At 34.2% G+C, this 144,179-nt stretch overlaps 1 protein-coding gene across 1 annotated transcript; it reads right to left on the bottom strand.

Annotated features, from left to right (window-relative positions):
- Positions 1 to 55,227: 55,227 nt before the first annotated feature.
- On the bottom strand, positions 55,228 to 143,931 carry LOC143145400 (neural cell adhesion molecule 2). The gene is made up of 9 exons (XM_076308742.1): positions 142,955 to 143,931; positions 72,871 to 73,215; positions 69,350 to 69,664; positions 68,649 to 68,800; positions 68,413 to 68,554; positions 67,511 to 67,804; positions 66,129 to 66,518; positions 64,453 to 64,770; positions 55,228 to 56,521 (listed from the first exon to the last, which is right to left on the bottom strand). Exons 1-9 carry the CDS (start codon positions 143,034 to 143,036, stop codon positions 55,980 to 55,982), a joined length of 2,580 nt encoding a protein of 859 aa, XP_076164857.1. The 5' UTR covers positions 143,037 to 143,931; the 3' UTR covers positions 55,228 to 55,979.
- Between the last annotated feature and the right edge of the window lie 248 nt (positions 143,932 to 144,179).

Genomic DNA, 144,179 nt, shown 5'->3' with positions numbered 1-144,179 from the left:
AGGAAAAATCTTGAAAACAAAGGCGATTAGATGTATAGGAAAGAATTGTTTAAAATTTTGATTTCTACAACACATATTCAAAAATAGTCAAAATCGGTGAGACTTTCTCTTTTCTAAATAATTACCAAATGTTGTTCCAGATGCGAGTATACGATTCAATAAATTTTTCGATAATTGAGAATTGATAACCATGTTCGTATACCATACAATACATGTTCGAAACAGTACTTTATTACACGATGGAAAATATCTTGTCTTGCAACAGTACCAATAAATGAAGTTACTTATACAATTATTAAGAAGAGTTTGACAATTTAATTACAATTAGTTTGCGTTTGGAGAAGTGCAAACGCAACGGTTCAACAGCTGTTGCACGGAAACACAACACAAATCCTAAAAGAACATGCATCACTGTTAGAAATAACCCAACAAAGAGTTTCTAATTGGTCGCACGTAATGAGAGAACAGGATTCAAAAAGAAAAAAAGAGGATTCCACACGAACAAGTAGACATCTAATTAAATTAATGCCGCGTTCCATTATAATTTACAAACAGTAAGTAAAACGATATACAGTGAAGACCACTGTATACGTATTAAATGGGGGACAAAACTATAGTAGAATTTTCGGATAAGAGAACTATTAGTTTCTTTTGCATTAAACTTCATTTATTTAAGTAGAAATGAACAAAATTGACAGTTTCTTTCAACATCTAAGGGTCTCGTATCTTTTTAACAGCTAAATCACATACAGTTTTTATTGTAAGCAGATGCGTTTAATTACATTCTAGTCGTGCATCAAACCATCGAAGTCCTTTTTCGAATGACTCAAATGTTTCGACATGAGAAAGCACATCCTCATCGTTACTTTAATTTTCTGCTTCTATTTATGTCAAATTTATGTTATCTTCAGAGTTATTGACTTTATCGTATTGAAATCATTGTATTACATCATCCCTGTCACAATAATATCCTGGTATTCTACGCAATGTAGACAGCTTCTTCAATATCTGCTTCTATTGTTCTTTGTCGTTCATTAATTTAAACATTTCTCTCATTTTCATAAACAACTGACATTGTACTCATATTGGCATATTTGAAATAGCGTGGATGTTTACTTTTTCCAATGATCAAAATTGGAAGTTGATGGTATGCCATAGTATTCGCACAAAGAAGTGCAATAATGCGTTTTTCATTAACTCTGGCACCGGAGCTCATCTTTCACAACGAGAAACTAACGTTTTCTGTAGTAGTGCCTTTCAAATTAAACTTGTTTCATCAGCATTGTATACATTTGCAAATACATATTCTATTATTTAAACATTTATTGAATTCTGCTCTAAAAGTTTGTACAGTGATACTATTCGCTGAAAGATTTTCTTCGCAGATACCCTGGTCTCGAATACCATAACGTCCTTTGAATTTTACCAACCAACCATTACTAGTTTTAAATATAATACATGCAATGAATTACCCTTTAATCTATCTTTTCTATTTAATCTATCGTTAAAATTTAGAGCTTTTTCATGTAACATGGGTCCAGATATCGGTATACCTTTGTCCCTTTATTGACAAAACCATTGGAAGACAGCATCATTTATATTTTTATCTTTTGGATTCGTTAAGCTCTTCCTACTGTTACTAGCTCTTTTGGAATTTAAATTCTGTATATAATTTTCAATATTGCGTTTCTGTTTTTTAATATCTGTGATTTTAGATTTCCCAATATCATGTATTTTTGCTAATTTCGTTGCATTTTCACCACTTTCAAGATCTTGAATTAATTTGTATTTCTCTTCAATAGTTGAAACTACACGTTTTCGTTTATTTGCCATTGTGATATCATTCTCAGTCTGTTACAGATTAAATTGATACGATTACATTTAAACGGCCAAATATAGGAAAGCATTTACGTATATCTAAATACGTTGTATCACGTATGTAAACAACGAAACGTTGTGCGAATAACATAACGTCCGAATAATAGACAATCTGTATATCAAGATAATCGGATAATGGAGGTACAGATAGGGGAATCCCTACTGTATATCATTTTTACAATTAGATTCTATAATTAGGGTTTTTTTCTGTAATTATTATAGTCTTACAATTATTATATCATTGTAATTGTAAATGGTTAAATATTACATTTCACTCAACTTAGTTCAGCATTCAATTTCTTGTGTCTTTGAACACTCTTACCATTTTCCTTTCAGTTTTAATACGGTTCTTAAAATAAATATTTTTAAAAATGTGTAAAATACAGACAATTTATACGCAAAGAAAATTCTACAGCGATAAAGAAATAATATAACGTACAAATGCTACTCACGATTCATAAAAGCTGTTCTTAATGAACAATCTTTTAAAGAAATTAAGTTACTTGTACATTTTAAGATACATTTCAATTCCATTATAAAATGTTCCTTTAACTTACCATTGAAGAAAACCTAAAAAGAAGTTCAAAACGTTGATACGTTTTACGTTAGTAATTTGGACAAAGTGATAGGAAGCTGTTCTGGAGTGTATAAATAAATAACGCATTGTCTGTAATACGTAACAGAATGACAAAGTATACGTTTTCGTTACTTAATTTTCATCTGCGTTACCAGTGTTACGTACGTGGTAGCAGGTGTTTTGTAATTTTTGGTCTCGAAATACGGAACAATTCCAACTCGAATGAGCGATTCATTTTTGAAGGGCGGCTAGCTTTCCAGACAAATATATAACCCAGGCGTGCTTTCGACAGTCGACGACACCTGTACGGGATTTTTATTCGTCTTTTTATTTTTTTCTTCACCGAGGTAGACATTCGTGGAGCGGAGCGTCACGTCGACCCCCCGTCATATTGCGCCAGAACAACGGTTTAAAATAATTTAGAAGCGCTCCATGGGGCGACGAAGAGCAGGAAGCAGCTGAGGACATAACGGGTGTCGTTGTCGTCGTGTTCGTCGCACCCCCTCTCTTTCGTTTGCGTCGACGAGAAAATAATGAATGTATGAGAAGGGATAGAAGGGTGCGTGGTGAGCCAAAGTTGGTAGCACGCGAGGCAACGTGACGTTGCGCAGGGATCTCAACTTCCGTTTCGCACGTTTCTTCACGGTGTACATATTTCTCGGCGTTGACGAGAATGCTTCGGTCACTTTAAATTTCTGATGAAGCTGCTCGCTCAGTAGAATAAGATCCTGACATTTTTCTCAGTAATCGAACGAGTTTTTACATCGTGTATATATCTACCTACATGCTCGTACGAAATAACCCGATCGTTTCTCTATTAACTGGAGGTTGGGTAAATTGGAAATTTCTTTTCACTGTGTATACAAATATTTCATCTACTATATTTTTTTTATCAATTTTTATGGTTTATTACCAACACATGCCGAAATAATTCATTTCTTAGAGCAGTTCTTGCCACTTTTTAACATCTTTACTTGTCTTTCGGGTGAATTATAGATAGCAGCTCGATAGAAGGAGTGCTTTCTACTTGCATCGAAGTCACCGTACCTTTTTCTTATTTCGTTGACATTTCTCAAGTATTTGTCCGACAAGATAGTTTGCATCGATCGGGGCAAGTGGTACTCCGAAGGTGCTGTATCCGTTGAATATGTGGAGTGCGGTGAAACATCCAAGTTAGGTTGTATCAATGTGTCCTTGGTCAATCGTTCCACGCGAGATCTGGTATTGTCATGCATCAATTTGACTGGGTGACTACTTGCTCGTGTGGAACACTTTTTCCCTCGTTTTGAGTCTTGTCCATTACGTGTAACGAAATGGAAACGATACAGGTTTTTTTAGGATTCGTATCGTGTTTTTGTGCAACAGCTGTTGGAACCATTGCGTTTGCACTTTCGAGGACGACTAAACTTATCCGGTCATTGAGATCAAATTTTTGATCTCTACAAACAAATTTGTTTCTTCTTTTGATCCCTAGATTAACTTCTCGCAGCTTGACGGGAAAAACGCAACTTGGGACACTCTGTATAAATTAGTATACAAGAAATAAAACGTTGTACTTCTTTGAAATATCCTTTGCTTGAAAGAGTTAATGAAATGTAGATTGTTTCTATTATATGAATTGAATTTAAAATTCAAATAAATAAATACAAAATTTGAATAAAAATTGATATTTTAATGTCTGAGGAGGATAACAATTTTTGTATTTAGTATTACTTTGTTGTTTGAGTAGATGTATGTCACCATTCTCATAAACGAAGCTTTAAAGATGCAGGATTGTTTGAAATTTTGAAAAAATCAATTTCTTTGTCTTAAATAGTTTAAAGTCTTCAGAATAAAATGTTAAAGGTCCAGTCTTTAAAAGAATCTACTTTTGGAGGTAGGAAGAGCATAACAGATTCTTATCCCAATGTGCCCCAATATCTCGGTCCACGCGTAACCAGTCATTTGGAAACTGAACTCGTTTTTCTCGAAACTATATTTTCGGAAACGGTGTGCAAAGTATCTCGAAATCTATTAACCGATTGCTTTGAAATTTTGCGGTCACCTTTACTATAACATTTTTTTAGAGAAACACTAACTACCATTTTGACAATTTTCATAAAAATCGAATTGTTCGAATGTGAATCCCTAAAAAATATTTTATAGTTTTTAACAGTTTTTGAATTTTTGTCGCACCTCATCCGATTTGGCTGCAATCGTGCAAACCAATAGACTATATCGAAAAGTAATCATTGAAAGCGATGACGTCACAAGCGCAAACAAAGATCACTTTTTAAAAAATTACCATTGTTTTTGAAAACTCATACCATTGTAAATTAAATAATAAATATTTATATCAACCAAATGTTTACTTTCGCTTCGGTGTTGATTTATAATATGTAGCACTTTTTAACGTGTCAAAATCGCCTCTTTAATAACATGTAGATATAACTCTAATTTACAACGACAACAATAATTTCTAAAATCATATAAAATGTATCCAACCTTTTTCTTTAATTAATTGTCTACTAGATACTTCGTTATGTCGACTCAAATGAGGCACCCAGTAAATTTTTACACATACATCTTTAGGTGTACGTAATCAAGGTATTTAATAGTAATAATAATAATTAATTTTACACACGGAAGTTAACACCCAATTCCAGAATACAATTTCAAGAAACGTTATTATCTGTTTCTCCTTGGCAATAGACTACGTCGAAAACATTCAACGTAAAATATAAAAGTGCTAACAATTAAGTGTTAAAGACTGTTATTCTTTGGTGCACTCTTCGAAGCTTAACAGCTTAATAGTTTTGAAGTCTTTGAGGTTTCGAAGGTCTTGAACACCTCAAGAGTTGGGAAAGTTAAAGGTCTCACAAGAGTCCTTGAAACTCCTGAACGCCTTACGAACCTGGCAAATACCATACCATCAGAATGCTATTTTTTCGTGTTCTGTCACATCCATCGTTCAATGGTGGTTAAACTCTTATAATCTCAACTTTCGTTATCAGCTCACCACAGTCTGCTTCTACCCCCATATTGCCATACGGGTGTGCCATGCTCTTTCTTTCTATTTCCTCGTTCTCTTTCTTTCCGAAATATTTATCTAGAAGAAATAAAGCACCAACTTAATATCCCTTAATATACGACATATTCGAATTCTGCATTTTTGGCTAACTTAAATGATCGACAATAAAATCAAGATCAGTCTTTTATTATGCATAAGTGCACATAAATCATTTATTCTTACTAATAAAATATGTTTTACATAGGAACTTGTCCTTAGTGAGTAAACGACTCATCCGTAAACCGTTGACTATCGAAAAATAAAATAATTTATGTATGTAATTATTAAGAAATTGAATTTACTTTTTCAAAAACGTTCTGTGCCATGTGCTAACCATTTCTTTACATTTCATTTCAGTTACTCGATAGTGTGTATTCTAATCCCTTTTATTTGCGTTCTAAAACTATTTTTTATTATAAATTACAAATACTTTGTTTTACGCAGAATAAGATTAATAAAAATTTTGTTTGTTTTTAAATAATTTCTAAAAGGACAAAGCTTGGATTAACGGGGTGAGCCACAAGCTGTATAGATTCTTCTGTTCGATTATTTTTTCGGAGAATTTCGTTTTAAAATTATGAAAAACTTTTTTTGAAAATTATGAAAGAATTCATTTTCAAAATTGTACGTAACAAATTTTAAGCGAGTGATCTCCTGAAAAAATTGCAATGGAATCATGGCGAATGTAAATTTTCCTAACGTTTCAGAGATATTTACTTACGTAAAGTACGAAACGCGAGTAAGAATCTTTATTTTTATTTTTCTGAAAAAAAAAACAATACGTCTGCCGGACATTCCCATGAATGTTATAACTTCATTTTCATTTTGAAAATTTTTAAGTAAATTACACAGCCAACAACTTCCAAGGATGATGCTGTTCGAATAAATTTTTTAGGTTGGTAAAACATAGATCCCTTTCTCGTTTCTTATTCCTGCTGTAGGGACGCAAATTCGACCGTAGGGAAACGTGACCCTATGAAAGTAAGATTCATGCAGCTCTTTGATCCTAGCTTTACCTATATTTTCCAAGATTGTAGTCTACAGATGATACCTGAAACAAATAAGGAAAATATTTTTCTTCTTCCATCTTATTCCAAGAAACACTCGCAAAAGGCGGCAAAGACACGTTATTTATCGGTATTCCAATTCTTGGTTAAATTTCGGCAAGACTCAAGTACAGCTGTATTATTTCTCGTCGTTTCCCAACGTAAAGAACTTGTTTTAAAATGCTTTTCGGTTGATTGCATCATTCTGCCAAAAATGTTCCGTGCTCCCTTCTATTTAGTGTGAAATACTGAATCGAGAAAATAGAATGTTATAAGAGCGAAAATACGACGACGCGTTTCCCGTTGCTCTCTATCTTAGTTTAAAAATATTACAGACGTCGGATGGTAGTCTCGAAACACGCGCTAGAATTTTTCAATTTTGTTCAACAAATAGTAGTACCGCTTTCCGGGATCTAAGGATAACACGGATCACTGGAAGGAAATCTACAGAACGAATCACTTTCAGACAAAAAATAAATAGCACTTTTCGCTTTTGTTCGTTCACACGTTCACATTGAGTGATGAGTAAAACTGTGTTATTTTTTAACGTAAGGTCACTTACTTTAATTTCATTACGGGGTATTTATCACAGCAAAAGATATCACGATGCCGTATGTTTTTTGCACGGAATTAATTATGCGGTGTAGTATAATTTATGCAATTATAATTAAATAATATTCTCAATATCAAAGAGCCGAATCACCTGTACAAGGTACGGGTTTATAATTTGTAACTTGTTTGCAGAAGATTGTTACCGAGTAGATTCATTTACTGCAGATTATTGTAAAATTAATTAAATATTTAGAAAAATATTACGTGAGATAAATCCGAGGAATATGGGGAATACCATATGGTGTTCAAACTTTTTGGATCGTGATTCCTCTAAAAAGAGAGACAAATTTCTGCACTCAATATTTATGAAAAAAGAAATTTTTGTTACGTCTAATTTAGTTAACTCAAGATGAAATATAAAAGATTATTCAAAGAAAGCCTATATTATGTACACTATATATTGCGAATAATATTATTCAGAAGAAATCACGAAAATTCAAATAATATTTATGTACATTTTTTTTCAATTAAAATTGAGAAATGAGACAAATGGTATTCATACATATATGTATTGTGTATATTTAATTTTTAAGTTACTTGAAATACTACGAAGGAACCTACTAGAATTATCACATAATAGGTAATATCACCATAAGGGTAAATAGATTTAGTTTGCTTCGCACGAAATAATTTTTACTCTCGAATAGGTTTAAATAATAGAAGAAAAATACACCATTACAATTGTTAAACTCCGACGATCGATGTGTTAAAGATTAACGACTATTCAAGTTACTCACATTTGTTCGCATTCAAGATACTAACTACATTGGGAAACGTTACTTTAGAGTACTATTCACTAATTTCGATCCTCTTTTCGTTAAAGAACGAGTACGAGGCTACAATCCTTAACCAGATACAAAAAGGTACATTCCGTATCGACAATAGTTTTTATACGTATACGTTTCGTTCCAAACCAATAATATAATTCTAGATTTGGAATCACCGTAATCTCCTGGACTTAATATACACGGTAACAACTGTTGATGCAATGCTTTCAACTAAACGGCCGCAACGAACAAAAAATACGTGCCAGTTTAGAACGTCGAAACAGCTACTGTTTGATCGAATCAATCTTTTAATCCTTTCATCCGTACCTTGATCTCATGTCTCCTCGAATAAAAAAAGCCCATTCGGAACTTATCGCTGGAAATACGAGACAGTCGGATTAACGTTATGTGTAAACAACGATTCGTATCCCGCACGCGTGACCATTTCGACGGACTACACTGACCCGAATTCGCAGCTTTATCGGTTTTAAAGTCGCGGCTATCGCGCCGGTCAGCCGCTCCATTTTTGGCAGCGTGCCGTCCCGGCATTAATCCTTAGAGACCGGGGACATAAAGGTCGGCCAGGTGGTCATGCGCGCGCGACGAGAGAATGGTCCGGTCCTCTCCATTCCGCAGCGACAAAAATACCCCTTTTGTTTCTTCTAATGCCTGGTACCCCTTCATAGCCCCGCGTTCGTTTCTTCCTTCTCCTGAAGTGCGCGCTCGTCCATGCCTCTTTCTTTATCCACTGTCACCTATCCTCTTCTCCGCGCCCGCACGAACAGGTTCTCCAGCCCAGGCCCGTGTTCCTGGGATAATGAAAGGACCCTCGAAACGAAGTCCATTGACGACACCGGCCGATCCAGCTCGTTTAATCCGCACAGAGAACAGTGGAATCCGCTCGTATATCACGTGGAAATAAAGAGTTTACCGGCCGTAGCTAAAAGCATTATCCTGTGACGTGCCAGGAGAAATCGCTGCCACCGTTTCCGTCGACGTGCGCCCGCGAAAGATGAATTCGCAATTGTGCCACATGAATTTCGAAACCCGTGATCACCGAGTCGACTCGCGACATTGTTCCACCGGGAAAAAACACCGCCACTTTCCAAATACAATCGTAAAATTCGCGAACGTTCGTTTACCCGACCCGTGGAATTCACTTGCGCGTGTGAGGATCTGTTTCAGGTAATGTCTGGAAGTTCCATTATTTGTGATCAATGAATTTTTCAATATTGTATCGTTGAAACATTGCAAACGTATACGAATACGTGCAACACGTATTGCAGAATTCGTGTTTACGTATCTACAGGACTTGATCGACTACTACCGGAAAGTGGAAAGTTTAGTTATTCTCGGTTTCGATGTGAACAATCCGGTTCTCCAGGTGTCTCGAATCCAAGGTTGGTCGAGAATTTGTTCTCAAAATTGGTCGAATTCAACGAGTCGCCCGAAGAAGACAGTGAAAGTAGAGTGACCAAACAGAACCAACAGCGAACGAATACATAGTTGAAACTTTGAAGCAATGTTGCACACGTATCGGTGAAACGATGCATATTATGTCTTCACGAAGGTGTCGTCGATTGATCGATGCAATGATTATCCCAATGAAATATCGAAATTTTTAAACGAAAGTCTCAGAAAAAATTATTGAACAGAAGAATCTATACACTTTGTGGTTCACCCCGTTAATCCGAGCTTTGTCTTTTTAGAAGTTATTTAAAAACAAACAAAATTTCGTTTTATCGATCTTATTGTGGATAAAACAAAGTATTCGTAATTTATGATAAAAAATAGTTTTAAATGAATCTATTTCAATTGATTGTCCCAATGAAATAGAATTCAAAGATTATTTTATTCGAAGACACGCATACTTTGAGAATTTTGAAGTATTCTGTTTTACACATAATTAAAAATAATCCGAATATGGTTATGTTTCCCTTCTTTTATTTAAAAAACGTCACCAATCTATTCGTAACATTTTCTTATAAATTTCTTAGAAGCTAAATTTTGCGACCAGCTGGCTTCTATTAGCATACATATCGTATGATAGCATCACTGGATCAACGGATGATGAAAAAATTAAAACAATGGTGGAGACGACTTCGCATCTTAAGTCCAAGAATTACAATAGATAGTTTTATCGATCAATTTTTTCTTATAGTTGAAACACAATCATCAAAATAGTAGTATTAACAAACGTGGTTTCTTTTCTATCTCAATATTTTATTTGAAATAATCGAAACAACTTTATAATTTAGAAGAATAAGCATTTCAAATAATCTTTAAGATAACACGTATTTCAAATAATGAAACTACATCATTATTTCTTTCTAACTTACAAGGAAGGAAAGTAATCTAATGGAGACAAATTTCGAATACAATTTGTCTTATGAAAAACTTTGTTTTAAGATCTTATCACGTTCGAACTATTAAGTTCTAATAATTGGTATATATGATGCAAAAAATGCGGCTGTTTAATTTGAGTTAGCGATGAGGAACGCCTCGAAGTTAATGTAAGAAAACAGAAAAGTTATACTTGTTTTAATACGAACATGACTTATTTTTATGTAAATTATAATTATATAGAGTTTATCTCGATAGAAACAATTGTAAGGGGATTTATTGTATTTTTGATAATTATGAATAATTTCATTCAATTAAAGAATCCTATTTCCGATAGGAAAGACGATTGTTTAATTCCAATTGCCATTCTGGTCGCTTCCGTTCCGAATCAAATATGTAACGAATTTTTTGTGCGACAGAAATTCGAAACTACGTTCGAATAAAAATGAAGGTAATCTTGCCACTTAGCAATTAACGTTCCGACAGCTTCTTCGGTATCCGGAAAGTCACATTAGTCGTCTCACTGAAATAATAATGTATCGATTGAAAACAAAAGTAAAGGAATCGCCTACATCCGATTTCAATCAATGTCCTTCGAAACCGAATCGTTAGGTCTATAATAACGATATCAATAAATACAACAATTAAAACATTAGTTGCAATCATGATGTTACACACCATATTCCGTGATTAACAATAAGGCTTTAATATAAATTGATGGACGATAGAATCTTTGATCAGCTATCAATCGGTAGATAATTAGAATAAATTGCCACTCCAAATAATTCAGTAACTGCTCATCGAGTTTATCATCAATGTTTCTTTAGATTAAAAGTAGAATTCAAGTAACTATTTCACGCTAAAAGATGTTAAGAGATTTTATGAAACCAAAAGAAGAAATTTACCGTTTACTAACATTACTATTTTCGAAAGGTAAATGCAAACTGAATGTTAAGAATTTTTTCGAACAGATTAATTTCTTTCTTGAATTTTTACAGAAAGAATTGCAAGGGGATGTGTTAAAATTTGAAGAAGAAAAGTGAAATAAAAATTAGATCCTTGAATGGTTATGCAAAGTCCTTATAGTAATGATAACTTTATCCTTGAATGTTTTTGTATCTAACAAAAATTGTTTAATTTATCCAAATAAAAGTTGCAGATGTTAGGTCTGGGTTAGGTCGAGATACCTGTGAATTATTTGTTCCACTTTTGAGTGTACATCGATGTTTTAATTTACGTCGAATGTTTAATTGAGAGATAATTAAGAGTGCAAAAATGATTTTAAATTGTCCTTGGTTATTCTGATGTTTTTATCCACTTGGTTTTTATCCACCAGAGACTGTTTTATCTGAACACGATGGAATACCTCACAAATATCTCAATAACTTACTAAAGCTATTGAGAAATGTTCGTATAGAAGTAGTTTGGTATAGATATTGCACAGAATAAAACATTTTCCACTGCAATAATTGAGGAGATATTGTTTTTAGTGTATTAACAAATATGTGAAAGTTTATTATCACATGGACACATATTTCTCGTGTACGAGTGCTGTTTGGTCAATTGAGCGATCAGCTAACCGGGATATCAATAACGCGTACCGAGAATTACATCAGTACGCTTTAACTGCATATGTCTCGGAAATAAAATGGTATAAAACCTCGAATTGCAAAATGGTAAAGGACTTTTAATAAAGGACGTAAAAGTGACAATCACGGAAAAAAGTAACAACGGTACACATTCGGATATCAATAGCAATGTCGTACTCGGACGATCTCAAATATAATTACTGTCATCTAATGATGATATTTCAAAACAGCCCCTGGGAGTTCTCGTTACCTGGTGCTTTGCAGGTCGTGAGTGTAATCGGTTGCAAGAGGAAGTTTCGTTCCGGAACACGCGGCCGATAAAATGGTTATCGTAACCGGCAGGTTTAATCGTTGGACAGGCAGAAATGAATGCCTCTTTCCTATGCGCAACACTTCGTGAATCGTAGATAGGAAAGCGCACGAAATACCTCCGGTATGCAATATTTAAAGGATCAAGCAAATCGGAATTTCAGAAAATACGAGTACGCGGAACGCAACAAATAAGGCAGCGCCGCTGAAAATCGAAGGCTGTACTTTTCAGCGAAAAAAGGATATCCGTGTGCTTGGATGGCTCGGCGATCGCGTGGAAATTGTAAGTCGAGCACGTGAGCCACGAACGAAACGTGATTCTGTGAAGTGGACCGCTCTTAGTACGTTCCACCATTGCAAAGTAAAGCTCGTTTGCTGGTGCTATCCTTGCAGAGGTACGATTTAAGTCAGTATCGAAAATAGACGGCTGTCAATCGATCCGTTCGTTTGTAAACGCGATTTCCTCTTTCTCCCTCTTCTCGCCTCTTTGCTTCTCGAACTGTTATTATACTTTGAATTCCATTTTATTTTCAAACGAATGAATTCTATTTTCTTAAACGAAAGCGCAAACGCGCGATCGAAAGAAGCTCGATTCCTCGTAGGGAAACGAGTCAAATGAAATAAACTTTTTCGTATGAGGTTTATTTTACACAAAAATTGACGTTGATTTTTGATAGTTGTGCGATTAAAATTAGTTATACGTGATATAAAATAAAATGAAAGTTATGTATATATCTGTTTATTTTCGATAGTCAATCTAACTATAACTGAACGTACCAGATATTTAAGACTTATATTTGAATATTTTTAACGCATGACTAGAGCGAAGCGTTTGCTCTCGATGGAATATGTTACTTTCAATTTAGTTACATTAAAACAGATCGCCTAAACAATTTGTTTACTTTTGTGATTGACAAAAATTATTCACGCAAATTTTGCTTCAAGGAGAGCATACGCAGAATTTGAGAACATTCTAAATGGAATAATTTCATTTATATATTCAAGATCGTGAACGATTAATTACGAATGAAAATATTAGTCATATAGGTACGTATGATGTGACCAATAAACGTGTTAAATAAATAAGAATGGTGAATCGAAACAGATTCTTTTTGTGCCAATGTTCTAAAATTAAGAGCTTTGTCAGAGAATTTAATTTTTATTAATATATGGTTCTGGAAGTGGTTTAACTCTCCATTACGTAATGTGATCGATCTCAAGAAAAAATTCCTGACTAGACTCTGTTCAACGAGAATTAGCAGGAAATATAAACAAAAAGTTCACGTGATCAACGCTGCGGGCGCAGATAAGTGGCTGTTGAACGTCGATGCCTTGGGACGTTTTTTAATGGTTCTTGAGAAAGGCTCCTACATGACGCTTACACAGCCAGGTAAAATTTTAACCCTCGGAATATTTGAGCTCACGCTTGGATCAGATCAGTTCCAAGCTTAGTTATGGTGTCTCGAATTTATCAACATGAGAGTTAATGATTTCCAAATGTGCACAGCACGGCCATGGAATGTCTAAGCAAGAATTTTTTATTTCTTTAACTTGAACTTATAAAACGATTACGGGAAAATGTAAAAAAACAGTCTGATTTTTTAAGCTATACTGTTGTTCGTTCCTTTACCTCGATTGCGTCTTAAATATTTATTTTTATATATTTATAAATATTTATTTGTTAGAATCCTTAAACTGTATTTGTAGTTCGTTAGAAAATTTAACATTTTGATAGAAATATTTGCAATAGTTACAGTTTAAATAGGGATTGTGAACAATTGCAGAGTTTTTAAGGAAAAAGAAAGTGACAAAACTACAAGTCGGGGAATACTTTTTTCTATCGTTCTTTTTGGTAATGATTTATATCATTCTTTTATTACGTTTTGATTCAATGATTCCTATTTATTTAAAATACAAGTTATGAATTCATCTGTAATATTAAATTGTTTTCCATTTGTACAAACTTGTCGTACAAGTATCCCCCAACCGTTATCTTACTTTATATTTCATCATACTTTATATTTAATATTAGAACTAACAATTTTCACAGTACAATGTACCAAATAACATACACTTCACTACTATAGAAACAATCATCCGAATAACTTCTTAATACCTTCTGTTTGCGTGAGTAAATAATGATTGTCTTATAGTTTTGTCGCGAATAGAAGAAGCATTTTCATTTGTTGTCTAAATTGTTGGAATCACAGCCGCAAGTATTTTGTATATTATGTTTCTATATGATGTAAACAATAACGTGAAAAATGAAAAAAGAAGAAATTTCCGTATTCGATAGAATTTTCTCTAATTTTCGTGCATATCTTATAATTTTATCATGGAATATATTCAGTTGCAGTAACCCCTTCATAATAACCGGGTTATGGTTTGGGTTAGATAACCCCCTGGATGACTTGGAAGCCATTCTCTCGTGGGTTATTGTAGGTTATAGTAATCCGCCTTGGCTAATCCGGTTACGATTAGGTTTAGGCGGCCGTTAAAATCCCTGTTTGTAAAGCAAAAAATATACTTTGCCAATCATACAATCATTCTTCATTTCATGCAGCATTATTTTCTTTTATATTTTATAGAGAAATCATTCGTGCAAAGCATTGATTTCTTATCACGAAAGATTGCTCTTGATGCTGTAGGAGAAACTAAATAAAATTATTGAACAAGGGTATCAAATGGACATATAAGAAACAATATACGTTAGAAAAATATTGATACGAGAAAGTTGTTTTTTTGGTTAAGTTTGAGTCGCCGTGTATTGCACGCAACGCGATTGCCTCTTCCACGAGGATCCATTTACATAAAGGATGATTCATAAATGCATGGCCATACTTCAGAGAGCAAATCTACATATTAAAATAAGTAAAAAATGTCTAATGAACATATATCTCGTATTTTTTACTTTTCGAGGTACGAAGAATTAAAAAAAATGTTCCAAATGATCGCTTTATGCTTCAACACATTCCACCTTAGCGTTGAGCTCCGCATTTGCTCAAAAATGTCAAGTATTCCTTGAACAGTTTCAAACCCATGTTGTATCCGTTTTCGTAGATCGTGTATCACTGGGAGTTGGAAAGATGACTCTTGGATTAAGAGGAATATAAACAACAATTAGCGATATTTGCTTACAATTAGTCGCAGGCCTTCGTAGGCTGACTAAGACGCTCGAGCCAATACGATTCTTAATTTCTGACTTCACTTCCGTCGAATATGCAATACATTTTAAACGCTCCCACGATAAAATAGTCGAAGGACTACTTTAAACACTTTCTTTAATCGTACATAACTCTCAAACCAAGGTATACAGGACATATTTATATAACGTTACCTACTTTAATGAGTATCTGTAGATTCACTCTCTGGTGTATGGACATATATTTCTAATTCACCCTGTACCACCCTGTACATCACGATCGTTTATACTCGTGCGACATAAACGATATCCTTACGTGACGACACGGTACATCGACTAGTACCTTACACTGTTTGGTACAATGGGGGCTGTACAAAAGATTCAGAAGTTTGTATACAATCCTGTACATCGTCAGGATTCTCGTTTTAATATCACTCTAAAACGGGGAAACGTTCGGTGCATCGACACCCCTCGTAACTTCGTTGAATTCTCACGAGCATTTTCGTGCGAGCCGTTGCATTATGCACCAGGCATAAGGACCACATTACGGCACATCCATTTTCGAATCCGATGCTCTCGCGACGTCTGCGACGAATTATCCGGCTAAATTCTATCACTGGCATCCCCGCGGAGATTATTTTCCACGGAATATCGAGAGTCGCTTTTACCGTGCCTTTCGCTCGCTCGTTCCTTTCCTTTCTTCCCCCGTCGTAGTCACTCATCCTCCGGTTAGTCGCGTCACGACGACCTCGATCGCCGTGAAACGCTCTCAGATCGGGAAGAAGTTTTTTAGAATCCCACCGGGAAATTAAAAGTCCGACGACGCTTGGAGTCGATGACAGCCCTCTCCCCACCCCTGTTAATGCGAGGCCAAGCTATTGGAATATTTCATTAACAATAGAACTTTTACAAGATGGAAGTAGGCCGCCGAAGGAAACGAGGGGCCGACCATTGGGCCACAGTTCATCGATAGCCAACGGGTAAATAGGCCCGGATAATTAATTGGTATCGATTAATTATTTGCAAACACCGAACTTCGTAAGGGGGGCCAGTTATTTTTTATCGATTAATTGATCATTTCAGCTCACTGTTCCTTTGTGTCCACGTTCTTGGCTTCGAACTCTAGACGGAGTATTCTGTACATTTGTATAGGCAATTCTTCAAACATATTTTTAGAGACAATCCAATGAATATTTTGAGAACGATTATTATTGTTGTTATTTTGTTTTCAATGCGATAATCAGAGATTTGGTGAACGTAATTTTACGTTATGACGTCTTTATTTGAATTTTTTATTACTCGTTTCTAGTCGCTTCAAAAATGGTTTATCTTTGTGCAGTTTTTAGAAAAAATGGCTAAGGTTGTAGTCCAGCCTAGTGAATTTGTGTAGGTTCACTCGTGAAAAAGGTTTATCCTTTCATACATTAGAACAGAAATTGATTCCTCTATTATAATTAACATCTCGTGAAGTATTTTTAATTGATGCGAATATATCGTTGGCATAATTCTTTTACTTCGTTGTTCTTCTTTTTAAATTAAAATCGACATTTTTGAAGTTGTTAAACCACTTTCGAGCAGTAATATAATATAGTAAAAATATAATTAGTAAAGTATCAAGAAATAAAATCGAATATTTCACGTTTTTCTACTTAAACGAACCTGAATAGTTCAAGTTTAATACAGACATAACTGATACACGCTATTTATCAAAATTATGTATCTCAATCTACTCATATAATTTATCTCCTATAATCAGTATATAAATATGACATTTTAAAAAAGAAAGATTATTTTACATTCTGAAACTTGCATATTTTTTTTGTAGTTTCGCATTACCTTCATATTTCATTGCTTCCTTATCGCATTCTTTTAATTATTGTCCATGCTTCACTGTGGATTGACTGTACTTTCGAATACAATTTATAAACTACTTACATTAAGTGTAATAATAAGAAACTGTAATTAGCTATGGCTTGGCTCTACTATAACACTAATTATAATACTACGCTAACACCGCAGTAAAAGTATACACTTATATATAATATATATTAATTTCTACTGTGAGTTATTACCATAATTACTAAATACTTAAAAGTACATTCTTGAGTCTTTGACAAGGAAAATCGCTCGACGATGTTCCCAAGACGATTGCTTTGAAGCTTCTGATTTAATCCTTTGAACATTAGAAGTTGTAAGGAATCTTTATTTATTTAAAGTCAAGTTCTTTTAACTTTAAAAATTATACGGTTACGTGATAATCTCAACTCTACCAATACTTGAAACCAGTCACTCTTCCATCATTTAGAAATAATGTACTTCAAGTAAAATAATTAATTTTCATTATTTAATAATATTTAGTATTGTGTAATAGTAACGTTACAAATTAAAATAATATCTATATTAAGGATATTCGTAATTTTAGTAAACGCGGTTACATTTTATTAATGCAGCTAGATCATATGTCTGTAATTTTGTGTATTTTTTTAAATTATCCTCTAATACATACTAGGTTGTTCAATAAGTTTCATCGTTCGATAAAACTTACTGAACAGTATAGGACTAGGTTGCTCAATAAGTTTTGTCGTTCGATAAAACTTATTGAACAACCTATTATATGTAAATCCTACCAGTATGCAGTCCGATCGCTAAGAACCTAAAAAGTAGGAATAATGGGTGAAACAAACAATCGATTCTTCTTGCCCTTCACGTTGTTGAATTTGTGGGTGTTGTTTCAATATTTCTGTAGCCGCATAAGAAGTTGGCATAAGAATAGGCTGAAATGGCACAAGAGGTAAAGAAATCGTCCACTCGCATCACTCTACGCAGATACATTAGTCACTATTAGTCACTGTTGATGTTACATCGTAACAATAGAAAAAAAGTTCTTAGAGACAGCGAGGGTTTTAGCCCTGAAAAGTGTGGTTACTTTAATAGCCTCGATAATACATTTTTGGTAGAAACAAAAACTTTAAAAATAATGCAGACCCACATGCTGGCTGAAGTAGTTCAGATAACAAGGGTCACACCTGGCCATCGACTCTGTCCGCCGACACTCGCACGAACTGGAAAAAAAAACCATAAAATAAGCAGTTTTCGTAGCAGAGAAATGCTATATAACAAGCATAAAGACGTGAAACGGGGAGACTTGACCATCAACCACTGTATCGATCAGTACCGCTGTTCAATCCACATGAGATTTCAAGCTCTGTTGTCAATATATTCGTATTAAAGTAATTCGTATTCGAGTCCACTGATTTAATTCAATATTGACTTACGATTAATTTTATCACGTAAAGTGCAGCGATACCTGAAAGTATCTTTCACCGAGTTTGCAAACTAGCAACTATTATTTTCGTACCGCACAATTGGTTAAATTGGCCAAGTGTGGAAGTCCACTGTACGACGAAAAACGCGAATGAAACAGAACACGAGAAAGTTAGATGCACTAATAGTGGTTCGCGAACGCATCTCAAATACGTTTCGCATCTCGCTTTGTCGTGTTTCATTTCGTTCGTGTACCTTGTCAAGCAGTGGACTTCACACAAATGACGCAAGTGGAAGATTATCCTTTCCCCTGTGTCATTTCAGCTTATCGTATCCCGGCCAACTTCTGTGCCTATGGTACTTACAAATGCCTTGTCGAATAAAATTGTTTCCAGTAAACGAATAAAAAGTGCACATAAAAGAAGCTACATTAGACATTATTATACATCGCCTATTCTTAATCATAATATGCGTTTATTTAAGCTGTGAAGCATTTCATGGAAACGTAATTTAAATAATTGAACTCGGTCGAAGAATAGACGAAGAATTACCGCAATAGACAAATTAAACGCATCGATTGTAATGGAGCGAGGAAACGTTTTCAAAACACCAACAAATATACAAGTAAATGAAATCGCTAGATTCGCAGATGTGTTACATTTGTAGAATTCTACTCGAGATCAATGAAGTATCTAAATGATTTAACACTCTCTGGGCGCTACCCTTCGCTACCTTAATTAACAAAAAGAGCAAGATAAAGGAAAATAGCGCATCGATCTTAATTCAGGAATTAGAAACGATCGTCCAACTCGAACAGTAAATCTCATTTACACCGGTACAATTGGAATTCCGCTGGTTCCAATGTAGAACCGGTGAAGGTACTTTGCTACGAGAACTTTCCAACGGTTGAAAGATCTTGTTACGAAAAACTTAGCGCGAACTTGCATGATACGCCCTTCGTGCCCCTATCGAACGCTACAGGGATCCGATTTCATAACGTGGAACTGGAGCATCGTGAGGTGCATTGAGCCGCGAGATAGCACAAAAAGAAACGAAAAATTGCACGCGGGAACCAAGAAAGAAACGAACTCGTATCCTAAATATTGCAATCCAGCTGCTTTCTTCTGTGAAATCTGAACTGTGCTTTGAGACTTCGGCCTCGGTGTCTTCTGTTTCGTGCTTCCCGAGTCCCCGCGTTCCTCGTCCTTTTCCCGTCCTTTGACCGAATCGTAAAACAATTTCTTAAAATTGTCGTTCAAAAAAGTCGGGAGGAAACGGGGGTGACTGTCGAAAGAAATTTCGGAACGAAAGAGTTAACGTAACAAGTTATTTAGAAAGGGAGTTTGCGCAAAGTAGGGCTAGCGAGAGAAGATTAAAGTTGAAAACCGTTCTCTTGAATTTACTCTTCGGAACGTGACTTTGTAAAAGTGTTTCACAAAGATACGCAAGGAATGAGTTTTTTGTTTCCTGATACTGTTATAATGAAGGGAGGATTTGATATAAATTATAAGGAAATATATAAAATTCGACACAGTGTAACTAACAGCTGACTAACTCTCAGGTACAGGACAAATCTGTCGAGTGCTGCTCGCAGAAGTATGTTTGTATGTCTTTATATCTACTCGGGCAAGTCGGAAGCCTATAAAGCCAATAAATTGGAGAAACAAGGAGACAAATTTCTGTTATAATTAGCAAACTGGACGGTGTGAGCTACGAACAAATTCCGAGTTTTAAAAAATTTGAAATCGTTGGGCTGCAACAGTATCGTCACACGAAGCAAATGCTTTCAAGAAGATCAGAAAGGAAACAGACATTTTACGAAAAATCAAATACACTCTTGAAAAGCTAAAAAACTACTCAATCCCTTAACATTAACGATAGCTAATCAAGCTGTACGTTTGATTAAATGTTACCTAATATAGCCAACTGTGCAAGTTACGAGTACTATTCATTACGTGGTTAAAATTTTCTACAAATCAGCACCGAAGAAAATGCTACGCGCTTATTACGTATTTATGTATAAAAAAGAGAAGTGACAAGGTACGTATAAAGTACAGGAAAAATGTAGATATTATACGATGATTATTAACAACATTTAGGCAAGTTTTATATTTTATTATATTAAGAACAATGTTCTATTCATATTGAAAACAATATTGTATATTTTATTTATATTCAGAATACAAATGCACAATCTATGTATATGTAGGTGATAATTTAGTTTTGCCATTACGTTCTCAATTATTTTCACTTCAAACTGTTTATGAACATAACATAATATAATTCTAGTGCGTTTTTCTAGATTAGTTAACTAAATATCATAGTTGTACAATGTAGTGCTTTTCAACCTTCATTACATGATACAGTTGAGAGATGTTGACATTTATATAACACACTTTTTCAAATAGAGAAGGTTATGTCAATATTAGAAAGAAATTGTATAGTCATCTACATTATGTTAAAATTATAGACAAATCTTTATGATTAAAATAAATTATTTATTTTCTGTAAGGGTTGCAATGTTAAAATATAAGAATAGTTTAAAAAAATGGATAAAATTTAAGTTTTAATAAAATACTTGCGATTATTCTCTTGGACATAACTCTTCTATGTTCTAATTCCTGATTTAAGTCTTTCACGGTAAATTCATCACATAGCACCTGTTGGATACACTGCGTTAATGGATCAAGTCTGTTTACGTAATATGAAGGTGATAACTCATAGCAACTTTCCAAGAAATTCCACTAGGAAAATAAATATTATTTGAAAAGAGCAAATATTATGATAAATAAATCAGTTTTCTCGTGGCTATATTTTTCGAAATTCCTGGGTAATTTTTAAATAAAACTACATATCTTTATTATTTTGATACAACGGTTGAGATCAAGACCAAATCAATGATCAATGATAATATTGATTGAGTGAAGATGAAAGATGAACAGGAATAAATATGATTAACGAAGTAACTACTACAGAAGGATTAGTGAAGAAAATTAATTGTTCAACAAATACTAAAATTAATGCTCATCGTTTTCATCTTGAAATTTCGAAAAATGTGTTACGTATCGTAATATTTCCCCCTATCGACAAATAATTGTTTCTCGACATTTGTTCCTATCATCAAAAACTCGTAAGATAACACATAATACGCTTTTTAATGTTTTGTACCTTTGCTTCTTTTACCAAGATCCAAACAATATGCATTTCTAAATACAATTATAAGATACCATAATAAATCTTTCTCCCAATGTGTTTTCCATTAAGTCATAATCCGGTCTAACTTAAAATTAGTATGTTAAAACTCTATACTATGTGATAAAATTATACTTCGTTCACTTATACGTTAGATAACGAAATAAAATTCTTCGTGCCATTGAAACACCTTGACCGTGGGCTGTAATTCACATTCCCACAATTGTTTCAATTCTTTCGTTCATTCGATTGTTCGCTAGCTGGTGATTTCTTAGACGGGCAACGTTTAGAATTGCTGCAACGCGACTGCCGTCCTTCGAAATTAACTCGTTTACGGTTCTCCCGCGTTTCCAGCAAAGCAGCCGGGGCTATTGAATTGGAAACAAATTAATTTCAATTTTACGCGTGCCTCATCCGAAATGAGTTTCAGGCCGGTCCTGCCTTCTCGGGACTTCCTAAAATAATAACTTTATGGAGCCAGCATACGGCGCGAAGCCCTCAATGAGGCGCCCTGTGACAAGAAAAGAACCCGCCCAGAGAAACGGCCGCACTGGTGAAACCGAGAGAGAAGTGCGTATCGCGGGATGAAAGAATAGGAACTAAAATAGTTTTCTCGGCACCAAACGGAGAAAAACTCATTCCGTCTGCTCGTCCGCAGTCCGGAGCTGCTCCATTGTGAGACGGCCAACTATTGTGTAGTTCGTGGTAACCGTGGACTTCTCTCTCAAACGCGTTTCGTTTCTTTCTCACCACTTACGCCCCTCCGCTGAATTTCCAGTTTTCCATGCGGTCGACGTTCGTCGTCGTTTCCTCTGCATCGCAATCATGACGATTTTCGAGAATCGTTGATTTAAGGGCGTAAGTGAAAATAATCTAGTGATATCGGTCGAAACTACGAAAACGAAATAACGATTAAGAAACTGATCTGAAGTTAAAATGTAGTCTAATTGATAATTTTACTCGTATATATTTGTTCATTCTTTAAAAAGATTCGGGAATTTTTATACAAAAGAGTAATTAGTATTTGGAAAGTTACAGACTGAAACGTAAGGCGTGTTTATATTTCAATTGCTTCACGACTTTTGTGATAATGGTCTGAAATCAATAATTTTAAATTATGCTTAATCTATAAAGTTATCTTCATTGCTTGGACCATGATCATTGGCAAAATATTGGATACAAAAATGACAAAGTATAACGTGATGAATTAAAATTTTTTAAGGCAACTGTCCGTTTTAATTTTTTATTATCAAAAAGTATGACAGATATTTCTATAATCTTGATTCGAATTGTAAAGGAACATAGTTATCAAATACCATGCAAATCATTTTCTAAAATATAGCTTTGAGAAAAACATACTTAAAGTTTTTCGTATAGTTTGTACAATAATAATTAGAAAAACTTATTACTTGCATCTAATCAACGATACGAGAACCATATAAGAGTCGTTTCTCTATTTCGAAAAACTCTTGTCGAGTAGATTGCTTTACATTCACTTTTGGCTTTTTCTGCTGCGCCATATGTTCACCGTTCAAATCAATCGATTCGATCATATTCTCCATTATTTATGAATGGCATAGACTCTTGGCCTATTGTTACTCCTATAGTCATTTAACCTATAATTAGTTTCATAATTTTTAATATACTTCAAATCGAAATATATCCTTACTTATATTCAAATTGTTTTGTTACAATGAAAAAGATTAGGAGCTGATGTTATGTAAGCTTTCATTTTGACTTGTTATGTTTAACCAAAGAATGTAAGCTTTCATTTTGACTTGTTATGTTTAACCAAAGAATGTAAGCTTTCATTTTGACTCGTTATGTTTAACCAAAGAATGTAAGCTTTCATTTTGACTTGTTATGTTTAACCAAAGAATGTAAGCTTTCATTTTGACTTGTTATGTTTAACCAAAGAATGTAAGCTTTCATTTTGACTTGTTATGTTTAACCAAAGAATGTAAGCTTTCATTTTGACTTGTTATGTTTAACCAAAGAATGTAAGCTTTCATTTTGACTTGTTATGTTTAACCAAAGAATGTAAGCTTTCATTTTGACTTGTTATGTTTAACCAAAGGATGTAAGCTTTCATTTTGACTTGTTATGTTTAACCAAAGAATGTAAGCTTCCATTTTGACTTGTTATGTTTAACCAAAGAATGTAAACTTTCATTACTTTTGCGTGTGTTTTCTCCCAACATATTCATTCGATTAAATGGTCCAAATTTGATCAATAACCGACAAAACTTTCTCACTGAGTGGTTGTTTATGCTTAAATAAATCCAACGTTCTTTCCGCTTCGGTTTTACATTTATGATACTGATGCAGATTTTATTTGCTAAAGTTGTGTAATAATGCATTGTCCATATATTATTTCTCATGTTTTGTTCAGAACCAGAATTTCTTCTAATTGCCAAACCATTTTAAGTACTTAAATGACAGATTAACTTTTGCCATCACTTTTCGTAATTTGCCACGTGAAACCTACTTACTATTACTACGTTGTACCAGTCGTAGTTACTAAATTTTCTTTGATTTAGGGCCAAGAACGAATAAATAGACTCGTAGGAATGTAAAATTATATTTATACTGCAGGACTACAATAATAAGAATGAACCTAAGAAACAGTCAAAGAAACTCCACGCGTATGTACTTCAAAAGTAGGCCATTTTCTACCTACGCACAACCTATTCCAAAGCTCAGTAACTTTCTTCATATTTCGAAATTCGTTAGAATATTTAACACACATATTACGAACACTGCATACTTGATGAAAATGTACAAAAAGAATCGCCTTTTTTTTCTTAACAAGAAACGAATACTGCATTTATTCGTTAAGAACTCAGTTTTACCTAGCACTGAGTGCTTGACGTTCATCCCACCACATCTATTTCACTCGTGCCTTGCGAAAGCGAGAGCGAAATTGAATGAGAGCAAATCAGAGAGACTGAAAGCGAGTAAGGGACTGTACGCGAGACAGATGAAATATTAATACTTTATTTTGCTCCTTCTTTCGGACGTCTGGTAATCTGTCCTTCACGGGCAATGCTTTATCTATCTCGTATTATTCCATCTTAATCTTGTCTTTGGCAACAAAGAACCGAGAATCGACCGCTCGGTAAATGTATATCCTCTAGATAAGCGTCGCGAGCTCTTAACGAATAAATACTGTAATCCTATTACTTGTCGATATATACAAGGTGTTACCGGACGAATGTTATCACCGGACAGGTGGTGATTCTAAGTGCGAAAATAAGTTGGAAACAGTTTCTGAGAAAATCGAGTTTGAAAATTGGTAGAAGCTCGCGAATAGTATGATCATTTTTGTTTGCACTTTCATATTCGTTGTCCTCTGTAATGTCTACATTCTGTCTTCAGCCGTACAGCTACGAGCTGTTGTTGTTGGATAGGACGAGGCAAAATGATAAATTGGCTAACAAGATCACCAGATCTCAATCCACTAGATTTTTACTTGTGTGGCCATGTTAAAGAAATAGTGTATACTGAAATTAATGAGAATATTTAACAACCAAAGGAAAGAATAATAAATGCTTCCGATCAAGTAAAACGATATGGCATTAGTCCATGATTCATTGATAAGAGTGAGGTTATGTACACGTGAGCAAGGTTCACACTCTTAACAGTTCACTTAATGTAATGGAATTAATAATAAATATATTATCTACACATTTTTAAACTCGATTTTCTCGTAAACGACGGTTCAAACGAAAAAATGTTATTCTTTTTTTCGACTTATTTTTGCATAACACTCTAGATATCATTCCTGATAACTCTCGATTTCAAGTGATATTTTCTACTCACCAATTCGTATTGTTGACATCCATATCGTATAGTTCCACTGTACAATGAGATAATTAAAAAGCTAGTGATAAATATGCTATGAAAAGAAGTTCGATTTCTACTAAATAAGTAGGAAATATTTTATTTACTGATTCAACACCTAAAGACGATGGATAAAGTTTGCATAAACATATGTCCTATTTCACTTTATTTACAAAATATAGCGAGGTTTATTTTGTAAATAATAATACTTCAGGAAACAAAGCTGGTAGGACTTACTTTGTTCCACTGTTTACAAACAAATAGATATCTTCAATATGATTCATATTTTCTCGTAATACCCCATAAATTACATAGTTTAGTTTGTTGTTCCGATAAGATCAATACGTACCAAATTGTTATTCCCAGAGGAGTCTTCATACATGCGTTGAAGTGCATGGTAATCATTTCGAACATCCCATGTGAATGTAATGACATACAAAATGAAAGAACACGACATTCGCTATATCGTAAACAAGATGAAATAGAACATTGCATTATTACAAGTATATAAACCTTTGTATGATTGTATTATGTACATAAAAGTTTTTCGTTGTCTTTAAGTGTTGAATTAATACGTAAAATATTTTCTATATATTCAGAGACACCCTATGTAATAGAATTAATGTTAAAGAAATACTTTTAAATGTTTCACACCAACGCAGTTATTCTTTTTACAGATGTCGACATATAACTTCTTTAGAAAATTATTATAGACGTAAAACGCATTTCGCCACGTAATCCGCACGCAACAAGTGGTTTCTCTATACATAGTAGTTTTAGTCTGTAGATATGTTCAATATTAGTTTAAGAAATTTATATAAAATTTCATGAAACCCTTACATATACACACATACCTACAAATCTAACTACTTTTAATTAATATACTTTATTTTACTCAACGAAATATTTTCATTTTCTAAACTCAATTTATCGTTATTCTTTGCGTAGGAAAGAGGAAATATCAAGAAATAAAAATCTAAACAATCATCACATTTTCATGTATTGTTTCATAATTATTATTATTCACTGTAATAATTCAACATAAGCCGATAAATTTTACTTACAGTTAATAAATTAAAGCCACGCGGCTATAAAGGGTATTGTTTATTAACAAAATAATTTAAGATATGCAGAAAGTACAAAAGAATGTTTTAGAATCCTACATTTATTGTAAAACTGATTGTTATTTTAAGTAACTTTTGTGAAATTTTAAAAGTATCTAAACCTTAAGGGTTGCAAACGTGTATTGTTTGCTTATCAAAATTAATGGTCACTAATTTTTTAAATCAAAACAAGCATAAGACCACATATTATTTCATACAAATCTGGAAGCATTTAGGAAAATACATATTTGCAATACACGATATACTTTTGCGTATGCATTATATTCCTTGTGTACAAAAATTTCTAAAAGAATGCAGGAGGTATTTTTCTATGTAAATTCAGCATTTGGTAAGTGCATGTTAGAGGTTTATTATTTAATTAGGATCTGATCAAGATAGTATAATTATTTCCGAGGAACTTGAGGGGGCGTGGTTACAGGGTTTCACATAAACCTTGGGAATGAAAGGGTTCCCGACAACGTCGGTGTGAGACTGAAATTAATTTGTTTTCAGTTAATTTCGGGTCTAGCCGGACCACCTTGATTGCTTCGAAGATTGTTTAGTCTGACCGCGCTCTATACACTATCTCACATAAATCGCCGGTCGTGTAAAATGGCCATTAATTAAAACACTGCTACAACTAATTATGAATCATAGAATTCTAAGTGGATCGTTTCAATTTATCACGCAGCAGGACATCTTGTACGAAAAAAAAATTACCATATTTAATTACATAGGTCTTCATCTGACTCAATAATCTGTGCTCCTTTTAACGATGATCAAGTTGCGTTAGGCATTCGTTAGGCGCAAAAGTACAACGGTTCTGTATCAGACGTTTAATTTTAGAGACTGTTCCCACTATCGAAGAAAACGTGATCCCCTAAAACTATATGTACAACTGCGAGAAACATGAATATTTACTTGTAAATCGAACAACCATAAAGTCACAAATTTGGAATAGAAAATATTACAAACAATTTGGAAATATCAGATCGTAATTTAAAAACATTCGTGCAATTTATAGTTTATCGTGAATGTCTTATATTTATGTGGTAAATTTAACACATATATCGTAATCAGTGATATCTTTGTAGAACACTATTTTCCACGATTCATGTGTCTATTTTTTAAAGTAATTTAGTAGAATATTAACGAATTTTACACTCGCTTTTCCAAAAAGTTCTGTTCTGTTAAAAATAACGAACTTTTCTTTCCTTTAACTGTCATTTTAACTCAAAAGGGCGTATTTCAAGATATTAGTGTTTGGATTAGATTTTCTGAATTTGAAAACAATGCTGATATTTTGAAGTTATTTGTGGTATCGGAATTTTCCGTGTTCACATGGGTCTGCTTCGAGTGCAAGCCTAGAAGATACATTGCGTGCGAATGGATTTGCATTAGGGTAAACACTTTGCGTCGATTTGTCACCAGGTTTCTTAAAGGGCACGAGCGACCCTTTACAGGGGGTCGTGCAAGACGATCGAGCGTGGGAATGCATGAGAACGAAAGGAAATGCGTGTGGTTCTGAAATGAGAGAAATTGAGGATTAGAATGAAAGAGAATGAATGCACGTAAGGATATAGGGTGCAAAAGGAGCGTATTTGGGAACAGTATGGGTATGAGAAGAGATTGGTAAAGACGTAGTGACAGTATGAGTAAGAGTACGAAAAAGGACTGGTATAGACATAGTAAGAGAGGAGAGTTGGAAAGACTCACTAAGATGAGAAACTTGTAAAAACGTAGGCGATGAAGACAGTAAAGACACATGCCGAGGACACTAAGACGATTGGCTTAGTTTTATACATAGTCGATCTGTCTTTAGTGAAAAGAGAAACCTATCACTAATACCACGTCTAATACTAATAATACTACAACTACAATAATAATATACTAATACACCACAACCACCACCAATACACGCACCAACAACATATTCTTATAGTTTTTAATCTTATTTAATCGTACTGAAAGTTGAGCGAAAATGATTAATAATAAATTGATATTATCGAGGTATTGATTTTCATTAAGAATAAGATACACCTAAATGTGTAAGGAATTATTATACACAAATTTGAAATACATCTTATTTTGATCAGGAAAATGAGTTTTGTCAAAATCGCCTAGGTTGTCGTTATATATTTAAAATTACGCCTAATTTTATTAGTACCTTAATGTACTTTACAGTTAAGATAAGTTTATTTCAAACAAACCTTGGCAGAAAGTATGATATGCCTTTCTAGTTTAAGATGGTAATATATATAAACTATAACAGTATTCTCCAACGCAGATATTCTTCGCGTACCTATTTCCCCTTCCAACAGTACCTTTCCCTCACGCAGAATATTTACGTTGTAGAAAGCTCACATATGCTACATACGGCATACATATGTATACTGTTGAATTCAAATAAGAATGAAGCAACTTCAGAGGCTTTATAAAGTCTCTCTGAGACATAATAAAAATGATGGCCAATAGCTTTAATGCAATATAAATGAGGCCAGTTATTCAAGTGCTCATAAATATTATCATGCTACGAAAAGGAGGCACAAATTGTTTACATCGACGTTCCGCCCATAATCCGTTGTCGCTCGTACAATCGCAAGCAAGAATCTCCATTGGCCAAAGACTGACGGCGACCGTAGCGAGCCCAAGTGAAAGAGAATACTGTGTCATTGGCGTAGCCTCCTGAACAAATGTTAGCTATTAAACAATTAATTTGTATGTAATAAAAATAATATAATTCCGCTTATACTCATTTTTATCTATATAAATTCTATGTAATTACAATTTACACAAAAACAAGTTACACTAAAATTAAAACAAACATTACCTTTACATTTTCTTACATTACAAATCATAAAAGCTATACTTGTTTTAACACTAACATGATTTGTATTTGTGTAAATTTTAATTATATAGAGTTTATCTTTATATAAATAAGTATAAACGTTTTTGTGTAAATTGTAATTATACAGAATTTATCTTGATAAAAATGAGTATAAGCGGATTTATATTATTTTTAATAAATATAATACAAATTAGTTCTTTTCGCTATAAATAATTTTCAAAATGTAAATGATTATTATGTATATTAAATCCTATTCATTTTTTAATTACGAACAACTTATTGAATCAGCGGTAGAATCTAAGCCTTAAGCAAATTATTCTGTTTATGTATACTTAACGCTTTATTGGGAGCCTACGCCAATGTACCTTGTTACGAATTTGTTCTCGCTCGAACTTAGGATCGCTGCCTTCGGTCTTTATCGCCGACTTCGGCCAATGGCGCTTCTTGCTTACGATTGTAGGAGCGGCAACGGACTATAGGCGGAGCGTCGATGTAAACATGTGCCTTCTTTTCCCAATGTGATAATATATACTCACCACCGTCTACATGATACCGTCTACATAAATTCTTTTCCCTCGATGGAAAATTACTAACTGTAACGCACATTATAAATTTTTTGTTTTTCGCACTTGTACATAAAATACAACGCATACGAGACAAATCTATGTCAGTGTCTGATATTATTTGTTTATTTTCTGTATACAGCTTCTCACAAGAATGTCATACACTAATTCGATGTCACGTGGCTGAGTTTACTCTGCATTGATAAACAAACTAGTTTAATACAGCTAGAAAATATCAACTACCTTTTTCTAGAAAAGTGTCTAGTAACAGAGAAGTACTTCGTGAATACTCCACGATTTCAAATAAAAAAACATGTCACGTACCTGTATGAAACCATGAAACATGGAATAACCGTAAATCGAATAAAGCTTGGAAATAAATAGTTTTTCAGAATTTTTTGAATAAAATGCTACTCTTCTCTATTTGGTATGTTGTACACGATTTTGAATCGTCAAACGTCACAGTAAAAAAATATTCTACAATTACATACAACATAAAGCAACAGAATGTGTTCAATTGGAAATCTAGATTCATCGGGACCTTTCTCTTTTTTTCGTGAAGAAAATTTTCTAAAATCTCCTTCGACAGGGGATGGAGTCGAGATTAGTGTAACATTCTCTGTATCCAAGAATACTGTGTACGGAACCTAACCACTGAAATCCTTACGGCGACTATACTCATTCGATTTCGAGAGGACATCGGAAATTGCAAACAGCATAACATTTAATGCCCCTCTCCTCGTAAGACACGGTGTCCTCGCGTGTCCTATTTCTCCGTTGAGAAGGGGGCGTTTACCACTCCCTGTATCGCGTTGTTGAAACGCCCAACAGGGGGCAGGGCTATACTGCCAGTAGGACTAGCCCTCCCCTCAAAATAAACTATGCTACTTGGAGGACAGGGACGCGAGACGACCAGCTCGGGGGCCTCTCACGATCTTTGTCGGCGAGTCCGCGTTCCTGCTCCACGAATTTATTCAGCAACATTACACGTTTGCAAAAGTAGGCCACGGTCATCCAGTTTCTTTCGTTACGGGGCATGGACCTCACCACGCCCAGCAACGAGGAGTCCCTCCCAATTACACCCACCAGGATACAGCGCTCGCCTGGCGAAGCGGAGCATACCTTTACGGTGTATTGTGCCGTGTCCTAGTCGCTGAGACAATGCCAGCGCGTCTTCCTTTCCTATAGGGTGCAGGTATTGTTCCTGAACAGCACCTGTACCATCCGGTAGGTGAGGCTACTGTAACCTCAACCACTTTGACAAAAGTGTAGACTTATCGGGATCTGAAAGTAATTACTTTGATTCCTTTTCTGAAATATTCTAGGAAAGATAAATATTATTTTCACAAAAACATAGCTATTTTTGTATTTGTTTTCTTCTCGTTGCATAACTATAAAAATGATAGTCGATAAGGAAAAGTCGTATGTACACAATCGCGAATGGTGAATGAACTGCTAATATAAGAGTTTGCGAGAATGTTAAACTATTTTGTTCAAAAATTCCGCTTTTTTATTCAATCTGGCAAACGCAATTATATCGTCAATAATAAGTTTGCAGATATTAAGTTTTAAATGAAGTTAGAACGTATTTAAGAGGTTATTTTTACACGATTCACACCATTTTCCAAGAACATCAACAAATAAGAAATTTTCAACCAAAAAGAAAATTTTTAAGTTTCCTCTATAAAGCGACTCGTAGTTAAAGCTTCATTATATTCATGATAGACGGGCACCTAAATATGTTTATTTCATCAGATCGAAGCAAGTGAAAGTATGACTGCAGTTATACAGGTCGATGCAATTCTCGTGGTCTTTAGAACCCTATTTTATTCAGTTTACACGAGTGCTAACAATATTTTATTTATAGAGTAAAAATACCAATTATGAATAAGCTTTATAAACATTGCTCTAAAAATAAATGCAACGCGTTTTGCAGAAGATTACAATTTATTCGTACAAAATAGCCGTACGAGCATATGGCAGCAAAAGTTGTCGCAAAAATACTCGGCGAAACATTCTCGCAGAGGTAAATGTTGGCGAAAAAGCGGCGTTATCGTTTTCGGTATCTGTGTGGCGAGAGTAAAAGCTGTGGAGCGAGCGATGCGAAATCAGATCGAACGAGCGAAATTTGGTTCGACGCTTCGATGCATAAGCGTAATATATTTTGCTGCTCTATAGACGGAATTCCAAAAATTGTGGACATTCGTTTTGGTGGCGCGACGTATCTGCTTAATCGCTAGTTTTAAAGATTTATCAGCGGCACGGCCGATCCGTTTCACTGTCCAAAATCATTTTTCGATTGATTATCGGTGTCTGGCCTTTTTCCACGACTTTTCTCTCCGACTAAGCGTTGACAAAAAACGCTTCGTGATCGATCACCGCACCAGCCGACACGATATCTCTTATCTCGTTATATGAAACGCCGAATTTTCGGTTTCCGAACGAAATCGAACTAAAATATTGTAACGAATAGCCAGTGTCCTGTTTATTTTTCAATAAAGCCGTGAATAAAGGGAGAAATCACACGAGATGTCATGTTTTCGTTTTCATTTGCAAATAATGTGTGCGCGTTTCGAATGTTTAAACTGTGGATGGAGTGGAATTATTTCGGGCGGAATTACGATTTGATATCAACCGCTTAGATAGATGATCTGTGCACAGCCAATTCATTTTAACCTGCAGAAACGATGTATACGCAAAGCAACGTAACGCTTTCTAGCAACATTTTCGAGTTTCCCAGTGGGGGATGTTTCGATACACTTTTTAATAATACTTATAGATAATACACTTCAGTAGTCGTCAAAGGTGAACAAAATTCTTACCTAGATGAAAATTTCCTATAACGAATACAACATAAGTAAAGATTTATCGGTTGAATAATAATTAAAATTAGAAGTATAAAATAATACTATATCTTATGTTGAATGATCAAAAATTTGAATAAGAATTTCAATGAAGGAATGTTGCTAAATGTTGTTTTTATTCATTATCATTTACTTGAATCAAATTTTACCTATCTTTGCTAGTTGAAAGTAATTTTTGTTGTGTTTATATAATATCGATTCGTGTCGTTATAGATACTCTTAGATATACAGACTTTTAGATTAATAATCTCATCATAGAGGCTCTTAAAATTCAAAAGTCTCAAATGACATCAAAGTTTGAGGCCGAAAATTTCAACTACTATGCAATGTATTATTGTACTCAAAACATACTTTGTCAAAGGTATTTAAAAAAATTATTAATTTTTAAAAATTGTGTAACATAAGTTTTGTAATATTTCTGTTTTGTCATTATTTAAGACATTTACTTCAAAAATATTATAAACAAATCTTCCTCTGCTCGCTTATATGAAAAGCACCTCGAAACCGATCCACCGTGAACAATTCAAGTTCTCGTATTGAATTAAACTACTTTTTCTGAATCTAAAAGCCACTAAAACTAAAAATGATCGATGTAATAAATTGACCACACTGACGCAGAAAGCGACCATAAGAGTTGTAGATTATGATAATTACGTTTTTCGCATTTAAAGAATTGTACCTTTGTCATCATTCCGATTATAAAATAAGAAATGAGTTCGTTCTTAATAAAAAAAAAGAAGCTAAAAGCACAGATACGGTATTGTTAATAATATATTACTTGAATATTGGAAATATCTGCGGCGACGATGGCGTCCGCTATATACGTAGGTGCTCCGAAATCCGCCATCTTCGCCGGAGGAGAAAAGCTTGGGCGATGTGGGTCAACCATTAATAAGCAATGCCTTTTTTTAGATTGGGGGGGGGGGGACGGCGGCAAATCTTCTAAAGATTTCTCCGACCTCTTGGGGTGGGGTCGAGGGAAGTGTGGGATTCCCCGCACCCAGCTACCCTAAATGCGGAGCCTACCCACAAACACCTTCACGGTGAACAGACTCGCACTATTTCAAGGAGAAACCAAGAACTGCAAACAGCAAAAGATCTTGTACCCCTCTCCCTCGTGCGGTGCGATTGCCATACACCTAAGAGTGGGGGGGTACTCGTATCCCAACAGCAGAGGAGGCTCACGTTGCCCCACCACTCTTCTTTTCAGAAGACCGTACGAAAGAACAGTTGTGAGTCTTAATCTCACTGTGGTTAGGCGATTTCAGTGCCCAGTTCCAGAGTCAAATAGTGGACTTCCGTGAGAAGGTGAATCGGCTGAAGGTAGAAGCGTGTTTACCTGCGAAGAGACGAGCCCTGGAGAAGAAATGGACATGAGGTCGGTTCGACCAAATAGCTCTGGCAAGCCTTGTCTCAACTGGAAACTGCCTATTCGCCCAATTGGGGCATTTAATCCATCCCAGTTAACGACCTTTAGTGCGGAGTTTACATCTCCCAGAAGGAGAATGGTCACGAATATCCGGGACGGCAGATGTTGACTGATCTGCCGAAAGTGTCGCCTATAATAGCACCCATGGTATGCAGGACGTGGGAAAAATTAGGGAAGGTCAAGACTACTCTCAAGTCCGCAGCTAACAAGAAGAGTGCAAGTCCTTCGGGTCATTGATTTAGTTGAAATGTTGCACGTTTGTAGATTTAGATATTGACTGTTATCCACTTTAAGAAAATGTACCATTATAAGGACAACTACTCAATAGTTTTTGAGATATTTACAATTAGAGTTTTATTATTGCCGTAACTACGGATTTATTTCAAATAATTACGAAGTACTGTTGCGGTTTAACGGCAACATCCAAAGATTCCTACACTCACGGTTGGGGTTCGAGTCCCTTGTCCGTATTACGGAGTTTCAACTAAATCAATGACCCGAAGGACTTGCACTCTCCTTGTAAGCTTGGGACCAGGTTTCCCCTCGGTGGGGAAGCCAGCGGTTAAAGCCAGTGTGTACAGTGGTGCTGACTTCACCGCTAACCTCGCTTTTCTTGTCAGAGGCCAAAGTGGCATCTGGAAAGGGTGAAGCGAGAAAGCCCAAGGCACACCTGGGGCGCCCTCCAAGGACGATAGCGATTACGCTGACCGTGCCTGGGGAGGAGCTGGGGGACGCTATGTTGCGTATCCACACGCGATGTGGACAGCCAAGTCGAAAATCGATCTAGCTAGTCTTGACATCGTGTCCGTGCGAACAAAGCGAGCAAGGACACAGGGTGCTTTATCCTTCAAATCTCCAGTCCTGGAGGTTAGCCCAAGGCAGATTGCCTCGCTCTATCGACGGGTGACTCTCTCGCCAACCAAGGTGTTCGAGTCGTCCGGTCCACCAAGCATACGGACATCCATGTAACTAAGCTGGACGACTTTGCCTTCCGGCTGACGCATATATGGAGGACGTTAAGATTAGTGGAATTCGACTACCACCCACCGAGCTCAGGTCAGTTTGAGCTCATTACCTACTCCCTGCTTTCCGTAGAGCAGCAAAATGTATCCCTTGATGGGATAAATGACGGCAAGGATTGAGATCCTCGCGCCCAGCACCCACTTCGGTATTAGCGCTGAATAGAGACAAGACATGTCTGGCAGCGATGCACTTTCATGGCATCTGCTATTGCTGCAGTACTGCAGTCCCTGAATGTTCACTTTGTGCAGACTTGGTAAGGCCCACCGCGCACAGTATTGGGGGCAGCATCTGTGCCTTCCCTCCATCTTCTTGACCCAGAGCATACTTGGACCTGACCTCCAGCGGCTGCTGAACCACTACCTGGAGAGGCGATTTCCCACCATATGGGAGGTAGTCAGAATAGTTTTCCTCAGAAAGAAGAACAGACCCTACTTACCTACAGGCGTACTCTCTCTCTTTCTCCGTATACCTGTCTATATATCTCCTCGACGTTGTTGACAAGATATTCGAAAGGGTATTGACTGCTCGCCGTTGGATATCGCCAATGCCCTCAACACCCTACCCTAAGGAGCAATTAGGCGAGGGCTCGAATAATACCGAGTCCCCGCCTATATACGGGATATGGTTGAGGAATATCTCTATGGTAGATGGATAGAGTACCTTGCCGGGAATAGGAAGGAATATAGGGGGCGGGGGGAGTCCAGAGCTCCACAGGGGTCCGTCCTGGACCCCTTTCTATGGAACATCGGATACGACACCGTCCTGCATAATGAGGGCCTCCCTAAAGGCGTCAGTCTAGTTTGTTATACCGATGATACGATGATGCTGGTCAAGGACCGCTGAGGAAGGGTCCTGGCCGTCTAACAAGATGAAAAGGGTGCCCGGTGCGTTATCGAACGGATCAGGAAGATTGACAATTTTCATTTCTTTTCTTTTCTTTAAAAAAATTATGTAGATAAGTAACATAAGAAGCATAAACAATTATTCCGACAATGGAAAGGACAAAAGAACAAAAAAAAACACAAAACGTAAAAACTCGAATTACTTCTCATCAGTGCGACTTATCTCAATGAGAGCTCGATCAGGAGTCCCTTCTTACCGATGAGGTCGAACGCATCTCGACTCCTTCTTTAAACAAAAGGGCCGTCGACCCCACAAGACCACTTATATATTTGATATTTGAACGCATTTCAGTTTAAACCTAAATAAATCCGTCATCGACGCCAAGAACAATAGCGAGAACGCTTCTCTCCTCGTGTCAACAACCCTTGGTTATACATATCTTACATATCCTTGCTGTGTGTGGCCTAGCGTTATTGTGGTAGAAAATAATTCCTTTCCAATTCACTAATGACGGTCGTTTTTCCATTAAAGCTGCTTTTAAATGATCAAGTTATCGTCTATAGATTTCTGCTATTACAATTTGATGGTAATTTAAAAGTTCAAAGTGAAAGATTCTTCTGATATCTCACAACACACACAATAAAACCTTTTAAGGACGAAGCCCTGGTTTGGGGCACGGTAAAGATGATTGATCAGGTGATAACCCTTGTCGTTTGCGTTTAGGATTACTGCGTAAGAACCACTTTTCATTACCAGTAATAATTGGATCAAGAAACGGACGATTACTTTGCCGAGTTCACACTGAAGCACAAACTTTTATACACTGCATACAGTTAGAAGTTGATAATTCATGCGCTACCCATCTTCCAAGTTTCGATATTTTCCCGTGTCGTTGCAAATGTCGATGAACTGTACTACTACTATCTAATGTTTTAGCTATTTTTTCAGTAGCTAGAGATCAGTAATTCGATTAAAGTCTTTAATGCATCAGCATCGAAAGCTGTTGATCGACCGGATCTTAATTTATCAGAAAAGTCAAAATCACCGATTTGGAATTTGGAAAACCACCTTTGATACTTCCTCAAATTCAAAACACGTTCATCATACACTTCACAAATGTTTCTAACAGTATCTACAGTTATACTACCTTCTTTAAATTCATATAGCATACAATGCGGCAAATGATTTTCGCACACGCTCATTTTAAAATTTCTTTTCGAATAAAAGATGTCGGTCTAAATGTTTCGAACGCAAGCTGTAGACTCAAGAGAGCACTCTTTAAGAGGAATAGAAAGTAATTTCTATAAACATATTATCGAAATGCAATTCAAGTGTTATTTAAAGTAAGATAAAAAACAACATTATTTCTAAGTTGACCTAATATTTTTGTAAAAAAAACGACTAAAACAGCTTGAAAACATATTTTACAACAGAAGAGTCCCTTAAATGTAACATTTTCATTTATCTGAACAATTGTATACCTTTGAACCAGGAATCTCTATACACTTTCAACCAGGATTTCAATGTTCGTATGAATTAAAGTTAACCCAAATTAATTCAAAATATCTTTTATTCCTCATAAACACAAAAGATAAATTCCATACAAAGTCACTTGAGAAATGTCTCATAAATTCATGTGTCACTCACCACTAGACAATCTTTTTCAGGCATTAGCAGGAAAACGTGCGGCTCATGTTTATCGAAGAAAATGTAGATTGCGATAGATTGTTATTATTTTATGATTGCAGTCTCCGTGATAACAGGATGAGATACCGCAGTGTCGGTTCGGGGCTCCTGAAACAACCTATTTTGTTTATCGACAAGAGATGGTTCAATTCCTCCGGTGTCCAAGCGGACGCAGAATTTTCTTCGTTTAACCAACCTTGGACGAGGGAGGGCTCTCGTGATTATTGTTGTTCTCGTCATTGAAGTAGTTCCAGGAGCTGATTTGTTTAGTATACGCGGGCACGGTACTTAAACGCAGACAGAGATTCCTCAGCGACTTTCCCATTTCTTTGTGGGTCACGCTACTCTTGCCAGCGGTCACCGCCAAGTTTCTTGCATCCTGTAACGACTCCTCGAGTATGTCTGCTACAACCGCCGAGAGAATGGTTTCTGCCTTTTTAGATAGAATGTACGTTCGACCTATATGTAGAGAATGGTAAGAAAAATAATTAAATCCTGAAAATATATTTAATATGTGGTTCGTAAAACGCGATACAACCGCAGAGAGATTTACACCATAAACTTAGTCGAAATTTAAGAACAAATTTGTCTCGTACATTGCTTTATTTTCGGGAAAAGAGGCTGAAAATTGAAAGAACTACCGTACACTGATCTGAAATTCGGAGTAAGTATGAGAGTCCCACTATTATAACTTCGTATATGACTTATTTATTTCAAAGATAATTTTACAGTAATTCCCGATTTCAAGAGACAATTCTACTCTCGATACAAGTAACCGAATTGTCCCACCATTGTTTATGTTTCTCCATCGTGAACGATCCTTCAACTCACGTGATCAATAGTTATGTAAGTAAAATTCACTTGATCGTCAAAAGCGATGCTTTGAGAAACATTAAAATTTTCATGTTTCGTTAGATCTTGAATCGCTTTCATTAGGTTTGACAATATTATCAATGGAATGGTAAAGTTTTCTCGATCAAATGAATTTAAACGTGACATTATTTTGACAAGTTTTATTTATGCATAAAATAAATGGCTTCTGAATTTCACAAATACGTGCGCGTTCCAACGAAGTTGTTGTTTGGACTCATTTTCATCTGGAAAACTTTGTCAAGCCATTGCTGAGATTTTCATAAAGACGTAATGAAAAAGATGTAAATTTTTTAAACTAGTTTGTGGTAATTATTTTGCTCGGGATATATAAAGTTTAACTTTTTTCTTTTAGATCGATAAACATTGATTTATTTATTTATTTTGACATTTTGATCTATAGTGAAGGTCTTCAGAACTCATTTTGACAAGTGACAGAAAAAAAAGCAATTTATGAATAATTATGAAACTTACTTAATATGTTACTTGTTACTTATTTTCTTAATACCTATTATTAGTTCTACTTATGTATAGGTATATGGATAATCTAAATAATAGTGGTTGTAGTAAATCGTTAATCAAAATGTACATAACATCGTTCTCAATTGAAACAGTATTTACAAAATGGTTTTCTAAAATTTTGTACAATGTCCTTTTTCATCAATTTTATAAAAAGCTATTTCCGTCTGATTCTTCCGCTGAATCTGTATTTTTAATATTTAATGATAGATTGTCAATAGCTGTTCCTAATAAATTATCTATATACTAATATTTTCATTCTATTTCATATTCATATTTTCTCAATATGCTTTCAAAAATTTGTCCATTTGCATCTAATACTTGTTCCTTAAGTAATTGTAGTTTTTCAAGCAAGTCTATATATTATTTTTATTTATTTTTCTTATCTGTGCTTAGGTTAATTCAATGAGGTTCAACTAGCATATGTGTGTGTATATGCATGTTATTTGAACCTTATTAAATCAACCTAAGCATAAATGAAGAGAATATACATATGTTGGTAATCTTAAAGTATGTCCTTTAAATTTGACAATTTTATCTATTTTACGTGCTTTTCCGGGTTAATAATTTCATATATTTCGTGTTTTTCCACGTGGATAATTTCATCTATTTTAGGTGTTATCATATTTTTACATTTTATTCGAACGTGGAGCATTATTTTGATATCTGTATTAAAGATATTTTTCATTTTATTCTTTACATTTCTATTCTTTAATCTTTTCATTCCAGTCTTCAAAATCATCTTCACTTTGGTCATCATCGAGTAATGTAAAACGGTGGTAGGTTAAAAGATAGAGAAAATGCAGGCCGGATTATAATCCAGCCTACTCGGATGGAAATATAAAGTAGAAACACGTATTTCCGCTATTGTCCCAATTGGTCACATCTACTAATTGCCTGTGTAGCCACACAGTGCTCTCGTCTCGGGAGGGTCAAAAGTGGGAACAGGTGGATTGATTGGTTTGCTCCTCTTGCCTCTGCGCGATCCCGAGTTTCAACTAACCACTGTTATATACTACTTATAAACGTATTCATGAACATTTACAAGTTTGTATTAAGGTTAGTTGATTCTTCAATATTTTCATTTTCAAAACTAACCCGAACCGATTTTCACAGAACGAGGTAGAGAACTGAACATCTCGTTTGACCTTTCTTAATCGCTTTTACCTTCAAGAAAAATTCAGAAACTCGGAACATTTTTTCCGCAACAGATTGCAGTTTTTCATTTCGACTCTTAACGTCTTTCTCTTTCACATTCAGAAAAATGATCGCCAGCGATGAAAATGAAAAGAAAGGAGAAACGATTCTCTTCGCGAATCGGAAGACCGTCGACGATTTTCAGTCACAATTGCGACGTTAGTTTAACCCTTGCTTCGCTGGCGAAACATGTCGCTCGTACATAGGTGAGGCTGCAGTTTTATAGGTGTGAGAGTATTTCATTTCGTAAAGTACGAAACCACTTCGTTCTGGCATCTTTCTGCCGGTATCTACACCGTTTTGTTTCCTTTTATCGAGATTTTCAACCCCCTGTATTTTCTACACTTGCTCTTCGAACAACATTGCCGTGCTTCCTTTTCGACGACTAAATCTACGTTGCGCCCTTAAAAATAATAACTCAATATTCGTCTACCTCGGCGATTTTCTAAACAATTTCTTAAGGATTATAGTGTGCCTCGAATCGCTCGAGACATCGTGACGAGTTTCTGAACAAAATTAGAAAGAGCGCACCATTTCTGACAACGCGTTAAGATTAAATAAACATCGATCGTAATTCATGCATGCATATGTAAAGGAGTATCGTTTTAATTACAAAATGTATTTAACGTGTTCGGTCGTGGTTTCGGCATTCAGTGTGGGACATTCGTAATTACCAGCTTGATTTAAGCTAATATTATTAAAGTTACTGAATTGGGTTTATGATACGAATGTGGTCTCGTTTTTTATAAAATTGAGCATTTTAATTTAGGCATATACTTTAATTTTACCTATGTATGACTAGAAAAATTTTCAATTCTTATTCGAAGTAGAAAATTTTAAACGATTCAAATAATACATGATATTATAATACTGAGTTATTTCTTTATGTAATTTAAAAATAAGGGAAGACACATATTTGGTTCTGTTTAAAAAACATGAAATGTTTCTTTAATGGAAAAAGTATACTTTTGGAGGTTTTTTCCTTGGATCAACAAATTATTCATTCGAAATCAATGAACTTTTTTATGAGTAATTGCTCCGGTGTTCAACATTTCAATACTTTTTAAGATCAATTTAAAGAAATTGATTTTTGGATTATCATATTTTCTTAAAGTATGAGTTTAAAAATATATTTCTGTAGTATTGAAGTAAAGTTCGTAAAATTATGCAAAAGGTCTCAAGGTTTACTGGCTCTAACATTTATAAAGAGTTATTCTTAACTTTCTTCTATTTTCTCAGCCATCCGGTATTTATTTTTTGCAAAAAATTATTCATACAAATATAATGCCAATTGGCTAAGAATACATTAACAATATTTCTCTCTAGTTCTTTACTGGATTTGTTCGAAACTTTGTACGATTAAGAAATCGATCCTATTTGTTAATATTTCTTTCGTGTGATTAATATTTTTGTTGTATGTCGTCTGCACCTAGTTATTGAACACACTTAAAATATATATAAGTTGTACTTAAGTTTGATAATATCAGTTAACCATTAAATATTTACATAGATAGAAAATCAATTAACATTTATAAATTTACCTGTTTGTTTGTCCAATAATAATTACCATTACCACAGAATTTCTCTAATCTTAAAATTCTACGCGTTTACTTAAAAGTTAGTATGTAGTAAAAGGTTATAGCAGATTAAGTACGTTATCGTTTACTTGTGCTTTTTTTTACTCCTAATCGTTCATTCCTGTTCTGTCCAGGGGGGTTCTTCCGGCGCATGCTTTTGTACAAAAATCTGTTGTTCCTTTTCGTTAGAACATGTGACACAACATAATAATTTGGAATCTCTGTGAAATTTTATATCGTTATGTGTATATCCAAATGGCGCACTGCTTTCTTGTTTACAACTAATTTCACGGCATAAGAAAATGATTGGAAGACAAGAACAGAGGAAGACAAAGAAAGAGAAAAAGAGTTAGTTTTCTTTTTATTATATACAAAGTGAGTCATATTGTATAGTGTTACGACTGAATATTTTCAAGAATGGTGAGAATGTTAAAAAAACGTTAATGGACAAAGTTGAAGTGTTCAGAGAGCACGTTTTTTAAAAATGTTTATCGCTATTTCATTTAATATTAAAATTGTGGACACTTAAATATTTCTATTTGTCAACGTGAGATTAAAATTGTTAACGGAAGCTATGAAGATATAATTTTTCCTGCTAACATATCCTACAATGTGGTTTAATTTCGAGTACACAAAATTACGGTCCTGTAAAATAGGTATATGTGTATTTAAGGTATTGTCAATAATAATGACAATTTGTAACCAAAACTAAATCATATTGTCGCCATTTTATATTTTATTACTAGATTGCTTTCGAAAATTCATATCTTCTTATTAAGTTCTCTTACATATAAAAGTGCACTATCTATTAATTAACCTATACAGGAAAATATTCAATTAATTCTTTGAATTATGTGGTCAACATACAACGATGAGTACGCAATGCACCAAGTAAAACCTTGTTACTTTTTCGTACTTTCGAATTGTCGTAACTATTATATATTGCTATCTAATACATAATCGATGGATATTTAATAGATTTCTATAGTACTACAGCAATGGCTAGGATGCAACGACGAAAATATTGTTAGCTGGTCCAAAATGCGAAGACTCTGGACCATTTTTATCGCATTTTTAATTCACGTTAAAGGCCACGGTAATAAATATTTCACAAGCTTTTGAAAACAAAAATTGAATTTTAATTGTTAACGATAACGGCCATCCTTTGAGGATAAATAATGAGTGTGGACTATAAATGTATGGTAATTCGTTTAAAGTTTAGTATTTAAAATACAAACATTATTTCCGATTTTATTTTACAGTATATTCTGTAATAATATGGATAACATAATACAATTGTTTTCGTATTGTGGAAAATACATTTTACTTTTCTGATTAATTTTAATATTTACTCTTGTGTACTCGATGCCCCTAAATAGAAATAAATTGACGAAAATCTGTGTTTTTAAATCAAAATTAATGTGTACAATATTTTTACGTGTCAGTAAAATGTACTTTTAAAAATATTATAAAAGTGCAATTAAAAATGTGTAATAAACGAGTTCATATATACATGCGATTTTTAGTAATATACGTATATAAATAAATATGTGGATCATGCGAGGAAGGCATTAAGCAAACATTTTACGTTAAACATTGTAAATGATTTACGATAAACAATCTAAATTATATCATTTCAATTAGTACAATGTTTTATTGAGCAGTTAATTTTTCTTTTTGAGATCATTGTTCATTTTGTACAGTTTTCCTTCTTGTTGATCGATTATGTCAACTGGAAAGAGGAAAGTCGATAGCAGACAAATTTATGGAATAATATCCGAAAAAATTCAAAAACAATTCGTAAACGTTCAATAATAAATTCATAATCGTTCATAAAAACACTTAACGGGATTTTTTAACGTCTCGGGCTGCCAAAATCGATTTTCTTAACTTTCTTAAAGTTAATAGTTCCTGTGATTTGTATCACTTTATTTCCTATTATTTTTAAACAATCTATCGAAATAAAGCATACGAATACATACAGCTTGTTCGATGAGGTGTTTGACAAACATCGCCAAAGTGTTTACCAGATCGCTAAACATTTATCACACGCTTAACATTTATTCTGAACAAAGTGTCATATACCTTATTGGTGAATTTAATTTCGTTAATAGATTCCAATATTTGTTTGTTGAGAGTTTGGTTCGACCTCCACGTTGAGAGAATTTTCTCCGTAGGAAAGGACAGAAAAGAGCGGTATCGATATCGATCTTCTAACATTAGCCGCTTTTGTTCCACGGAATTTCCTCACCAGGACATTCGGGCGGAAAAATAGTATAATGTCGTAGACTGGCGACGAAACTCCGACAAAGAATGCATAGTTGCTTTTCACGGCGAGTGGGGGCAAAAAAACGTCGATTCGTTGGACGCAATTAGTTGGTTTCGAGCGGTCAGAGCGGTGTCGCGCGGGGAATTTTCCTGGCAAATTGGTACACGGATTCGCGGCAGGGACATGACATCGTAAAATTTCACGGTGGTGCACGCGATATCTCGATACTCCCGATTTCGAGAGTCCTGTCGTGGCTGCGACCCCCGCGGGGCTTTCAACCCGCAATGCTTTTACTTTTTCCGCGCATCGGAGTACAGCCTGACGTTTCTCTGTGTTCTCCTCCCCCGGTGCTTTATCCCCAGGACGATACAAATTCTTGTGAACACAGTCGAGTGGTTTGTGTCAATGAAGAGATAAATCTCTTTCGGGCGTAATGTAACCGCGTAGCGGGTGGAATTTACGGCCGTGACGGTTCGGAAACGTTGCCGTTTGAAATTTTGATGCGACCCGGTAGGAGCCCGCTGCCTGAAGAAGAACATGCAAGGTAGAATTTCTGAGCAGGAAATGGGATTGAAGCGCAGCGTTGGAGAATATATGCGCCGCGAAATGGGACACGCAAAGGACAGTAACCGTGAGGGAGAGATAACAAATTTCATTTAATTAGAAATTATTACTCGAACGTAAATCTTCGGTTTCTTCTCGTGGAAATGGATAGATCAGTTGTTTATATGCCCGGTACTGTTCATCCATATAGTAGTTTCGTATATAATTAATGAGACTTTTCGATTGAACTTAAAACCAATTAAAACTATTCCTCTAGAATGTTCTAAACCAATTGTAAGCATTGTTATTCCATGGTCGGTTTGAAATTCCGTTTTCATAAACCTGTGCTACTACGAAACGAGGAATCCTAAAATAATACGGTTACAACGAGTCAACAGAGTCTTCTAGAATTTACCGCGTAGCTTTCAATTTTCTTAGCTACCGTTTAGTCAAGAAACAGTTCGTTGCCACGAAACGTAATAAGAACCAAATTGGAAAATGACATTTCTTTAAATAAACACGTACCATCGTCTATAACGAATGAGACGATACGAATAGAACGTTTAGAATGAAATTTTCTTGCATACGCATTATTGTTATAATACTTTCTTAAAACTTCGAGTCGACAAACATTTTTTATTTCTCATCGGTCATTCATTTATTGACCATCCGAAGAAAGTAAAAATTTTGATTACCTTCGGATATTGAATATGCATTTGATGTATCTTTAAGGAAATAAAAAGAATATTATACAAAAAGTAGGGAAAATATGTTGCAAAAATGTCTGAAAATAATGTGAAACATATATAGTTTCATAAACTTATGATACGCGACAACGAAACAAAAATTTATAATATCTTGTCTTTCTCCTGGTAGAGAAGGATTTTTGAATAAATCCGGATGGATACTAGGGTCTGTTCATTTTCAACATACTCTAAGTTTATAAATATATTGCACATTATTTTTATCCATTTTCTCTGTATTCTTGTCACAATTATTGCACGATACTAATTTCTTTCTTTATACGTACATTAAATCTATCTTTAATATCCGAAGGTGACTAAAGATAAATCGAAAACATTTATAATTTTTATTTTCTTCGAACAGTTAATGAAACAATTTTTATTTATTTAAAATTTTGTTGTACGAAACTACGTTTTCATTTAACACTGCCTTTCGTATCTGCCATTTTCTTCATATGGTTAATGAATAAACGATTGCCGAGGAGATCAACAATTTTTGTTTATTTAAAATTTTTTTGTACAAAGCTACGTTTTCATTTAACACTGCCTTTCGTATCTGTCATTTTCTTCGTACGGTTAATGAATAAACGATTGCCGAGGAGATCAACAATTTTTGTTTATTTAAAATTTTTTTGTACAAAGCTACGTTTTCATTTAACACTGCCTTTCGTATCTGCCATTTTCTTCATATGGTTAATGAATAAACGATTGCCGAGGAGATCAACAATTTTTGTTTATTTGAAAATTTTGTTGTACAAAGCTACGTTTTCATTTAACACTGCCTTTCGTATCTGCCATTTTCTTCATATGGTTAATGAATAAACGATTGCCGAGGAGATCAACAATTTTTGTTTATTTGAAAATTTTGTTGTACGAAGCTTCGTTTTCATTTAACACTGCCTTTCGTATCTGCCATAACCAGGTAGGTAAATATACGGTTTTCACCTGCTTCAGGTATTTCATTGTGCACAGCAACCAAGAGCAACTCTGCTTATAAAATTTTTGATATCGCTCTGTATAGTAACGAACGCGGCTCTTTACTATAAAAACGGATCATAAAAATCCGTTCACCGTACCGGGAACAATATACCGATATGTGTAGTTTGGGTGCATCGCGGCGGATGCAGAATTCCCACGAGGCTTTTGTCGAGGTTACTTCCGTTTCATGGTCACGGACGCGAACTGCAGTTAATAGACCCTTTCCTCCTGGTCGAAAAATGTGAATTCACTGCTTAAACAGACACTCGGGGGAACGTTCGAAGAGTTAAAACATGAAATGATCGATGATATCGGGTTTCGTTTGCGTCGACATGCTTTGATCAATAAACAAATTGTAAGTACGACGACAAAGACACCAAGTTCTTCGATCGATCGATTCAACCATCGCCGAACTGAGTTTCCTCTGTATCAAATTTATGACACAGATACACGTAGGTATAATTTGTATTAATTGTAAATTATATACCTAATCGTTAGAAATGGTCGTAAATACATATGTTTTTAAACTTATAGTATATTTACGGATTATTAAAGAAATATATTCTGCGTTTGATACAATACAAGATCAAAGATGAACTAAAATATTTACTTGGATAGAGATTTTGAATAACGATTAAAAGATAAAGAACTTTTGATGCGTTATTCGTTCAATAATAATTACAATTTGCAATTATTCGGTTAAATTATATTTTACATTAGACGAATGAAATCTTATCCGAATAACTGTTAATCGAATAAATGTTGAAAATGTGCAGTCAGTTGCACAGAATTTGTATGCGTTCATTATTCGAATAAAATTCTGCCCACCATTCTATAAGATATACAAGTATTAAATGTTATTTTCAAAAATCATGGTTCTATTGTCAAAAATTCTATACTGATTGGAATCAGTAATTGAGTTAAACTTACATTTGTTATATTTACGAATTATTTCAAGAATGTAATAATTCAATTCTATAAGATATACAAGTATTAAATGTTATTTTCAAAAATCATGGTTCTATTGTCAAAAATTCTATACTGATTGAAATCGGTAATTGAGTTAAACTTACATTTGTTATATTTACGAATTATTTCAAGAATGTAATAATTCAATTCAATGCAATATATATGAGAACTAGCTAGACAAAGTAATATTAAAGACTTCTTTACAGGCTTCATTCCACCAAGGTACTGTTCTTCTTCTAACAATGCTGGACTTGTTATTGATTATTACCGTGGCCTTTCCTGCCGCAATATTTATGATTTTTTCCATTTCTATGACGGTGTTATCGATGTTGTGTAGGTTAATTTCGAGTTTAGCTCCTGTTTGGGAGACGTATTGATTTATGGTTGATTGGTATAGACTCCAATTAATTTTGTTAATGTTCCATTTTAGTAGGTAGTGGATTTAAAGATCGCCGGAGGGGAGGAGTTATTTTCATAGGTTAGAATGATATAGAAATGGTCAATATGGTGTAGATCATTTTGTACTTACCATTTTGAATTTAAAGCTAAGTTTCTGCTACAAATAGACAGATTACACTGAAAGATCCATTTCTTGTATTGAAGTGGGTTGTGGTTTTGATGTTTTGAAGTGTTAAAGCAAGACTATACAATAATTTCTCTATTATTTTGTCTCTTCTATCGATTCTAGATGATCCCCAGAGAGAAAGTGATACCTGTTAAAATCTCCAATTAGAATCATTGGTTTCGGTATTTGTTCAATAAATTTTTTTAATTCTCGAATGTCTATCGACTGACCATATATATGCGTTACAAATATGGATTGTTTCGGGAGCGTTGATAATAACTGCTATTGCTTCAATATTTGCTAAGAGAGGGATTTCAGAGATAATATATAATATTTATCAAATATCGAGATAGATATTCCTCCATTTGCGAGGTCTACTTCTTCTCTCTTTTATACAAAAGTGTTGTAGTATTTTAAGATTGGGCAGTAGCTATTACTAAAATTCGTTTCTTGCAAGCATATTATGATCGTATTATGTTCTTTCAGAATGATTTGCAATTATTTGTAGCGGTTGAGGTATCCATTTATATCCCATTGTAAGAGTTGTATGACTCTTATTGTTAGTTTGTTTATGTGGTGTCTGATGCCCAGTTGTGTTTTTGAGTGTCGAGAGGGAGAGGACCGAGTTTTTTTAGTCTTTTTATTCTATTTTTAATACTCTGTTCTTTTAGGAATAGGTGGAGTTCCTGTAGTACTATAATTAACTCGTATATATTTTCGGTATAGTCTTTAGATATTTCTTTAGGGTGAGGTAATCCTATGATATTTGGCGTTTCTATAGAGCCTTTTAGTTCATAATTGAGGATAAATTTGGCTAATTATGTGTTTGGCTGGTCTGATCATTTCTTCTAATGATTCTTGGTTGAGGCAAGGAGATGAGAATTTTAATATTATCTTTTTATATTGTTGGCTTTCTTCTTTTTGGATGATATGAGCTAGGAACTTGAAATCAATATCTTTTGGACTGACAAAATGTTGAGTTCTCCGATGATTTGGAGAGGGGTCTTTTCACACTGGTTTGGACGTTTGTCTGAGGTATAGCTGTTGGTAATTCAATGGGTAGATCTAATTTCTCTGTTGGTAAATTTGCGTGTTCTGTTTCCATGTGGTGATCGGTGCTTATTAGTGGCTCTGTAGTCGGTAAAGTGGTAACACAATCGTGGGAACACATGCGTTTCAGTATTGCACGGCCAATGTTCAACTATGTGTTCGTCCTTGCACATAAAGCAGTTTAGAGTGTCAGTAGTTGCGAAAATACGGTATTTTGTATTGTCTCGCATTACTAAACAGCAAATAGAAATTTTTGCAGCATCTTCAGGGTTAACGTATTATAATTAGCCCAAATGAAGTATATTTGTCTCCTGAAGCTTACAATGTGACTAAGTTCAGGATCAGTAATTTGGCTATTTCTATGGTGAAATCTTTGATAGTTGTTCCATCTATTGATTTTAATATAACGACTTGGTCTTTTGTGTTTTACAGTGCATTCTTGTTTAGTTACGTTAGCATATGACTTGATTTGAGAAGCATTGAGTTACAAGTGATAGAATTTTCTACTGTATAATTATTGGGGGAGAGTGCTCGTGGAGGGTGTGATGTTTACTTGGTAGGTGTTGTCGGATTCGATTTTGAGAAACTTTTCGGAAATATGCTATAGCGTAACGGCCGTGGCTGGATAGGACTCCAACACGATCTATTGAGATGACGCACTAACACTACTTCACTGTCTTGTATCACACGCTGATTAATTCGACCGAATTCGTTAACGGTTAGACCGCGACCAGAGTCAAGTATCATTATCTCACTCGCACTCAAAATTTCTCATTCTAACAATTTACTAATTTCGAAGCAACTGGACAATTACTCTCAAGATATAGTTTCGACCCATCGTAAACCCAGTACTATTGTATTCCTTAAATTCGTTACTTTAAAAAGGCTTTTCAACATAAATATCTTAATAATTTTTTATAATGAATGGTGATTTGTAACAATCTTCTGTTTTATCATTAATTTTGAAAATATTCGCGCGAATAGATTTGAATGGTTCACTCTGTACGTGCAGAGATTTGTCGATAAAAGCACAATTAAGTTTCATAGTTCAATTTACTCGATGACGAAACCATGTAAGAAAAAATTTAATTTCATACTCTTGATTAATTTTATTACGACACACTTTGGACAATGTTGATACATTATATTCAAATTTATAATATTATATTTACATTTATAATGTTACATTTATAATGTATACGTATCAACATCATATAGAATATGTCACAACAAAATTCGTTGAAAAAAGATTAATTACGGTAAATAGTAAAGTAACTGCGAAGGAAAGTAATTAAGGGATTAAATAGGTATTAATGAAATTCATGATAAAAAACTACAATAATTTTTGCTCAAATTATAAGGGTAATTGCTATTAGTACTGAATATTTTTTTCGTGAGATCGGCGTCTCTAACGCGTTCATCAACGTATGACAGAAACGAATTACTTCGTACAGGTTTATAATTAAATTTTTAATTCGGATATTAGTCTTCTGGTACAATGACCGATGTGTACGATCCACGGGAGTCCCGGAGCGCATCCAGCAAAGAGGAAGAGGCGGCGAAATGGAAACGACGATAAAACGAGGGAACGGCCACGGGTCTTTGCCGCTTTCTCTGGTCTTTCTCCCTTTCTTCTTATTAAATTTCCAAATCGCCGACCTTCGCTCATTATTCGAAGCCCGCAGTCGCTGTCCTGATTTAGACGTTCGAGGCCCCGGCTAGAACGTTTCTATACGAGGGGATATAATTATTGCCGCGGAAAGGGCCAGGAAGTTCAGCAGAGTTACGAAGTTGCCCAACTAATCGTAGAATTCGTTCTTTCGAAAGGAAAGCACATGTCTCGTGTTCAGCGCGAGGAAGTAAAATTTACGAGGCTCCAAAATGTTAGGGCGTCCGTCATAAATCCCGGAACGAGTACGAAAGAGTCGGCGGTATATCAGCGCCGAGTTCAGGATGAAAATACTGTCGCAAGTTACTGATATGCTCCTAGAATATAGTTTACTGGTTACTCATAGAAATCGGATAATATCTTAGGGAGAATAGTTTTATATAGAGTGTTCCAAGGTTTAGTTGCAAGTCATAGATGTACAAAGTAACAGACAGAAATAATGTTAAAAATAAAGCAGCTTAAATTCGAAGCTTAACAATTCCAATTTTCTTTTTCACTGACAATTTTTGTCTTACTTTTATCTCATGGTAAAACTTTGATGTTCTTTTTTACAGATTTTTAAGCAAGCATGTGGAGCTTTGAATTAATTTGAGTCTACCTTAATACTGAAATAGGCCAGACTATTTGAAATAGTATTCTAATCTTTTATTTTTTGTAATATTGTTTAGTTTATTAACAACAAAGTAAGAGGTATTTGAATAACAACATTATTTCGAATATACTTTGAAACAACATGTATTTCGAATAAGCTTTAAAATAATAATCTAATGGTGTATATAACAAATAAATATTTATTTGCTTATTCGAAAAATTATTCGTTAGCTGTAAATAGAAAATTAATAATTAGATTTTAGTCATACAATATGCTAGCAATGTTTGTACAATAACCATTAGGCACTCTGTATAGTTATGAGTATTATAATTCATTATTACACCATATACATGAAATAATAGATAAATATGCTGAACTAAAATATGTACGAAGTATATTGTCTATACTGTTATTTTTTTCCCTTGTTTCATGACCATTACGTGAATTTCATAACCTAGAAATTTGTAATTTCATCTATTGTAAGGTTCTTTGAACAATGATCTCTCCGGACACGACGATTATGTCCCAGATCTTTTATTATTTTCAAACTAAGGACAATTTACATACTTTATTTCGAAAGTGATTAGGTTCAAAAGAAACTTAGAAAACCTTGTAAGTTTGGCGGTCCTAATTTTTTGGTAATGAACGCACCTGCTAGTGGACTCATCAGTAAGGCATCCTAGCAGGCCTTGCCTTATACGCCTTCTTGGGAAATCGGTAAGGGACATTTTAAATAATTAATTTGCCGATAGAAATTAATCTTGATCAAGATTCGAAGTAAAAACGTGTTTCTTAATGTTTTGAAGCATGGAAAGTAATAATTGTTCATTAGATACACTAATTTAACATTTGTTTAATTCTTATAATTTACACAATACGGGTAGAATTTGCATTTTTTATTTAAAAGCACCGAAATTCAATTAATCACTTTTCAAGACAGAAAAATCATCGTGATGACCACTTGTGAATTGATAATTAGTAGGTACGTATCGTCTTGACATTGTTAATTGCACCTCAACCAAAAATTCCTTCCCGAACAAAGAATGTTTCAACGAAATAATATTTCGAGCCATTATTTACACTAGGATATTGTTAATAATTGTTTAAATTATGATCTTACGACGGTTGTTAATAATTATGATAAATAAACATCAAGATATTGTGAAATCCGTAAAGATGTACAGTGTCAGTGAATGTTTGCTTCTAAACTCGATTGTTATTGACATTTACGTATATTTCGTACATTACTGTTGCAATACGCATTCATGTATGCATTATAAATTGTTGCGGCATAAATATCGAAGGCCAATTTACTATTGCCCCTCATAAAGACGAAAAGCTTTGTTTCGAAAAATCTGGCGAACAGCTGCCTACCGAGCGTGGCAGACTAGGTCATAAACCAAAAATCCGCGCATCCCTGTGATGCGTTACGCTTAATCTCTTTATAGTTTAAATGTTGCATATCACCACCACGAAAATCGCATATTTTCCTACTGGCGAACTTTGTCAAAAATATCCGTCCTCGATACCCCGACAACGACAAAATTAACCAATGACAGACCAGCACTGCCACGACAGAACTTTCCTCGACGATATCGACACGAGACCAGACCAGTCACTACAAAAACACGGAACATTAAAGATTCAAAGATACCTTCCACCGTAGTCGTCCAATCATTCAGTCTCTTCCTAGAAACACCGGTACATTACGTATGAGTCCATTTTAATAATTCACTCAGACAAGTTTAATTAGGCATGTGAGAACGTGTAGTGCTAAAATATCACTTCAAGGACTACGCGTCGCAATATAAATACTTAAACAATCTATAGAAATTAATTTTGATCGAGATTCGAAGTAAAAGGTGGTTTCCAATGTATTATTTAAATAAGTGAAGTTTTAAAATGTGGAGAGTAATAAAATCAGAATAAAACAGATGTTAAATTAATAATATATCTAATTGTTAGTTTCTATGTTTTTCTATTTAAATATTGCACTTTTTGATCATGTCTTGACTTGTGTAATATTTATTATAAATTTAATTTGGCTACCTTAACTAGGTATATCAAAAAACGATGTCCGAAGAGGACTCCTTCTCGCTTCCCTGTTTCTCAGTCCAGTCACCTCTTCTTGTTGCATAAGCAAGTGACGAGCCGTTCAGCTGATACAAACGGTCAATCGCCGTCTCTTCTGGTGCGCCTGCTTCCAGAGAGAACATGTTGCGAATACAGGGACAGGCATTTTTTCCTGACGCTGTGAAAGCCACTTATTCCGGAATAAGACCCTCTCTTTGTTATAATTCGTGAGTAAAGTCCACGCTTACGTGTGCACGAAAGAAAGGATAGAAGAGGAAACAGGTGTCCTAAAAGTTGAAGTCACAGGGAAAAGGAGAATCGTCCACTCGTATCGGTATTGAAGCGACTGCTATGCTCTTATGCAGGTACATTATCACTATTGGCCAAGTTGGGCAAGTGTAGAAGTCCACCGCGTGACGAGAACGCGAAGCAAAACACGACAAAGTGAGATGCGACAATAGAGTTTGCAAACGTTTCTATTTTGCATCTCTCTTTTTCGTGTTTTGTTTCGTTCACGATCCGCTTAAAGCGGTAAACTTCTACACTTGTTCAATTTAGTCAATAGTAATAGTATATTGCGTCGAGGTATTGCGGTCGCGTCACAACTGATGTGAATGGACAATTTCCCTTTTCTCTCTGACATTTTAGCTTTTAGGATAGCGGCCACTTTCTCACGCGTCTACGGTACACACGACAACGCTGGCCTAGGCCTAAAACCAAGCTATAAGGTATCATTCGATACTATCTTGGAAGTAAGACTATGAAAGGATGAGAAGAATCGATATGGAATTAAATTCATGTAGACGTCTGAGAGAAGGGTCTGAGCTAGAATTCCCGTCTCAGGGATCTTATTTAACCTATATACCTGTTCATGTTACAAACTAATTGCAACAGTTTCGTTCTAATCTTTCTTCAAACGAATTACCCTTTAATTATTTAACCGATTGCAAATTATAATTCAAACACGGAACACTCGGTTGCATTTAATAGAAACTTAACTACTGTAGACCAAGTAATTTCTTCGGTGCGTGAAATAGACTTTACTTAAGTATCTTCAATTACTAAGCTAAATTTCTTTAATATTCATTACACAAATGATCACACAATTTTAATTTGACTTATTCCTAGAGGAAAAGAAAATTTCTAACCTGTATAAAACTGACCAACCAGAGAAGGTAATTTTAAATGGCGTCATATATTTGATGACAGATGTGTTCAAAGTTCTAATAGCCAAAGGAAAATCAAAATCTTGAAAACAATAAGCAAACATTAGTTTAGAATGTGATAGTAGGCTATAATAATATATCATAAAATTTACAATCAAAAGTCATCTTCACTACTATTTATGTTTCTTAAACTCGAATGACTGTCAGTTTGAAAAATGTATACCCACATTGATAAAACCCAATTTGTCAAACTTTATCCCATTGGGTCCCATTCCGATGTAACATTCTCTACCTACAATTCGCATATTGATAATTAGCGATCCCGATTTTCGACTATTATGCGAAATACTACTATAACAATGAATAAAAGTAATTAGATTACTGCTTACCTGTGCACTGTTCGATCAGTAACGGGAAAAACAACAAACTCCATTCCATGTTATTAAATAACGAAGTTTATTTTCCATATATACAAACGTTTACATATTGATTAAAAGGTTCAATGAATCGATTGACCACAAAGCATGACAACGCGCTGGTAAGTGGAACGCGTTCATTTTCACGGTACATCAAACATTCTCACAAAACAATTTTCAACACGTAACCACGGTACTGAGATCAAGTACGGGTAACTTCTGGCTGGTATAAGAACATTCAAGGAAGGAAATTTATTGTCTATGTACAAACGTCGCAAATGGAATCCTTCGCAATGACGAAAGAGACATATCTTTTGTCCGTTGTTCCTTTTTACATCTACTTACTGTTACTTAATCTAGGTGAAAAATAAGAGCAAGTCTTCGACAGTTCGGGAGGGAATCTTAAGGATACTTATTGTCTATTTACAAACGTCTTTAAATGTGTTTGACGCTTTTGGCATAAATCGATGCAAATAAATTCGCACGAGAGAGTAAAAACAGTCAATCTTTGTTTGTCTCGATTTACGTGTACGGAAATCTAACAGGGTCGTAGTTTCGATCGTCTTAGCGTATCCTGTTCTTTAATTTTCAAGCGTTCATTGTGTTCGTCCTTTTCCAATTACACCTGCCTTCATTGGAAGCCAGGAGCTATCGCAACAAACAGGATGTAAGTAACAGTTACCCGAGCACTAGAAAACGTTCAATGCATTCGACCATGGTACCACCGTTCATGGAACACAACGATCTACAGACTGATCGATCTGGCATGTGTCATTTGTAACGTCAAAACCGTAAACGATCCGGAACAATCTCTCTATATACAGCTCTCCTGGACGCGCGAACTTCTCGTGTAAATATCTAGAGTACGATAAACCGGAAGTGTGCTTGGCCGCATCGGGCTTAGACTTTTCTCCACTTTCTCCACGTAGCCGTTCGGATAGATCCAAGAGTCTTTGGTGTGTAAAACCGACGAGGGTGATGGATAATCGAGGTCTTTTAGGTAGTCGAAGTCGTTTGTCCTTTCCGGTTTCACGATCCCACAATTTGGCTCGAAGATGTCCGGTCTCTTGTCCATCTTATTTGGAATCACGTCAGGATCATCATCTGGCATATCGGCCGATATTTGTCCCTTAGACTCGACCCTCGAATCTTTATTAAGCGGCGCTATCACCACTCGATCCTCTTTGTTCCCGTACTGTACGACCTCTGTGTGAGCTTTCATCGTCTGTGTCGGGTGGTTGCGACGATACAAGGTCAAAGTTATCCCGACGATTAGAATGCACACGGCTGTTACCCCGCCGGCGAAACAAGCCACCAGAAGGCTGTAGTCGGTGCTCTCATTTGAAGTTCCGAAACCTGGAGACAAAGGAAGACGTGACTCACGTGAAGACGATGGTTATCGAGTTGCGCAGTTAGGGGTTTCAGTATTATTGGAGACGGAGGACATTTTAAGACTTATAACGAGGTTTTTAGAAAATCTTGACGGTTATTGATGCGCACTGTGTCGTACAGAGCGTTTTCGTCAATTGTCGTACAGAAATTGCGAGTTATTGCAGGGTTATCTGTATTGAATATTGAAAGTGGATTCTGTATATGAAAACAGTCAATGTTTCCGAATAATTGAATTTCATAATCGAAGAATAAGAAATGTAATTAGAACTCGTTCACTCAATCGTGGGAGATTTTATAAGGGTATATTCAGAGGTTTAATTAACTGGGCTACAAGAGGGTTTATTGTTATAAATTCGAAGAATGTAGTTTTAATTCTGTTAAAAATATTTATTTAATCGATTATAGTAAAATTGTATCAGTATTGCACGTTCCAATAAACGGTGAATTAAATTTACTTATAAAGTAACCTTTTAAGAACCATGCAATTAAATTTTTCAAACCTTCTGTAAAATTCATAACCGTCGCTTAATTCAATCTCTATGAAAATGAAAGTATTAAGAATAACAAAGGAGGCATGCAAATTAATTTACATGCGAAAATTATTCGAATAAAGCGCAGCCAAGTAATCGACGTTGCAATTTCTGTCTACACTTTGTCAAATACTGCATTACACGCGCCTAATCCTTACCAAATAAATGGAATAAATAAATAAACAGTATAATTTTATTTAAAAAATTAGAGATCATTGTTTAATAACTTTATCAAAAGATACATCTGAACCAAATTATGTTCTAATCTCTTTCAACTATGAAAACGCTTAATACTTTTTTAAATTATTTTTTCGTATGGTTATAACGAAGAAGATAATTTATATTTAAGAGAGTGTTTCATTCTATAATTCCGTAACATTTTCAATCGTACACAAATTAAATTTTGAACTAAAGTACTGAAACAAAAACATGTCAATTATGACTATTAAGCTAAATTTAATGTAAAAAAAATTGATAAGAATTAAGAATTAAAATTTACCTAACATTCATATATAACCCCTCACAAATGAACAAAATAACGGACGATGGGGAAATTCAAAGTTCCTGGATTTCTTTATGGACTAATTAACAATTAATTCAATAAATTAGAAACTTGCAGATTACTCAATTTTTCGCGTGGAACATACTATTATCAAAGAAACATTATTGAAGAAATTAAAATTTTCCGAACTACGGGAATCCCCTTGTGGCATAGTACGTTACCGATAGAAGATTAGATTAGATTTATAATAATGAAATTTTTAGAATTGCAGAAATTTCCTCGTAGAGGTTCGATGTTACCAAGTCGTAGTTAATTCTTACTAGAGAAACTGCCGCGTCTTCTAAATTCCTTTCTAGATGAAATGATGAATCAAGCATTGTCTCGGTCGGAACGAGGATCCAAATTGACGATGACAACTTCCTCTATTCGTAGAAAAGCGTTTCAAACGTGTCTGGTAAACGAGATTCGCTCTTTCCCTGTATTTATTGGATCACGAAGAGAACGTAAAGAACTTCCGGCAATAAAGATTAAGAAGAAAAGAAGAGACCAAACCACTGACGACGATAGCCAAGCTTTTTGGCATTCAGAAAACGCCTTGGTTCGTTAGCCAACGAATGTTTCGCGTGCACAAGCTCCTTTGTGTACACGTGTGCAGACATAGGTATACATGTTCCGAGGCAAACATATACTGAGATAATTTGTTTTACATACAAATAACGTTTACAGGGAATTCGTAATCAGGGTAAATAGTTCCTAATACTCAAGTTTAACTGTAAATGGAATTAGAAAAGAGCAATGCTATTTTAACAAACGAAAACAAATTCGTTTCTGTGTATTTTAAACGGAGTTCAGCCTAGAATAGAGAGTGTTTAAATAAAGATTTCATGATTTTAAAAGTATTTACTACATAGTTGCGTGAAATAATTTTCCACTGATATAGATTCTGTTACAGTTACACGTGACTTTTTGTTTCAACAGGAAGTAACTTGTAACTTTTTTTATCAGCTACAAATCGGTTCTCCAATAAAAATATCACTTGACTATTATTATTTTAAAATATTTTGAACTCTATTCTGTCAAACAATATCTTAAACTTATTAAAAAATGCGATATTTGCATCATTATACTTCGAAAGATACATTATCAGTTAACTTGTAATTTTTTTTATCATGTATATTTTCATCAAACGCGATAAAATAAAACTATAAACAATAACACAAAGAAAGATATTTGTTTCAATTTTGCTAATGAATTAGTAAACTTTGACAAAATTTTGTAAAAAAATGATTAATGTAAAGTGTTAATCAAGTATAATGTACATAATGTGGTATCTTATCATACGTATACAATATACACAAACATGCTCCCATACACATGCATCTTTTGATGTATCGATAAGTATTCATTTCTTCATCGGCCTTTTTTTGAGTACCAACGATTGCAATTGTATGATATTGTTGCGAAAATTAGAGTTAACGACCAATCTAATAGTATTTATAATGCTATTGAGGTTTTTTATTTACCAAGATATATTATTCAGAGCGTATAAAATTATGTATATCGTTTCTAAAAGCGAAGTTCAGGGTCAAAATCTGTTAAATACAGAGTCAAGTTGATTTAAAGTTTATTTGACAAGTGCAGTCAAAAATTTGTCCGGTTTTCAAGGTTGCATCAAACCACACTAACTTGCTATTGAGTGTAATTAAATCGAAAGCTTTCACTACCATCTATTGATATATTACGTACTCCTCTTAGACACTCAATTACGATGTTTGTTGGATATAGGAAACTGATTGTCGATAGTTCATATTCAAAACGACGTTGTGGAGTGTTCAATAATCAAACCAAACTACTCCCTTCACAAAGACATGGTTCCTTCGCGACTTACTCATTTACCACCAGAACCCGCTAGCAACTCAGCAGGTTCTTCCATTTCGTTGCAGAGATGGAGCAATTCTTAATTAAGGGACTAATTACAGATCCGGACAAAAGAAGAAGTAATTTCGATGACTTGTTAGCTGACAGGGAAGCAAAGCCTATACCTCCATTTTATGACCATAATAATAGGTAAAGAAAAAGTTACTCAATCCAAAAAGGATAACTTATGAATTAAAAATATTAACTCAGGTAAACGCAACTCCGGTGTAATATTTTGAAATATTTAAAGCTTACATTTCTGTTTAATTTTACTAAGACTGGTTACGTAGACAATATAAAGAATTGTTACATTTTCTGCGTCAATAAAACATGTTACTACACTAGAATCAAATTTGTCCCAATGTTTCTTTTATATTTCAAATATGTCAATAGTTTCGCGATCCAAAAAAAAAAAAGTAGTAGATAGGAGCAACCAAAATCTCTGCATATTTTATGGAGAAAATAAAGTAGGCTAAGTTAAAGGTTTTGAAACCAACAGTAACTTCACAGCAATAAAATGTAAGATATACATAATTGAAATTGTAATCGTTAACGAAAGAAAGGCTGAAACTGTTCGCTTTGTTTCTCGAGTGGACGCTGAATACCTTGGAGGTCCCTTTTCTGATGGGTAGCGATTTTACTGGTAGAATAGGCACCCTAAACCATCTCCTCCAGGAATTTACAGAGGGTACTTGCTTCTCAGCTACACTGGCTTCACTGAACTTGGTGATGAATATGAATGGCACACTACTAATAGAAAGCTTGGGAGGCTTGAGACTTGCAGCGTTAAAAAGAAGGAGACTCTTCGGTGCACAGGACGAGCTCACATACGTTGGAAAAAGGAAACCAACTGTAACTAACTATACTTGGATCTCAAGAAAATATTTTTATGAGAATTTGTTGAATACACTTTATGAGAATATCTCAAATGCCCAACTTTTCAATTCTAAACATGAATTTCTTAGATCGTTTTTCCATGTCGATGGTTCTAAGCTGCACCAGCCCAATAGACTCAGGTGTGAGTCCTTTTTTTCAAAAAATCAGAGTATCATAAAAGCGAAAACCTATCAAATATCGAGAAGAAAAGATTGCAGTGGTCTACAATTATACCTACCTAAGTGTTCCTTTTTGTATCTGAAGAAGGTTCAATCTTTTGGCTAGCAACGTTCTAACCACGGTACTGAGATCAAGTACGGGAAACTTCTAAGTGGTATAAGAACATTCAAGGAAGGAAATTTATTGTCTATGTACAAGCGTCGCAAATGGAATCCTTCACAATGACAGAAGAGACGTATATTTTTGTCCGTTGTTCCTTTTTACATATACTTACTGTTACTTAATCAAGGTGAAAAATAAGAGCAAGTGTTTGACAGTTCGGGAGGGAATCTCAAGGATGCTTATTGTCTATTTACAAACGTCTTCAAGTGTATTTGACGTTTTTGGCATAAATCGATGCAAATAAATTCGCACGAGAGAGTAAAAACAGTCAATCTTCGTCTATTTCGATTTACGTGTATGGAAACCTAACAGGATTGTAATTTCAATCGCCATTTCCTGTTCTTTAATTTTCAAGCGTTCGTTCGTCCTTTTCTAATTATACCTGCCTTCATTGAAAAGCTACCGCAACAAACAGAAAACGTTCAATACATTCGACCATAGTTCCACTGTTCATAGAACAAGCAACGTTATAACTCAAGGTAACCTGGCTTTGGGAACTGTTTGGAAAATCTTAGCGACCAGCAAGAACGAATTTTGTTGTCGATGACTATCCGTCATTAAACGAACAGTGGGCATACTATTAGAAAGCATTTTGATTCAATAGTAGTGATAACACCGCCCTACATGCATCAGGCATCTGGAAACTCAACTATACCGATCAATTGGATCAAATACAGACCAGTTTCTGTAGGATTACCCTGGCTGATACTGGCTAGAGCGAAGAGAGGTATACACCAGGATTTCGCAGGGGCCCTTGCTAAGAGCCCTACTATGGAATCTCAGGTACAACACTTTCCTGCCAGATAAAGGTTTTCCAGACGACGTCAGCCTAACTCGTTACGCTGACGACACGTTGGTGCTGGCATTCGGGGCTATTGGGACGATAGATCGAGGACGATGCTCAATGCATCATCGAACAGAGTAGGGGGATCGGTTTGGAGATGATGTTCCATAAGATCGAAGTGCTGTTGATACATGCACCTCGACGAGAATCGCCGCCGCTCCCCCTGATCCAGGTGAGTGACGCCAGTGTCGAGGTGAAGTTCCAGATGAAACTTCTGGGACTGATCCTTCAGAATCACTGTCATCTTGAAGGACATTTCGGTCGTGAGTGTCTAGTGTGGAAGATTATAATGATTATGATTATAATAATATATGTGTAAGGCTATCGTGAATAAATTTAACATGGATGAAAAACGCTTATCAAGAACTACCAACAACGACTCTCGACCAGAGACACACTGCTTTCTTCCAACGAAGAGCTATATAACAATCCCCTATTCAACGCTACGGTCTCCTTTATATCCCCGATTCTGGGCCTTTTATAAGAGTTGATTTTAACTTTAAGTTTCTCCTCTTCTTTGTGTTTTAAGTTTAAGTATTTAAAGTTTATTAAAAATACTATGGATTGTTATGAACTGAGATACATTTTTCAATCATTTCTTGTGGGTTACTCCTGTAGGTAATCCTGAAATATCTTCTAAAGTTATAGATATTGAAATAAATGTTCAATGACCTTATTTAAATGACTCAAGGAATCGATTTATACCAAAAAACTTAAATAGTTCCAATTTTTTAAAAATCACAGTATTACTATTGAAGAAAAAAATATACCATAGCATAACAGAGGTCATCAAATAATACAAGATTTTCCTTCACCAATTTTTTATATGTTCGCTTAGAGCAGAGTTATAGTTCAACGCAGTTACTAAAATTATCCTGTATAATGTGTTGAAGGAACTCAACAAACAATACGAAACCCTTGGTTAATAAAGAGTACATTTTCACTCAATGAAACGCCACTGGCTGTTTTGGTTGTCAAGATACAAATGTTTCATGACGCAGGAAAAGTATTAGAAATGTGCGAATGCAAGTGTAACGCATAACAACGTCAATATTGTGCTGCAATATTTCACACAATACGGAATATGGAATCGATTTCATACGGAACAATTATTCGTGTTTATAAAACTGTACTCTACGTTCCGCATTCGTGAACAACGGAAAATGATAGAGAATAACTAAAAAGCGGGTTAGAACGGGTTTGAAAAGGTTAATGGAAGATTGTAGATAGTTTAGAACGGCGTCGATGTTAGTGCTACTGAAACGCATACAGGAAAAATTCAAGATGGGCTCATGTCGCGAACGTGCTCGGACACGTACACAGAGTCTTCCCAACACTTTCGAGCAAACGTTTCCACACACAGTGAAATCGTCCACCGAGCGGCATGAATAAACCATGAGGATGGAAATTAAAGGCGATAAATGCGCCTCGAATGAGACAGCAGCGAGGAAAGGGACTTGGTCTTTATGGGATTTTAATTCAGGGTCCGCGGAAAGAAGGGTGCGAAGAAACGTATCGTATGAAATGAGGCTGCTGGATGAAAGAGGTGTTGAAGTTAGCATGGATATGTGTATAATTGCGCCTCCGAACGTAACGGAAGGATGATTGCGATGTAACGCAGTGAGTAGTTAAATCCGTGACACAATAAGGTCCAATTAAGACACGTAACAGAGATCGTGAAAACGTTTTTTCGATTTAACTAACTCATTCACGTTTATTATTTACCTGTATCGAATATTCCCCCTGTCGACCACCGTACTTCGTAATCTTTTTTCGGTTTCACTCGAAACACGTAATTGTCGGGTATCTGTCATATTGTAAAATTTTCATTATCGAAGCTAATAAAAAAAACACGACGGTTCGAACGAGGCTATTTTCGAATAATGGAACGTTCGTTTTTTTGGCATCGATCATTGTATATTTCGGACGAAAGTACTAATGTCACTGTTGAGGATGAAACGATTTTCTTAGAAATTTATAGATACGCTATCTTTTTAACAGTATACCGTTACTCGGTAGATTTATTTCTCTTTTTAGTTGCTTTTATATAACATTCTTGATATTGTGTCATTAATGAAGAAAAATTGTACGAGTATGGTGCATAATTAACATATTAATTCATTTATCACTTCTTATAGAATACTAAGTCTTCGACTAACACGGTTAATTCATTCTGAAGCTTTTCATGTAACTCGAGTACTGCACAAATCGAATTGTATATGTAAATACAATATATTTAGGGAAAAACAAAGATTATTCCCGGGTTAAGAAGAATGTGATACTATCAGTAGAGGAAAGTGAACAATATCAGGCTAAGTAGAACATCTGATCCAATATAATTCCCAGTTCCTTCCAAATCTGATTTGCTTTTCTCCTTATGATACATTCGGTTTAGAATCTAAGTTTTAAAAAATAATTAAACGGATACACATGTACCTTCTCCTTTATGAAAAGAAAATGTAAAGGAAAGAAAACTTTGTTTAATGTTTAAATACATGCACATATGTAAAGCATATAGAATAACATAAGTGGAAGTACCATAGTGTATTTAAGAATATGCCTAACACGAAGGCTCCTGTATTTATTATACTTTCTTACTCTTTGACTGTAGATACTCATTTTATTGGCCTGATATCACGGCGTTTTTCTCATTGACTATAAATGATATCTCATACGATCTAAATAATTATTATGATACCTTCACTCGATACGATTTGCAACATCGATTCTTTATACTGCATTGTTAAGTATCGCTCAAGCGGATACAAATGTAAGCAAAATTAGTATACAAATTTTAATGTATATGGAAGGTACATTCATCAAAATAATTTTGCGTCATCTCAGATATCTTTAGCACCGAAGAAGATATATTTAAAGAACTCACCAGTGGTGAACATGGCGACACCTTTGAGCGTGACGGGTTCAAGGACTACTGGGTCGCTTCGTCCCTTGGCATTGACAGCGTAGATATGAAGTCTATAGTTACGACCGGATTCCAAATCAGAAACCTCGAAAACCGGACCTGACGAACTGGATCTCTCTGTGTGGTTCAAGTAAATGGTATTGGGATGATAAACGTTCTCCTCACTGTAGACCTCGAGTTCGTAATTAGTCAAGGGTAAACCGCCGTCAAATCCCTCAGAGCATCTGACAATTAACCAGTCTGCATCTCTCGAATCAGTGGATTTAAAGTTCTCATGACCTGTGTCACACAAAGAAACGGAAGATCTGGGAAAGATTGTCAGGTGAGGATTTAGCCAGCGAGTAGTTTCGATTCGTACAAGTGCTTTAATCAACCGAGCTATCCAGTTTCTCGACCGATAAGTAGGATATTTTAAAATATAAAGGAACGTACTATTTCTGAAAATAAAACAAGAAAAACAAATCATTTCGCTAAAAGATATTGTTAATAATTATACAATAAAAGCGAAAGGAAAAATTCAAGGGTAAGCAAACTATAATATGAAAATATTGAAAAAATCAAGATTCTTCTATGACAATATTTCATAGACATTAAAGAAGAATAATACATTTGTTTGTTCAACAAATATAAATTTTCAACCAAAATAAAGATAGTAATTATAATCGATTCAATTAATTTAGCAGATTATTCACCTTCATTGTGAACAATCAGGTGGTAGCATTTAATGCAGGTATAAGTATTATACATTTATACGTAGAATTCATTTGATGTGTTCATTTTACACAGTTTATTTACATATAACGCTTATATTCAGAAGTAACGAACGAATTAACACGAGACTATGAAAATTTCTGATAGTTGTAATAAACACACTGTGCCTTCTTCTCGTGGACGAATAATAACTAAGAACTTGAAAATGGAAAAGTAATTTGATTTAGAGATTAACAGTAATATATATGTACATACATATGTCGAGTGTAAAATTTACGAGAGAGATATGCGTTTATCAATAATTGTATTTGTCAAATAAAATAAAATCAAAAAATTTATTTTGCCTTACTTTTAGTGCTCGGAATTTATCACTTGCCTAATAATTAATAATAAAATTGATTTATTTACATCAACCTAATTCAATAATCTTTAAGAATTAATTTTATAACACCTGAGAAATTTACTCATAAACTATTCGTTTCCTGACACTTTCGAAATTTAATTAATAACCAACGATTAATGGTCAGAAACACTATTTCTAAAAACCTTGAAAAACTTAAAATTAAGGTAAGTCAATCGCGATGGAAATTTAGAAAATGAAAATAGCCTAACATCGTTCGAGATGTCTCCTTAAACAAACGATACCTAATACCACCAATCATTTCTGGCATTGCAATTCTCATCTCCGGTGTCACTTTCCTGCAAGGAAAGATCTTTGATCCGTTCTGTAATCGATCCTGAAAACACGCCTAATTTCACAAGAACCTCTTTCACGCACGACTGGCCACCTTCCTTTTTACGAGTTGTTGAACATAAGGCTATTGACTGTAAGCCGTCATTTCCGATTATGGGCCAATATAATGGTATAGTTAACGCTATTCGTGTCAGAGGAAGGACTCCAGCTGCGTAGGCTCAGTGTCACTTACCCATTCGATACGCGTAGGGTCCGTTCGATTGAAAAGCCGTACAGTTCTGCAGAGGGTAAGGTTTCCCGGCCACGATGATCTGAAAAAGACAGGGCGTCTTTTGCACCCCTATCCTGTTTTTGGCCCAGCAGGCGACCGTGCCGTAGTCCATGTCGTTTTCTGGTGTGTAATTCAGCCTGGACCCGTGCCAGTGGCTCGTGATCAGACTCAGGGGCTTGACCTGCGTGAATCTATTGGCCGGCACGTTCATCAGCTCTCCAGAATTGTTGAAGGTCCAGTGGAAAGTCGTGGGTGGTGGTTTCGATTGCACCCCGCAAACCAACGAGATCGTCTCGTGCTTCAGGGCGCCGACCACTTGAGTGGAAGAGCCATCCTTGCAGATCGGTGCGTCTAAAAATACGACAGGCAACGGCTCGAACTGCCGACCTAACACATCCTCTCCTTTCAGTTTGGAATGAATTTCATCGCGATTGCTTCCATTTTATCCTCCCTTGGAGATATCAAATAGGATGAGATTCTATTTGAAGCTTCACTCGAAGTCATGACAGTTAATACGTGTAAAGAGGTTATATTCGAACGGAAGACCTATCGCTACTTTCCGGATTACGAAGGTATTCCGACACGATAGCCTACTCTTGCGCACCAAGGGAAAACTAAGAATAATACGAATTTACGTAATAACCGATTTGAAATCGCGAACAGTTTAACACCTTCCATTTAGAGACCAGAAATAGTAGTTAGGTAAAAAATTTGCTAGGAATAGTCATTGAAAAAGAATTGATCGTTATTAATTTTTTATCAATTTTGATGGTTACCGTTAAGGGTGATCATCGTTATATTGTGAATACATTTTAAAAAATGAAATCCAACAAAACATAACTTTTATGTATTGCGGTTACTGATAAAATTACAAATGACGAAAATGGTTTTGAAGAATGTTACTTCGTTATGAATAACCCTTTTAATTGACAAGAATGTTAATTTGTTACAAATAACCATTATAATTGATGGAAATAGTCTTTGATTGTGAATAATCGTTATTGATAACCAGAATTTTATATTGATTGTAAATAATCATTACCGACGACCAGAATTTTATATTGGTTACAAAAACTATTAACGACGATCAAAATGTAATTTTGGTTACATGCGATCCTTTTCAACAAGTAAATATTAATATGCTTCGCTTCTCTCTTCATTTTAAGAAGAACACGTTACACTAGTTTGTACGTGTGATTTTTGCATCAAATATTTAATTTCTAAAATACTTTTCGAACTTAAGAATTTATAGTCAATGGTCGTAAGATTATTATGCGTTTCCCGAAACTAAAAGAGAATTTGTGGTATGCCTTTGGAATTATAAGAGAATTTCTGGTACTCACACATTATTTCAAGAGTTACTGGTCTGCTGGTGGATTTTCCTTCACTATTGGCTGCCTGGCAAGAATATTCACCGGCAGAATTCCTAGTCACGCTTTGCAAAACCAGAGATTGCCCACTGTGAAGAAAAATTCCAGCTGTCGCATTCTGATGCAATTCTTTGTCGTCTTTGAACCATGCCAGCTTGTATGGCTTTGGATTTGCTAGAACGTCGCATTCGAAATAGACGTCATCACCTTCGTTTATGTCGTTTGCCTTGAGATTTGCGCCTAGCTTGATTGTCACTATTGGAGAATCTGAAAATAGAAGGACTAAACAAATATACAGGCGCGAAAGATACATACTAAGCACATATTATAACCAAGTTCAAGTATTTTAGTAATTCAGTGGTCGCTGCTTCCAATATTGCATTAAATTCGGAAGACGATTGCTTACTCGTATTATTAAATCATTGTATATTAAATCAGAAATTGAAAAGAAAAACTTTTAATAACATTCGCTGCTCGATATTCACGATCAAGGAATGACACATTTCTGAGTAATGTAAAAGTAGGATTCAAATCAATTAAGAAAGAAATATTGTGTATTTAATAGACTGATAAGTTTGTTTTACTAATTTGTATCGAACAGTGAAACTTTTAGATCAGTTACATACTTTTTTAACCGATATAGTCATTTACATAGTGTTATTACTCTAGTTATTTAAAGTAATATAGTAACACTTTTAAAAATAAAATACAATTGGAAGACAGCTATACTCAACGAATTGAATCCTAATGAAAACTTAATTCAAAGCAATTTTTCATTTATCAAAGAAATTTAGTTAAGAATAATACTCATGGTTTGTCATGTATGGTTTAAGAAGTTGATTTCCATTAAACAGATCGCTGTTTAAGACACTCACAATGAATTAGGAGTTGCCAACTGTCTTCTAACGCACTATTAGGTACAACTGTGTTCTCAGCTCGACAAATCAGATTCTTCCCATCGTCCTCCATGGTCGGTACGTAACTCAACATGCTTGTAATGTTCGGATTATCTGCAAACTACGAAGAACTCAAAATCTAAGCTTGCGCATACTTCTCAGACACTTTCGAAAACCTAACACGACAGTTACAGGTTCAACAATGCCATGCTCACATTTCTAGCCATATGTTTAACCTGGTGGCTTCCTTTCCACCAGGTGATCACTGCCTCCGGTTTGGAACCCGAACTGGAGCATTCAATTTCGTACGTTCTCAACGCCGACAAATGTACTGCTTTGTTCGTAATATTCACCATCAATGGTTTCACTAGAATTCGAAAGAAATATTGTTAAATCAAAAGTAACGGAACGTTTCTCTAAAAATATAAATGTGAAATGAAAGATCTACACTCTTTCCCTGAATGTCATTGGAAACCCAAAACACTAACAAGGTTCTAAAAGACACTTAAAGACACTTTGCTTTTATTCTATTAAAATTCAGTTGATAAATAATTTTTCCAAGTTAAGGAACTAAACATGTTTTCACTTGTTGACAACACGCTTAATATTTGACAAAATAAGTAGACGTAAAGTATAACTTGTTCAAAATTCAGATTCTAATTTTCGTTCAACGAATATCGAAAAGAAAATTGTTCACTTCTCTGTTCGTTATCTGAAAATAATTTCTAAATAGAATTTTGTCCGTCTCTGCTGTGTATTGATCAGAACATTATAATGTGTAAAGGAAAAAACATGCGTCACTTTTATTTATTTTGCAATTATTTTGGGGGTGAAACATGCCTCAACGAAGTAACCACGTTATAATTTTTAGCCATATTACCGAAGAATCTATAAGGTCAACTAAATTCTCACTTACGATTAATATCTAATACGATCTCAGAAGTCAGAGGGGACACGAGGTGCGTGTTGCTCGCCTGACAAATTAATTTAGCTCTGAGGTATTTCCTTGTGACCTCCGAGATATTCAATCGATTTATCGTGATGTCCCCAGACTCCAGTGTGTACGTATCGTCCAATATTTTCCCCTCGAAATGCCATGTGACCTTCGGTGGCGGAGAACCTCCGATTACTTCGCACAATAAGGATAACTCGCTGCCTTCGTTGACGGGTTGCAGTGTCATAGCCAAACTTCGACCGGCACCGGTGTAAATCACCGGTTTATTTGGTAGCACTGTCACGAGGTGAATTTATGTGAGTCATATACTATGTGAACATTTTCAAAATCTTTCGAAAGATATCTTCATTAAATATCTTTTTTTCCAAAAACAATACATAATTCTGACCGCTGGTTTGTTATCAGAAACTTAGTTAAGGTGAAGAAGAAATTAATGATCGTTTGTATAAGTGTGGACCAAAATTCATGGTACAACCGCGAATGGTGTGGTTCTATAGTTCAAAATAAGTCGAAATAATAGCGTTTCTCAGGAAATGGAATTTTTAAAAGTTAATTAAGTACGCATGCACTTGACTGTAACTTGGAGTAACATATTTCGTTACAAATTATTATTATGCGTTATTACTGTTATGTACTCGATATGTCACAATGACTTGTTTACTATTAAGACTCGTGACTCGATACTTTCGATTACTTTTAAAAATTAGGTGCTGTGTACTGAATCTACCGTATCTCGCATTACCAAGATGAATATAATTAAATTTCATAAAGGACGGCGCATGGCCACGAATTAATTTTAAATTACAAACAAATAGTTTCATCGTAAACGTTGTCTCTGTTCTGTACGATAAAACTGCCATTCGATATTTTTGTTTTAGATAAAGGTGACGTTCTGTGAAGCGAACTTGCGCATTACTAAAAAAATATACAATATAGAATAATTTTTCAGTTTCGGAGCATGAACACCGACCCTGTAATAGCACCTGTTGATTCTGTACTATGACGAATTCATTCATTTAAAATCGTGTTAGAGCTGCCGCAGCAAAGTTGCAAATGGAATTCATAATGTTATAAGTCGTAATAATGCATTTTGAATTGTTCTTACAGCTACATGGAGTTAATGAAGTGTTTTATAAATTTACAATCCACCATGAAAGTTTCTAAACACTATATTTTTAATACTTTAATTTTGTATAAAGCGAAAGACAAAAGTAATAATAAAACATATATATACTAATTTTAATCGTCTCTATATACCGTAAAGTTATACCGAAAGATCTTATTTAAAATCGATGAAATCCCTCCCCCCCAACCCCCCAATCTCTCCCCTCAGAGTTGCACATTTATAGATATATGTGATAAAGAGACCGAAGGATGGATAATAATATCGCTCGGAAAATTGAAAAAAATGAATAACTTGACAATTATTAACTAACTTGACAAATAAAGATATTTTAATAACATTTAATGAAACATGTTGCCAGAAAGTAGCAACAAATCAATGCTTCCAAATCATGTACGTATATAGATTTTACGAGTTACCATTATTTTATTTGATTTATATCCATTGTTGCGATTTACCAATCAGAAAAATGTTTATATTAATTTTTATAGAAAAAGAGACTCTCTCCCAATTTTGACAACAATTCGAATCATGTTTTACGCTTGCAGTAAAAACGTTGACACGAATGCATGCCGTGAAATAAAAATAACAAGCGTGTGTGTATTTGTGTACGTCGTTGTTTACCGTATAATACAATAGTTTTACTAATTATTTGTGTTCGTTGAACCTTCAATAATGTATTCGATAAATATGTATGTATTTTCTATTTCGATATGTTTATACTGGATAGAGACCTTGAGCGTGTGGAGCGTGAAATATTAAATAAACTTAAAGAAAAAGCCAAACAGTTAAGTTTAAAGTTACATCCATAAAAATATCAATGTTATTTGAAGTTTGCAGAGCTGCCATACTTCCGACGTTTATTCATTGATAACAGTGATCTTAGAATGGCACATTTAATTTGATAATAATTAGCTAGGCAACGAACTTTCAATTTGCGAATAATACCGAGTACGATCATTTTTCAATCGTGGAGTATGAAAATCTTCAAAACATTTATTGGAAGTTACCAACTATCGTTGACAAAATCATGTATTGTTGACAATTTCTATAAACTCATATCAATGCAAATATGAATTTTGTATTGATACAGAAAGTTATATTTCTGATTTTGCATATTATGGATGATCTATTCACGTTAGTGAAATTGTATTTCTGATTTTGCATATTATGGATGATGTATTCACCATGCAATTTTAATAAAATCTCGATATAGTTCTCCAAAAAAGATTAAATTTTCATTCCAATATATATTACAAAAAATGTAGCGAAACCCATTACATCATACTACTGTGCGTATCGTAACGATGCAAGAACCTTTGGTTGCTGTGCTCGTGTACTGGCTTACATGGTACTTACGATTTGGACGTTATTTGGATAATGGCACACCTGCAGAATATTCAAATTACCATTTTTCACACATAAAATCTACTGCAAAAAATTCAGACGAAGCGGATGACGCGTAAAAGTACATGTAAATAACATTATCCGATAAAACGAAAATTTGAGAATAATTACGTTTCGGAACCTTTTAAATGCGTGATTTATACTGTTTTTTGTTCAACAAACCTTACAAGTATTCTACAAAACGTGTTAAAACCGATTGTGTTAAACATTATTCCTATTCTATGGCATGTATTCGCTCCAAGTTTTTTACGACTAGCGTGAAACACGATTCGAATTAAAGGTTATAACTCGTAAACAAAACATTTCCACAACATCTGATTTATGTCATCTGAAAGAGCACAATAAATGTTTCAAAATCTTGACATTTTTGTCAAAATCGGAGGGGAATATTATTTTCTATCTTATTAACTTCTGTAACATTTATTTAATGTAAAATCGTTCCAATTGTATTATTTCTTTCCTATACAGTAAGGTAAAACAATTATACAGTATATTAATAAGAGTATATGTGAAAAAATAATGAATATATTTTAATAAGGTTAACAATTGTAATAGAAGAACCGAGTTTCCTTTGATGTCAATTCTACTAATTCAATTATATTTCTCATACAATCGTACTCCAATTAATGTACTATATATTTGTAAATAATACATCTTTGACTACACGTAAATTCAAAATAATTGTTCGAAATACAAGTTTATATTATATTCAGTTTGTTTTCCCTTATAATTTCTATAATACATACAAGGAACGATCGTTATAGATCGTTACTTCGTTTTGCTCCAGAGAATCAAAGTAATACAGTCGAATACATTTTACATTAAATAAAATCTACAGAGACTAATAACGAAAAAGTTTAGCATCGATATGTATAATTTCCTAAATTTAGTAGAAATCAGTGCTTACGGTTAAACGAAAAGAATCATTTATCATTAGAAGAAAACCACTCACCTATCACCGTGAGGTTCACCTTCCGATTTCTCGTTGGACTATTTTTGTAATCCACCCTGCATCTGTACACTCCCGCATCGGTTGCTTCCAAGGGATCGATCTCCAATTTCGCAGGTTTCACGTTTATGTTCATGGTTGCCCTTTTACCAAGTACGTGTGGATCTGACCAGAGCCTTGCTTGATCTATCGATGTCCCGCGAGCATCCACGCTGTATATCGGCTCGCCATTTCTCTTGCCTTTGTACCAAAAAACCATGCTCACCACCTCGTTTCTAGTCGGTAGATCAATGTTGCAAGGTATTTGAGCCTTGGAGCCAGCCACGGCCGACACGTCTAATACAGGTACTGAAAAATATCGTAAAACAATCGGGTTATCGTGTAACCCTCTAACGAGCTCGCGAAAACGAGTGTTCAATGAGTACCAAGGTATCCAACAAACCTAATGGAGATTCTTTCCGCAGAAGGGTGTAAACTCTTTAGAGTTTATAATATATATAAATGTTAATTAAAAACTATGATTGTTTCTCTGAGAAATACTCTTAGCATTATATTCTATTCGATTGAACGATAGAGAACGATAGGAAAGGAATTTTTGTCCCTATAAAGTCTTCCATATCCTGGAATCTTCAAGGAGAATTGGATTAAGTTCCTTATAAGGTTCGAATAAAATTGAATTCGAAAACAACCATTTATAAAATTTCATACAACGTTTTCATTCGATAGTAGAAGAAATAACGGTACGATATTTGTTTAACGTTTATTTGCTTTAATTCCGGAGATTGGTTTCCAAAACGTATAAACGTGTAAATACATATAAACGTGTAAATACGTATAAACGTGTAAAATCGGTAAGAGAGACAAATTTTTTCAACAATTCATAAGTTCCATGCTGCAGTAATAATAGAGCATTGTTTATATTGGGTTACATACAGAAAATCAAAAGACTGGTTAGTCAGCCCCATTGTATCACACCTGTTGTCGTAAATTTAAATTTCTACGCTAAACGTATTGGTAGATTTTTCAAACTTCGTAGCAAGTGTATTATACGTTTGTACAAAATCTGTTAAGTCAAGGAAAGAAAAACGGCATAGACGATACACGTACTATAGAAACTAAGTTTAAAGCAATGGCGTAGAAGCACCTTGGTACAATACACCTCAAAGCTGTCCGATGTTTTCACATTTCTCAAAACGTTTAAGCTGTACTAATATCGTACCGTGCTAAATACAGAAGCTCGTAAACACTGTCGTTTCTCAAACTGATTATTATTCAAGAGATACCATACTATCGATAAATAGGGTTAAAACACGTTGAACAACAGCTAGGACGAAAACCGCGAAAGCCTTAGCTATCGACGTATCTCATTGGCAGAAAATTTACTGCCGGTTCAAAGCGACCCTGTTTCTCCGTTTCCAGCATCCGGTCGTGGAACACGAGCTGCCGCCAACAAACATACATTTTCTTCCTAATTCTACTTCCAAACAGACGCACGGCGGAGTTCGTTGAATCTCAGATCCGGGGCGCTGCAACGCCAGATCCCGTATATTTTCTTGCTGTAACCGCAAATTTCCAGTTTTAGTCAGTCACTGACCGAAAGCCGAGTTACTGCAAATTGGCGAAAGCCCGACCGACCCGCACTGAATCGTGCCGCACACCGGCCACCGCCGGAAACAAAAGTTCGTACTAGCACACGTACGATCAACGGCCGCGTATGTAGGTGTACACGCCAGAGTGGAGCCAATTAATCGGTCTACTTGCCGATTTATGCCCTTGGTCCCGGGGTTGCCGCGGCGTCGCGATTTTATTGGCTTTCATAGCCACCTCATTAATCGTCTCGCTACCTAACCTCTCACTCGAGTGCCGCGGCTCTAACCTCGTTATCCTTTTCTTTATCGACCAAGATACAACGGGACCTCGGAAAATTGCTCTTCGCTGCTCGCTACGGTGATTAATCGTGCGTGACCTATCGATTAGTTAGATGAATATTCGGCGATTTTTTTACTTCTTTCGGCGCGATCGGAACATTTAAGACGGTGTTTCCAAAAGTAGGAGTACTTGACAATCCGAGACGAGGAATAGAAATTTGAAACGTAAAGAAATAATGGAGAAATTGGACATACCTTTGTGGATTTATACATTTATCGAGGTGTTTAACAAATGTAGTAGTATATCTTTCTTGTGTCGTTTTAAATATTCCTCTTGTCTCATTTAGCGAATGCTTCCATGTCTGAATTTTTTATCCAAGAAAATTATACAATACAAATATGCCACCCGACTTTTCGCGATTTTTTGTTTCGTGTCGTATCATTTGCATTGCAAGGTGCAGTAAGTATGGTTTGTTTATTAATTCGAGAATTTTGCAAGCATTTAACTGCCCCAGAAACTTTCTTTAGATAATGTATCAACGATATATTGCAATACTTTCTGACGAAAAATATGTATTTTATTGTGCAACGAATAAGTTTTCATTTAAAGTTTCCTGTATTGGAGAAGGTAGGAGAAAAGTTTATGTAACTTTTTTATCCAAAATTTCATTCTCTTCAAGATGTATAGAAAACACTCTTTAATATTTTTTTAAATTACAAATAGATATGATAAATTTTAAAAAACTGTATTACACGTATACTTTTAAAACTGAAACTTCAAGAAAAAGCGAACATAAAGAAATGGATATTTTTCAAAAATAAAGATGGGAGAGCAACGAACGTGGTGGAACACGATTCACAGAACTTCAGATTGAATAATTAAATTTTAATGCACCATCTCTGATTGCGTACTGTCGATGGAACGTCGAATAACCAGCTTGGTTAAATTTATGATTTCGTTTCGGAACTTGGCCTTTTGACACAATTCGAAAAATTCGGCTACAGCTAGGATTTGCGTTAATACCATCGTCCTGCGTCATCAATTGATTGTGAAATATAGGATACAAATGACCCTTAAATGGTTGCTTTCCAAGCAGCCAGACAAGACGTATACAAACTTCAAAAGAATTATTTATTCGTACTCTATTCATGGAGATATTGTAACTCCTGTACTTCACGTTGCTTAAAAATGTCGAATATGTTCTATTCGATATATCCTGTGAAATACATTATATTGTTTTATTAATACGTACGGGATTGGACTGTAATTTGCCTTTAACAAAGCTCCTGTCCTTAAAAGAGATAGAATGTTATTCCATTCTTCTGTTATAATATCTCTCAATTACTTTAAAAGTTCTAAAGAAACATCAGAAAGGTTGGAAAGGTATTCCTATGTATTCGTTTTTGTCAACTTACTCTTAGAATATACAAAATTATTCAAAGAAAACCTTTGGCACGGTTAAATGTTTACAAAACTTTCGAAGTAATAAATAAATTAATTTCTATACTGTGTATAGCAAATAATGCAATCCAAAACAGAAAATCGTGAAAATCTGCTTTGTATTATTGTAACAATGTTTTCGATATACCTCGGAGGCGTCATATATGTATTAGGTTATAATACTACACAATAAATGATCGTGTGGAGAGTTCGTGCAATATTATTTTCAAGTTTCACTTTACATAATAAAATAGTTTAAATAGAATCGACAGAAGCCTTATTAGGAATTATTTTCATATAGGCGAGTTGAAATTCCAATATATATAATTTTATATATATATATGATACAAATTCTGATAATTCTAAGCATATTACCCAACCACTACCACTATGCGGTTAATACCATGTCATATCGGATATATGAATATACGGGTATGGGTATTACCTGGGTATCAAGAGCTCTATTGTAGTTGTATGAAACACATATAGATATAGAGAATAGAGTATAGTTGTCTCATTATAATGGACATTCCTGTTAAGTATTGTGTACTGTAAAGTAATTTCACACAATTTTACCGTCAAAATATAATTCCTACATGCACATGTGTACATACAGGGTGTTTCAGATAAATGAGATCACCTAAATATCTCTCTTATTTATCGTTCTATAAAAAAAAAACTTCTCAAGATAAAGTTACACGTGTGACAAGGGAATGAATTCTTTCTCAAGATCATTTTTTTCATGAGATTTCAATTTTGCGAAAACAAGTCAAGGGTACAAGAAAAAAACTTATAAAGGAAACATAAATACTGTACGTTATTTAATAATTCTTTAAATATTTTGAGTGTCTTTTTATTAAGAAATAAAATTATTCATTATTATCATGAATTAAATATCTTCATTCTATTTATTTAATAGCGTATGAATTATTAAAATATTTCCATTTTTGAACGATATTTTGGATTATTTTCGTTCCCTGATTTAACAATTTTAGAAGACACACGATTTTAGAAACTGGCAGATACAATTCAGGTAACCGATTGCTTAAATCGTACCTTTCACGCTGTTGTAAAAAGGCGTATAACGAATTAATTTACCTTTGATAAGAGATTGAACATACAATAAGTATCTTGAAAATCAAGCTGTAATTTCTAGTATTAATTTGCGTATAAATTAGTGTCTTATAAAAAATATAAGATGAAATGTCTTAAACGTCACGGTTTTGCTTCTAAGCAATGAACATTTCGTGAAAATTCACTGACACACAAATATGGTCGTATCGCGAAACGTTCTTCGGAGGTCATCAAATTTACGGACGATAGAACGTTTTAGCGGCGCGCACCATCGCAGTGCTTTGATGCGAATTTAAACGGAAAGCATCAAAAGACGCGTCGTAAAGAAACCTCCTTTGAGAAGAGGCATAAATTTACGGGCCAATTTTCGATATATAACCGAAGGCCTTCTTTGAGAAGGTTATCAGCTTGTTACTTATTAGATGGCTTTCGACGTGTAGCAAAAGTTTCCAAAGTGTTGAAGATGTACTCTCTCAGGAGGCCGACGTAGTTAGACGTTGGGGGATTCGAGGCAATCTATGCGTCGCAAAGAAGATGGAAATATCATATTACATATGTACTGTACTTTATACGTACATTTGGGTAGGCCTTGTTTATTTAAAAATTTGACGAAAGAATAATTTCGATGAAATCAAGAGTTAATCCGACAAGAGGAAATCATACCGCAATTAAATTGAAGTTTTGAAATTTTAGTACTTTCGTTTTAATTTCAGCGATACAATTCCAATATTTTCACCAAAAAAATTATTACTTGAAAATGTATTTCTTATTGGTTGTTTGATAATAATATTCACTTTTCGGCCAAGCAACATTGAAGTTTCAAATGAGAATCCATAAATCGACGCGTGTGATCAGCGCTGAGTCTCGTCCTCCCTTTAGTTCCCATTTTGTGTCTTAGACGCTGGTACACACCAATTTTGCGATTGCTTCCCTAGCTGTTATGTTTCACTGTAGCGTTAATTGAGCCATAGTTGTGGCCCGCCGATTGCCCGTGAGCTGAAATAAGCGCTATGGCTCGCGATAGCTTCAATTGTCTACTCCCAACTCTAGTGATAGTTTCTGTACTTATCTATCCCATTAAACGTGTCCACCCTCAAACTTCACTTCTGTTTAGTTGAATTATAGGGACAAGGACTGTTCCAGGTGCAACAGATCCATGTCCACAAACGATCATAGCAATTAACTGCATCCTTTGATAATGTAAAACTCACTTTGATAAATATTGAAAGTTTGAGTTTGAGATGCTCGGTCTATAACTTACAAAGAGAAAACCCAACCGGTCCCTCTACGATTTTAATGTACTTTTGCAGTATAATAGACAATAGATCTTCGTTACAATATATTATACAAGGTGTCCTAATAATCACCGGTCGATTTATCTTCTGAATAAAACTCAAACGGTTTAAGTAATCTTGATATTGTTTTTTTGTTTGAAAGTACACACTTGGGAGTTAATAATAGAATAAGATGTATTTCACAATAGCCTCGGCTTTTTTTACAGACCACCAATCTTTTCCAAAATTTTTCATGACGTTTTCGCACAAACCCGGGTCAATTTCACCAATCACACGTTCGATGTTGTTTTTCACTTCTGAAATTGTCTTTGGATTGTTGGCATAAACCTTGCCTTTGACGCGACCCCAAAGAAAAAAGTCCAAAGGTGTCAAATTGACATCATCTCTTCGAGAAATTACGCGTTGCGGAAATTTTATTTGCAAAAGTGCCTGTTTCATTCGCTATACGGCAAGGAGCACCATTTTGCTGAAACCAAATATTAGTCAAGTTAAGACCTTCCAATTGATATCAGAAATAGTCAGTCATCATGTCACGATATTGTTTTCCATTCACAGTAACCACTTCGCCATCATTATTTTCGAAGAAAAATGGTTCAATCGCGTCTTTTGTCCAAAAACCGCATTAAATAGTAACTCACTTTGGATGCATCGACAATTGTTCAACCTGTCGTGGATTTTCCAAGCTCCATATGCGACCATTTTGTTTATTCGCAGTACTTTTTACCGGCACACGATTTCGAGAGAAATGATTACAAAGTTCCCGAATCGTTAGCGTTAAAGATCGCGATTTTTCATAACACGCCAGAATAGTTTGTACGTGTTCTTTCACCGTGTACTTTCTCATGATTAATTTCCCATCTGTCTAGATGACAAATGTCAAGTTTCAGGTTAATCGGCTTGACGTTTTAAAAATAGCACAAAATTCAAATCGACCGGTGATGACTTTATACTCTATATAAAGTAGGAAAAATTAAAATAATAAAATATTATTTATTTATAAATACTGCTGAATATAAACGTCTTAAATGAATTTCAACTTTAAAATATCTCATTCGATATTTGAAGATATATTTTGTTTGGTATAGAGATACTAAATTCTGTATTACTAAAATTATAATTAAGAAGAAATAATTCGTATTCCATGAAAAAAATTGGAATTGTCATGAAATTGAATCGAAGGATTTGAAGAAATATATTCAATGATAAATAACATCAATTAAACCGTTCAGTGTTACATAGAACACACGTATGGTGAGAATTGTAACCGAACGGACTGATTTGAGTATGATAAAAATGATAATCGGGTACATTCATTTAATTATAATATTCCCCAGATATGAAATGTGTCTTCTAATTTTTAAATATTAAATACTCTAGAAAAGGGTTAGGCTAATTTCAGACACGTAAGATGGTAGTCCTTGAAATGCGCGAAATTTATCTCCAAAAAGAGTTCTCGTTCTAATATACGAGCACTTATGTTTCCCTATTGCATCAAATAGTGAAGGCTCCTCTGTACTGTGATAGATAGAAAATATCATTGAATAAATCCTATTGCAATTGGGAGTGATCGATAACTTAAACGGTAAACTCGTGAAAACAGGTAGCCAATGATTGACGAACGAATGACGACGTGTGTACAAAAGTGCTAATAGGACATGGTTGTTCTACTATCCGTTTAAATCCATGGATAAGCCTAGCAAACTAGTAACTCGTACATTGAGTTATTGGCGTACCGGATGCACATACAAACAACGGAATGTATACACATTCGACATACGTATTCGGATAGGTATCAACGTTTACTTGAGGGGGTTGTGCAGATCCGTTCTCAGGACGGAACACGTATCTGGATACACGTCGATTCTGGAGTAATTATTCAATGCAAACGCAAGCTCATGTCGCGAATTGGTAATGCGGCGCATTACCCGCTTCCTTGTATATACAAGTCCGTGCACACGGATTTAAGCAGACGGCTTGCAACGAGAGAATCGAATGCGAAACAGCACGTACAGCAGACACTTCGATAGCTGTGATCTTATTAAGCGCACAAATCGATTTGGTGAGCTAAACGGTTGACAGGTTCCGCCCGATGGAATTAACGGACTGTTTGGAAAGCTGTGCAACAACGAATGGAAGATGGGAGTATTTCTTTCCTTTTATTTTCTTCTCAGGAATTGTTAATTTACCAATATAAGAAATAGTAGAATTTATTTCTATTGAAGAACAAAAGAAGGAACAACCACGTCCGCATCGTGACTAATCGTTGACGATCGATTGGAACATCAATGTTGGCATTCGTTATCGTGATAATCAAAAAAATAAATTAACATGCGATAATAAATATAATTATTTATATTCACATGTTGTTTTCTATTATCAATGAACCCATGGTCCGAAAAAAGTAAAGTTACTATTTCACTTTAAACTCTGGAGTTCAAGATCAATTTAAGTATAACACTATTATACGTGTCTGAATGTATTTTCATGTTAACCAGAAGTTACAGGAGAAGAAAATATATTTACTTCTAAAGAGAAAAGAAAAATTTCTTTTTCGGAATAATTACATATTGGATTTAAATGTGTATATAATACGCATATAATATGTATGTGTATATGCATGTATATATATATGTATAGAATGTCTTTCTAGAAGAATCTAAAAGATCCTACTCCTCGGATACGTGATGTTTATGAAACATATAAATAAAAGTTTGTTTGTTACCGTGCAAACAACGATTCACAGTCTAAAAGCCGATCTCGTAAAGAACCCCCGCAAAAAAATATATCTTCCGAAATATCGATAAAATTTGATTTATCGATAAAATAGAAATACCGAGCTATTATTTAATGGCACCCATAACCCAAAATTCCAATAGCTTATGGGGTCAGAATACGCCGTAAATTAAACGTGTGTGGAAGTGCAAATCTAGTGCATCGAAAAAAAAAGGTGAAATAGAAACGAAAACTATAAATAATATATTTGTTTTGTGCATCGTGAATGATGCAAGAGCAATGGAAGTCGCGAGTGTTAAGAGAAACATTAAAGTGTTCGACGAAGATCGATACGGTACTTGGAAATTTATAATTCGTGCTATTTTAACCGAATTAAATGTTATAAAGGTGGTCGACGAAGTGACACCATTCGTCATAACAGAAGAGTGGAAGAGAGCTGAATGGGCACAAAGTGGATAATAGTGAATTATTTGGCGAATTTTTTCCTGAGCTTTGTAACACCAGAAAAGACGGTAAAAGAAATTTTCAAAAATTTAGACAGTATATACGAAAGGAAAAGTCTGGCTACGCAGTTGACTTTACGAAAGAGATTGTTAAATCTAAAGTTGCACGGTGACATGTCTCTAATGAGACATTTTACAGTTCTTGACGGTTTAATAACTGAACTCGTGGAAGCAGGCGCAAAGCTAGAAAAAATAAACATAATTTCACATCTACTGTTCACCTTATCATTTTCATACGATGTAGTCAGAACGGCCATCGAAACCTTATCGGAAGATAATTTAAGGTTGGTCTTTGTGGAAACTAGACTCTTGGAGCAAGAAGCGAAATTAACAATCCATGCAGTGAAGAAACATACTAGTGAATTTTTGACAACACAAAAAGATCGTCATCTAGGAGGTAAATATAATAAATTTAAATTGAACAAAGTATACAAGACAGAATGCCACCAGTGCAGAAGAAAGGGTCACTTCAAAAGGGAATGCTATTATTATAAAAAGGACTGCTATTATTATTAAATAATCGAGACAAGAGGAAAGTACCATTTCTGCTAAACTCTGGAGCTTCGGATCATCTAATCGATAGAGGAGATTTGAAAAAGGATTTGAATAGTTGACACTAATAAGAATTTCCGTAGCTAAAAATGGAACATATACATCAGCAACAAAAACGGGCACGCTGAATATTGTCAGCGAAACGGAAATAGATTAGGTCAAATAATTAGAAATATAATAAATGGTTTTTATATCACATAAAAAAATTGTATCTACTGATCTAAAAATATTAACTACCATTCGCCAAGAAATTCATTTTCCATGATCAATACATACACTTCGCAAATTATTAAACAATATAGAATTCAAATGGAAGAAAAATTGTATTATTACGAGAGTATCAACAGAAAGACAAAATATGGTTGTTTAAAAAGGAAAGTTTTCAAGAGCACCACCCCAATACAGGATGGAAAATAGAAACATTATTTATATCGACGAAATGTAGGTTAATATGACTTTTGGGAAATGTTGACAAAGTGATGAACAGTTAGGAGTGTTGCAAAATAAAAATTCTCCTCTCCGCTTAATAACTGTGCACGCTGGGAGGTGCGAACAGATTTATGCCAAATGCAGCGTTAATTTTTAAATCCTGTAGCACATCCGGCGACTACCACGGGCAAATGAATGCCATTAATTTTGAAAAATGAGTGGTTGAAAAATGATTATCAAACATCTCTAGAGGAACTGTAGTTATAATGGACAATGCTCGTCGTGCAACATAAATTAATGAACTAGCATAAAAATATGCAAATAAATTAATAGCGTGTCATAAATCACTTAAAAAATCCAATGGGTATAACTTTCTGAGCTTGTCCCCATATACCTACCTGGGCACAGATAAAAAGAAAGATAAGAGAATATAATGTATCGACTTTAACATTCGAAAGACTTGTAACGTGAAAAGGAGTACAAATTAAAGCGTGTCACGAAGTTCTCGTGATATACTTTACTTGGACAGAAATAATCGGTCGGTCGTCGGAGTGGCGGTTTACAATAGTGGATATCTACAAGAACTAGTGAGACGTTCCGTTTCGAGTTTATTTATATGTATCCTCGGAAAAGTAACGCCTTCTTCGAGGGTTCTTTCCTTTATCTCTGCTCTGTCTGTTAGGGGACAAGGATTCCTTGTCGTTGTCTTCGGGGGTGCAAGATTCGTGATTTTCCAGACCGCAAGGGCGACGTCCCTGTAGTGGTACACGGCTAGCGATGTTTCCTGATGTAAAGTCTGCCGCATATGTGAAAATCGTAAACGCATAATATAACGCATCTTCTTTATTACGATCGCCAACCGTGTGTCACTACAGACTGTAATCGTTCACACATCGAGCAATAGATTCGATAACATCATAAGTAATGTGCATATGCACATTATTGAGAAATTTTTCCTTAATCGTAAGTTTTACGAAGGTAGATCAAAACGTCCGATCTAATACCTCCTGTTATTTCGTGCCTCTAATGGAACATTAAACGAAGAAATTAGAGGGCAGTTATTCAAGTATGCAAATCACTGATGACTATACTCATGATAGAATTCCATTTGTATTTTGTAAGAGACATAAATAAGAAAATAAAAATCGTAATGAGATACTAGGTCGTTGAATAAGTTTTGTCGTTTTCTCCATTGTAAAAGAATACTGTGACACTTCAGCTTTGAACAACTGTAAATATACGAACGAGTCGACAGATTTATATGAAACTTCACGCATATGTATCAAACAGTAGTACCATCTTTAGAAAAATGAAACGACGAACCTAATAGCTCTATTTTTTATCGAACGACAAAATTTATTGAGCAACGTATTAAAGAGTGAAGTGAAATTTTATTTTCATTTTTAGCTGTACTCATGTTGCTCGTTAGCTTAGTGTATCTATTGTACAAATTTATATTTTCAACTTCTGGATATTTGTTGCTTTTAGCAAATCTATTTCCTTCTAACAGTCTTTACCACTTACTATAGGTTTTCATTGCTGATACTTACAGGTTCGTCGCGGTAAAAGTATTTTTTTTTTTTTAGTTATATGTTATAAATTAAGTATTATTGTTGTTGTTACTGTTGAGCATGATATTTCTGCAATTTATCGTAGTTATTGGGAATTTTCTATCTACAAGTACAATCTAATTTGTTCCTAGTTTGGTATTGTGTAGTTGTGGTTTGTAGGCATCGAATCAATTGTATATTTTCTTTTGTTTGGTATTGTGAAAAACTTGATGTTCGTGTTATTGATTGGATAGTGTTAGCAAGACCAGTATCATTTTTCATAGAAAACATTTTATGATCCCTTAACATTGGAAACTTCTTTGTTCGGAACATAAACCAGATAGTGGTAAGTGTTTCACATTTAACGTATTTCCGTCGTATGGCCTGATTAAAATATTATTAGATCACCAAATGTAAATATGAGAAGCAATTATACGCATATATAATTCTTTTCTTTTCTCATCTATTCTTTTCCAGGGTTGGACCAAGACATTAAAGACGTTTTGTTGTAGTGTATATGATCGATCGTGTTTGTGAATTTTACATCATAATTCTATAAAATTTATATGAAAATAAACATTGCAACTTCTGATGTGGAAAACAGTTATTGTACCTAGTCATAAGGAATAGCATCACATTGTTTCAGTACATATTTGTGCAATTCTCATAAACTGAACTTCAATAACATGTAGATATAATCGTATTCTAAAATGGTAAATACTGAAGCCAACTGCAATGACGTCAATTGATAGTTCATCTATTCCATAAAATACGAGATAGATGGACCACATACTTTATAATGCTGGTTAGTTGAAACCCTGACGACACAGGCACAAGGGGAGCAAACCGATCGTTCCGCATGATCTCACTTTTGACGTCCCCGAAACGTGCAGCTGCGCAAACCTGAATTAGTAAATGCGACCAATGAATGAATAAATGAATGAACGAATGTAGAAAATATGTTTGTGGAATATAAATAGACAATATTTATTCTGTTGCACATTATACATACATGGTATGTTTCTAAATGGTTGGATGCATGTTGCAAATATATTAGAAACATGAATCGTGTCTGATGCAAAATTTGTTGTCATTATTAATATATGTTAACACGCACGCGCACGCGCGCGCGCGCGTTAGCGCACTCGTTTTCTTTATATTATTCATAGAAAATCGTATTGTTTCTCTTGACTTCTGCTAGGAACAAAACGCGATTTTTCCAAAACAAAAGCTTCATATCGCTTTAAAATTTAAAAGAGAAGAGAGTAGTGTTGTGGTTCGATATATTTAGATACATAGCCTGACTCGCATAGTTCTTAAAGTCGGATGAAAAATTAACCGACTTCCACTCCTGAAGGTTAAATATTAATTATCAGTATTTAAAAGGAACGTGCAAAGGCTATTTATTTTTTGAAAAAATTCTAGAGAAATAAGAAATATGTATCTACGGTGATAGGACAATAACGAACACACTGTTTAAAAACTGTATTAATAATTAAACTTACATACGTTTAAAACCACTACCATTTGTGGATTGATAAATCCGTCGAGTAAAGATGCACCAGGAATCATTATCGAATCATGTTCGAAGATACTTGTGTCGCGTTCTCTAAACGGTCCTTGTTAAACGATACAGAAACAAGTGGATATACGAGCTTGATATCAAGTAGTTATTACGTTGTTGTATACTCGCGAGGATTTCTCTTCGACATGTTTACCGTCGAAAGAAAGAGAACGATGTAATTGTTATTGTCAGCCCATCTGAACCTACCGCAATGCCCGGTTCTCGGAAATTTCGCTGTGTAAACAGTGTCATTCATGTAAATGCAGTAACGATCCCTCCCCGACGATACTCTGGAAAACAACGTCGGCTCTCCGCAAAACCGTCAACTCGGCAAACACACGGTAACGCGTTGCAACGTCGTGAACCGCGGAGACATGGCCAACAACTTGTCAGAAAAAGAGGAAACGATGCACACGGGGTGCACACGGTAACAGAGGATGAACGAGATTTTTCCTTTGCGCGTGTACCCGCGCTGTGATCGAGGGTTTCGATTGCTGCTGGAGAGAGAGTTTTGTGTAAACTGGAGGAGAAACTGAGAGAAAGGGGTGGTTCGATCAATCCGCGTTGGAGTTTCTTCCAAGTTTTCTTTGGCAAGTTACACGACTCCCAAAGTGGCATACACTTCTCAGCGACTGATACAATTTAGCGAAAGAAGTGACGAATAAAAATAATGTACACAGAGCTCTCTCAAACTGTTCGTTACGTTATACGTTGGCGGGAAACTGCCAGCTTTCAAACCAAGTGTCGGCCATGCAAACATTAATTGAAATTTCTCAGTGATAACAGCGGAATATAAACAATCATAGTTAAATACCGTATAACAATAAGAACTGTTACGATTAACGATGCAACATTGCATAGCTTTCGTATACAGAGTTCACTTTGAAGACTTTTCGTATCGTGAAACTTAAAAAGATTATAAGTTAGCACATCTTTCAGTAACTTATTCATGACTAAACGAGTGTGTCCCGATTTCCTTGCATGCTTGACGAACTCTCACCGAGAGAAATTGATAAGTATCATGTCTACTTTGATAACTGGGTGAGCGCAACTTCAAGATTTCCTTTACTTACCGATACACGTGAATGTAAAAGTAACAAAGGATTGAAGTATCGAATCATCAGATTACATTCGATATAGTTCTTAGACATTGAATGTCTGTTTGAGTTTATTCAAAAACAATTGACCGAGTTTACACTGCATTCAACGAAAAACACTGCTACGTTTGAGACCGTTTATATATGTTTTCTAAAGACTCTGTGTTTGGAAAATATCTGTTAGCTGTTTCTCGGTAAATCAGTTTTCTAGGACAAAGACTGCACTGGCCAACATCGCTACAGGTCTCCTGCAGCAAGCCTTGAAGGCATTGCAAGATTTAGGAAGCAGCCCTAAATATCCATTAGTATTTGTTTGTTCTGATATCTAGACCTGCGAGATTTCTCTTATGGAGAGAATTAATAACGAAGTGAGACCAATCTGTTAAATTATTCCAACCTTCCAACCTAAGAATTCTTTGAACAGCAAGAACACTAGAATTTAATAACAAACAGAATGAACTTTTAACGTTATCTGAACTACTTTCGTGCTTTCCATTCTTTTGTGGATTTATTTTTTTGCGTTTAAAAACGAATTGACTTTATACTAGTGTAAAAGTACAGAGAGTTCGTTTTTAAAAATTAACGAAAATCCTAACAGATGCCCATAACAATGTAATTCAATTGTAAAGTAACTTATATCAGAATATCCTTAAAGAATTTGGGATTCGGATAAACACAATCGATATCCCCGGTGTAGTGCAAACACATTTGACTTTTTAGGTCTTAAATCTATCACTTAACCATTCAAGTATTCCTCAAACAATAGCCTTACATCGTTCCTTTCGAAGAGTATGCAACTTTTTGTACAGAAAATTCTCAACTTGCACGGTTAAATCGTTCGGTTTCCCTGTAAGTTAAATTGTATATATACGATGTATCGCAGAGAAAGAGAAAGATTAGTTCCGGGTTAGAAATAACATAGTACAATCAATAAAGAGAATGTAGACAGTGTCGAGTGATATTCGCTTAGTAGTAGGTCTCTCAAACGCTGTTTGAAATGTTTGATCTAATACGACTTGCAACGTCAATCAAAATTGATTTTTCTTTCTCTATAGACATTAATTTCATATTCAATCTTGATTACAAAAACTAATTAAAGTTAAACAAATGCATACGTACTACTCTACGAATTAAACAATTGAAGGTTGTTTAAGAGGAAAATATGTACACACACACACAAATGTATAGAAGAACAAAAATCGAAGCAACGGTGTATCTAGAGATTCGCGTACCTCGAGATCGTGTAACTCGAGGATTCACTGTTTGCACAGGTACTGCAATTACAATCTTTAAGTCAATTTTCAAGGAAGATTTGTTTCGAGCAGATTTCCAGACGATTAACGTCCTAAAACGTATCATTCGATTTCTGTAAACGAGAACTTTTACACGTTCACACAAAATTGCGATAACCTCTTAGACTCAAAATACTCCCAAATTGAACATTGTCTTTCGAATAAAAGATTTGGAAATGTGATTAGAAACGACAAGTTTTTTTTAATAAAGCCAACAAGTTTAAAAAACTTTTGTCTGTGTTTAGAAACGCGTTTATAATACATTACTGTAGACGTACACGAAATTTTAGTTTACTCCAACGTGAAAAGAAGCAGTTAATGGAGAAAAGTCTTTATTTTACTTGATTACAAATTTTCTTGAATTTGTGGTATAAAAAATTATTTCTTCGATTTAGTTTTTTAAGTAACTTTGTTCATTTTGAGGTAAAAGAATGACAAATACTTTCTTTATTCATTTGCGACGTAAAGTTTATATCTTTTTAAGTAGCATTGCACACTTTGGAAATAATATTGTGGCACATACTTCCTCCATTTATTTACAATGTAATTTTACGTAATAATTAAAATTTGGAAGGTTTAAAAGATAAAACCAGCCGTTATTATAAATTATAACGCATTTTAATTAAAATTTGGACACATTGGGCAATACGCACTTTAAATTAAAATGACGCATGAATTTTGATTAAACCATTCTGCGTGAAAATATTTTCATAACCGTATAACCTGCTTCAACCAATTCACCGTAAGATGAACAGGAACACAAGAAAATGATAAAAACATATTGCAACGCACAGTAATGACGCAAGATTTGATTTATAACAATTCCGCAAACCTTTGGAGCATAAGAGTTCGTTACGAGTATTTGTCGACATAATTTGAAGCAACGAACCAAGTTCCGTCGTGTTCACCTGCATTACGTAGAAAGCAAAACGTAATTGCGTGATGTTCTATTTTGGAACGTCCGTAGCAAACACAAATTTTCCTTGAAATTTTCATGCGGATGTCGTTCTTTAATTCAACTTCTATTTCCTCTTTTAGATTTAGCAACGGAATCGAAGTGTTATCGACGAAAATTAAGAGCATAATCCGTCACAGTCTTTATGAATCTGCATTTCAATTCACACAGTCGTGGCGAGAACTTCATGAATAAGTGATAGATGTTGGTTCGCTAATGATGTGATATTTTTCACCACTTTATATGTACCAGAACAACTGTTTTTAAATTGTAGAATATTGTCTGAATAAGAATTGCAATACTTGTGTAAACGAAATTCTCTAAATAATTTCGTTTCGTATGTTTTTGAAAAAGGTGTATTAGGAATTAATATTCTGATGTTGGACTAGTATTTTATTTTGATAGCTTATATCTCGAGCTAATTTCAATACGAATCTCACCTGTTTCTTCAACTACGACGAGTATAAAATATACATTAAAAAAATATACACAATACATTTATGTGAAATCTAAGTATGAAAACAACCTCAGATAAAGAAGAGATCGAATAGTTCTTTTTATTTCTTTTCACATACGCAGGAAAACCATAAAGAATTTCTTGGTGTATTTCAAACATAAAATCACACGATGTAAGAGATAAACTATGTACCACTAAGATATTTGCGAAGAGACAAAGTAACGCATTCACTGTAACGACAAGATATTGTTTGTTTTAGAAGGGCAAATATTGAGATTTCGGTCCGCGACAATTACTAAGAAAGATATTTATGCAATCCCATTTAGTTAGAACCACTTCGCGTGCTTGAGCCAACTTTTCCTATGACATTGTTACTCGTACACATCGTTAAAGTTGGAAACGTATAAAATTCCACTTAGATGAAAGGGGAATATCGAGTAACGATGAAACGAACTTCTCGTTTCTAAGCCATAAAATTTAAGGGTTACTCCTGCGCAAATATAAAAGGAGTTGATGCCGAGATGCTGAAAAACCGGTGCAGCAGAGTGCGCGTACGAGTATAACAGAACCGGAGCGGAGGCAAGATCTGTTTTGGTGCGGGAAGGAAGCGAACGAGATTGTAAAAACCGGAGAAAACAGCCAGGTCCCTTTCGACGTATGACATAGTATTTCTCCCAACGTTGGCGCGTTTCGTGGCTAATGTCCCATGCGTCGTTCCTCGAGTTTCGTCCATTGCAGTCTCGCAATTGGATTTTACGGTACATCAAGTGCGCAAGTTCTTTCTCGCGTTACACGTTACCGCTACGCGGACAGTGTATAATGCTCCCTGCCCACCTCCCAGCCAAAACTTTAGATCGAAAGGCTTATATACGCCCTTTATACGGTATCGCGATACATAATTTCGTATTACCTTCTTACGGACTCGGCTATTTTACCTTCTTCTCCCCGAGAAAGTATAAACATGCATAAAATGTTGATGGCATGAAAAATACGACGAGGATACCCCTGACGTTGTTACCGTTGGTACTTGGCTCTTTAGAATTTTTCTGCGACGCAGCGGTGCGTTGCTTTTCTGCGCCGGTTTCAGCTACGGGAATCTCAGCTACTTCGTAAAAAGTTACGGGGTGGAAGGTTTTCGATCAAACTCAATCGTTCCGACATGAGCAGCGTCGTGTGAATAGTAATTGCAGAAATCATTTCTTCGAAAAATGTAATTTCTCTTTCCTTTGATTAATAACAGTGGTCTGGAAAATTATTATTCGCTGACCTACCGGAGCATTTATTTAACGAACGGAAATATATTCTGCCATGATACTTCGATCGTCATAAAGATGCACGTTTTGTCATTGTTTGTCAATCGTAACAAAAAATAACTCAAAATATTGTATGAATAATATTTTCGATGATGAAACTACTATTGTGGTTTAGTATTACATATACACGCACGCAAGTACGCACGCACTTGCACACACAAAATATATATATAATCAATATAATAGTTCATGATAATGATAAATACTATTTGAATGTAATAATTAGTGTTGAATATTTTGTAGCCAAATTGTTTATTTCAGTTTAATTTCTAAAATTAAACATCGTAAACTAACTCGAATAAAATTACTTACGTTTATCCAGATAAACAATTTTAAAATTAGGTATAAATTTGATGTAAAAAAAAATAATAAAATATTTTTTCTTAAGTAGTATTTTTTTGTTAAGCGTTAGTAGAATATGGAAGGATTATTATATTTTGTGTTTCCGCCGTGAATTACAGAATGGAAGTTATGGATTTTTTCTCCTATCCATTTGTAGATATTTAATTATAATATGAATATACAATACAAACTAAAATATTTATGTTACATTTAAAACTTCGAAAGAAGATTCAATCAGTGTAAGGGTTCAATTTAATTTTTGTTGTGTTCTAGAATCGTTTGAATGATTTGAAGAACTATACAGGTTGAAACATGTAAAATGTTCACATTTTCACATAATATATCTTGTATTAGAATTATAAGATTGTAATATTGATAATGTTATAAACAATAGTATTTTCGTGTATATAATATAACTTCTGTCTTCTACTGTTACTATTACATATTAATAACGTACTGTATTAATTACTGATTCGTTAAATTTTATTATATATAGTATTGTTGTCACTCAATATGCATACGAAAACAATTGTCGTCCAAACTTAATACCAAATAGAAAGATTTCGATAACTTCTTTATTAATTTTTTAATTCATAATTTTTAAGAATAATACAAAATCAGTAAATAAAATTTAGTTCAGACTTTACGTTTTCATGATGGTAAAATTAATTTTTCAGTTTTCTTTATTAAGCAAAGTCAAAAAATTATTTCGTTATACATATTCAATGTACCATTCCATTACGATAATGTATTATAGAAAATCTTCTATCAATCGTGATGTATCCTAATATTATTTTCTCTAACGAAACGCGCTGTAAAACAATTTATTTCACAAATTGAAAAACAAACCATACTGAAAAGTAGGGTACATTAAACTGTACACTATGTAATACATAAAAGTTGTAAAAATCTGTAAAGCAATGTTCCAGGAACGAAGTATAAATTCTCGATGATTCGTACATACGTGAATTAATATTTGCTTGGATCAAAGTGATGCTTGAATATCATCGTTGTGTGTAGAATCGCATCAATGGTTACAAGAGAGTTAAATTTTTATTTGGAATTTCTGCTCCTGGATCACTTGGCTCATACGCTCGATGGAACCTAAACTCACCTCGCTGTGGTTTCGGTGAAATTACGCGTAAATAAATGACGGTGTTCCGTTTGCCGTAAATACACCGTCGTGCTTCCGGTTAAAGCCATAGAGGATGATATAAAGGGCTCAAATTATCAATTTCAACCATCCAATCCCCTTATTCCGAAACGTTACATGTTGCACGTATTTGTGCCCGTTTGCCTAATGTAATGGCCATGGTACTTACGATACATGAAACCATGTTTGTCCGTGCATATGCTTCCGCCATTCTAAGGCGCGCCAATGCTCGAGTATACTACTGTAATATGCGCCCGTTCATGAGACCGTGTAACAAACGACAGCGGAACGTAGCACACATAGAATAGACAAGGGAAGAGAGAAGAAACTACGTCGAGGAGGTAAGGAAAGCATAAGAGGGAAAAGAAACTATGGAATATCAAAAATCTTCCTTGGAAAGAAAAATACAGCGACAGAGAAATAAGGAGGTTGTAAAAAGGAGAAATCGTACGAAGAAGGACGTAGAGGAGGGTTTTTAAGATTGGACGGCGATAAAAATATACAATGGCAAGCGAGTGAAAAGAAATGTGACTTTGTAGAATGCAATGGAGGACAGAAGTGTGTACGTATGTCGGAAAAGTAAATAGGTGTTTGTGGAGATAAAAATATGGAAAAGGAGGAAATAAAAACACGACCTAATTATATACGAAACGAGAAAAGTATCATGTTTCATCGAAGAGAAAGGAACGTACATGGCTGATGAATGCAATAAAAATACTTTCAAGAAGTTTAAATTTCTAGAGAGTACGAGGAAGCTAAAGCAAATAGAAAAAGAAGAAATGGTTGTTTGGATACAAGGATAGATCAATGGCAAGAACAAGAAGACAAATGTGAGAAAGAAACAAGAAGAAAGAATCGGTGAACTTTGAAGAGAAGCAACGCGAATAAAAAGGAACGAGAAGAGGAAGAGATTATTATGCACATTTATTTAATTGAACTGCAGTGTGTTCCTCGCTATACACTTTTATGCTGAATTAAAATTAGTAATAGATTACTATGTTGAATGCGTTGCTGAAGAATGGATCAAAATGAAACGAGTTTGAGAAAAGTATTATGTTATAACAAATATTGAAACGTTAAACTTAATGTCGTGATTTAAAATTGTATCGTATGCAGCTGAATTTTTAAATTAAGTATTTCGAAAATTAAATATATGTATTTAAGAGTTCTTTTTTTAAATTATGTAATTTCTCTAATATAAACTGCTTTGATAATTTATGGACGAGAAGAAAAGAATTTTATAAATATTTTCAACATTTGTATCACGTAATCAAAGATGAAATAACTTATCTCTCACCAGCATTCTTGATCAAATTAATATCAACGTTTTATGATGATGTTTTTAAATTATAAATTGTATTATACAAAATAGAAAGAGATATTGACACAATGAGCTCTGTACTTCCTTTTAAATTTTGTTTCAAAATATGTTAATATTCATGTTTACCTAAAATTCAATGTATAAAGTATTTATTTTTCTTGAAATCCTCTCAATACAATCATCATACTTATATTTTACTATCGATAATCTAATATTTTTAAAAATGTAGTATACCTCGCGTTTCTCATTCATTGGTTATATTCATTAGCATATTGAAAAATATTATTTTTACTATACCTAAATGGCAATAGATGGTTCGATACATTTTCAATGGAAATAAGTAGAAATAAAACAACACGCTTCGTGGATAGACTCAAATCGAGACAATTAAGACCTCGCATATAAGACACTAACGTCCTAATGAATAACGTAGATGAAATTTCGTAAGTTCGAAACGTAATATCTTAGATCGAAAATTCCCTTCTCCATGCTGGCCATTATAACAAAGAAGGGCACGGTAGATCATTGTTTCAAGGAGCTCACAGATTCGTGGTTTGGGCAGTCGTTTCATCGAAGAAAATCACGCTCGTTCTTCACGATTGATGCCGGCAATGTTTCTTCCCGAACGTTGGAAGCCGAGAAGCGTATAAAAGTCCAAACGTTATAGGAAGTCGATGGCTACATGGGTGACCAGCAGAATGAATCCGGATCTAAGGGTTGAAATGAAGAAAGAAATTCTCTTTCTCTTTTCTTTCCAATTTACCGTTTATTGCATATCACAATTTGTTTTATCTTCATACTTTCTTACAGAAAATCTTCATTACGTGCTTCACTCGATAGGTCAATTGTTCCGTTCTTAGATGAAATTATTTTTGAGAATGTGCAAAGAAAATTGATGCCCCAAGATATCTTTTTAACAAATTTGTGCAATTTTCTCGCCAGAAAATGGATAGCGATTTAGACATTTAGCTTCCTTGTTTATAACGCGGTGGTTCCCATAAGATAGAAAAGGTTAGTGATATCTTGTTGCTTTCTGTTTCAAAGTATGCTTGTAAATATCTCCGAAAAGAATGACCCACAAGTGTCACTTAATCTAAGGAGAAGGTACAAATTCTCCAACCTTGGTCTGCCCATGTAGCATGCACAAAGAGACAAAGTTTTGTACAAACGACATAATCAGTGTCAACCCTTCAAACAACATTCTACAGACATGACAAATATGATCCTTTTCATGTCCACAATCTGCATTTGGAATTCCAAGTATAAGATATACAAAAGCAACAAAGTGTGTATAATAACGTCCATAAATTGAGAGCAGTTCTTACATGAACGTCATTGAAAATGTCTGGACAATTAGACTAAATTGGTTAAAACTTCTATCAAGATAAAGCGAAACCAAAATGAATGAACAAAAGAGAAAACCATGGATCTTACTATAAATTTTTGATGAAATCATTTACAGAATTTATTCTAAGATTTAGGACAACGTAGTGAGAATACCAGATAAGTGAGGATGTCTTAAATGTAACCGTTGACGATTAGGAACGAAAAAAGTCTTGTGTAAGCATGGATACTGATTCATGATCAGAAACTAAACTTATCTATACACTTGAAAGTTCTATCTGATGTTGACTGTGATACCGAAGGTGTCGCATTTTCATAATTAAATATTTACCTTCAAGATTCGATCCTATCGTCGCCCGAAGATGTTAATGATTCAGTCACAGAATCCTAAGTCGTGAATGACAGAATTGAAAAATAAGTGAAAATATATTGAAATCTTGGAAGTTGCTATCAAGAGTAAAACGCTCCAATGAACAAGCCATTGAGAATAACTCTCACAGTAACAACAAACTCTCGCAGAGTTGCTGTTTACCAGTTGGCTCTTGGGTGGTCACGTTCCAACCTACACTGAACCTACACTGTCCCAAGTTGTTACGAATTGTTGTCACTTACTCGTACGGTCGTTAGGTTACAAAGTGGTTTAGTCATTTAGTGTTTCATGATAAATATTTACTTGAAAGTAATCGTTGCATTTTACTCTCAGGAGTTGCATCACATATGTATCCATTCAAAACGGTAGTTATTTCTTCTCAATCGAAATTTTTTCCAAGCAAAGGATACAATTAAAATATCCGGGGTTTTTATCATTTATTTTGTATATTTTCACAATACAACAAATATATTTTGTATGTGAACAAAATACATAATAGAAGGAAAAGATAATATTTCCATAATGCGATGAATATTTCTAGTTCAGATTGAGCTAGAACACAAAATCAAAGTCTTTTTTAAACCGTTGAATGGGTCTTTATAGTATGAATTACAATAACTAATGAAGTTTTATAATTAACAAAATGATAATATTTTGAAAAGAAGTTTGACTTTTGGAAGAAAAATTTACTCTTTGCGCAAGCATACAAAGAAACTAACAAAGATAAAAGTTACTATTAGTGTTGAAGTTATCTACAACGAATTAAATATAAATACATTCTATGAAATTCAATCTATTGATTTGAAAAAAGTTTTTTTTTAATTTTTCATCGAAGAAAAAGGACTACCACTTGTGCAATTCATTTTTAGAGGTTTTACTGTCGAAAATAAATAAGACTGTATCAAAAACTAAATACAACAAAGTATTCACAAGACTTTGTGTATGTAACTGCAAAATAATGTCAGGATGACATAAAAGATAACTAAAAAGATACATTCTTCTCTGAATTTGGCTGGTATTCGCTTGCACCATACCACGATGCTTCTCCTAATAATTTATTGTTCCACATTTACTCATCGTCTTTGTGTTTTCTGGGGTATCTTATAAATTATCCTCCAAGCATGACGCAATTTTCAAGCTTTCATAATTCAACCTATTATATAAATTGTCGTGACTTTTAAACGAAATGCAATTTCAAGATAAAATTTGCACCATTATATTTGTCATGATAGAAAAAATAAATAAAATAATTATAATAATAGATACGATTGTTATAGCAAAACTTTGTTTTGATAAAATATTTTGAAACACTTGATACGTGTATAAATTAAACTCGTCTAGGGACGAAGCCATTATAGAACGATAAATTTTTGCAACATTATATAGCAGGAAAATTATTTTAAGGAGAAGACATTAATAGAATATTTTTATCCAATCAGATTTTTTAAGCTTTACGTTTTAGGTTCTTACATATGATATTCTTGGTGATTTCAAGGTATAAGCCATATATTTACAAGCTTTTGAATATTAAAGCAATTACACATTTGCTACACCACCTTTGAAAGATAAAGTTTCATTTGTAAATACAAAAATACATGGAAAGGACACTAAGCCGAGGAAAAATTATATAATTTTTGTTAAATATAAAGCACTGTGTAAATATTCAATTTTCAATGTATGTTTGGGGATACGCGTATATTGTTAGGTTATCTTCAAAGTGTCGGTTCAAAATCGATTCTTATAATTGTGTATGCTATTAACATGGAGCAATTTTTTTAAATGTTTCTTCGTATTACAAATATATATTATATCTATGATTACGTCACGTTTGTAATTTACACATAACTGGTTCATTTTTTATAAAGAATTTCCATGTATTAGTAGGAGACCCGTGTTTATAATTAAATATACGATAATTAACCAAATTTTATTGGAAAAGTGTTTAGATGTCGTTCCAATTGTTGTAGAAACCGTTGTCCATAATATCAGCTGGATAAGATCTTGATTAATCTTATTCTTTGCGTGGAACAAATGATGTCCAGTAATATCGTTTGTAATCACGTGTGAGGCGAAGCTAGTACAATGGAAGATTGCGGTAACAATGTAATGGAGGTTCCCCTTGGTGTGACGTATATATTTCGTCATATATTTCGTACGATAAAAGAGAAGTGACGTGTATGCCATGTGTTATTAATAGTGATTTATGTGGGAAATTAAAATTAAACAATTATTTCATACTGTGATGCATCAAGTATAGTTATTTGGCATGTGTATTGATTCGAATAAATTTCAGACACGTTTTGTGTACTTGTCAACAACACAGATATAACTCCTTACCTAGGTATAATAGTTAATAAAAAAAGCCAATTTTATTGTAATAAAAAAGCGATGACTCACACGGAAAAACTAGTTTTATACTAATATTTCATAACCTGCATATAATTCATTCAAAGAAAAGAATGGAAGAGAATATGGACAACAGTCAAAAGTACAAAAACTCATGATAATACAAAATTACTATTAGTAGTATCTCACTGTAATATATATAGAAAAGAAAAAAGCACTAACGAGTCAACTAAGAATTGACCGCTTTAAAATTACATACGAGTACCTCGCAAAGAAAATAAATTCACTTTGCTGCAGCAACTGCAACATACGTGCAACAATTAACCATTCGTTACACTACTACAGAAGATTTGAACCACGAACGTGAAAATACATCGCCCAACAAGCTTCTTAAAGGACCAATCGAAATCTCGTCGATGCGATATGAAACAAAATTTCAAAGGAACCAGACTCATTTCATTGGCGCCTACTGAACCGCTGTTACTTCTTTTTTTTAAAACAAAACCGCGAATGACCAATACTGTAGTATCGTAATTTTAACATAGCATAGGTTTAAGAAAACGTAGCTTTAAGAGAACATAGTTTCAAGGATCGTGTCTGAAAGAGGATAATAAAAGAAAAAGTAGAGGTCAGCAGGGGTCGCAGCAGGCCCAATAAAAGGGTGGTTGATAACGGGAGGCTTATATGTACGGTTAGCGAAATTTGGCAAGCAACGAGTTAGGGTGCAAGAGAATGTGTGGTGAGAGTGAGATAAAGCGGATAAGGGCCTTTTCTTTTTTCGTAAGGAAAAGCAGTGTTGAGCCGAGAGTTGTGAAGAGTTGTAGAGTGTTGAGCCGAGTATGTTGAACCGAAGAGTGTTGAGCCGAGTATGTTGAACCGAAGAGTGTTGAGCCAAGAGTCGTGAATCATTGTAAAGAGTTGTATCATATTCGCGTTATTTACTGTTATCTGGCTATCGTCAAAGTATTAATTATTCATAATTTAATAAATTATTCCACACTAGCAAGATTGATCCAGCATCGTTCTTACATAGCCGAGATATTCTAAAATAAGAAATTATAGTGTTCACGTGGATAGAAAGTCGCAGATCTTTCGCGACTATTGAACTATTCGTCTTCTTCGACCTAGTCAGCAATCGATAGCCCAACAATCACGTCACCGAGGGTAATTATTTTGAGAAGCCCGCGGATTCAGCCGTTGGGAAGTCTAGTCACGCGATTGATATCGACAGCATTTTTACCGAACGTTGACTCCGGGGAGAGGCGTTAAATTCTAGGCGTTAGAAGCGGTCGAATGAATCCAGCTTCGAAGGATAAAACGGAAGAAAGGATCCCCCTAACCCCTTTCATTCGACCCCCAACCCGTCCTCTTCCGCCACGCTTCTTTCTTTCTGCCCGCGGCCTTTGACGTTCTTCTTTGCCGGATTTCTTTGGCAGTTGTACTCGGGAGACAATCGCGGGCAACGGACAATCGCGCGGACCAATCAGTCCCGCATTGAGTCCTGGGCCTTCTTCTTTCTGTGTCGCGCTGGTTTCTGGCTTTGGGAAAGAACGGGACGAAAAGACGGATTTTCTAGCCAGAGATAAGAAAGAGAACACGAACGAACGGGGACGGGGTAAGGATGGCAAGGAGTGATCTTCGTGTGGTGACTTAAAATCAGCTTTATCGGGCTACGCCTGGCGCGCTCCGTTGGCAATCTCGACCCTTCGATCGGACATGGAAACGACACTACGGTTCAACGATAAACGGCTTAAGAGCGAAGCTGCAGACGGATGGAGTGGGTAATAAAAGGAGGACAGCAATTGTGCGGAATGTATAAATAATGCTCGAAGGAAAAGGACTTTTGATTAAGAGGCACAGCTATGATGATCGACGAGGCTTATAAATGTTGGCGTGTTACCGAGCGTGTTTTCGCGTAAGTTGATTAGAGGATAACGATTGTTGGATCAGTTTAGAAATCAGACGCACAATATCGAAGATCTGTAATCCAGACTCGACTCGATGATCGGTGTTACTGTATTCTTCGAAATTTGTACGGTTATGAAAATAACAATTACTCCTATAATCTTAAAACTACGTCTCTAGTTTAAGATCGTCATGAACTAATTGATGAACGTTCAGTTATTGTATCATCGAATGTCGAATAATCCGCAAGTAGTATAGCAATCTGAAGAAAATTAAATTGCCAGTGTATGGGGCAACTCTCAATCAGAGATGGGTAAAATTTTATTTGAATGAAATACGACGTATAGCAATTTACTCCCAACGATTTTCGAATTGGGCAGTTAAACTTTATTTGTCCATCGTGGAATATTTTATTCTATAACTGAAATTCTAATTCTCATTCGACAAATAACGAATGTAAATCGTTTATTTCTTATGCGTTATTCAACTAAGCATTGTTTTCGGAGACTAGTGTTTCTGAAGCTTATTACATTTATGGCTCATTTCTAAATTCCCTCGCATCTCATATTTGCAGGTACTTGATCAAAATAAGGTAAGTAAGTACTTGGTACACTAATTATTTATTCATAATAATAACAAATTAAATGATACGTAAAATATTTACGTAAGTATTTACCTAAAGTAAAAAGTAAATGACAGTATACTTTATAATGCAGAAATTTGTTTCAATTTCGCTATTAACTAAAATATTTTATCGGTAATAACATTTCTGAATTCAGCTTGAACAGTTAAATTATTCTGCAGTTCGATTAAACTGTTTCGTAATGTGATGCCATTTACATCTAATATCAAATATTTATCTATGTAGAATGTTCTTATAATATTATTTCACAGTGGTGTACAAACAATCGTGTTTATCATCTTTGTACATACCTTCAAAATTAAGAGAAGTATTATATTTAGATGTTCTTTCTTTAGAAGTAGTAACTTGCTCTTTAAAACCATACTGATTGTACAAGGCAGTGTACCTTATTTAGTACTAGAAGCAAAAATCATTGCAAAATAAACTAAAAAATTTTCTAAATTTAGAAACGTTTCAACGGTTGTATCATACTTGAAGAGTTACTACTCTTGTGAAATGCAAAATTACGATAACTTATAAAACAAGTAAAACGAGTAACTAACAATGTGTGGTCAAAACAGAAAATGTCATATTAATTCAACAACGTTGATTCGCGAGTCGGTATCAGATATTCCGTTTGAAATTTTTTCAAATGTAATATGCTATTAAAATTCTGAATCCTGTTTCTTCAAACACTGTATATGTCACTGGTTATTTCACTGCAGAAGAAAACATGCAGTGTTGCGCGAGTTAATAGCTACTGACCATTACTCTAAAGAGCGTTGTGAAGTTTCGCCTTAAAACGACAAGCAGTTGAAACGCGACAATACAACACGCGACAAGAACAAAAGACATTACGGTCAGAATCGCGTGGAATGCATAAATAATTCCAGCAGGGTTTCTCGATTAAGGTCCGCGACGGCGATCATTAACGTACGACGTATATCCTGACAAATATGTACGTACTGCTCCCTACGCTACTCTTAATATCGTAGCATGTTAACGTTTTTCATTGTTACGGTGATCGTCTATCGCGCCTTCGCTGCGGGTAATATTTCGTTTGCTGGGGACTTATTAGCGTGGACTTCTTTTTACCGACCGTACGTATGTTTCTATTACCGATTAATCATACCAAACTCCTACGTAACGTATAAATGAAATGTAAATTCAAATCGGTCACTCTCTGCTTCGGTGGAAACCGCGAATCGAGTTAATGAGTTATTTAACAAGAACAAATTGTTAATTCTCCGGTACCGAATTCATCGACGGCCTTGAGTTTAATTAAACTTGATGGCGCGACGGCTAGCGTGAAATAGGAATGGATATTAATGAAACTTGTATCTCTGTTTTGTGGTGAAATTCGTTCATTTCTTCGGTTTCACGACCACAAGATGTTTAGAGTGTCTTGGGTTTTATTAGAACATTGTTCATAAATTCGAGACATTATTTAGATTGATTGTTTGTAAATATACGAAAACTACGATTGTAGCAAAACAATCAGTAAAATGCAAACCGATAGCGAAAGTTTTTACTGGTTAGGTTTCAATTACGGTAATTTTTTCTTGTTTTTTTAAATCGTATTAAATCTATGTATCTGTATCGTTATACTTGCGTAGTAAAGACTTTTAAAAATTGCACGGAACAAAGTATTTTTAATGCTTGTGTGTTCGTAGGTGAGACACGGAAATGTAAATATTGGTACGATCAAAGAAAGTAAAGGAAACAGTGCAGTGGTGTCTGTTAAGACATCTGTGAGTAGAGATAAAAATATTGTTTGAAATACAGTTGATTCTTCGCGGTGGTATCTTAACTGTTTGTCCGATTTCTTCGTAATATAAATTGAATTTAATGTACAACCGTTAAAGATACTTTTAATATCAGCAAACACGGGGTATTTATTTAAAGAAATGTAACATTTTAATTTCTCTATCCTTAATTCGTTAAGTATCAATGCTTTATTTAAGAGACATTCTGAATAAAAATACTTTTAATATCAGGGTATTTATTTAAAGAAATGTAACATTTTAATTTCTCTATCCTTAATTCGTTAAGTATCAATGCTCTATTTAAGAGACATTCGGGATAAAAATACTTTTAATATCAGGGTATTTATTTAAAGAAATGTAACATTTTAATTTCTCTATCCTTAATTCGTTAAGTATCAATGCTCTATTTAAGAGACATTCGGGAAAACAAAAACGTTTATTTATCAATATTAAAATTTACTTTTAATGACAGATTTTAAAAAACAATTTTGACGGTACAACATTGAGACTTAAATAAAGTGCACTCTCGTTTTCCTAGCCCCCCTCCCGACGAAGACACGAAGTGCACGCGGACGCCATGCTGTACAGCGCGAAATTGGGGGCTGGAGAGGGGCACCGGATGTTATGCTGTCTGCAGTTCCCGATGTCTCCTCCAAAATCGTGCAAGTATGACCACTGTGGTGGTTTTAGTGAGTAGACCTTAATTTAAGCTTAGCTGAGTGATACTTTCCTCGACCATACTCCAAGATTTCGGGGAAGTCTTTACAAGCTTTTCTCCACGAAAAAAAAAAGATCAAACTCACGCTGGCTCGGCAGTAATAATAAAATACAATGTCAAACACCAGCTGCACAGCAAGATTGAACTCACTCATGTACAAGCAACATTATTAACAGTTATTGTAAACATTGATACGATAAACTTTACAGCAGTTTATTGTTTTTCTAAACACAAAATTGCTAAGGAGAACTACCAAATTTAATTCAACTCCCTCGGTACAAAATATTGGGTCTCAAAAGTAATATCTCCTAGGGGAAGAACACTAGAGCAAGTAATGAGAGAACTAGCCCTTAATGTCACCTCAACCATCGTGAGCTAACGATGAAACCTCTGATCTGTTAGACTTTGCAATAAATAAAGGAATCAACCATAGACCTGTTTTAGTAAAATCATTCTCGAATCTAATCTTGGATCACTCGTCAATTGTAATAACTCTTTCATAAAAACCAACTGAAATACCAAAACCAGCTAACCTATGTAACAATTGGACCGTAAAATCTTTTTAAAAACTCCAAACAAAGTAGATACAAACGTCAAACTCTTCAATAAGACTATTCAAGAAGCAGGTCGTCTCTCTACCCCAACAAAAAATCACAATAGCAGAAAACAAAAATATTCTGACAATTTATTCGAACAAAGCAAAGTCAAGCGAATAATCCAAAGGAAATATCAAAAACAAAAAACACCAACGAACAAAAATCTCTTAGTGCTGTCATCGATAAATTAAACTAAGTGATAAAAGAACACAACATCAAGTTTAGTCAGTATATAACCAATCTCTCACTTGATGAAAATTTTATTGTATGGTAATTCTATTCTATTTTACTCTATTCATTAGAAAAACTAAAGAGACCAATAGCTAATAAATCTGCGAATAAAAAATACAATGGGAACTGGTTTGTAAGAACACAAGAAAAAGTTAAAGTATTTACTGAACATTTGTACGAACTATTCCATTCACATGACTTCGGATAGTAAGAGGTACCATCAAGAGTATATAGAATTTTTAGAAGCCGGTTATACAAAATAACAATGAACTTAATTAAACAACCGTCGAAGAAGTCAAAAAAGTTATCTGAACTATACAAAATAAAAGAATTCTGGACACGACCTCATTAATGAGAATATTTTCAAAGAACTGCGCTCTAAAGCTACAAGAGTCTTGACTATCTTCATCAATGGTGTCCTAAAATTAAAGTACTACCCTAAATCACAAAAATTAGCACATAATATCACGGTGTGAAAACCGGGACAAACCCGGAACAAGTTGCATAAATAAAATATCATTTATCGAAGACTCATATCTATCGTCATAGATAAAAGACTGATACCGGACCATCAATTCAGCTTCCGTAAAAAGCACGCAACAACCGAACAGGTGCACAGAGTTATAAATAATATCCTCGAGAGCCTCGAAAACAAAAAATACTGCACTGCAATATTTTTTGATATAGGAAAAGCCTTCGACAAGGTCTGGCACGAATGTCTGTTACACAAAATAGCAAAAGACTTTTCTCCAAGCATTTATCATCTAATACATTCACCGATAGAACCTTTGTAGTCAAAATGCAAGATGCAATCTCAGACACATTTAAAATAAAAGTAGAAGCGCTACAAGAAAATGTATCGAGACCCATTCTTTACATTTTATATACTGCAAATATCCCTATAAACTCTCAAACAAATTTGACAACGTTTGCAAATGTTACAGCGATTCTAGCCACTCGTGAAAATCCAATAAGAGAGTCTGCGTTTCTACAAAACGTGTTACATAAAATCGAACACTACTTGAAGAAAATAAAATTTAACGAAGATAAATCCAAGGACTAAATTACATTTACACCGAAAAAACATTACATTACGAAGTCCTACCACAAGTCAAAGTTGTTAAGTATTTTGATATGCCCCTGGATACGAATCTAACATGAAAGATCTACGTACAAAAAAAAATAGATTGCACGGGAACAATGCGAAAGAAAATATACTGATTCATAGACAGATATTCCCAATTAAATCTAAAAAACGAGTTATTAATTTACATAATAATAATCGAATAAATTGATATTACTTTCAAGAAGTTATGACGATAAATATAAATATTCATTCTCAACATTGGCTTCAAGCGGGAATTTTCGTGTTTACACCTATAAACTGTGAAATTCAAATGCCAGATAAGAATTGCTTTACTGTTTCAACTTCGTATTATCGCTGTATGTAAATGTGTCAGAGTAATCAGGACGCACGCATTATCGTATAAATACTAACTTTGTAAAATTTTAATTTGATTAAAATTCGTATACAATCGGCGTGTTCCGTAAGAAACGTTTTATTGAATTATTTATAGATTCACGGCTCGTTTAAAAATTAAATATACCGATATTTAAACAAAATAGTACTTCATCAAACGCATAGAATTTAATCACACATTCGTGCTCCACTAAGATAAAAAATTAGAAAGTTAATTTTGAGTAAAAGCAAGATAAAATACCCTAGCTGGAATAATAAAAGGGATTTTATCGGCTGTTTCCTGCGTTTCGAGGCAATTTCTATGGAAGAATAATCATTTGGTCCGATCCGTGATGTGTCTCGATACAATCTTCCTACTTTTCTACCGCCTGAGTTGTTCCAAAAAAAAGGTTCGCCGAAACTGAAGCGGCGTTATCAACCAATCTCTGTGCCAGGATTTGCGAGGTTCCAAATATCTCTAAACAAGATCGCAATCAGCGGAGGACTGCGTGAAAGGGCACCCACATTTTCGGATGCACAAGTCACAATTACAATGCTGCTATGAAAATCACAATTACAAGGAAACCATCTTGTCAGGCGCATCTCTAAGAAAACCGATTTCACAATGATAAAGTGATGTCAACTTGAAAGAAAAGCACAGTCAGGCATGTCAGAGATAAAAAAAATCCGACCTACACCGGTCCGAAAACAACTGGAGTATACATAACGGGTTCACAAACAAGGATAAAAGAAAAATGTGCCGCCATGAGTCTACGTACAGTAGTCGTTTAACAATGTTACCCTCTATGATCCATCTTCCACGAAGACTTTATGATAAAACCATCTGATCTTACGGAACGTTTCAGATCTGTACAAAATCGACTTACTTACGTATTTGGAAGATTAGTACAATATTTCCTGAGAAGTTCCCATGACAGCTCGGTTCCAAAAGCCTGTGAGAACTTCTTAAAAAATAAATCAGCCAAGTGCAAACAGCAGTTTTGTAGTTTACTCTGTAGTCATCCAAATAAATCACAAATGGAAAATTTATTTTGTTCCTTCGAAATTCTATTTATAAAAGCAGGACATTTAACGAAAAGGACTGAAAGCTTCGGTGAAAGCATTGATTGGTGATTATAACGTTGCTTTTACAACAGTTTCCTGAATATTTTCGAGTAAGCGTTTTACGACAATATAAATGTTATTAAAATTGCCACACTACTTTGTATACTATACACTGTATGGAGATGGAAGTAGCAACAATCATCGAATATATAATAGAACACGTTTAGTATGATATATGATCATTTGAAACTAGTATTGGAGCTGACTAATAAGTTAACTACAGTGAAATCAGATTCAATTGGATAATCAGAGCTACTTCCCATTCTGTGAATTACCTCAGACAAGACTCCTACTTTTGCACAATGTCAGCTCGCTTCTCTGTTTCAGAAGCAACGAATGTGTCTGTAAGGTACAGATAACCCTCGGTAACCTTGAGTAGCAATTAAAATCCCCTATTTTACGTGTACACGAGTACACAGGTTCAAACTTAAGGAAACCAGTACCTACGAGTCGCGATGCTACTTTCACGCATTGATACTAATACGCATTAATTTTAATAGGTACTTAACCACTGCACTACTACATCTTCGATACATAAATTTAATATAACTTTTGAACCAATAGACCTATAACCATGACATTTTTCGACGTAGTGTGTAAAACCTCTGAGAAAATCTAAACACAGACACACATTAGACAGAGGTTTTCAATCTGTGGTTCTTAAATAATCAATGTAGATTATACGGTTTATGTAATGCTTCTTTTGATTCGTGGCTTTTTGAAAAAAATTGAAAGGTCGTTATTGTTGTATAATTTTCTTAGCGTGCAGTAATTAAGAGTAGATCGTCGAATATATAATAGAATAAACTAGAAAAAAAATTATACACAAGAGATCGAAATTTTATATTGTTATTTATTTGTGTGTAATTCAGTCTATACATTTTTACATGCAGCAGATTTTTTCCAAAGAGAAGTTAAAGGTGTCCAAACAATTAACTATACTGAAAGTGGAACTGAATCTGGTGCTTAGAAAAATTAGTTGCAGTTTTCTACGTACATTGACGATACACTTGTATTTTTAATGCTAAAAACTGTTTCGTTATTGATAGAATAGCTTTGTGGAGATGATCAAAGTTTCTCTTTTGGAAGATTTATAAAGGCGAACTGTAAACACCAACAGTTTACCCTTAGTGTGAAATACGATGGTGTAAACATCTAGAACCTAACTCGACTTAGGAAGAATTTGTTTCATAAAGGAAGATAAAGTTGCAGAAAGTGTGGATCGATATAAGATAATCCTCTATAACATTAAGACTGTACTTTATTACGTGATAATTATAAGTAGCGTCGTCATGTTAAAGGACATCCAAATAACTCAAATTAAAAATGAGGCCATAGTTGCATCCACAGATCAAAATGCTTGATTCATAAAGGATACAATAGTTGTGTCTACGATCTGTACAGTGTTAATACACGTACAAAATTGTAATCTTTACAATAATCTAAAACAGTAGTCCGTACAAGTGTTCATGCTCTTAACTATTTAAAGTTTCTAACATACATTCTTTATGAGATTTTACTTAATCTGTATTGTATATGTACAATACCTAAAAGAAACAAATTTAATTGAATATCTTACTTAGAGATTGTTTCATGACACCTAAAACATTTTAATCGCATAATATTCGTTGAATATTATTTAAAATTACTGAAGCAGCTGTGCACGTTGCAGAATTGCATTGGTTATGACTTTCGACAATGATTTCTAAATTGTTCAATATGGACCGATTAAGTGTAGTCTGCAAAGACAAAAAATATTCGACAAAAAATGCGAACCCTAGTAATAAGCGGAAGGGACCGCCTAATCGCTTTGAAATAAAAAAAGGTGTTCCAAGTAGAGCGAGTCTCTGCGGAACAATTCACTCGATGTAATCATTGATTCTGCACATGATTATAGAATATTGAACTTTTTAACAGTTTTCAATGCTCTTAGCAATTATGTAAAATTTAAAACGTGTGACGAGAACACTAAATATCTAGAAAGCAAGGTTCCTGGTCTCGCTGTGCACCTTGTAATCTTGCATGCAAACTGTGAACCACAATTCATAAATTCTTATGTGTTAATGAATAAACATAGATATGAAATAAATAAAAGAATCGATGCTACGATTGATAAATGTTTTAAACTTTGCAAGTAATTCTAAAACTAAGTTATTTGACAAAGAATTTGAGAAACATAGCTCGGATCACGATTGCAAAGCACACAGTTCAGAAGTCTACAAAACAGAGCAACATTGTTAATAAATAAACAAAATTATTTAAAAACGATGCTTCGAGATTTAAGTAAGATAGAATTGTATTGTGAACTAACATTCACTGATAGCATAAAAATAAAAAGTTTCGAAACTGACACAAGAAAATGAACATATAAAAATTTAAAGCCATTTTTCTCGAAACTATGTTTCTTAATCTGAAACCAGATAATTACTTAAAAACCGTTAAACCACGTTTTATGAAATTTAGTACTAAAGCAAAATGATTATTTGGTCCACACTTTCTACAATTTTATTCTTAATTATATTGTCTATCGTATAACAATAATTTTTTGCAATTGATTTTCGAAGTTTAATAAAACTGTTCTCGCGATAGAGTTCTATTTTCTTTTGAATGCAATAATTTCTACAATTTTTTCAATTTTAAAAATTCTTACGTCATACGAGAGAAAAAAGATGTAGAAGTAATAATATTGCTGAAGTGTAGCTTTCAAACAATGTTGAAGCTGAAACCACTAACGCAAGGTACCGACCATACCAAACACAGCGTGAGTAAGATCAACACCATATTGTTTGATCACGTCTAATGTATATGTATATAAAAAATTTTCTTTTGAAGCTCACCATATGTTTTATTCATAGTAAAAAATTCATTTCGATCGAGCATATAGTAGTGTGACAAAAAATTCATAAACGTATATTCTGTTCTATCGTTACGAAAATAATGTTACCCCTTAACATGTTCACTGCAATAGGGGACACACATTTATCAATAAAAATTAGCAAACTTTAGATTTATACGAGTTATCGTAAGCAGTCAAGCCTAATATTAGGAAATATATGTTCCACCAAACAAAAATTACATTCGAAAACCTTTTTTGATGCAACTCTCATTTTTTCATACCTTACTATAAATAGTTCATTAGAAATTAATGAATCTGTAAATATACTAAAAGTATAGATCTGTATAACTTGTTTCTTAACTTTTGTCCATAAGTGTATGTTATTCCTCGTCCCTTTTATACATAAAATTACATGTTTATACATTAATCATACATTCAATATGCATAATGTATTTTCTCCGTTATTACTACATTTATAAAACTCATATATTAATTGCAAAGTCCTACGTATAAGAAAAGAATACATATCACTTCTATATATCTAAGTTACGTTTGGGGTCAGGCAGATCTTATTGAAGGGGAATGTTGCAATTTTTAGTACAAGAGTTAAAAGACACCTGTGCCTAGTCGATTGGTATATCTTGATAGTTGCACAAATAGTGCAACTTCAAAATTTCTTACAAATTTGAATATTTCAGATTCGGTAATTTTTTCTTTTACGAGATATTCTCTTCTTCCTGCCAATAGTATTCGTCCTTTACACAACGCTGTTTCGTAGAGAATTGAAGGGGGAGGGAGGTGGGCGTGGAAAATGAGGCTATAAATGCAAAGCAATAACGACGCCCGGTTAGGAGTTCCACCCGAAGCAACGTCGCGGGAGACGTTTACCGGTTGAAGAACTTTTTGCATTCCATCTTTAGCTGTGATTGCTGAGCTTTTTGTCTGACAACAGCATTCGTACCAGCGAACGCTATCTTTAACGCGCCAAGGCTTATATTGCATTTTTCCATCTCGTCTACTCGAAACTCGGCATTCCATGGTCTCTTTTGTCGAGAAGCACTTTATCCCTTCTTCACGTCAGTTTTGGTACGCACAACCTTCAAAGTACGCGAGCAAACAACATTCGAGAACCCGAATTTCTGCCTCGACGAAAAATACTGGAACTAAACGCAGAGCGATTTATAATTAAAAATCAATAGGGCGTGATTTGTCATTCAAGAATCAATTGAAATTAAAATCGAACAAAACATTTGCGTTGTCTTCATCTTTTATGACTAAATTATTAATCTATCGAAATAATGTTAGCATTAAGAGCAAACATTACCTGTGAAATGTATCGATTGAATGTTTCAAAGTTACTTGAAATCGTTGCAAAAAACCAAGCATAAAAAATACCAATCAAGTGAAAGAATTATTAACAACTGTTTTCTTAGCTTCTTAGGTGACATAGAATATAGTTGAATATCATAGTTACGTATGCATCTAATAAAATCACATTTTTAAATAAATTTGATAAAATTCATCTATTTTTGAAGATTTGTACCAAAATAAATAATATAATTTCTTACCTTAAAATTGTAATGCACTATGGAAGGTCCACAGAATTGGAACAAGTCATACCTCTTTTTTAATTATTATGAGAAAAAAATGTTTGCGGAGAAAAAACAACGAATGTGCATTCTGCAGTTTACCATTTTTCAAAATAAAAACGCACGTGTTTTATACAGATTAATCGTCTCGTTATTCTACGTAAAAAAGTATTTATTATGGGGAAGTGGTCGATAAGTGATTACTTCGTAACGTATTTTAAACAAATATCTTTATCGAAAAAGACACTGAAACGCGATTTATAACCGTTACAACATAATTATTTTGTAACCACTTCGCTCTCGTACTGCGTTTCGCAGAACGTTGAAAAGATATATGGAAACAAATACTAGTATGTTCTCATTTCGAAATGCACATTCGTTGTCGCGCTTGCGGAAAAAATATGGTTTTAAATGTATAGTCCTGTTTAAACCGTTCACTTTTCTCCTCCAATACATTTTTAATCGCTATAAAAAAAAATGATACGATTTGTCGCAGTTCCGTGGACCACTCTGAATGTACACATAAAGAACATTTTGTTGTATCAAAAGTACTTTAACTGCAAAAAAAGTTTCTGCAGTGTGACTTATTCGAGGGATTATACACAGTAGGTAATTTGTCCTACATAATGACAGATAATCGTCACAAATAGTCACTTGAGAAACAATGTGAGAAAAATAGAACCTATGAAGAATCCCATGCTTTCTTCTTACTTTCTGCCTAAACTACAATAAACCGTGAAACGCGAAATTCTCCTCGGTCTTAATCCACTTTCTCTTACCTCACTTTTACAGAAACAACCAGAAAGTGGACTCAGCTACAACGCCATCTCCTTAAATCCAATCCGTTCCGTTTTGCAACCCAATTTCTTTCACGATAAAGTATTCCTCCGCAATTTCCGTGAATTACAACATGTCCTCTACTTCTATTTTATTCTCCCGTGAACAACATACCTTAACGATTCCAATCATTGCGGCGAAATCTCTAATCAATTTTAATAATCCTTTACAAGAGGACACAATCGTTGAATCACGTCGAGTACAATATCGTTAGTTTCTGAACAATATCATTAAATAAAATACAATAAGTAATTTTTTAACGTATTCATTTTTACTTAAGTTTAACATAGCGAGTATCTTACTATATGTAGCTTAGCATCTTAACTTTTTCGTTATAGTCAGTACAGGAACGAATTTCAGAACAAATAATTATATTCCGTTCAAGGAAACATTAAATTTAACAATTTTAAAGCCACTCAGGCACTGCGATACAATTTTTTTTTTTTGTTACTTTATCATTTCCAAAAAATGTTTTCGAAAAACTGTGTCAAGGACTGAGTATCACTGGTAACTGTGCAGTTGTATGTTGCATAGGTTGGTATTTCGGTAATTGAGAGCTCTTAAGCTCGATGCATACGTGCAACTTTTCACCGATCGTACCTTTTTCCTTATTTTTCCAATTGAAAACAACGATAACAGATCTACTGTCGCAACGGAAAAGTCGTACATCTGTATCAGCCCTTATCCTTCTCAAGCTCTTTCGCCTCTGACAAGGATCATCGATCAATCAATAATACTCAAATCTGATGAAACTTGTCACCCAGATAAGGCATTGAAGATATACATACGTATGCTTTTTTATTGGCTGATATAACAGTAAGGGATAAAAACAATCGTCGATGTTATATCGAATAATATATATATACTTGATACACTTGTATCAAGATCTTGATATACTTGTAATATAAATATATATTTGATTAACTTTTTAAAAAGTCTTTTTCGAAAACAAATTTGGTCGTTTACGAGCAATAAAATAGTGTGAATACAAATTTCACCAAGTCATAAGTAATGCTATTGTAATTGATACATCGCTTTTTAAAAAATATTTCTTATAAAACATGTTGTCGATTTAAAATCGGTCGATCTTCATTAACAAATGAAGTCGATGAACACACGTATCTATTTTTTAAAAAGTAATTTAATTTGTACTATAAAGTAGATTCCCATAACCAAGTTCTAATACAGAATGTCAAAGAAATGGATTTAAACAAAAAATTATAATGATTTAATAAATATATTAAATTTAGCTGCAAAAATTGTTTTTTATTGGCATTCCATAAATATACCAAACCTTAACAAAAGATCATTTACATTACACAGTTCATTCACATTATTTCACATTCTGAAGAATAAGATCTTATTTTACAATTATTCCAATATACAAAACGTTTACAGACGGTGGACGTATTTACAATCCAAGACATAAAAGAAGAACGACAATTTAAACCTTTTGACTAAAAAGTTTTATCAACTAGGCTGTGAGAACTAGTTTTTGTTTCTTGAATTAATTCTTTCTTATACCTGAACTGTCAGCGTATAAATAACATTTTATTTCTTTTTGTATATATTTGTCCATTTCTAATCCTAAATTAATGATCCAAGGATCCCTGTTCAATTGTTTCGATAGAAATCAAGTAGAAAAATGGAGAACCGAAAGATATGTTACATTATTTGGTAAAATTTCTATATCTTTAGTCAAAAACCATCGTTTACCGTAGAGAATGTCCAATGTACATTTAATGCACTTTTTTGTTATGGAGAATCGTTTATTAAAGTTTTCTCTTTACAGCGTTAGTTTCTTCCTGGAAAAGGTTGTAAAAGGTATTCTTTTAAGGGATACGCTATATCACCGACTAAAACATTTGGAAGAACAATGTTAGAATGTAGCAAAGCTTGAAGGAGTGGGTCGTTAAATTTTTCCGCTTCTAAAAAATGAAAAAGAGTTGATCCAATACAAGTACCTTCATTACTTTCCTTACCCCTATCGCTAACTTTAAGTGTTACACATTTTTTATTGGCATCTGTAACACTTTGCAACATCAGAGAATGATAGTGCAGATATTTAAATTGTGAGAACGGGGTTTGGCGAACAATTAATTTGATGTTCTCCTTCGATACACCCAAAATAATTGGGAAAGGAGAATGTTAAAAAATGTCCATTTTTTGCATCGCCTTGAAATGAAAAGTTCATATAAGATATTTTAGAGTGTCTCCCAAGGAACAAAAATGTCCTTATCACTTTCCCGAGAAACGATGGGAAAGTTGTCAAAAATGTGTTCAAAGTATAAATATGATGATAATCGAACTCACATATATAGTAAATATTTTACTATATTTATAATTTTACAATAAATGTATTTTACATTTCATCGTCTTCTTCTTCGGATATCGAACCGTCTTTAAACCAATTAACAAGAAATTCAGCGAGCAGATGGATTGAAACTTAAAATCGAGCAAATTCGAAATACCGTATAATCATTGCTACATGGAAACAGCACCCAACAACGCGTTCTACGATTTTGCATCCACATGAGTCTGCAAGTATGGCGCCGAATGCGGTTTTACTTTTGTCAATTGACATATATACAAAGTATTTTAAACTGTTCGAATGTCGTGAATGCAGTTTCGTTTTCGGTAAAATGACGTTTTAATTGGTTCCGTTAATCAGGTATTTTTGAAAATGAATGTTACGTGACGGTATTACAACTTGAAATTCAAAATCGCCGCTGCTATTTACATGGTCAGCGTGATAACCATGTGCTTGCTTCATTTGATATGTTCTGCATGCGTATAAGCATAGATATTTCTAACTTAATGTTTGGAGGATTCACTGTATCGATACGTATACATTCATGGAAGTATTATAAATGAATCAATGAAATTTTTCCAATGAAAATAAGTTTAATCACAACATTACCAGGACTCCCTTTAATTCTACGTATGTAGTTCAAAATTATTCAGAAACGATTCGAATTGTGTATAATTAAAAATAGTCCAGATTTTTATTTTCGTTAGTGGATGATTCGTTTCAACCGTGTGCCTTATTGCTCTCAAGTACGAGCGGTATGCGCAACGCTCAGTCTCAGATTGTAATAGAAAAAGTCAATTCCTGAAATAAAATCACTACATTTCCTTAATGTAACAATTCGAGGGACTGCGCACATATGTATGTAGTTATATCGAGTGTTCACTGTATTAATTTGTGCGTTGTTGATCGCAATAGTTTTCGGACATGCGTTGCTCAGTTCATTATAAATTTAGTATCGCAACGAAGAATTTACATGTAACGAAGCAACGTTCCACCAATTATTTATCGGTCATAATGCCAACCAAAGCGTATCAAATTCATCTGGATTTAGCAAACTCCTAACCCAAGCCAATGTGGATGAAATCACCGTCACGAGGAAAGAGGATTATCACGGCAAGTTAGTCGTTGGAATGTCACCGCAATTAAATATCAAAAGCGATATGTCACCAACATTCTGTCCATCCATTATGCCGTATAGTTAATAGCTACATTGAAATTGCCATGCGTTTCCAGTATATAATCAAAGCAAATTCCTGATAACTGATATTACGATGTAAAACGAACACAAGGCAACCGCTTTATTCCATTATCCTTTAAAGCAGGAGTAATGACCCTCCACCCCTATCGAAATGGAGTAAATTGCTTGTTTTATATGCAAATTTCTTTACTCTCTTCACCGTGATCGGAATTATAACCGCACGATAAACATGTTGCTGCGATCCATCCAATAATCGACAATCGGGCCTGAGGGAGGAGGCAAACATCAACGGCGATGGAAAATCAGTGAACGCACGATGTTGCGTCACTTTGCGCGCGTGTATATTACGCGTTTTGAAATTTTCATCGTAGGAAAGAGACTCGTCGATTTCGATTGCTGGCGTTCGGTCAAAGCCCGAACGAGTTTCTCCGTTGAAAGCTGCGTAAGCGCTTTTCTACACAACGAAGGATATAAATCACGTACATCGCTCTTTTCAGTTTGTAAAATGGATTATTAGAGAAATTAATTAATTGGCAATCGATAATTCCTCGGCAGATAAAAATGCAACGATTTTCCCAAAAATATGGAGCAACGAGTAATGGAAACAAGATATCATTTCGAGATGATAATGCACCTTTTGGGCTTTTCTAGGTAACTATTAATTGCTTTTGGTTTTATCAATTGTTGACTGCCTTTCCGTATTATAAATTGTTCTGTAACGTTAATTGTTGTTAAATAATACACTTTTGTGTCAGACAGTAAATATGTATATTTGATATTGGAACAAAATAAAATTAAATAGAGGTTAAAAGAACGCTCACTGGCACGATGATAATCTGATTTACTTAGAGATTTTTCTAGCAGGATGGTCTCCATTCCTCGTCTTCTCCTTCTTTATCTACTTGCAAGTGTTGCCAATCTCGACACCATCTCTCATAATTGTCTCCATTAATAATACCTAGTTTCACGAATCATTAGATAAACAACAAAAGCATGTGGATTACTGATGAATTACCAGTTAGAGAAAGAAAATATATTATTTTAGCTTCTCAAGGAAATATCTCCTACTTAAAACATACACCATACGCATAAGAGCACTTCTAGATCCATGTCATTTCACACATTACAAATAAGTGCAGGCAAAAAGAGAATACGATTCTTATTCTGTTCAGAAACGACATTACATATATTAACAAGGGATCTCTGCATAACGAAGATCACCTATTTTATTCAAATTTTGTACACAGTTAGTAAATATAATGAATAGTAACGTAATACACGCATAGACAGCAATATTCAAGTTTTTGCAAAAAAATTGTATTTAAAATTGAATGAATAATATTTTAAGGTATGTACGAAAAAAATTATATAAGAAATTAGCATAACAATAACGTTTCCCACTGCCCATCCCACAAGAGTGGGTTGTATGGTGAGCTGTGCATCAGATTGCTTTTAGCGAATCAATGTTATACAATAATTAACTTATAGGTTGTTAAGACATTCTTAGTGAAAAATACACGTAAAGGCAATTATTAAACAAGCACATTAGAAACTATTGGTTAGAATACTTGTTGCAAGTACGACAATAGAATTTAATCTAAACAAAAAGGTTTCATAGTCCTTATCCTACAACTGTCAAGACTTTTATAGATTCAGAAACTATTGATATTTATTATATAATAGGAACACGAAGAAAATAAAGATCCCAAATCTAATATAGAAAGACAATAACATTCTCGTGTAAGGAACGATTACATATGATTATTTTCAAAACTAAATCGATTAACCGAAAATATTAGGAGGAAGAGTCCTTTCAGAATTATCACCATTTATTCATTCATATTCATTGGAAAGTGGAACCTCTGTTAGCTGAACTGATTGGAAAACTTGTGCGTAGATAAGTTAAGTTTCGGATAATAGGACAACTTTGGAGGTTTAAACTTATACATTTTAAACGAAATCGAACAGTCAGCGTTTGTGCAAAAGCACATGAGTCCTATATCGATTGGCTGTTAAATTGCATATATTTAATATGTTTAACTGCTTGGGACTGCATTTGTTTTATGTTCCAAACCGCCTGATACGAGCTGATCATAATCCAGATAAATCAATTTTAACCCTGTAGTTCATTTCATAAGGTTTGCATGGCCTCAAACGTAATGTAAGTATAAATAGAAATGATATCCAGTAGAATGTATTTTTGTACGAACCTCTGTTACATAAATGTTCTATCATTGAAACACTATCTGAAAGTTTCTATTACCCGAACATAACATATCATTACACAATATCTATTATAGAATATAATTTTAAGGTTAAAACTAATTCTGATGATCACAGTTTAGCATAAAACTGGCAGTGTATAAGTTTGCACCTAACAACATCAAAGCAGAAAAGAATGAAGCTAATTACAGTAATAGAAGACAAAATAATTCATATAATGGAAAGTGTCACGTAACATGAGCAGGAATAGATATTAGAAACCTCTTCATCGAGAATCTTTAGAGCATTTGTACCATTGGAAAATGGAATAATGCAAGTAAACTGAGCTAGAAAAAGAAAGAATCAATAATGAATTGATAACATTGAATATATTTATATAAATTTCTGCAATTATATTTTGATCGAAATAAGTCACATCAGTATTGTGCTCGAAGATACTTACCTGACAGTACGTTGACAATTGCACACTTTTAAAATATACAAAAGCTTATGGGTTACGTACTATTCTCTTATCAGTTATAAAACAAAATTTATCGTTGAGCTTTACCGACTTTATCAGACTACCCTAGTTCCAGATGCTATATTTGTATTGGCATCAACGATAATATTTCTGCGCGATACGCAGTTGTTTACATTTTACTTCAACTCATACACTGATAAATTAAGAAATACAAATATACCAGTTGCGAGTATTGGTTTATCTTTATATACAAACATCATTGTTTTTAAACTTTGAAAACAGGCGATGCTCCCACTGATGTCTATTTCACAGTGTAATCTTGTATAAAAATTTCAGAAAAAGAAGTCGTTTACGTAGTACAAGTGGATGCAATTAAAAAATTGTTTCGATTAAAGAAATTAAATAATTACTTTTTTCACGCTACGAATGGATACTTAACCAAATTTGCACCATCTTGGATAACACGAATAAACCTTTTTGCAGCAAGTTGAGGAAATTTTTAAATATGTTTTCTTATTAAGCCAATTAGTAGTTCTGTAGAATCAACTAGGCTAGCGAGATAACGCATAAATACTCACCAGTAGCTTCTTTTTATAATTTTTTTAAAATAAAGTATGATTCGTGCAACAGAGGTTTGAAGAAATTACTTATTGAATATTTTGTTACGTATGGTTCTTATTGAAATCAGTCAATTATTTTTGTCGAACTAGAAATTAATTCTGACACACTGCACGCCACGAGTTGCGGGAAATATTATCATGTTCCACAATAAGTAGAAAATCGAGGAAATATTTGAGGCAGCTAATGCGTTACGCGTTTTAAATGTGTGGCAAACGAACGGATTACTTTTCAAAGTTTCTGGTGCATGAAAAGCATTGGCAACGAAACTCGGGATCGACCTCTGAAGTCCATCTAAATCCATTACTGGCTAAGCCAGGCTAGTATTCATTCAGAAGATTGATCGGTGGCAACTTATTTGAATCTACATTTCATTTTACCTTCCGTACAAGAAAAAAAAACTATCCGACGAACTGAGAGGCAAAATTTTGTTTATCGGTATTGAATATAAAATTAGTATCGTTTTATACATTGAAATTTACCTATCACTTCTAGCAAATTTATTAAAGAAAAATAAATTCATTGAAAGAATTTTCCTGTAAAGATCTTAGGTATATTTACATTTAAATACTATTGAATGGTAAACATTGTATACAAAAGATTTTATATGTTTCTAAAAATGTTCGAAATATAATTTTTTGTCTTTATTTTTTCGCAGTGCTTCGTATTCTAACACGAGTGACCAGTTTAATATCAAAAGCAATTTTAAGTATTCCAGCCACAGAGATACAGTTGCAGTGGAAAATGAGAAAACTTTAAAAAATATGTCCTCTCCGGAGATAATCTTCTTAACGTTTCGTATTTAACAGAAATTTAAAGCTATTACGTAATTTCCTTTTGAAAAAGTTTCACTTCGATTTACCATTGTCAAGACAGATCCAGCTTCTATTATTTTATGTTATTTAATTGTGATCAACAATTAAAAAATGAATCGTAGACACTTGATTGAACATGTATTCAATCGTATCTAATTTATGTTTGAAACAAACTAGTTGGTCTGAAATATGAGTAAACGTAATTTTCGATTAATAATAATTTAGTAATAATCTAAATATATCTATAGTGAAAAGACATAATCTGATGCAGACAACAAACGATTTTTAATGTAAAGGGTGTATATATACTAGGTTGTTCAATAAGTTTTGTCATTTTTTCCATTGTAAAAATATCTATGACAGTTCAACATTGAACAACTGTAAATATACGAATGAGCCGACAGATTTACATAAAACTTCGCACATGTTCATCAAACAGTAGTACCATCTTCAGAAAAATAGAACAACGAACCTAATAGCTACATTTCTTATCGAACAACAAAATTTATTGAGCAACCTATTATACGCTGCTTGAGACAATTACAAAACGATGGAAAATACTAGAAAGCCGTAATGTGATTTTCTTCATTATTTTGTTATGTATAATAGCATCTGGTAATGTCAAAGACAACATTTTCTCTTCAACTTTATAAAGTCATATGAAGGTCGCTTGCTTCTTTAATGTATCGCCGCATTTTCATTTCGGCATTATGATAAAAAGGAAGACACGTTCAATTCACTATTGTAAAGTGACCACGAAGTAATCACGAAAGTCACAGAGAACGAGAAATTGTTTAAATAAAATTGTTGAAACACACAAGAATCAAATCCTTTGCTATTTGATTTACTATATTTACAGATTATGGTCGAAATTTTGTATTACTCAACATGATTTGTTTTGATACACATACATATACATGAGTGATTCGGCATCTTTATATTCTCTGAAATTGTGGAATTTTAACTGTTCGATAAACAATACTTTTTAAATATCACCAAAAAAAAATAGTTTAGCGTTACGAAAACTAATAATTTTGGAGGCCATTTTCTTCGTAACAACACTAAGAAGTGACAGAGTGGCCAGGCCAGTATCTACTGTGGGAGTGTAACTACGTTTATGATACCGTTAGTATGTAAATAACTAATACTTGAAGGACGACGAGCGCGTGGTTGAAGAGTCTCCTCAATCTCTATAGCACGGTGGCTAACCGTCGAGTTGATTGTTCTATAGATGATAAAAGATTTCGAAACGAAGTAAACTCTATCTGGGCTTGCACGTAACATTCATGTTCTACTACATGTTCATATATAAGACTGTGGAGGCACTTTCCACACTTGTCACCAGAGGGAAACTGACCGCTGGCCGTTTCCCGCAAGTTCCCGTACCTGCTCCGATTGCTATATATACGGTCCCTTACCGACCTTCCAATATCCCGGCGTATAAAGTAGGGCTTGCTAAGATATCTTACTGATGAGTTCACTAGCAAGCCCTAGATGAAAAACAACAACTCTCCCTTCCTTTTCATTTACCTCCCACATTCAACACATTTAGGACCCCCAAGTAACTATACGTTTAATATTGTTATAGAATAAAAATTTTAAAGTATGTATGCCAAAAGTTACTAAAAATTATACAAAATTAATGTTACGTTAATTTTTCAGAATTTATTAAATTAGCTACAAATGAGACTCCATACGATTTTTAGTTGTTCATTTAGCTAACCCCAGTACAGGAGGACAATAAATAATTATTATTCAGATTGAGAAAATTGAATAATGTTTGGTTAATATATTATTGGGAATAAATATTGGTTTCTAATTAAATCACATGTTAGCTGAATAAGTTAATTGTAAATGTTGAACTCTATCCGAAGGAACGCCGTTCTATAAACGGCAATAGAGAAATCCAACAGTTGAAAATTCTAGGGTTCGGCCGATCTGACACATTAGTCACAATTCGGGGGTAGTTTGCGGAAAATTTTCAGCCGGTGGTTCCCGTGAAAAGTTTGCCGTTGTCCCATTCGTTAACCCCGCCAAACTTTGAAATACTCTGGGTTGTGTGTTTTTTTTCACACCACGTATTGGGCCGTTAGTTTCAACTCGTCCGAATAGTTTGGTGATTTTTTTGTTCATTTTAGAGGAGCCCCTGCGTTTCCCTTTTTCTAAACTAGTGCCTTTACTTTAAGGGAATTTATTTTTTCGTTGCTCATTTCCGACAATTCTGCGCCGAGCTCTGCTACCTAATATTTCTCGAAAGATATTCAATAATAAATTCTGCAGGGTACAATAATCTCCGTATAAAAAATCATTTCTGTTACTGTTTATATTTATTTACCATGAGCAAAATTTGTACTTATGACAATGTATTTTCACAGGAGTGTTATCGATGAATTGGTGAGGTTTTCCCAATCAAATCCAAACATGATCTTATACAAACAACTTTTAATTATTCATAATCGATGATTTTTTTAAAATTATATGAATAACAAAAATAGTTCGAAAAAGAACGTGTTTCGATTCATTTTCATCGTAAACACTGTATTGATCTATTTGTGATACAACCATGAAGGTATAATAACAAAAATAAACAATTTAGTTTTTTCTAATATATGACTGATAATTCCAAACGTTGTTCTATCTCACTTACTGTCCAAGATGAAACAGGTTGATTATCGAAACGAAAAATTGACCTTCCTCAAATAACTGAAACATTGAAGACCCGATTTTGATATATAGTAATTATCTGGAAATTACTATATATGTTTTCTTCTCTTTGCCCATAACAAATTTTGATGACTTAATTCGGACGCCATCTTATAATTTGTAAATTAACAATAATGACAGAGACATAATATATAAGGCCCTATTACAAGATACGAACATTCATTTTCGAAACAATATTCTACACTTTCAAATTAATTTTTCACAAAGAATTGACACATCCTATTTGTATCATTAATAACGACCCGTATGAAACGAAAAATCTTTGCGTTTTATTTAATGGAAAATAAAGCTAAATTTTTTTAGGAAGAAATATTTATTTAATCCATTATATAATTTCCTCAGCTAGAGAATACTATTTGCCAATGATCAACAAACTTTCAATTTCAGATTTATAACTTTAAATAAAAGTATACTTGTACAGTGTTACCGAGGTCTTCAAGAGTTCGGAGTATTTTGCTATTTAAATGACTTCGCAGTGGTCCAAATAAATGATAGTCAGAGGAACGCTAAATCTGGCTGAAAATATGGTGTGTGATCAAAAATTTCCTAATTCAATTCCTTAAAAGCTTTTTCGATATCATTAAACTGATACGAGATCAAACGTTTATTCCAAAGGAAAAGAAGTCTTTTCCTATTGACGATTTGTAGATGTTTTTATTGAAGGCATTCGTTTACTCGGTTCAATAGCTGACAGTAAACATTAGAATTGATGGTTTAAGTGGGTTGGAAAAACTTGTAAGGATTTATTTTTCGTATATCTCACCGAGTACATGTCACCATTTTTTGGAATGATCCTTTTCAGGATGGCTTCCGGTGTCTCTCCTCTGTTGTGCGCCATTATTGCTTTTACATTACGTTACCAAAGTATATATTTTTCGTCGTATGTTACAAAATGCTACACAATAGGCTTATTAATTGACCAATGAAAAATAGAATACATATCAACACTCATACAATATTATGATCTGAATATACATTTTACCGATAGACTTTTCTTTAATTTGTTTAAAAGTATGTTTAATTCATCGTTTATAATTATCGCCTTGTAATTAGAATCATTTTGTTATTAGAAGCACATAATCTCGCAAAATACAAGAAGATAGATAAGCCAATCGTGAAAACAAAGTTTTATTCAAAAACGACAGAATCTCCCCTCCCCCCTCTATGAATTTGATTCAAATTTTGCACATTTGTAGATTTATATGGTTGCCATCAATCTCCGTTGCAAGCTTTCCTCTAACAATAAGTCCTTAAGAGGCAGGATAAAAAATGTGCAAAACTTTCAACAAATCCATGAGGGTATGAAGTAAATTTTCGAGACAAATTTGTTACTAAAAGATAAGTTTTAAGACCTATTAATCACATTTTGATTATTACAAAAGAAATGTTTAATTTATGTGTGTACGTATCGTGGAAAGCTAGAAAGATGTTACCTAGCAGGAATTGCGAATTGTATTGAGTCAGACGTTTTACTCGGCTTTCAAAGGACTGCGATTAACAAGCAAAAATTGCTGGACACTGTTCACATTCCCTTTGCACACGATACTAGATTGTTCTTAATCCGGGTGACATTTTTTCAGCTCCCCTACTATGTAAATTTATACATATATACGTCTCCCTATTATCTCCATACATATGTCTCATATAAGTAAATTTTGTATTTTAACTTTATATTTTCATCTTCGGGTTTGATTAAATTTTTAGCAAAATCGGATAATGGATAATAATGATTACCTTTTACAGTGTTTCGGTACTTCTGACACCGTAGTTGCTCGAGAAGTTAGCCAGAATCCTAAAAACTAAAACAGTACAGAGTAAAAGGAAATCGCATCACTTGTGACTTGACTATTGCATCCTTATGCAGGTACATTGTCACTATTGGCTAAGTTAGGTACGCGTAGAAGTCCAACACGTGACGAGGAACACGAACGAAACGAAACACGATAATGTGAGATGCAGAACGCATCTTACAATGTGTTTGCGAACTCTATCGTTGCATCTCAGTTTGTTGTGTTTTGTTTCGTTCCCGTTTCTCGTCACGCGGTAAACTTCTAAATACATTTACCCGGTTTAGCCAATAGTGACAATGCATCTGTGTAGGGGTGTGTCACGTCACAAATGATGCGAGTGAACGATTCTCGTTTTCCTCGTGCTGTTTCAGTTTGTATTAGAAGTAATGCCAACATCTCGTGCGTTTACGATACATATATTTGTTATTTGGAAAATTTTTTAAAAATATCTCAACAAATTTTAAAGAGATTAAATTTTACATTAGAAAGTTAAATAAACCACATTTTGTTCATTAGAAAATGTGAAATATCCCCCCCCCCCCTGTTAATTCTATAACGATTAGAACTAATTCTTTTTCTTTATGGTTAAGGTTGCACTAACTACACCTATTGATCATTAACAACGATAGTTTCGTACTTCAGTCGATGAGATGTAATATACATAAATCATCGAAGAATATTGCATCTTTCGAAGATAATATTATCTAATGATGTTGCGACTATTATTGTATTTTTGTAGTTATCATCACAAATTGGAGAATTTGTTTTGGAAATTAAATATAAATCTGGGGGTTTAATACGACCGATCCTGAATCTGTTTAGTATTGTACAACAAATTCTGATCATTGTAATTTAAAGTAATATTGGCAATATATGCATCCATCTTTAATAATAGCGTCAAAGTAAAACAAAAGAACTACATAAACAAGACAAAATAATTCATAAATTGGCAAATATTGTAAGATTAGCAAGAATATAAAATATAATGTTATAAAAATCTAGAATATTGTTACTGACATTAAAAAAGTTTTCATAACAAATTTTTGAAGCAGTTATGGCATTAGGAAACAGGATTATGTACAATATATATATATTGGGAGTTATAGGTTATTAAAAGAAATAACTATAGAGTACTGTATTTTACTTTATATTTTATTTATCAGGAAGGTATATCGTTCTTGCTAGAATCTTACACAGCGCAAGACAAAATTCAAATGTAGAAGTGTAGAAGTCCCCTAATTCTTATCTACAGCGTGAAGTGTTTGTTTTTATTTGTATTACCAGAATCTCTTGGGCGCACAGTTCAACCTCCTGTATATTTCTTAGAAGTGATGAATTTTTGTACACAAATAAGTTTAGACGTATTTTATTTTCAACAATATAGATAATTTGAAGTAGAAAAAAAGTTTTATTACAGGCAAATACCTTGCACGACTCAAAACAGCTAAAAATACTATTCACTTATGTTATATTTTAATTTCTTTTTTAATATTTATACTATTTCACCTAAAATAGAGAACGACCAATCTCAGAGAAGTTATATTATTCGAAAGGAACAGTATTGTCTCTTGTTTGTAGGTATGAGATAAATATCGGTATGACTGGGTATGAATGAAAAGTGTTTGGGACAGAGCGAACGGATCTGAGCATACGGATCCGCATCGAGCGGATGTTTATAGTTTACAGTTGGATATTCATTTCGAGAGTGTGTATGGATCATGGGGAACGTGTCTGGAGTTTTTAGGCAAACGTAGCAGTCGAAGGAAGAGCTTTGTTATGTGTAGATGCGTCGTGGTCAGAAAGTTGAGATACGTGGATCGTAGAGTGGGAGTTTCATGTTTAAATACCTTTTACACTATTATTCTCATCAAAGAGTTGTATTGTCGTTAACCTACCTGAACGCCTAACATTCTTCCACACTATTAACAAGGATAATGAAGGTTCTACTGTAAACGAGTTCGTAATGAACCGAAAAATCGTCTGTGGCTGTCTGATATGTGCTTTTTATCCATGTAACTGCAATGATAAAATTGCAAACACATTACGGTCACAAGATGGAATACGTCTGCGTGGCACGAAGTTACGACAACCGGATGTATGGATCACCCGCTGTTTCCGCTTATCTAAAGACACCGATCGTTACTCTGTGTCTTGCGGAGAACACTGAATGCTACTTCTTTGTCTGGCTTCCATGTAACCCGTGTCGGGACATACACACGGATGATATCCCGAGAGGAATGTCTTTTCTACCTGTATTTCTTCAGGGTGTTGCTATTTCACGTACGTAATTGCAGCATCTCCTCGCCTTGTATTGAGAAACGTTGATATCGCGTTTTGTAAATACTGTGACAATTACACAGCACGTTTACCACCACGCTTTTAATTACGGATGTGTTTTCTCTCGAAGAGTGATTTTCCAGTCGTTTCGTTCCATTTATAATACATACATAAACGATTCTTAGTGCTTTCGGAACAGAACGCAGTTGTTGGAAAATAATTACTAAAGCAATCGAAATACTATTTGTTTCTAGATACGTATATGAAATGTTTAAATAATTTTTTTGAAAGATACGGCCCTAAGAAAAGTTCGTATTTTTAAAAAAGTTATTTTTCTTTCCTTTTACACGTACTTATGCATTCTGCGAAGAAAAGAGTTAAACGAGATCAATTAATTAATTAGGCTGCTATGAAATTACAATGGAGACGGATAGTTGATGTATAGATTATTTTCTACGTTTGTAGAATATGTAGATTTTACGACTAAAAATTAATTGAAACAGAGAATACAATTTTTTCGTACAAGGCTGCGTTTTCAAAAAAATTAGTTTTGAACATTTACCGGATACATAGGCTACTGAATGCAATTTAACTACAATGTTTATTCGTAACTCGTTATTTCTATTTATGCTTGTGTCTAGAAACATTGACGATTGTATGATATCGAATTTAACTGGCTCTAGCTACTTAGAAGATGATAAAATCGATGGAAATCTCATAGTACAATAGTGTTGTCAACGTTTATAAACGATGGACGTAGAAATAACGATTAATGGATAAATACGTTAGCCAATTCTTATTGAATCGTGCGCATATCTTGAGGAATATTCAAATCCAATTTTCTCGAAAATCAAGTCGCATAAGAATAAATTTTATTCAAATTTTTCGACTTAGTTTTAAATGTAGCATCGTAATTGGTCGAACCACCTAGAAATATTTTTTAGAGAAAATACAGTTATAGCAGTACTTACCAGAGGAAGAAACAGTATTAAATAGAACATTTAAATAAATGAATTTTTTATTTCTTGCTCTGATTAGTTGTAAAATTGACACTTCTAAATGTTTGTTTCTGTATTTAGTCTTAACGAGCACATCGGTTAGTAATTCAAAATTGCTTTTAATCCAACGTTTCGACCCTGGCTTTGGGATTATTAAACACATTTATTATATATATTTAATTTGATCCTTAGATTAGTGTTGCTAAAACATTATTTGAAACACAATAATATACGGCATGTAACGTTCCAACCGTGTATATAAAACTTTATTCAGAAAGATAAGAGTATACGTATTCCCCTCAAACGACCAAAATTAATGGATCTCTGTGTAAATTAAAATAAGCCGAAAGCTCGATAAGACAATAGCATCTACGAAACCGTAATTAATCCAGGTGCACAGCGGAAGACAACAATATTTAGACGAAAATTATATCTCACGAAGAAACACCCAGAGTTTCACACCTCAAATGGTATAAAACTTGGAAGGTTTTTTCTACCAGTGTTTGCACCGTGTGAACATCGTTCCGTTGAAAACGTCATCTCTTTCCGTGTACTCGCTATTACTTCCGCAGCGGTTTGTAGTTACCGACCTCCCTTTATTTCTAATCAAGAAATACCTGTGGAGCGCAGCGTTCATGTTCTACGAACTTCCTGCGCCTGCAGTAAAAACTTTCAGAAGCGGAAGCACTTAAGTAATGTTAAGTCTACTGAAATTAAAATTATTGGCAGAGTTTATCGTAATATTGTACGTGGCAAGAAAGTTCATTTAAAATTAATGTTGAAGTATGCTGAACCACAGTATCCAAACCCCTAATTAGAAGTCTCGACGGATACAGCGAAACAGAAAGCAAACGTTGTATCATCGATAAAGTATCATTTTAATTGTGATCAAGAATATAGCTTGTACCATAATCGTGAATTAGATGGCAGAAATTTTCTGGAACCAATTTTTTCCAATAAGCAAGTTTGATCCTACTTTGAAGATTCATATCTTTTTTATACGCTTTTACAGTTCAATTATTCTTTTTAAAATTTTACGGTGTTTAGTAATATTTGTCAGAAAAATCGTGGTACAACCGGGAAGAAAATCATTCTATGTGTAAAAATAAATCGAGAAAAAAAGAATAAAGTTTCTTCGTTCGAGATTTCGTTTGCGAGGAAATTGACAACGAAGTTTACAATTTGTCATTTCGATAGTTTTACGAATACTAAATTCAAAAGCTAGTTATACGCGATGATAAGAACAACAGGCAAACAACGACGTTGTTACGAATCATGACATTGTTTACAAATATGAATAAAGTAAATAAGTGCGAAGAAATCTGTTCAACCAAATCTCGTTGTCTCTCAAATATACGCGTACCTATTTACTTAACGGAACGTGATGGTTCTGAAAACGAAGCCTCGAAGGAAAAGATGTTTTTTCTTTCTTTTTAGTTTATTTTTATGCGTATAATCTCCTCGGTTGTACTACGACTTTCAACATACCCTGTATATGCTTATGCATAGCATTTGATATTATAATCCGTTGTAAATATTAAGACATCGATATTTTTCTGTATTGTCGATGACTTAGTATTATAATAAAACTTATTATTAATGTTACTGCAATAATAACATATCTAAAATAGTCCAGAAAAGCGTCGATGGCTTAATATTTACAATGGATATATATTTTATTTAATTTCAATTTAATATGCAAATCAAGCCGTATTCTAACCGATGTTTGTACTAACAATAAGACTTACCGATTCAATGAGACCATGAAGTAACTTGAAATAGTTGGAGGAGAGAAGTGGGAAGAGTAGCGATGCTATATGAGTAAGTATAATTAAATAAACGAAAGTCGTGAGAGATAAATATAAACTGAATTAAAATATGGATGCAAACTCTCAAGTTGTATTCCTGTTGCATATTGGTAAGTGTCGTCTGTCGATTACGACCTGCTGATACCAAATAAAAGACTTCATTTAAACCTAACGATTGCTCATCAGGCTTTGAACGACAATGAACCATCAGGCTTCGGATCATGATGGCCCACCGGGGAAAGTTCGATTTCTCAGTGAGGCACTCTAACTCTAGATAGATAGAGGATGAGGATGGAGACAAAAGACTATAGTCCAATGTAAGGTACGAAAGAAAATTTTGAACCTAGAAAAATACGATGTATATTCTACTCACACATTAATCATTAAGGTCGAACAACTGTAGCAAAATGTAGCAAGCACATACTCATATTTGACATCTCCCACAGTTCGAAGAATTTATTTGAAACAAAATTCCATTGCCAAGAATTATTTATATTTATTTACATTTGTCAGTGTCAATTATAAATTGTCGGTACGAGATTCACGACTGTCCTTAAGACTATCTAATTATTATTTAAAGCTTTGTCAACTATAATTTTCTAAGTCGATCTGCTTTGTAATTTTAATTCAAAGTTCTAGGTAACGTTAGCATTACTTACTCCAAAGACAATGTCTGTAGATTGAACATAATACGTAAGATTATAGAAGGATTTACCAAATTTATGATTACGATTTTTTTTAGCGGTCTCTAGAGTATGTTTGCTTACTTGAACGCTCAAGTATGCATAGCAGAATCGTACTAAAAAATCCTAATTACAGAAAGCTAACTTACTAATCCTAGAACAATAACGATTTTTCTTTTATGTCCGCTTGTGGATTTTGAGAATGAGATCGATGTATAAACACAATGATGAATAACTATTCTAACTAAATACTACTAGTCTATTAGCACATTGTGAATACGTTTTAAAGAAAGTCGAAAATTTAGAATTTAAAAGAGAATAGTACTCCAGCAAACTACAAAGCTCATTTGGCAAACTTTTCCCGTAAAAGACAAGTCGCCTCGTCTCACCTTGGTCAACGAGGTAACTTTAAGTCTACAATTTTTCTTTTTTTTTCTTTTTGAATTATATAAGCTTAAAATCGTCTTAGTTTAAAAATGAAAAATGTGAAGGAAGAAAATGTTTATTTTCTGTCTGGTATTGTAAAATACTTGTTGCATTATTGGTAGAGTGAAGTCAATTTGCAAACTCCAGAACTAAAAAAAAATCTATCAAATATACTATAGAGAAAAATTTCAAATCTTTCACTTTGGAATAAACCAATAATCAAAATCAACACAGAATTCTTCAGGTACAACAAATCGAAATTCTCTCCATTAGTAAAAAACATCATTCGATACAATTATACCAAATTGTAAAGACTATAACTTTAAAATTTATATCCCACGTTACATGTCCTGTAACCTGTAACCATATTTCAAATTAATGGAACATATTTGATATTACTGGTTAAAAATTATTTTATACTAAATGTATAAACATATACAGAATATACAGTATGCACGATATAAAGCCGATTGAAGTTCTTCGGCTGATAAATATGATTGAATTTATTGTCTGTAAGTAAGGTTCCTAACGATGTTTGATAATACACTTGTTGACACGATAATATCTCAATAATGGCCGTCACATAATATTGTATACTCTTTGAGAAGGAAACTTTAGGGTAGTTGCTCTTCGGTGAAGAGGGAAACGTGGTGAATTGGTACTTTCGGGGGAGAACGGAGCATTATGGGGCGTAGGAGAGAGTAATGCGGTAATGTGCAGGTGTAAGAACTTCCGGTTGGTGGTATAAGAACAAGGTCTAAATGTCTATGCTCGATGCCCTGCTGTATACAGATGTACAAATTTGTTTGTTAGATGGAGTTAGGTAACATTTATTCCAGAAAGTTATTTCGACCAAACAACACGACTTTTCATTCGTGTCTTTAGAAATTACTTATTACTACGTTTTAGAAGATAATAGAAATAGAAATTTAAAAGGTTATGAAAAAAATGAATAAGAAATCAAATAGAATAGGATTCAGTTATGACAAATTTTTAAGTTTCTTGATCGGACTAACTGCCAATACGAGGAATGTAATACGCTTGAAATAAATCGGTCGAAAAATATACTATTCTTCGCCTTTTTAAAAATTAAATTTTGATTACAAATGAAGAATTCTGGCACAGTCATATAAATCTTGATATTCGAGGAATTGATATAACAATTAAGAGTAATAAGAAGAGTAGAAAGAAGCAATCGTTAATTTTTAATTATTTTTTTCTTTATTAAAGAACATCGAGATAGAATCTATGTAAATTTTTATGTAAGATGTAATTCGCTGTAAGATTTATTTAGAATATTTTTTGCAAATTTTACGAAAATAAATATATGCATACCAGTAAAACCAAGCAACTATAAGTGGTGATCATCATTATCTATTAACCGATTTTGCTCAAATTCTTACCAGACGTTGAGATGAGAATATGAAACTTAAAATAAACTCAATATAATTTTATTGTTGTCCATTTAACTATTCAGGCTCAATTGTGTTGAAAGACACACGCGCGCACACACATGCATATGTATATATCTACGTATGTATGACACGCACGCGAGGAGATTACGTTCAGACGTAATAGCACTCCAGAGTTATAGCAGGTCTCATTTGTTCAGGGGCTATTTCTTCAGGCACGAATTGGATACGTAAGTACACGCATCCTTTTCACGACCGAGGAAGTAGGCCTCCAAAAAGAATAGAATCCGCAAAGCCCTAGATGCAATCTCCTGACACGCGTGCCATGCATACACATATTGCAAATAATATTTATTTTTTCATAATCGAACTGTGCTCAAAAAAATCCTAAAACTTGTTTATCCGTAAAAAATTGTTTAATATTTGTTGTAATTACAATACATATTCTTTCTTACAGCTTACAAAGCAAAAACAATAATATCTTTTTTAACTGAGAAGTGTAGAAGTACTGCACGTAATAAAACAAAAGTAGAGAAATGAACCTTGCTATAGTGATTAAGATACAAAATATGTCAATAGGATAAAATTAAAATTTATTAGTTTATTTAAAAGAAGACAATAAATGCTTTTAATAACTGAGATATTCACTATTCAAACTACGATTGTTGATTGACTCGACTGGAGCAAATAATAGTTTATCGAACGTTGGTGCATGAGAAAACTGAAATACAAATAAAGATTTCATTGTGACTGCAAAACATGAACAAAACATAATAAATTATTGCCATTGCTTTGGCAATAAAAACAGACTTCAATCGTCTATATGTCAATAAACCTTTCAAACACAAAAAACAACAATTTATAAATAACGTTAAACTCAATTTCAATATTCTTTCCAAATTAGACACGAAAAGCATAGCATTTCTGAAAACAAACCTAACCATTTCTCTAATAACCAATGTCAGCATTTTGTGCCAGACTAAAATTCCAATAAAAGAAAGATAAATCTATTACATTATTGTAAAGTAGCAAAGTAAAAAGCGGAGAATCAGATAGCTTTAAATGTATGTACAACATGAATCGTCATCGTGTCGTTGTTATGCTAGTTAAGGATGAAAAACTATCGAATGCAGAACATCGAGACGAATTCGCAGAAACCCCTTTGAATAAATTCTTAGACATCGTTTTCCAAATGACGTTAATATTTTTATCCAGCCCGTGTTGTACGAAATGGTGCATATCACCTCAGAACTATGACGTTATTGCGTCATTATAACGAAATATTCCAACGTGGCAAGTATGCAAAGCTCGCGTGTTGAAAATTATTCGATGTCAACGTTCTCGAAGAAAAGAAGAAGGCGAGGAATATTTCATGCAATATATTGACCCCAATTGCTCACGGTACCGCGCGATCGAAGTGTATTAACATCGAATTTTTCCACAATTATGCGTTATTTACGAAACCTCGCGGCGTAATAATATCACGAATTTATAGTAATTTCGCCTCCAGAGGTGGAAGGCAAACAGGAATGTTACCCACTTCGGTCTTAAGTTGTTGCACACACGTATAGAAGGGATAGTTTCTCAACCACGTTGTAGTGTTACATGCGGTACCATAATGTTTGTGTCGCGATGATAAACGGCCGCTGGTTCCTTTTCATTATGCGTTAAACGAGGAGCGAGAATATTCTGCTCATCGATTCGGTATCCGAAAGCAAATATTTTCCACGAAATTTGGAATACCATGCTTATCGCGAAGATTTTAATACTATTAAAACAGAAGAAATAATCAATCTGACCGAACACTGTGGATGAAAGGTTAACACTATTCAACATTAAACTCTAATGTTTTGATTTAGTACAGTGTCCACTATACTAGAATCGGTTTGAAAATGAATATCAGTGTACATCTTTTTAAATTCAGGAACGATTTTCTTTTTACATTCATATTGTTCCTTCAACACCAAAATTTCTGGTACAAAAATCCCTTGATAAATATCCGTGTTTTTCCTCTGTAAAACGTATCAAATCATCTCCAACACTTTATGATCTTCGGCTCGGGTAACCGTCAGCTGTGGGTTTAAACATCGACTGATCGAACTTCAAAATGACACCACGTGTATCAGTGAAACGTCAGTAATGTAAACAAAAAGTTTTTGTATTCGACATGCTCTCTCCGTTGAAATATTGTTGAAAAATAAGAGAAATTCTCACGATAGAAATGGGTCCAAATACAGTCATATCAAGATTATTCTTAATTACACGTAATTGAAAATTTGTCAAAAATGATTTATCAATACAAGTAGTCTGAATACGAACTCATTTGATCTTATTTTTATTAGGAGAATCTCACCAATCCATTCATAATACTTTCATGAAGATGTAATGAAAAATGTACAAGTTATTAGTTTACATTAATGTTGTCTAACCGATATAAGTACGCCATCTTTATAAAGTTTGGCGTTATAAATACACGTTGCTAGGTTCTAGGTTAAACACCTCTGCAGGGACTCGACAATTACGTATTATTCCTTAGATGTTCCATGGCCAATCACATATCAATAATATTTTTAAAGGAACTCAAACCGTGACTGCATCTTATGGAATTTTTTAAATATTATAAGACTTTTATATCTCCGTCCCTTTTCAAGCATATTTAACTTGAAATTCTTAATAGATGTTGATACGCATTAACGCTCTTTATATAATACAAATTATAATTCTTGATAAAACATTGATTTCTACCATAATAAGCCTTTTTAAGCAATGTGTACAATCAGTTATGTTCCAAAAACCGAAAACAAACAATACGTTTACACGTTTGGCAACGAGTATAGTTGTAAATCATTTATGGATAGCTAGGAAATGCTACAACAACATTTGCCTGCAATCATATTTATGTCGTGAAATTATTCTATATTGTATCTATTTTCGCGGAATTTATGTTGCCGCATCTCGAACGGATGTGTTTAAAACCAGACTTTAAAGTAATTATACAAGTAGTATCGGTTTCGATTCTGAAAAGTGTCTCGAAGAAATGTTATGCAGAACAACTGATATTAAGAGCAGAAATCGATGAATAAAGCATCTGTGCAGGTTTCAGAGCAGCAGTGGTTGCGACTTTCATAAAACGTACATTGATGTTTCGATATAAGATGATTAAGTGTAAATCGAAACAACAGAAAATGCAACACAGGAGGAGCAAACCGTGATAACAAGTGAAAGCAACCGACTAATTGCTTTGAAATGAAAACAGATGTTCCAACTACAAGCGTGTTCGCGAAGAAAGTACAGAACAATTTGCCCAATGTACTCATTAATCCTGTTATAGAATATTGGACATTTTAACAATTTTCAATGTTCCTAGAAATTAGGGTAAAATATATAACGCAGGACGGAAATACTAAACTTCTTGAAAGCAAAGTTTGTGGTCTTGGTTTTAACCTTGTAGGCTCGTGTACAAACTGTGAACGAAAACTTATAAACTTCTGTACGTTGTACATATATAACCAATGTCCTGGGCTTTGTTGTTCGTCCTGGAACTATTTAAATTGATGCTCAAAGAATTAGATCATGCTAGGATTACGACACATGGTCCAGAGCTCTGAAGAAGCTAAAAGACAAGCAATGTGTGTCAAAGCTGACACAAAGAAATGAACATATGAAACTTGAGTCATATTTTTCTTGAAATCATCACGTTTCTGTTGGCATTATTAATAACTCGAATATCATTACACCGATTGTTATTAAATTTGGCATTAATGTTCGAAGCATCTCTTTAATATCAATGTGACTTACGTTTGTTTTTTGTTGCAATCTTTTTCCGAAATATAACGAAAACATATTGGATAAAAAAAGATTCATTTTCTTTTTAATCTTTTAATTTCTGCAATTTTGATAGTTTGTAACATTTCTCTGATCATACGATAGATAATACATTTGTAAAGAATCAGATTACTCGTATTTGGATTTTTAAACCCTGTTCTGTGTGCTTATAAATAATGTATACATCAAAAATTTCCTTTCAAAGCTTATTACATGTTTCATTTATTGAACAACTTCATTTTATACGGACGTATAATATTGAATAAAAACTTATTGTCTGTTTTATCACTCTCGAGGTTACGTAATCTCTTAAAATTTTGTACTTCCGAAAATTTGATCAACGAATGCCATTCTGTATACTATAATAAAGCTTGCTACTGAAGTTCAGAATGATTAATTTAATCATATTACACAATTCACTAAACAAAAGTAAGAATACCGAAAGTAAATCGAGTAATCTTTGTGTTACACCTACGTGTGATTGTCTATCATTTCTCATAATTTCTCCAATTTTTCAAATTTTATTCTATTCGTTTGGTAAAATGTTTTCATAATTCGAAAATTGAAAAAAAAAGTTAAGAAAATAATCAACTCACTCAAGTTCCAGATTACGAAACTGTTTTACAGTTTAAATTTTTAACAAATTTAGAAATTTTTTTCGTATACTTTTACATAAATCGTGTCAAACATGTCTAAAGTTGATAAGTTTGTAATACTGTGTACAAAATATGTAATTTTTATAAATTTGTATGGAACCATCGAACAATTGTGATGTTTATAAATTTTGTAAAGATTATGAATTTTTAACCAATTTCTTTAACCAATATCTTAACCAAAATCTTCAAATTTGTGAAAATTTTTAAGAATATAAAAATCTATAAAAAATTTTCGTTTTCAATTCCCAATTTGAAGTCATATATACGTATGAATATGCACAATATCAATAAAGCCTATATGTTATACCAATTTTAATTTTTTCTAATCACAATGCATATATTTTAAAAATGCAAAGAGCTTTTTAATCTTATAAATAGAAAAATTTTGAAATATTATATTTTCGGAATACAGAACATTTCATTTACAATTTTTTATGCACAAAAACAAGATAACGTAATTATATTTTAAAATCGAAACAAGCGTGAAATAATATAGTATGTTATTATGAAATAGTATTTTAAAGAACGTTATCTTAAAACTACCCCTGTCTGTGTCACAGTTTTAATTCGAAGTAATAAATTGCAGGTATGTATTCAATTGACGGACGTGTTTGATTACAGCGCTATTTTCGCAAGGCACATATACGCGAAACACTGTCTTAAAAACGTTTGTCAAATAGGAAAACTTTCGAAAGAATACACAACAGCGTACGAGGTATTCACTCATTTCGGAAGCGTACTTCTATCAGCGTTTCGATGGACATAGAATTGCTAGATCCGTAGATTTAGTAGAACGGGTTCTCAATCACATCGGCCGAAACAATAGGAATAGCACTCGGATGATTGCTAGAATGGTGAACGTGGGACATGCAATTGTCTGGAGAATACTCTGTGTTGAACACCTGTATCCGTACAACATGTAAGAGGTGTAAGGAATTACTCGTACTGGTTCTCTTTCGCGAATGATCATCTGCACGTTGTCATTGTACAGTTGTATTGTTAATCAGAATTTTTTATATTTAATATTATTTACCCAAAACGATAAAAATTTAAGAAAATGAACACGTCATTACAATCAAGGTACTGACTGTTGTTAATTTAGTTTTATTATACATACTGATGTTAATTTAGTTTTAACATATGAAAAAAAATGCACGATAAACATTTAATTGGACTATGTTTATTAAGTGGTAGATTAATCGGTAAGTATTCTGACAATTTTGTAAAAAAACTGATTAAATGAATTGTCAAAACGTCTAGCTCGAAATTGTGTGTTATACATATGTGGTTTATTCACGACAGTACACTGTCACATTTTGAAACGAGCAATTTCAAAATAAATCTATCGAACAGAAGACTTGTCTGACCTCTTTGATCTTCAGATTGAAATACATTTTTCCAGTATAATGATAGCTAACGTTGAACTACTGTGCCAGTGTATTGAAGAAGGTTGTCAACGAAACAGAAGAGCACCAAGGATTTTCGAATAGATCGGGAGATCAATAAACAGATATTCAGAAACTAATATTAAAGCACAAGGTCATTTCAGGAATTTTTTTCAGAATAAATTTTTGTGAGAACTTCTGAACCGAACTAGTTCAGTTTTCAACAAAAATCATTGAATGTATGAATATTTGTGACATGGAAACAAGATCAAATAATGTTCACACGAATCTTTTTTATAATTTTTGTCTGTCAAATTCATCGTTAAGTTATGCCTGCATGCTCTGATACACCCTTAGACCAATATGGGACCTGCATATATGAAATTCGATATTGGAACAGTAAGCGGAACCGATATGTACGAGAACCTTTTCTGCACAAAGCAGATAAGATTTTTACTTTCCAACCTAGAAGGAAGAAAAGTATTGTAATCGAGTACAATTTTTCAGAAACTCTTTTCTATAAAGAAATACGTTTTAAGACCCACCGATCATGTTTTCGGTGTGAAAAACTATTCTTGTTTGTTACGAACGTAAATACGTACACATGTCTGTTAACACGAATGCATTGAAAACATTATATTTAAGTTTTATATTCTCATGGTAGGTTAATGCTTTTTCTAATATGCATTCATCGTAAGTAAACATTTTTACAAACGTTTTCAATAAATCTTAAAGATGAATACATTTCGAATGAAAAAGGTACATAAACTTTTTCTCCATTTCCTCTGATAAAGAAAAGATATAATGAAGTCTTGTTCATTGAATATTTAAATCTTATTTTTTTCGTAGCAAAGTATTGCGGTATATCCATCTCTGTTAATTAAATCAGTGTTGATTAAACATTTTCTTTTGGACACAAACATATTCTTTTATGTACCTCGTGTAATAAATCGAATCAGTAATTACTGGAACAATTTCAATAACCGGTTCAAACCTCTCAATGCAATAATTATCGTGTCCATTGTATATAATTTAATAGCTATGCAGGCATTTACGTTTTTAACTTTTTCTAATAATCGTCGCAACGTTTAATGCCTACAAATTCCACGAGTTATTTTCAATACCCAGATTAATTAAATCTTTACAGTGTATAAATTAATGCATTAAAAAGACAAGGGAACGTTTACATGCTTTTTCTCTCTACCGTATAATCAGTCCTCTGCAATTCATTCAGAACTGAACGTTTAAAACAAAGGAGTTCGATAAACATTTATTTCTTTTGCGTTAACTTGACATTTTTCAATTAAATTCTTTACAGTCAAGTTTATACATGCTGAAAATAACAGATTTTGGTTTTGCAAAAGCACTTCGTCGCTTTCTTTCGTGCAATGATAATCAACTTTCCGTTGTATTTTCTTCAATTTATACTATTGTAAGTAATATTCTTACATATTGTAAGCAACTTGCGATATAATACTATACGATTTGTTAAGAAAAAAAACAATACTTTGTGTACTTTAATAGAATCAAAATTACATTGACAAAATGCACTCACTACACAGAGTACATATTGTGTATAGTTAGAAATGTTAATGAAAGATTCAGCCCGGTACACGTCCAATTTATAAACGTGCAGTGACCACGCGTTTTCAAAACAAATGCAAGCATTTCTTTTTTAATCAATATCCATGACCAATACCCTTTTTGCTGTTATTGAAAATATTTATTTATGGAAAGAAACATTTAATTTTCGTTTATCTGATAAATGTAAACATTTGTTGTTAAAGAAAGAAAAATGGAATTAAGTGCATCTTTTTAGCAATTCATGACATCAAAGAGGCAGCTTTGTAACTTCTTATCCTGATTCAAAAGAAAATTCATAAAAGTAATTTTTGAAAATACTTCCGAACAAGTATTCGATTTTTCGAAAAACTTGCAACAGAAATAACACACGAGATTAGATTCTAAGATACGTTCCGTACCTCTGATATAAATATTAATTGTAACTGTGTTATAATTCTTGAAATTGCTGTCAATTAGAATAAATTTGTTGGAATTAATTTGGTCGAGATCGAACACACTGACCAATATATAAAAATGTATCGAAAACCGGAGTTGCGACTGCATCGACCGTACGTTCTCATAGAGACTGAAAATGTTACATCGATAGAGGTACTTATTATACCTATGTGTGTAATGCCACATCTAATTTGTAGTATCCTAAAGTGCAATTCCAGCACCGCACGGCTGCTGCAAATTCGAAAACGAATTTGTCTACCAGGCCCAAGGCGACAGTAGCTGTTAAACATTTGTAGGAAATTTTCAATGAAACTACTGTCTATAGATGACCGAGAGTTTACTTGTTCGGTTTAGAAAAATGAAAATTAAAATTGCCTGAATTTCTTAAAGGGTTCTTATTGCCTTATTTTGTTCTATTTATTTATTTTAAGTTATTATTTTACCATAATATTTATAACACACATATGTTTCAAGATAAACGCGTTTAAAATCATAGGACTTGTGCAAAATATTATGGAAAGGCTGAAATGAAATTAGTTGACAAATATTAAAAAATACGATCGACAAAATGCCTTTTGTTAACTCCATTGTTGACATATAATACGATATAAATTTTGTATTATGATATAGATGCTTTCATAATATAATAAACACTGCGTAAGTTATAAACAGTGTACTAAAGCTTTGCTAGAAAAGGTTCTAAATTTATTGTTACTTTTGATGCAATAAAAGTGACACAAAGGAATGAAATTTCAGTCTAGTAGTGATAAATTCCAGTAATTACGACGTGTTTTGCAGTAAAAGGTTTATCTGCGTGTGAAAGCACTGCAATTTAAAAACGAAGACGATTATTTTGCTAGTTACGAGATGTTTACCGATCAAAATTATCTAAATGTTTCAGTGTATGAAACAATGCGGTTAATACTGTTATAATTGCAACGTTCGCGTCAATTATATCCGACTTACGATTATCTTGTAAGGCAAATATTGTACCAAGGATTTATATTATATATAAAAAGAAAAGCAAGGCATATTAACACTTTCAATTTCCAAAATTAAATGACGACTCAGGCTGAGTTTAAGAAAATTAGAATCAACGTAAAAAGTTGACTATAAATAAATTTGATTAATAACAGTATATTTAACTGCTTTTTGTCAATTTTTAGATTATTTAAATTTCACTCGACCAATTGAGACTTCTGAATACAAAATTCCTCAAATTTCACTTCAACAAGAATAGAAAAATGAAAACATAATTCGTATAAATAATGCGAATAAAAAGTTACATCTCGATACGTAAGTAACCCATTCAATTCTAAATAATCCATGTAAATTTTAATATCCATACTGCACTTTTACTAGCAACAAGTTATTTACTATTGTTAATACAACTAGGACAATCTAGACTCTATTCTTTCTTCTAATTTGAATCACGGAATCGATTGCCTGAACTATAATAAATGTTATGTAGAGTATCGGACACCTAAAGTAACAACAGGAATATTCTTGAATGCTTTTTTTATTTCAATAGCAAAGGCCTGTGACAAAATTTGTGTCACGGACTTTATTTAAAAAGATTGATTCTTAAGATACTCTATATACGTTAAAGGTTACAAATAATAAATCAACCGAAAATTCGATATTTTTAACCTCGGTAAATTATGCATCGGTTTTTTTTCTATGTGAATATTAATACTTTCAAACTCACGTTTCACGTGTCAGATATGTTCTATATTCTCACTTACTAATAATAGAAAATTGATTTCCAGGTTCATTGTAAGATAAATTTATTACGATCAATGGATGTCTAATTAACCTTTACTTTTATTATATTATCCACAACAAATATTCACAATTCGGTATTTCAATACTATTTATTCCTTTCATTCGTAAACTTCGTTTTTCCTTTCTTCTTCCTAAATTTTTTTAACGAAATTTTTCAAGCCAATCTCCTCAATTTTATTTTATTTCGACTAAATTCGAACACGCTTGGCGGCCATATTCGTACAGTGATTACGATTTATTCGTCTTTACACCCCTTTATAAATAGTTTATTCTAACGGTCTTTCTGCACGTTTTTATAAAATAATGTTCTCTCGAGAAAAAGATTACCCTGTGAGAATACATTCCGTCCGAATAACAGAATATCCGAATAGTAGAGGATTCGGTTACGGAAGGTTTGGATAATGGAGATTCTCCTGTACTCGAAACCGTGTATCTGTCCATCGTTTCGCGTCCTGAGGTACGAAGAGGAAGTCCAGTAGCTTTGATTTTGAAGCCGCAGCACGCTACTGCCAATTATTCAACGTACACATTGTCCCATTGTGAATCAGTCGAGAGATGGTGGTCGATTACTGCATCCGAAGTGGAGCCGTTATGTCAATTTGCATAATGCATCGATTAAATAAACAGGTTGCGGTCCAGTCCGATATCGTAGAGCATGGCGACTCAACCGGCGCTGCCCACGAAACAACTATTGACAGCCGAATTCTCCATACCATCCACGTATACCATCAAATCTAGGCCACATTGAAATTAATGTTCGTCTCTTCGTTCTTTTCACTCCGTTCTTTTCGCCAATTCGCGCAAGCTCCATTCCAAACCCATAAATGCTTCACGATTACAAACCATGTCGACAGCGTCTTCGAGAACACGCTTGACACCATGGCAAGTTGTGTTTCTAAAAACATTAACTTCTTCCTCATTTTTTTTCAAAGAAACCGTAAGACTTTTCGATACGGGGTTTTCGTACGTGTATTTATCTATGTTTACACTAAATTTATGATTTTTTATAAATAAGAATATTAAAAATTACAGGAGTTATACTATCTTAGGCGAAGCGTGTTTCGAAACACTAATCCGAACGAATGACGCGATTTCTACCGTTTTTGCTTATGTGAAACGGAAAAACCAAACAACACCTTCGTTAATATGAAAGTAGTATAACGCGAACTATGAAGAAGAAATCTCGAAAATTAAAAACACTTGGGCTTTTGAAGTTTGAATATCAAGTTTTTCGTGTCTTTTTCGCCTTTAGTGTACTGGAGAACGATAGAAAAAACATGAAATTTTGAAGTCTCCAGTTTGTCCCATAAATGAACATTGCTGAAGATTCTCCCGAAATTTGAAGTAAATCGGTCAATTAGAACTCGAGATGTATATCTCCGTCAGTATTGTCAGCCTGTTTAACAAATACGAATTCGAGGAAAACGCGTTTAAAGTTTTATACACTGCTCTCCTTAAACGTCTATAAATTCGTTAATTTTACGAACTTACGGAAATCCTTTCGCACAGATATTGTCGAAATCGAAGACTTTGAGAAATTATGAGAAAAAAAAAATACAATTCTTTTACCGACTTACCAGAAAATCAGAGTGCCGCATATTTGACATAACGACAAACATTGTCCCGTGTTGCATCGTAGCCGACTTTCGAGACGGATTGAAACAAAACCGGGAAACGATTAACGGAGAAATAATTTAGCTCGCTCCGTGTTCGCGGAGCCTTAATTTCAAATTCGATCGTTAACAATTTAAATTTTAAAGAGGGCGTGGGAGGAGGATTTCAACGAGACCTAATTTTCGTAGCAACTTTCGAAATTCGTCTACCAATTAAGTAAAATAACCAGTCATGGATCGGTGGGGGATGGGGATGGGCGTTCGTATTGCTACTGCTTTACGCGAGTCTCCTTAATTGCAAATAGAATTACTCTTACGTCTTAATTGAACGCTTCCAAGGGCGTAGTGGAACGCAAATCAGAAGTTTCAATCACTTACTCGGCTCGTCGACGTTGCCGAGGAAAACTTCCGCCGCGACAAACCGAGCCATCATGCTCATCAGCAAACGCATCCCCTTCATCTTAAGTCTGTGTATGACCGAACGGACTAGTCCTAGCCGGCTCCTTTCCCTCCAGCCAGTTCAAATATCGTCCTCCTTAACTGCAGGATGGCAAGTAGGTCGAGAGAACTGATAAGTTTCAATGAATATAGTTCTCCGATGGCTCGAAACTCCGTGTTCCGATTCAATTCTCCGTCTTCCAAGATTCTGGTTCCTTGGCGTTGAACGCGCGAACTTCACAACACACCCGGTTTTTTTTTTTTTCACAACTTCCCGCCACAATTTCGATCGTTTGTTACGTTGCTCGTCTATGATCGAGCAGATCGGTAGATGTTCCGTTCGCGACACGAAAAATCGACGTCCAATCTCGTGACGGGATAACCTGTCGCTCGGCGTCCGAGTAACAGCAACTAGGAACACACACACTCTGAGCAAGCGTAGACGGAAGACGTCGAAGAAAGTTCATTCACGAAACAACCAGAGAATGCAGCTCGCCGAGGGATTTCGTCCTCTTTTAAACCACCGGTTCATCGTTCACCGGCGCAAATTGCGTACGTTCTTTATAAAGCGTCTTCCCCGTTATTAATGGAGCTACTCGATTGGCTAATCGTATATTCCGTAACCATGGTTGATTAACACTCTCTTCATACGCGACTACACTTCATACGGGTTTCCGTCATCGTTCATCGATAATGACGTAACGACAGTTCTTTTTTTTAGACCAAGTTACACATTGGATGAGAAAATTGAACGGCAGAAATAGATAACCCCGGCAACACTGACGCGGCAAAATGTCCATGTTGTCGTCAGAGTCTTCTCATGATGTACCACGGATGTATCGGAGTCGTCCTACGCATCCCAAATGTGCCGTCACTCGCTGTTGCTCCAATTGCCGGAACGACGACGACGATGTATAACGAAGACTTTCGATCAGGCGGTTAGGTCTGCATCCGCATCTTCGTTACGAGTTTACAATCAAGAGGTTCGAAAGAGGCGGCAACCCTTGGTATACAGCTAGAAGCGAGGATGTGGTCGGTCAGGTGGGGTCGATGTATTTTTATACACCCTTTAAAGTGCTGTTACGAACAGCTACAACTGTCGTTAAGAAGCTATTCAATCGGATTCGATCGAAGGAACCGTTTAATATGTTCAACTTTTGGTCGA

Source organism: Ptiloglossa arizonensis, chromosome 4 (genome assembly GCF_051014685.1).
Source record: "Ptiloglossa arizonensis isolate GNS036 chromosome 4, iyPtiAriz1_principal, whole genome shotgun sequence".
NCBI lineage: Eukaryota > Metazoa > Arthropoda > Insecta > Hymenoptera > Colletidae > Ptiloglossa > Ptiloglossa arizonensis.
The sequence above is the reverse complement of the archived record's forward strand: the minus strand, read 5'-3'. Positions and strand labels throughout refer to the sequence as shown.

Bases quoted from the DNA above. Each gene is read 5' to 3' on its own strand.
- LOC143145400 (XM_076308742.1), bottom strand. From the start codon at position 143,036: ATGAAGGGGATGCGTTTGCTGATGAGCATGATGGCTCGGTTTGTCGCG. The intron at 68,555-68,648 runs GTGAGCATGGCA...AGTTCTTCGTAG, and splicing joins TTAAACATATGGCTAGAAAT to TTTGCAGATAATCCGAACAT. The intron at 56,522-64,452 runs GTGAGTTCTTTA...CTTTGTCTCCAG, and splicing joins TGTCGCCATGTTCACCACTG to GTTTCGGAACTTCAAATGAG.